The sequence below is a fragment of the Cricetulus griseus genome, assembly GCF_003668045.3.
Source record: "Cricetulus griseus strain 17A/GY chromosome 1 unlocalized genomic scaffold, alternate assembly CriGri-PICRH-1.0 chr1_0, whole genome shotgun sequence".
NCBI classification, from domain to species: domain Eukaryota; kingdom Metazoa; phylum Chordata; class Mammalia; order Rodentia; family Cricetidae; genus Cricetulus; species Cricetulus griseus.
Genome location: NW_023276806.1, coordinates 52,405,684 through 52,549,862, shown reverse-complemented (window position 1 = coordinate 52,549,862; position 144,179 = coordinate 52,405,684). Strand labels below are relative to the sequence as shown.

Genomic DNA, 144,179 nt, shown 5'->3' with positions numbered 1-144,179 from the left:
ATTACTGGGCACTCCTTTTCCTCACATCACTCAAGAGCCAAAACAGTACAACCAAGTCACTCCGGCCCAATGAGAAGATTCCGCTCTGCTCTGGACCACAAGGGCTGGCAAGTGGGCTCTCCCAGCCTTGGACCCCTCAGCTCCCTCTCTAGCTTACAGGTCCAACATCTGTGTTTACCTAACAGACTCAGGGAAGCAAAACAGTCCTTCAACTCCGGCCTAGCCCCAGACACCAAGGAGGGCCTTGACAAATATTCTCAGAGGCCCTGCCCCAGCAGGTGAACGTAAATACCCGCGGAAGATTTTGAAACAAATGCAACCTGGCCTCCCTATCATCCATCCATCCTTCAGTTCAGGAGCGTGCTAAAAAAAAAAAAAAAAAAAAAAAAAAAAACAACAACCTTGATGGGCATTCCAGAAAACACAGATGTAATCAAAGACCCACCCCCACGGCCATGCACAACTGTTTCCATCCACTTAGTAACTGCTGAGTCTTTGACAACCGCTTTCCAAAAAACCAAAAAGTTGTTCCAAGCCAATGGGCAGACGGCTCATTTATCTGCTGAACAAGGCTGGAGGCAGCATTTGGAAGGGCTCAGTCTCACAGCGGCAGGAGCTCAGAGTTTTATCGGACATTTCCTCCTGCTTCTCCTCTGCCACTGGCAAGGGAAGCGGTCAGCAAGGATGTGTCCCACTGGGTCCTAAATGCCCGACACTTCAGCCCTGGGCAAATCAGGAAAAATATTTGTGTCGCTCCATTGTCAGTTAAATTGTGTAGTGGCAAATCCTAAACCCCCACCACGCCAACCAAATTTTTATGTTGAGGTTCTAAACTCGGGGACTTCACAATGTGAGTGTATTTGCAAGTAGCGTCTTTAAAGAAGCTGTTAAGCTAAACAACTAGGCAAAATGAGGTCATTAGGGTGGGCTGTCATCCAATGTAACTAGTTTCCTCATAAAAAGACCATTAGGAGACAGGTGTTCACAGAAGGAAGACCATGTACAGAGGGAAGGTGGCCATCCGAAAGCCAAGGAAGAGGTTTTGGAGAAAACCACCTTCCAAGGCCGTAAATGCCAGCTGTTTCAACCACCCAGCTATGGGATTTTGTTAACCTAGGAAACTAATAATACAGGCTTTAAATCTGCAAAGCTTTTTCTCATAACCTCACTTAATTTTTATGAAGTCACTCTACTCATAAGAGCCTTGGCCCCCCAGTTGATGGTCTGGAATCCTGAAGAATGCATCTGGTTCCTACATGCAAAGGAAGTGTTCAGCACCATTGTGTCCATGTGTTCCAGGAGCATTAAAATTGGACCCTGTAACCTGGGAAGAGGCTGCTGCAATCAGGCTTACCCAGTGGATTGGTAGCAGGGATGCCATTTGTATTCCTGAGCTTCCTCACTGTGACAAAATGCCTGAGGAAACCAACTTAAAAAGGAGGAAAAGTTAGGGCTCTGTTAATAGATGTCTCTGTTAATAAACCATTTGTCCTTCAAGCATGAGGACCTAAGTTCAGATAGATCCCCAGCACCCACCTAAAAATCCAGGCATGAATGTGTAATCCCAGCACTAGGGAGGCAGACACAGGCAGATCCCTGGAGCTTGCTGGTCAGCCAGTTTAGCTGGATTGGTGATCCCACTCTAGGATCAGAGGGAGACCTAGTTAAAAAAAAAAAAAAAAAGTAACCAACCAGCAGTTGGGAGGGAGAGGCAGGCAGATCTCTGTGAGTTCAAGGCCAGACTGATTCATAGAATGAAGTTCCAAGCCAGCCAGAAACTCCATACATACATGTAGGAATACATACATACCTACCATACATACATACATATGTACATGTGGAGAACAACTGAAGAAGACACCTGACGCTGACCTCTGGCCTCTACACACACACACACTCACACACACACACACACACACACACACACACACACACACACTGACATAGACATGAACATGGGCACAGAGATACACATGGGGTGGGTTATTTTGATTCACTGTTTTAAATTGGCTCTGTTACAGGGAGTGGGGATGAGGAGTTCTGAGGCAAGGCAGAATATTGTAGCAGCAGCCTGTTGTAAAGGAGGTGCTTATATCATGTGGCCAGAAAGAAAGGCAGAGAGAGGAAGGGGCTGAGGGTCCAATGTCTCATTTAAAGAAATATCCCAGTGATCCACCTTCCTTCTAGTCCGATCCATCCTTCAACTGCACCACAGTTTGGGAACCAAGTCTTCAACCCATGGCCCTTTGGTGGATATTTAAACTCCAAGCCACAGCAGTATCCAAGTGGCTCAGGATTATTGTGAAAGGCGGATTCCTTGTTTCTCCCGTTCATGCTTCCAAGTCCAATGAATGAAGAACTAGTGAGCAGCTTTGTGGCTACCAGGCCCACCTCTGCAGTCTACTCCAGGAGTACAAAGCTCCCAAGACTGTTGGTTACTTGTCTGCCTTTACCCTCACTGCAGGAACACCAGGGAACACTGGCCCTGAGTCACCACACACTCGGAGGAGAGCCCCCAGAGAAGCAGGTTCACCTGAGGTTTTCTTTCAAAATAGTCATATCTTTTCCTATGAATAGTGATTGAAAAGTTGATAGCGTACTAAGGAGACAGACTGGCAAATTCCAGGGGTTCAGCTTCTTTTTCCCCTTCCATGTGTGGGGGTGGGCCGGGGGGTTGAGGGGCTGAAAGGGGGCAGGTGGAAGTACAAAATAGTAAGCGAGATTTTAAAGTATTTTTCTATATTTATTTTTATTCATTTTTCATTATATGTGTGGGGGTAGGGTATGTGCATATGAGTGCAGGTGCCCATAGAATCCACAAGGGGTTGTTGGATCCTCTGAAGCTGGAATTGACAGGTTGTTGTGAGCAGCTCAAAATGGGTACTGGGACCCAAACTTGGGTCCTCTAGAGAAGCAGCAAGTGCTCTTAACCTCTGAATCATCTACCTAATCCCTTAAAATATTTTTTATTTAGATATCATAATATATCAAGAAAGGAAAAATTACACCCATGATCGTAACATCATGCCATTCCCTTAAAAAACAAAAATTCCTTTCTGTTCTTATCTAGATATACAATAATTTTACAGCTATATCCATGGCAAAAAATGAGATTTGATATTTAACATCATACTAGAGAATTTTTTCAAGTCACTACATAATCATTGTGATTATATTTTTTAATGGCAGCATAATATAACCCAGAGCAATGGAAGCAATGTATGCACAGCCATTCTCTTTCCCTAATTCATTTAGGTTTTGTCCAATTTCTCATTTTAAGTGAAAGCCTCCCCCTGCAGACTTCAGAAAAGCAGCATATGACTGATGTAGCTGGGAGTTGTTAGCATTGAATAGTAGCTCCATGTACGGGTGGCTTGCCCAGGACTCAACCTCAGCTGGGCAAATACATGGGCAGGTCAACCTGGTAGAAAGGCTGTGTAAGAAGGGTGTCCGGGAAGCCACAGGATGAGGCCAGCCACCACCATCCATTTCCTCAGTCCCTTAGGTACCCCTTCCAGAAGCTCAGCTTGTGCCAAGGTAAGGAGCACTTAAGGTAAACAGAAGAGGGTCCCAATTTAGCTCCTGCAAAGATAAAGTTGGGGGGGGACCCTACCTCCTCTAAATTTTGCCACTTTCTTGAGCTTTGATACTCCAAAACATGAATACTTAGGATGCTCTGGGAACCCCGTGTTCCTCCCAGGGGCCAAGCAGACGTGATGTGCATCTTACTGGTTCCAGCTCTGGCTGATTCAATGCTGGCTCTTGCTGCTCTTCTGTAACTTCTGACTGATGGACAGGTAGTAGTCTAGCATCACCCCTCATGTTGACAGTGCCAACTGGGACTCCTGGCCCCGGAGCCTCTCTCCTGGCTCATTTGGGGAAAAGTACCCTGATAATGAGAACTGCTGACAGCTTTGGGAGGTGACAACAAGTGGAAGGCAGAGGATGTCACCATCGCTTTTAAGGTCAGCTCTATTTGGAGAAAATTCAAAATTCAGGCATACTAATGCAGTCACCATAGCCAAGTTAATTTATTGCCTCCAGCTTACAGCTGCCCTGCCCCTTAGAATGAGTTGAATTTTGAGGTTTGAAGGTGGAACAGAACCCAGTGCAAAGTCTGCCATCATCCATGGTCAATGTCAAGGTCGCTTGGGGCTCGCTCTCATTAGTAACAGAAACAGCCAATAGTATTTATCATTTAATATTATGCTAAACAGTACCTGTGTTCTACACAAGATCACAAACAATCCTCACGGCAACTCTGTGAAAGGAAGGGCTGTGGCTAGTCCTGCTCAGTAGATGAGAAAGCACAAGGGCAGAAAAGTCGAGTAACTGATCCAAGTCAGCCTGGCAAGCAGCACTATTAGCTAAGATGTGAAGGCTCAGGTTGAGACTGGTGGCACAGGCCTATAATCCTTCAGAAGCTGAGACAGAAGGATCCTAAGTTCAAGACCTGTCTGTGAGTTTAGGGGCAGCCTGGGCAACCTAGTGAGAGGCTATCTTAAAACAAGATTGGCTCAGCTGGTAAAGGTACTTAGCACTAAACCTGAACATATGAGTTCAATCCCTGGGACCCACATAGTAGAAGGATAGAATCAACACTGCAAAGACTTCTCACCTCCACATGAATACCATGGAACATACATACACACAGGGATCACACACACACACACACACACACACACACACACACACACACACACACACACACACTCACTCACTCACACACACTCTCAGATTCAGGCAGGCTCAATTGTGCCCACAAGCTCCCTTCAGGGGCACATCTCTGCCAGCTTTGCACAAGTTCCCTGTCAGGGGCACATCTGCCAGCCTTGCCACAACCAAGGTAAAATAATAATAATGCCTGAGCCCTTGGGGAATGCCAGACATTGTACTAAGAGGTTCGCTTACATTCCTCTAGCTCCTGAATGAGGAAATTGAGAATTAAAGAGGTTATGTAAGATCTGTGGCTAGGGAGCCCGCAGAGTCATTTCCTCCCCAGTCTGATTCCTCCTTCCTACAGAATAATAGACCCCACTTTTAGCTGCACATGTGGCCTTCTAGAGTTAAGGCTGAACTCCCAAACTCTTGGGATCCGGATGTACTCACGTGACTGATTATCAGACAATGGATGTAAGCAAAGACAACCTCTGGGCACAGCCAGACTTCTTTTCTCCTCCCAGATGGTGGGACACAGCCATGACAATCCAGGGATCAGCAGAGTCACAGGGCAGCAAGAACCTAGATCTCCAGGGAATCCATGAAGTAGAGATGCAAGACCACCTCTAGATATTTCCATCAAGGGGAAACAAGCATCTACCTTGCTAAAGTCATTATTGTGTTAAGGTGTGTGACATTTTCAGCTCGGCCCAATCCTTATTAGCATACTGGTGGAGTCAAAGGCCAAAGTCAGCTGACCAGCAAAAGTTGGAGTAAAATACTCCTAGTCAAGAGAATAGAATCCCTGGCCTGAGTGAAGACCTCATACTCCAGTTGGGCCTGTGTTGTTGACTTGGCCAAGGACTCACCCCTTGGAAGGCAGACTCACCTTAAGACATGCTAAAAGATGAGCAAAATAATTGGTTCTTCAATGAGATGCTGAATTATTCAGAAAAGCCTTTCTGTCTCTTTTGTAACTGCACTTTGCTCAGTATTTTGGGCTTTGCCCCCAACATTCTAGGCTTCCTTACTCTGCCTCTAAAGCAGCAGTTCTCAATCTGTTGGTCAGGGGGTCACCTAAGACCACTGGAAAACCTGGGCATTTACATTATGATTTGTAACAGCAGAAATTCATAAATTACAGTTATGAAATAGCAATGAAATGATTTTGCAGCTGGGGGGTCACCACAACATGAGGAGCTGTATTAAAGGGTCACAGCATTAGGAAGGGTGAGAACCACTGCTCTAAAGCCTACTCCCTGATACATGCCTGATCATGGCCGTGTGGCATGAATTTTTCTCTTCTCTCCTCCATTCTCCTTCTCTGGGTAGCTCCTGAACTTCATGGGGTTTTTATTTTAAACTTCAATAAAATTGTCCTTGAGCTTCTGTTTGAGTCCATTCTTAAATTATTTTGTTAATGAGACTCAGTACCACAAAGGGGTCCCTGGCTTCCCCTGCATCAATGTCATTTCTACTACAAAACTATGCCTGGCTCAGTGGCTTGCCTGGTTATGACCAATGCTTTTCCACTCTCTTCTTTTGGTCAGTCAATTGACAGTCATCAGGGCACCCCTCTATGGTGGGGACTGTATTAGTTACTCCATGTGCCACTGTGATAAACTACCCTATGATAAGCAACCTAAGGAAAGAAGGGTTCGTTTCAGCTCACAGTTTGAAGTTACTCTAGACAGTGTCAGATTGTTAATGGACATAAACCAAAGTTAGAATATGAATGTGATTTGATTGATACTCTAGAAGAGCCAACAGTCCATCTTGGAAGACAGGTGGCTAAGCATATAAATAAAAGGCCATGAATTGAGTCTTGTGACAGGGATGTGAGCCTACTGTCATTGGGAACATGAAGGGGTGGGGGGTGACTAATTAGATGCTAATCAAGACACTTAAATCAAAGCAATGTCAGGGAGCTATGAGTGCCATGTTGTGACAAACAGGTGTGACATGCCTGGTTTTCAGTACTCACTACCTTGCTACCTCAGCCCCTGGGTGCCCGGAGAGCAAGTGCACACACCATTTAAACCACTATTCTCAAGCCTCCATCTGCTCCAGAAATGCAGCACATTTTTCTTAGCCTAGCATTTTAGATCCTAATCTCTCAATACTGGAGACCCCCAGAGCCAGAGTTCTTGGCAATCTAGAACTTTCTGTGAAATAGATGCAATATAATGAAGAAAAATGTATGTGAGATGTCCAAGACTAACCTCCTGACAGGGAAGTGGGCTAGATAAACACTTCCAACATTGCTGTTGAAGCCATGAGTTCTGTCTGTAATAACTCTGCACTTGGAAATGTTGTTTCCAGAGTGACCTTTCTACCTGCTCATCCAACAGTAGAGCTACTGTCACTGTTAATAAAAGCCAGACGTGGTTCTTCCTGACTGCAGCCAATTAGAATTACCTTGAGAGGGCAACAAGGGTAACTTGGCTGCTAATGAGAGCAGCTGACATCTTGGCATTGGCCTACTTGCCTGATCATGAAGGAACGGAAAAACTTACCCTACCAAATTGTCTCCTTCACTCACCCAGCACCTCCAATAACTTACCTATTCCATGAGGGTCAGCTTTGACTAAGGCAATGAGAGTCACCGGGCAAAGGGACCTCCCCCAGGTAGTGACACCCAGCAGCTCTGCCCTTATCAGCAAATACTCCTCATGGTTTAATCTTCATTGTCAAAGCAACTGGATTTGGAATCACCTAGGAGACACACCTCTTGGTGTGTTTGTGAGAGTGTTTTCAGAGGTTGAACTGAGAAAGGAAGACCCACGATGGGTGTGAGCAGCGTCATCCCATGGGCTGAGAGCCTGGACCGAATAAAACAGGGAAAGGGAGAAAATGGCTGAGCAGCAGCCGTGATGACTCTAGGCCTCTGACTGTGGACATGACGTGGCCAGCTGCCCCACATCCCACTGCCATGCCTTCCTGCCATGATTGACTGTATCCCCCTAAAATGTGAGGTGAATAAACTTCTACCTCCTTAAGTTGCTTTTGTCAGGTATTCTATCATGGCACTACGACTAATACACCCATTAAGTAACAACTATAAGCCAGGTGTGACATAAGGATAAACAAGATACAAGTAGACTCAGTGAAGCTAATGAAGTTTAAACTTAGGGACTAGAGACTGGGGGGGGGGGGGGTCCTTAACACAAACAAGGCCCTGAGTTTGATCCACAGCACTGAGAAAGAACACTTTAGGGTCTACAATTCTACCATTCATACAATCTGTTGCTGGAGTTTCTTTTCCAGCCTTGTCCCACTGCCCTTCAGCCCCAAATAAGCACACTGACACTATATTAATTATTAAACTGTTGGCTGGTAGCTAAGGCTTCTTATTGGCTAGCCCTGTCTTAATTTTCAACCCATAACTACTAATCTATATATTTCTACTGGCCTTATCTTACCAGAGAACTCCTGGTGTCTCCTATCCTCTTGGTCTCTATATGGCGTCACCTTTCCTAGAATTCTCCTCATCTCCTATCCCCTCCTATCTTCCTGCCTTTATTGGCCAAACAGTGTTTTATTCATCAACCAATAAGAGAAACATATATACAGAAGAACATCCCCCATCAACAATCATGTGACTTGTAAAGTTTACAAAAACCTGCCAACTGGTCTTACTACTTAGTCAAAACTGCTATCTCTTTGTACTCAGTCCTACCTTCTGTCATGCTGACTGGTTCTGAGGAGGTTGCAGCCATTTTGGGGAGCCTCATTAAGTCAGATACAAATTAGACTTTGGGGTTCTGTGGGCCATGGTTGGGTGCTCTACTGTCACTTTTCAGTTGGGTGCTCTGCTGTCAGTCTTCATTGGCTGGCCCAGTGTGGAAATGGCTTCAAGAATAATGCTGTCCACAGTGCCAACCTATTCTGGCATTGCCATACTGAGGTGCAGGACCAAGACTCTGCTCAGAAAGGAGAGTGCCCTGTGGAACTCAACACCAGATGTGTGGGCAGTAGAGCAGAAGCACATGTGAACAAAATAGCCTGGGGGCAATTTGTCCTGTCACCCACAGTGTGAAATGGAAGCACAGGACCAAGTTCTCACCAGCACTCATCATGAGCACTACGACTAAGATGAGCAAAACAACAAGACAATTACATGCTAAGCTATTCATTTGTCTCTTTTTTGATAAAAATGATGCCCAATAGGATTTATGAGAATTCCTGTTTGTAGGGTACAAACTGCTGCAGTCCTAGGAACAGCAGGCATACCCGGCTGTGAAGTCATGTGTATTATGAACCCCATTCGTCAATATAAATATCACTTTTATTATGCTGGAGGAAAGATTAATTATCTTTCCTTTCCCTCTACAGAAAACATCACATAATCATTGAATATGAAGAGGTGATGAAAGTATTCAGCCAAAAAATGTAAAGAAAGTGGTGTGCTTGGCAGTTAATTAATACAAAATTCTATTATTTCTCTTTGTGATATTTGTGACATTTTTCCACAGTAAATAAAGGTTTGTTTTCAATTCTAATCTTGTGTTGGTAATTTTGTATTTTTTTTTTTAAGGAGCCCTCTCCATGGCGTAAGCTTTAAGTCCTACAAAATGCAAGTTCATTCCTGGATCATTCTGCCTTTATTTATTGTTTGTCGTGTCTAATGGGAAAGCCTGCTGCTTCATTCATCTCCCTCCACATACATGATGTATGCCCAACACATGCTAGGCTCTAAATCAGCAATGGGAATACACAGAGAATGGAGCAGACCTCCCTTCCTATGAGGAGACTAAGAGACAGAGAGGATGTTGTGAGAGGAACCCTCCAGAGGAAATATTTCATTGGAGAACCCCAGAAGACATAAGATTTATCTGAATGAAGAGTTAGAAGAAGCACAGGCCAACAGTGTAGGGTCTCAAGTTGGGACAGCTTGATACAATACACTCAGTAAATATGGAATGAAAACAAGTAAATAAATATGTGGCTTGGGTCAGGGTTGAGATGCTGCAGGAGACCCATGGCAACTTGCAATAGAGGAATGAAGAATGAAAAAGAGTCAGGGTGGACTTGACAGAATTCCTGATGTCCAAGTGGTGAATCGGCATGTGCAAAGGCCCTGGGGTCAGGGACAGATCAGAGAGTCGTTCTGTGTGGTTCGATCACAGTGGCCAGTTTTGTAAAGGAGAAGTTTCTGAAGGAAAGTTGCAAATTTAAAAGGTGGTTCATTGTGATAAATCTGGCAAGAATGGGACTGGAAATAGCCACACCTCGAAAGCCTAGTAAGTAAGGGGTTCTGGGCTCGATGCTATGGTGAGGTGTTTTCAGGGAGTGAAATGACGACATGCTCAAATCAGCAAGTTAGAAGACTGGGTTTCTGTGGCTGACAGAGCCTAGATGACTGAGAAGGAAGGCTGAGAACAGCTCTGCTCAGCTCCCCTCCTTGGTGAGACATGCCCATCAGAGAGGGTGTGGCGCCAGAAGAAGGGATGAGCCTGAGGGAGTCTGTGTGCCTGCTACGGAGACATGTGAGAGGTCACATGAGGGCAAGTATCAGGCTGGGGCCTGGCTCTTCCTTCCTAAAGCCAGTCACTCTCACAGAAGACCCATGGTTTGCAGTGAGGATTATTTCTTTCTATACGGGGTGGGGGGTGGTGTTTGCTGTGTCGCAGGATGGTGTGCCTATGTGTTTCCCATTCGCTTGTCCCACGTGACCTTTCTCCTTCCCAGTCCAACATCTGGTTCCCCTCTCCTTCAACTAAGGTTTAAGTGCCTACAGCTCCCCAGACCAGCTCTGGAATCACCCATCACCCTTCTGGTTGAGTTACCCTAATGAGTGAGACATATGGCCCTGTTTGGACCTTTGCTGAGTCACACCAAACTGAGATGTCATGAAACAATGTCTCCTCCTTTAAACCAGGCATTCCCCCCAAGCTACAGCCAATGTGGCAAAGAATCCATTCACTGTCCAGCCTTCACCCTGCACCCACTGGCCAGCCAGCAACACCCTGCACCTCGTCCCTACTTCTGGCCCTGGACTTGAGTTCAGCTTGAATTCTGAACCTGGGGGTGTTCCTGCCATTCATTCCAACCAGGTATGGAGTTGGGAAACCTCAAGGTCCATTTTCTTGAACACAGGTGAGACCTGAGGAACTGGTCAAGTAACCTATGGCTGAGATGCCTGCCTCCCCAGAAGGAGCTAGAAACACCTGCCACATTGTTGTTCTCAAACTCACCATTCTCGAAGCTGTCTGCTGACATCTGTATGTCACCTGGATTAGATGTGAATGGGTTGTTGTGGCATTTCTATAAGTCCCTACTCCTCCACCTCATAATATAGACATCCAGGACAGAAACTTGCTCACAACTGTTTCCCAGGGCCAAGCCCAGTGCCCAGACATGGTAGTTACTTAATAAGTATCTGTTGACCAACAACAGACCAATGACTAGTCTCAGATCATCTGGTGACTTTCTTTCCCAAACAAGACACAGCCCCATGGAGCCAGGAGCCTTTGGGTTCCATAACTCTGCCACCATCTCCAGCATCTCCAATCTCCAGCTTCTCCCCTCTCCCCCAGCTTCTCCCATCTCCAGCTTCTCCCCTCTCCCCCCAGCTTCTCCCCTCTCCCCCCAGCTTCTCCCCTCTCCCCCCAGCTTCTCCCATCTCCAGCTTCTCCCCTCTCCCTCCAGCTTCTCCCATCTCCAGTTTCTCCATCTCCAGCCTCCCTTCTGAGAAGCATTCCTTAGCATTGCAATTATTTCTGACAACTATTTCTGGACCAACTATTTCCTCTGCTACAGGCTTCAGAAGGCTTTGAAGCTACTTTCTACATACCCCATAAGCATCTGTTTATAGGAACTGACCATATGAATTTACCTTTTGATTTAATATTAAACTTTAATTATATTTTAAAAGCAACATCCTAAAGCCGGGTCACAGCTGTAACCCCAGTAGCCAGAAGGCTGAAGAGAGAAGACTGTCATGAGTTCCAGGTCACACTGGACTGTAGAGTGAGACACTGTCTGGAAAGAAAAGAAAAATTACTTCCCATATTTTCTGCCATAAAACTGAGTGAGTTCCACAGCAGAATTTAACCCTCTTTCTCTTTCTAGGGCAAGTGATTGGTTTGTCCATTGGGCACCAATTACCTCCCTATGAGAAGAATTCCTTGCATTATATATAAACTTCACTAATCATTTTTCTACCAGCCAAGGTGGAGCTCTTAGAGACATGAGATGACCCATGACCCCACCATTGATGTTTTCCTGACCTAGACTACTACTGGCCAGATATGAGACTAACCTCATTGCTGAAATTTTACTATTCTTTTTTATTTCCAGGCTCTAAATGCCATGAACAGCCTCCCAGCTGGATAATTAACAAAGAGCTGTACCTCCCAAATCTCTCTAGGGGAGCTATTCTACCTCAGGCTAAGGAATTTCATGACGCGAGTGATTAAATGTCACTTAGAAGAATATTCCCTGAAACATCTGGCCTTACCCTATACTGTCTTTTCCCAGTGATGTACTTACTGGTCCACTCTACAAGCTCCCAGGCAACAGACTCCATTGTAGCCTGAGGCTTCTTCTTACTCTCAGTGAAGCCTTGTTATTAGTACCACAGCGTGACTTTGCTGTATCATCAGCTTCCATATTAACCACCTCTTGGGGTTTGTTACAGAACATTTCAAAATCTGAACGTGTGTGTCTCTCTGACTAAATTATGAGCTCCCAGAGGGCAGAAACTGTGTTTTAGATTCTATTGGCTTAGGCAGATGTTGATTTTAGGTGACTCAGTGACTCAGGTGGAGACCTCTAGAGAGCAAACTGGTGTGTGTGTGTGTGTGTGTGTGTGTGTGTGTGTGTGTGTGTGTGTGTGTCTGTGTGTCTGTGTGTCTGTGTGTCTGTGTGTCTGTGTGTGTGGGGGGGGGAGAACTTATGTGTGTCCACAGAAGAACTGATGCTATGAGAGAGGAGATGTCATAGGTCCAAGGACCCCCTTTGGAGGAAAAACTGCCTTTAGGGTATGAGAAAAAAACTAAGGTTTCAAAAGGAAAAGGCAGAATGATGACGAGAATGTGGCTAAGTTCCAAAAGTTATCAGGTGGACAGGTCACCGGGACAGAGGAGGCTGTTGTGTCTGCCAGCTGGGAAGCTGATGGTGGCCTTTGGGGCCCACATAGTACAGTGTCACCAAGGGACAATGCTACAAACAGTGATGGAGTGGGGAAACCAAACAGAGGCAGCATTTTCAAGCAATCCAGGAGCGAAGGGAGGTCTGGCACATGGGAGGCGTTTCTGAGCATAGCGTATCGTATAAATGTGACATGGGGAGACGTTTTAATAAACTGCTTCAGTGTCGTAGAGAGAAGCCATGTTTGTGGGACAAGGTGGAGGAGCCTCTAGGGGGTTCTTTGAGTATGTGTGTTCCCTTCCTGCAGTACTGAGGCTTGAACCCTGAACCTTGGGCATACTAGGCAAACACTGTAGCACGGAGCTACACCCCAGGCCTGGAAGGAGCCTTCTCAAGGGAGCATCTGAAGATGGAGATAAGCCAGGTCTGGGTAGAAAAGGATGGGTTCCTCAGTCTAGACAGCGACCACAGGCTCAGGAAGGAGAAAGATGGTTCCTATGAGACCAGAATGATGGATGGAAAGAGAGGCAAAGACAGTGGATAGTTGAGGTGATGGCTTCCCTAGCAATTTTGCCAAATACACAAAATGACCCTGGCCCCTCCCTCTTCTGGTGGCTTCTAAGCCTCTTACAGAAGGAAGAAATTCCCACCATTGCATCAAAGACGTCTTCTCTTCCTTTAGTAGTGTGTTACAGGGCTACCCTGGCCAAGACATTTGAGGGCAGGCTCAGAAAGAAGCATTGCTGAGGGCCCAGAAAAGCAAAAAAAGCCTCCTTCAAAAGCAGAGAGCTCAGTAATAATAATAATTTTTTTTAGAAAGGAGTTTTGACCAGTTAATCCACAGCCTGAATCCAAAGGTGGGATGAAAAGAAACAGGGAAAAGCAAGTCTGAACGGTATGATCAGCACTCTCCCTTTTTATAACCCTGGCAAATGCTAGCAAGAGGCAAATCCCATTTACAAGGACAGCAGAAGCTCCATCTCCTCCTGACCTCTCCATGCATCATAAATATTCCCATAATCATAAATATCCCTGATGAGGAAGCAGAAGGCTCTTAATTGACTGCAAGTGATTTCATGGTAGAGGGTGTTGGGGAGGTGCACAGAATGAGAAAAGGACAGGGCAAGGGGCCTCCCAGGAGGAAATTGAAGTCTAATCTTCTGTCTTTAATGATGCTGTATCTATGTGTTGATTTAAACCCTGAAAATAAAAACTAGCTCGTGATCCATTGGGAAGACCATGTTCTTTCTATGTCACAGATCAATTCCCTTCTGGTTAAATCTTATGACAGTGGATGTTCTTTATAATATATCATTAGAAAATGATTCATCATTGGCATTTATTAAAAAGAAATGTTAGGCCAAGTGGTGGTGGTGCACGCCTTTAATCCCAGCATTTGGGAGGCAGAGCCAGGCAGATCTCTATGAATTTGAGGTCAGCCTGATCTACAGAGTGAGTACGAGGACAGACTCCAAAGCTACAGAGAAACCCTGTCTCAAAAAAAAAAAAAAACAGAGAAACGGAGACAGAGACACAGAGAGAAAGAGATGCTAGAATATTTGATAAACCAGCGATGGTGTCTTCATGCAATAGAATACTATGTATCAATAAAAAACTGTGGACTGCTGATCATAGAACATGGAAGAACATGGTACTGTGGGCCAGGTTTATAATCCCAGCACTTAGGAGGCTAAGGCAGATGCATCTAGAGTTTAAGGCTAGCCTGAGCTATACAAAGAAACTGTCTCAGAAACAAAACATGAAGGTAGTACATACTACATGAATAAAGTAGCATGATTATGCAGTCATTTGTGAACACACGTGAGTCTGGTGAGGTGTTATGTCTATACACACAAGTTAAAGAGCATAGGCTCATTACTATAGAGAAGCAGACAGGGACCACGGAAGCCGAGGAGTCATTGTGAGCAAATCCCAGAGGTTCAGGAATGAATGGAATTTCACCTATACCACTCCACTATCAGTTCAGCCAAAAAGACCCTGCAAAGGAACCCACCCTGGGTTTTGGACCCTAGGGAATTTGGCTTGCTGGACTAAAATATGTTGAAGAACATCCTGTTCAGATGCAGAGCTGAAACAGCCCAGGCTGTTCTAGTGAGGTCCTTCCTATCTCAAGATGTTGCATTCTGTGGTTATAAGCGAGAAAATGGGGAGAACTGGTCGATCTAAGGTCACCTGGAAACTGTCTTACACACAATTCCCTTTATGGGTTCTATTTTTCTACATCCATTGGGAAAATGCCTAACAAAAGCAATTTAATGAAGGCAAGTTTATTTTGGCTCATGGTTTGTGGGAATATTATCTACAAAGATGGGGGAAATACGGAAGCAAGAGCATGAGGTGGCTGTTCACACTGTAGCTGTAGTTAGGAAACAGGAATGCTGGTGTGCATGCTGTATTGGTAGACATGCCCCCCCTCTATTCCTTTTTATTCAGATGAGGTTTTTATCCCATGGGCTGGTGTGACCCATGGTCAGGGTATGTTTCCCATACTCAGTTAAACACCTCTAGACTCACCCTCACAGATATGCTTAGAGATTATAGTGAGGAAAGACTGAGCCAAAGCAAGACAGAAACCCAGCAAAGCAAACACCCAATCTGTCAGCTCCAGATGCAGCATGTCGTCCTCACGATGGAATCATCTGGACTCCAGCAGACTCAGACAGCCCGGCTTCTCCAGCACTGCTGCCTTTAGCACACAGCCTCTCTCTTGGGCTGGGTTCACTTTGCACCTTCTGCTTTCCTCAGAAAACGTGGCATGGCTCTGGCATCTCAGACATTCTAGGGTCATCATTGCAACTGATGTTTTACCTTCAAAGCTTCACTCACTGGCCTCTCAGAGCATGCCCAACCTTGCAACATACTGTCTCATCTCAGGGACTTGCAGGACCTGATGAAATCCTCCATTAACCACCCCCACAAAGCTCACGTTTTTATATGATTGTAAAACCAACGCAACATAGATAATGCTGACAAGTTATTCTGCCTATGGTCTGGTCCACTTCTACCACAGTTATAATGGCCTCTGTGTTCCTTGACTGACTAACCTGGGGGAACAAAAACTGCCTTGGGCAGCTGTTTTTGAGTAGAGACTCCTTTGCTACATTCTCAGTTCAATGTCTCTCCTTTCAAAGGAATTTACATTTTCACAAGCTGGAGCTTTTGATGTGTGGGGTCTTGGCCTCAAGGCATATGTTCTATTCCTAGTGCAAAGTGAAAGATTTCTCCTTAATTGTGCTAATGTCTTTAACAAGCACAGCTGCTTCCTCTACACCTTCATCTGCAACTTTAAACACACACATGATCTTATCCTCACCAAATTGATCATCCTAGGTTTCTCCTCCATTTGCTGCTCTTTCTCTTTGCAGACCTGGATAAGAGCAGTGAGCAGTAATCACAGCACAGCCTGATACTATCTTGAAATGTCCTGTTTCAAAACAGTTATCTTTTGAATTCTGTCTCTCTCAATTTTCTCATAACATGGGAAGAATATGGGCAGATTCTGTGCTGGAACAGAACATCAATGACCTCTAAGCAAGTTCCTGATAGAGTTCTTATTCTCCTCTGAAGCCTCATGAACAAAGTCTTAATGTTTATATTTTTCTCCATTCTGATCCTACCAACTCCCACCAGAATGGTCCATTAATCTTCACTTACAGCATCCTAGGGCTTCTCTAGTCCATGCCTCAAATTGTTCTCATCCCTGCCATAAACCAGTTTCAAAAACCTATGAACTACAGTCAGGTTTATCATAGCAACAACCCTACTTCTGGTACCAGTTTTCTATATGAGTTACTTTTCATGTTGCTATGACAAAATATCTGGCAGCAGTGACTTAGGAAAGGAAGGATGTATTTTGGCTAATGGTTTGAAGAAATACATCCCATCATAGAAAACAGGTATCAGCAGTATGAGGCAGCTGGTCACATTGCATCTGTAGCCAGGAAGTAGAGACAGATAAATGCTAGTGCAAGTGGCTTCCTTCTTTTTCCTTGTTCTATCTCAGTCAATGGGATGGTGCTGCCCACCTTCAGGTAAGTCTTCCCTTCAGTTAAACCTCTCTGGAAATGCCCTGAAAGACCCTAAAAGGTGTGATTCGAAATCTAATTAACAATCATCAGCCATCGCAGTAATCTATGTAGGAACAGAAAGAATGAATGATGGTAGAGTGAGGAAGGACCTGAGAAAGAGCCGGAGTGAACTTCCTGATGGAAATGCTCCATAGATCTTCATGGCATTTTGATCTGCACAGGTGTTTACAGACATTAAGACCCAGCAAATGTGTAGTTAAGATTCACATTTAGTGAACCTTAGTGTTCTATTGCTGTGAAGAGACACCATGACCAAGCAACTCTTATAAAGGAAAGTGTTTAATTGGGGTGGCTTATACTTTTAGAAGCTTTATTCTTTATTATCATGGTAGGAGCATAACGGCAAGCAAGCCAGCATGGTTCTGGAGAAGTAGCACAAAGATTTACATCCTGTGCTCAGGCAGTAGGCAGAGAGGGAGAGACAGTAGGGAGATTGGCTTTTGAAACCTTAAAGCCCACCCCCAGGGCACAGCTCCTCCAACATAGACACACCTACTCTGACAAGGACACACCTCCTAATCCTTCTCAAACAGTTCACCGACTCAGGGATAAGCATGCAAATATACGAGCCTATTTGGGGCCATTCTCATTCAAACCACCACAACACATGTTGTTGATTCTAAATTTGCAGACAGAAGAATAAAAGAATACTGAAGTATAACCATTCCCTTGCTAACATCTGCAATTTGCTTTGAAATGCATCACTAAAATAAGATAGATTCATGGGTAGATAGAGAGATGGGTAGATGAGCAAGCAAGAAAACCAGTTTAAGAAAATGTTAATGTCAGGGTCTGGGTGGCTCATAAACACCTCTTCAGTATGCCAATGTTTTTTTTTTCTTTACTGTCTCTCAAGTTTTTCACAATAAAATTCAAACGTGATGTAATTTTTAAATAGCAACGATTTACTGGATACCTAGGTACAGGGAATGTTTTGTAAACATTTTCCTAATCCCATTATCTTGATTTTTCAGGCCAGAATTCAGAGGCTAAGTGGCTTGCTCAGAGACATAGGGTTATAGGCACTGGAGCTAGACCTGCTTCGTTCTCCTGCATGCTGACCCCTTAGAACGCCACAGGCTTTCTGCAGAGAGAGGAACACTTGATTTCACCCTTTTCTGCACATGCTCCTCTGAGGCAGGATCTGAGGAGGAAGGCTGAGTGGCAGCCTTCCTAGCACTGACCTTACTTAGATTGACCTCAAGGGGATGAGGAATGCATTTCTGATCCTCAGCCATGTTCATAGCAGTATTCTTTGTAATAGCCAGAACGTGGAAGCAACCTAGATGTCCCTCAACCAAAGAATGGATGGAGAAAATGTGGTACATTTACACAGTGAGGTACTACTCAGCGGAAAAAAAAAAAAAAAAAAACTATGAAATCTTGAAATTCCCAGGCAAATGGATGGAACTGGAAGAAAGCATCCTGAGTGAGGTAACCCAGCCACAGAAAGACAAGCAGGATATGTACTCACTCATATTTGGATATTTGACATAGAGCAAAGGACTACCAGCCTACAATCCACACCATCAGAGAAGCTAGGAACCAAGGAGGACCCCAAGAGAAAAACACAAGGTCCCCCAGAGAAGGGGAAAAGGACAAGAACCCTGAGAAAATTGGGAACACATGGGGGGGGTTAGGAAAAAGAGAAGGGGAGAAGAGGAGGTCGGAGGAGAACAAGAGGGGTCAGGAAGACTGAGACAGAGGAATAGAGGAGGGCAAGAAAGGAGATGCGTTAATAGAGGGAGCCAGTATAAGTTTAAAGAGAGGTCTGACACTAGGAAAATGTTCAGAGATCATGGGAATGACCCCAACTAAGAATCTAGGCAGTGGTGGAGAGGCTGCCATTTATGCCCTTCCCCTATAATGAGATTCATGTCTACCTTGGTTATCATTCCTAGAGCCTGCATCCAGTAGCTGATCAAAGCAGAAACAGGTACCCACAGCTAAACACTGAGCTATACTTCTGGAATCCAGTTGTAGAGGAGGAGGAGGAATGAGCGAAGGAGCCAAGCTTGTGCTAGAGAAACCCATAGAAACAGTTGACCTGACCTAGTGAGAGCACAGAGACCCTAGTCGTAAAGCTGGGGAATCAGCATTGCCCTCTGAATGCTGGTGCCAGTTAGGAGGCCAAGGCAGACTGAGACCTCTAACAGTGGAGCTAGTGTTTATTCCTAGAGCACAAATGGACTTTGAGAGCCCATTCCCTATGGAGGGATACTATTGCATGCCAGATACACAAAAGAGGACCTGGGCCCTCCCCCAAATGATGTGATGGATTTTGATGGCCCCCTGTGGAAGGCCTCACTATCCTTGGGGAGTTGGTGAGGGGTGGTTTGGGGGTCAGTGGGGGATATGGGAGGATGGGAGTGTGAGGGAATGGGGGGATTGATATGTAAAATAATATTGTTTCTAAAATAAAATTTTTAAAAAATGAAGAGTGAAAAAAAAAAAAAGAAGGGCCTTAAAGAATGTCCATGGAGAGAAACAAATGACATTTAAGTAGAGAAAGGGAAGCCTCAGGGTCTGGAGTGGGGACAGACTATGTGATACAACATGAGTACATGTGAACCAATGTTGATAATGGACCAAAGAAATTATTTTACCCAAGGCCAGCTTGGTGAAGCAGTGAATTTATGGGAGTTACTTATGGGAACATGGGTGACTCAAGGCTGCATCACTGAAGAGCCCATCCAGCATGGGTGATGACTCAACAAAGCTATATCCCTGGAGCTTCTGGTACAACTGATCACAGCATCTTTTCTTCCTAGCAATTGTTTGCTGATCATATAACCTTGGAGAGGGTCCTTGGGGATCTTGTTAACTTCAGGAACTTCCTGAGCCATTTAAGTTTCATTTACTTCCTGGTCCTCTATGTTTTACTTCCTGAATCTCATAAGCCTCTTTTTTCCTTTCAAAGGGAATGGTTCCATTTTGGAGGAAATAGCTGCATAGCAAAATACAAACAGACAGGGCTTGGGGGCAGGGAAGGCATTCAGGAATCAGGCTGAGACACAAGTATTGACCTTAACTTCTGAGAAAGAGGATCCATCCCAGGGTATTGAAACATAGTGTTGTGTGGGGAGATGGCATCTGAGAAAGATTAGTCTGGTTATTTATAGCATGGGAAAATGAAAAACACTGGCACAAATCACCCCACTGGCACCTTATCATCAAGCTGTAAAGCAGGCTCTCTGGCCTTCTGGATCCTTGGTCCTTAGCATGCTGTTGCTCCTGTGATGCCCCTCAGGACAGAAGGAGGCCAGGATCAGCCTTCCCCCAGCCTAATTGCAACAGCAAACTCACTTGGGAGTTCTAGATACAACTTATTCTAGAAGAACTCATCAGACCTCAACTAAACAGCATCAGTTAATGACAGAAGTAAGTAGCCAGCGAAAGGGAGATGTCTGAGTCAATGAAGGACCTTGACACCAAGCCTGACACCCTCAGTTTGTTTCCTAGAACCTATATGTTAGAAGGAGACAACCAGCTCCCATAAGTTGTCCTCTCGTGTCCACACACACCATGGCATGCATGCAAGCACACACTCACACACTAAATGGACACATGCAGAAGTAAGCCCCAGACAAACATGTCAAGAGGAGGTTACTGGAGGATGATGCCAAGCTACACCTCTCAAGACCAACTGAGGTGACATTACATTTTTGCCTGAGATGGAGTTCTGACCAGAACTGAGAGCCTCAAAGAAGAACTGGAAGAGCCATTGTGTCTGGAGCTGGAGAATCACTAGGCTTGTCTGACTCCTTCCATCCTACCTTTCAACTATTCACCCCCCAGCCCACCTCAGGCCCAGTGGAACTCTGCCCAGCTTGGTTCCTTCCACAAGAGCCTGTTCCTTTCCTCCCTTCTGCAGCTGCCCCAAAGTAGCTTTGGAAGATCTCCCCCAACCCTTCACCCCATTTCTTCCTCACCTAAACGCACATTTAAGAGCTTTTCATTCTGTGAAATCAGCCCAAGGCCACAAAAACAAACTTGGGGAGTTACACAGGGTTTAGATCTTTGGGAACATTATCTTGACTCTTTCAATGTGTCTGCGTCACAGGGGACAAAAAATGTTTGTTTGCCAATAGTCTCACTATTCAGATCTGTTAAGGGTCCTCAAGGACTAACTTTAGTCATCCTAAGATCTCAGGTGTTCCCTTATCCTCTGTCCTTCATGGGAAAAGTTCCTTTTAGTAAGAACTTCTTCACAGCTGTGTTCCACCATACTTGTGAGTGACCTCATGGTGTGTGCTCCAACTGTGTTGCACAAGAAATCTCCTAAAAGCTACAAGTTCTAGTCAATCATTTACCACATTTTGTAAGTCTGTTAGGAATTCAAGGAGCTCTCAGCTGGGTAGTTTTGGTTCAGGGTCTCTCATTCAGTCACAATCATGTGTCATCTGGGTCTATTGTCATCAGAAGGGTAAGAAGCCCCTAATTCTAAATTGACTCATTCACTTGACTGGCAAGTTGGAGGCTGGCTTCTGTCCAGGGACCCGGTTCCACTCTGTGTAGGCCTCTCTGTGTTGCCATTTTGAATGACATTCACAGCCTAGACACAAGCATCACACGCTGCCACTTCTACCTGATTTTATGGATTACAAAGGTCCCTCCCCTTCTTCGTGAAAAGAAGAATGCAAAAGGCCCCTGGGTCACTGGAGGCCAGCTTGAAGCCTGGCTCCAAAGATTATAGGGAGGATCAGAATCCAAGAAAAGAAAAGGTAGTCCTCACAAAACTTAGGAGGCAGACTAGCACGAATTAAGTGAGAAAGTCTCTGTCCTCCTGAAGCTCCGAGCCGGTGTGAAGAGTTTTGCAGAGACAATTGCTCTTGGGATAAAACCCAATCTCCTTGACTGGATGTCACCTACTTTTCTACTGGTCGGCTCTTTTCTCACTGAGCCCCAAACTCACTGGTCTTTTCTGCAGTCCTTTCACAGTCCAGACCAAGCCCTCTGGGATTGCCATTGGCTGTTCCCTGGAAAGCCACCCTCACCCCCACCTCTACCCCCGGGCTCCCTGCCATTCAGGTCACCAGGTACTTGCCACATGATACTTTCTTGAGTGTTCCTTATCTGCCTCCTGCTACCATGACATAAGCTGTAGGGGAACACAGACTTAGTCTGCCATATCGCTTCATCCCTTGTCTTAGAGCAGAGGGTGTTACGAAAGCCATGAGGGACTGTAATAAATCCTTTCTAACCAGGTTGTTAGATTCTTCCCTCTAGACTGCTGTGACCTCAAGCCCTAGCCACACAACTTGGCCAGTTTGCCTTCCAAAGCGGGGGTAAATTGCAAACCCAGTTTCCAACCTAACTCTGCTGTCTGCCAGGTGAGCAAGCAATACGCCTCTGCTTTATGTATTCTCCACCAACTCCTCAAATAGCCCAGGCCTGATTCACGGACAGGTCTTCACTTTGGGTTCCCTTGGCTTGATTTCCAATGTCCACCCTCCTCCAGGGAAGTTCCATTCCAACCTCATTTTGCTGAGCATATGTTTCTGGACTTCCTGGGCTGAAATATGGAAAACAGTCATTCATTAACACCCCAGCTTTCCTGCTGGTCAGATGTTGAAACAACATGATGCACCAGGACCCCCACACATAGTTATTTTTAAAATATGTTTTTTAATTTGAAAGCACACGGCCAGTGTGGGTCTGCAGGCCACCTCACCTGCTGCGCCGTGTGATTCGCCAAGCCTTTTCTCACTGGGTGGCATGGCCAGCTAATGGACTCAAGCTCCCCATGTATGCTTATCTTCAGTTAATTAAAATTTTCCCAAATCTTCCTCACAGCCCTTTCTCACAGCAAGGCCAAGCCTTGGCTTGTGGCCCTGATCTGGGCTAGCAGGCTGGATGGGGGCGGTCATTCTATTAAATATTAATCTAAGAAGGCAATCAGGCCTATGGGCTTCCACCCCTGAAGCTCTCCCGCTGGGAAGTCCCAAAGCCATGCCAGAGCTCAGTGCCTGTGGCAACTCTTCCTGCCAGGCCTTAGTCAGCATCAGACACCGTTTTCAGAACTGTTTGATGATAAATCTGAGCAGAATTCTGAGTGCTCTCTCTTAAAAATTGGGGTGAATTACACCACACGTCTGCCTTGGAATGGGATGTTAACCGAGGTGTGAAAGTGCATCCTATAAATGACAAATGGACCCATCTGACAGCATTTATTCGGAAGTGCTGGTTAGGTAAAGACTCACAAGTACCTCACACATCAGATGCCAGTTTTGAAACTGTCTCTGAGGGAGGGAGATTAGGGCAGTACTGACCCCTTGACAAGACTGTGGAAGTTGTCCTTTCTCAGGTTTACCTTCCTCCCTTCAGCTGCTGTCAACTCTGCCCCAGCTCCCCCGTCATTCCCATGAGCATCTTGTGCTGGCAAATTTGGGAGACAGAAGAAACACTCTACTATGGGTTTTATCACTCAGAAGGATCTGCCGCTGTACCTGTGCCAGTGACTGTATTTGGAAAGAGGTCCTTTGCAAATATAATTAGGTATGAAAGGCAGGCCCCTGATCCAAGGACCAGTGTCTTTAGAAGCACAGATAACAAAGACAGAGAGGCTTGCACATTGCCAATGAGGAGGGAAGCAGAGATGGGAATGACATAGCTACATGTCAAGCATCTCAGAGGAATGTCAACAGACCCCTGCAGCTAGGACAAGGCAGAAACAGATCCTTACAGACCCCTGCTGACACCTGGACCCCTTAGCCTCCAGAACCAGGAAGAAGAAACATCTGCTGTGTTAGGGCATCAGTTTGTAATGTTTATTTTAGCAACCCTAGACATCAACAGGCCTTCACCATCCTGGCATTTCCTCCTCTACAGACTCTCTGCAGACATCCAGTCACCCTGAGCACTTCCCTTTCTGGGATGTTAAGGACAAGGAAATCCCAACTTCAGATTAAGACATGGGGATAAAGCTAAGGAGACAACCTCACCACATCTCAGCTCTCACCAGAGATTCTGGAAGCCTCACCATCCATGTTCTTACCCAAGCAGAGGTCAGTGGACATAAAAGAATCACTCTTGATAATGGGGGAGTCATCAATCTAATTCAAGTCTCATGGGCTGTCATCATAGACAGAGGGGACCAGACATTAGCATGAACTGGTACTGGCCCAAGACAAAATATGAATTTTTCATATTTTGGATCAATTCATTTCTCTTCTAAAAGATGAATGTTAGGAGGAGAGTATAACTCAAGGGTAGTCTAGTCAATTGAGTGTGCTTGAGGCCCTAGGTTTCATCTCAGCATGAAAAGAAGGAAGGTAGAGTGGGACGGAGGGAGGGAAGAAGTAAGGAATAAAGGAAGGAAAAACAGTCGGGCTTAATCTACTTAATTCTTCTAGAGTTACAGAAAAGCTGAGGAGAGAAAGAGACAGACAGGGACAGAAACAGACTCAACAGCACCACCAGTCTACTGGATCTTTGGATGACATCAACCGACTACTTCACATCAACCAACAGCAGCAGAAGCCATCCTCCCACAAGTCCTGAAGAAGCAGTGGTGTCACCTTTTCAGCTAGATAGCAAACCTTAACACATTTAAAAGAATAGAAATCATATGGCCTGTGCTCTTGGGCTACAGAAACAGAAAATAGAAAATAGAAGGACAGCTAGAAAATACCAACACGGCTGTACAATGAACAGCATATTTACAATAACATATGGGTCAGAGATAAAGAAGCATAAGGAATGTCCAAGTGTCTAAAATAAAACAAAAATGCAACATCAAAAATGTGCAGGATGCAGCAAAAGTGCTGTGGAGGAAAAAAAAATACACATAGGGTACCAAATGTGTGTGTTGGCAACAAAGGAATAGTAAAATCAGTCATCTAAGCGGAATTCAAGGTCAACAGGAGAAGCTGGGCATGGGAACATGGCCTTTAATCCCAGCACTGGGAAGCAGAGGTCTCATTTACATAGCGAGTTCCAGGCCAGTCAGGGCTATATAGGAAGACCCTGTTTCAAAATAAATATATTAAACAAACAATAAAGTCAACAGAAGAAAAGAAATAATGTGGGCTCAGCGGTGCGTGCCTGTGGCCCTAGTTACACAGAGAATGAAAACAAGGACACGGCTGCTCCTAGGAGGAGGACTTTATTGCAGGTATGAGGGAGAAAACAGCCAGAGGCATCTGGGAGAGTCCAGACTGAACATGACCAGCAGAATGAACTGGCCCATGAGAGGAGGGCGGAGAAGAGCGATGGAGGAAGTGAAGAGAGAGGGAGACAAAAGAAGATCAAGAGGGCAAAAAGAACTAAGAGAGCCCGTGACCAAAATAGCTGGGTTGTACAGGAAAGAGAAGCTAGGGGAAGGGAAGGGAAGGGGAGCTGAGGGCTGGGGGAGCAGCGGCTGAGCGGATGCTGGCAGAGCCTGGCAGCCAGTGTCTGCTTTGACATGTCAACAGGCGTCTCAGTTAACCAAACGCCCTGGGTTCTTTGGGACCTAACACTTAGGAGGCAGAGGCTAGATGATCACCTGAACTCAGGAGTTTGAGGCCAGCCTGGGGTATCACAACAAGACACCTGTTTTTTTGTTTTTGTTTTAAAAAGAAAAAGAATCAAAGAAACTATGAACAGGAAGTCAATAAAGATAGGCAGCAAAACTAGTAGTTGGTTCTTTGAAAAGATGAGTAAAACCGGTAAGTCTTTAGCCAGACGACAAGAAAGAGGGAATATAGATTACTGGTAGCAGAGATAAAAGGGAAGTTATTACTACAGCTTTTACAGACATTAAAAGAATACCAGAGAAATAGCACAAACCACTCTATGTCCATAAATTTGACAGCCTAAATGAAGTGGGTGGATTCCTTGGGAGAGAGAATCTGCCAAAACCAGTGCCAGAAAAAAACTGACAAACGTGACCAGGCTTTTATGTATCAATGAAGTATAATCAATAATAAGCTGGATGGATTAGCTGGTGGATTTCACCAAACGTTTAAGGAACCATCGATACCAATTCTCTATCGGCTATCCCAGAAACAGGGGCAGGAGAAATGTTTCTTTACCCACCCTATGAAACCAACATGACCATATTACCAAGACCAGCATGGACAAGAAAAGAAAATGTTCTGTAAACATAGACACAAAACTTCTCAACAAGCGGCTATAGAGATGGCTCAGCCAATAAGAATGCCAGTTGCTCCTGCAGAGGACCTGGGTTTGATTTTCAGCACCCACACAGTGGCTCACAGCTTTCTGTGACTCCAGCTTCGGGGCATCCAATGATGATCTCTGTGAACACTGCACACATATGGTGCCAGCTGTACAGCGGGGAAAAAAACACATAAAATAAACAATAAAACAAATCAGCCAGTGGTTTGTGTGTGTGCATACCACAGCACATGCGTAGAAGTCAGAAGACAACATACAGAAGTTGATTCTTCCCTTCTGGGTGGGCTCTGGGAGGGTCCAACTCAAGCCATTAGGCTTGGTAGCAAGAATTTTTGCCTTATGAGCCATTCTGTTGGCCCACAATAAGATATGTGGGCAGGGAGAACATCTATTATAGTATAATATAATAATCATTCCATGTAATGATTAACTCCTTTTATCTCTTATCAAGTCTAACTTATAAATTATATTTTATCATTACTATGTAGAATCAGGAATAATACCATACATAGGTTTCAAGTATCCACTAGACCCCTTAGAATATATCCCTTGAGGGTGGCAGGAGTACTCTTTCTTTTTCCATTTTCACATGTGTGTGCACATGTATGTGGGTGTGTGTACGTGGAGCTATGAGGTTGATGTCAGGAATCATCTTCAGTAGCTCTTCCAAGACCTTCTCAACTGAGGCAGGATCTCTCAGTCAAGCCCAGAGCTCACTGATCTGACTAGTCTTCCCAGCCAGTTTGCTGTGAGGATCCCATTTTCTCCTCTGAGGCTGGAATTAATTACAGGAGAGTCACCATGCCCACCCAGCACTTACATAGATTCTAGGGATCTGAACTCAGGGCTTCATGCTTGTGCAGCAAGCTCTTTACCACCAAGCTAACTCCCAAGTCCCCTGACAATCTTTCATGAGAAACATATTGGCCATGGGGGAAGGAGGAACTCTCCATCAAGGCATTCCAAACCTCCTAGTCATGACCCATTTTCACCCAAGAAATTTTTATGTGATTCTGAGTATGTTTGTATATAAAATAGGTAAACTAATCAATTACTAATAATAAATCATAAATTTATTTTAAACAATTATTTGATAGTCATATTATAATTTATATTTGAGATTAAATCAAATTTGCATGCCAATGAGAAGATATGCATATTTATTTTTACATAAAAGATTAAATCTTGATCCAAATATTTGCTACTGCATAAGAGAGAACATGAAGGTTCTTCAGAGTTCATGGATATTTTGATTTTATAATCAATGCTGAGAATGTCACTTTGCATAAATTATGCATACTGCTAAATGCCATAAAACAAAAATTTTAGAAATTCTTTCCTAATCCTAAACTCAAGACAACAGCTCAAACAGAAGTTTTTCCAAAGAAATGTCTACAATCAGATCCACAGATAAACGACTTTGATGCTTAATATACTGAGCAATGGTGGTAGACATTTTGAGTCTTTATTTTCTGTAATTAAACCATTATTTTCTCTAAGAGCAGAAAACTTCACACTGCAATTCACAACACAGTCTTGAGTCTGAGCAGAGCTGTCTGGGACAGCACTTGGTGTCTCCTGGCCAGATAGCATGCACAGGGCACATACTGGTGTCCAAAACCAAGGCTACAGAGAAGTCATGTGATGCAACACAGGTTTGTCCTCCCAGAAACACCTGATTCACCATGACTTGGATTTCTGAATGAATTTTTGCTTGTTATACATTCAGAAATCTTTTACTTTGGCCAAATTTTCTGGTGCCCCCTACACTCAGTTATGCACCCCCCACCCCCGCTTTGGGACTGTGACTCAATTTAAGAAGCTCAAATCTGTATGACATCCTGAAGAAGACTAAAGTATGAAAGAACATGACACAACAATGTTGGATGTGTGTGTCTGTTAGATTCCAGCATGTTCAACACCTTTCAAGCTTTCATGTGAGCTCTGGGCTCTGAACTCTAACAGTGATTAGCAATGTAGATCCATCGAGTTCAACAAATGAATCACAGGTGAAATTGCCCACATGTAGGGACTGGGTTGGGTGTAACTATTCTATCACCAAGTCATACCCAAAACTGTTCTAAAAAACTGTGTTTGTGGGCACTGGAGTGATGGCTCAGCAGGTAAAGGCATTTGCCTTGCAAACCTGGCAACCTAAGTTTGGTCTCTGGAACACTCAGAAACGTCATACACACGCTGCTGTTCATTATTGCTTATAAAATCATGTTTGCTATTGGAAAATAAAAAGGTCACTGACAAAAGGTCTCTCTCTCTTCCCTACCACCAACTGACTCAGCCCCTTGCCACCTGCAACTCACCTGACATAAGCAATTTCTTGAGAGTTCTTCACAAATATCCTTGGTCTTCATAAATACCAAATGTTAGGCCAGTGAGATGGCTCAAGTCTGATGACCTGGGTTCAATTCCCCGGAACCCACATGGTAGAAGTACAGATTCCCATAAGTTGTCCTCCAATCCCTACACTGTGTCATGGTATGAGAACCCGTGGGTCCTCCTTCTCTGTCCCATGAGTAAACATATATATATATATATATATATATATATATATATTATATATATATATATATAAATCTCCAGTGTGACCAATAAGACAAACATGTGACTTTTTACACCAAAGCTCCCTTCTCCAGAAGTATCTGGAGTTAACCTACGAAAACTATGTCAAACCTCTTTAAGCTCCGGTTGAACTTCAGGTGCTAAAATGCCAAACGGCAATGTTTCCATGTTTTTCCTGAATGCTGACAAAGCGTCCTGAACAAGCCTGGTCCCTGGGGTCCGATGGGAGAAGTGGAGATCCAACAGTAAGTGGAGGACTTCTCCCTCAGCTAAAAACAGAACAGGGCAACCTCCCTCACCTCCAAGGGACTGCTGCTGGCAGAAGCCACGAGTGCAGGGGAAACATCTGGCATGTCTGGCCCTTCCCCCTCCCTCCTCCAGTTTCTCCAGCGCTTCTTCCAGACGACAGGGAAAGGAAAGGCCGATCCCCACCATCCACACTGTTTTAAGCAGCGGCTTTGACCTAATTCTGCTTCAAAGTACTACACTCTCCCTCCTCCCTCCCACGGACGCCCACCCGGCTGCCGAGCAGAGAGAACACTGCGGAAACTTGGGCCAAATGGGAACCTGGGATGGCAAAGCCTTTGAGAAAACAGCTGTTTGTTTGTTCGTTTATTATCATGTTTCTGCTCCTGTCTTTGATTACAAGAGTCTGTTGGGGGAAAATAATGATCTTTTGCACTTTAGAGGCGTCTGTGCTGGGCTCTTCCAACCTCCATTCCAATTCAAAGCAGCTCTGGAGAAAGGGGGTGGAAATAGCATGCTTCAGCTAAAAGCCCCTGTCAGACAGCCTTCTCCCAGCCTCCCTCACTGCGGCCTTTATGTGCAGTCCCGGAAGGAGGCCTGTGGCAGGGATAGGGTCCTGACTCCAGAAGCAGCCGTCTACAGTGGCTCAGCCTGTCCCTCACCCCCACTGTGGGTCCTCCTCCTCAGCAGGCCCTGAGGAAGCAGATGTCTTTCAGGCTGTCCAGCATTGCTCCAACCTCCACCTTCAGGTCATTTCCCTTCTGAGGAAACTGCCCAGTGTGACGCTTCCCTTTTGTGGTGACCGGAAGTACTCAGGAAACTGCCCAGTGTGTGAAGCCTCCCTTCTGTGGTGACCGGAAGTACTCAGATTGTTTCTCTTCCTGACTGGGGATGGGCGGGTGGGGTTGAAACCTAAGGCTTGCCCAAGTGACACTCCCTCCCAGACTCTGGATTGTTCCAGAAGGCCAGCTGCGCAGTGAGCAATTGGCGTTTCTCCCAGGATCATTGCTTAGGTCGCCACCGGGACTCAGACCCCTTCTGGTGGAGTTTTGCCTTGATTTTTCTCCTGCCCTCTTGCCTCTTCCCCTTCCTCCTGGGGAAGCCATGGAAAATAGAACCCATTTTCCCTAAAGCCAGTCTGAAAATATGTCTCTACTCTGTTCCCTGCTTCTTCACGTAAAAGCTGACCACAGGCCCTGAAGATATGGCTCAGAGGTTGAGTACTGGCTGCACTTGAAAGGGACCTAACCTGGATTTGCTTCCCAGAACCCACATGGTGACTCACAGACACCTGAAACTACAGTTCTAGGGGATCTGCTGCCCTCTTTTGACCTCTATGGAAGTCAGACATACATGTGGTACATATATATACACGTAGGCAAAATATCCATAAAAATAAGTCTAAAAAATAAATAAAAAGAAATCTGACAACAAATGTTGGTGAGAATATGGGGAAAGGGGAACTTTTATTTGCTCCTGATGGGAGTGCAAATTAAAACAGACATGTGGAAATCAGCTCAGAGTCTCCAAAAAAATAATAATAAAAATAAAAATAAAATTACCATGTAACCCACCTATACCATTCCCAGACCTTTGCCCAAAGAACTCTATAGCCTACCTTAGAGATATTTGCACATCTATGTGTTTATTGGTATTGAATTCACCACAGCAAGGAGACAGAATCAACCTAACTGCCCATCAGCAGGAGAATGGATAAGGGAAATGTGGTATATGCTATAGAGAAAATGAAATTTGCAGGAAATGAATGGATCTGCAAAGCATAATTCTATGCAGGTATAAAAGTAAACTCTGGAAGACAAAAAAAAAACCCACATTCTCCCTCATATATGAATTGCAGCCTATAATGTATACATGAATATATGTAAATGGGCATTAAGTATGGGTATAGTCTAAAATTTAGAAAATGGGATAATATTAGGTGATGAGAAGGATTACGATGTAGGTGAAGGACACATGAGTCATAAGAGAGAGTATAAACTCGTTATTTTTTCCTCAACTCTGTCATGGCTGTATGCATGTTTTTGTGTTTGTTTGTGTGTGCGTGTGTGTGTGTGTGTGTGTGTGTGTGTGTGTGTGTGTGTATGTGTGTGTGTATGTGTGTGTGTGTGTATGTGTGTGTGTATGTGTGTGTGTGTATGAAAGAGAGAGAGAGAGAGAGAGAGAGAGAGAGAGAGAGAGATGTGAATTCAACTCTGTATACTGAAGTAGCAATAAACATTTTGTATTCCCAAAGAATCCAACCGCTGTTACTACTATGAGATATGATTGTGAGATCTGGGCTTGCTTTTAATTCCATCAATCATTAGTGCAACAGGAGTTAAACACACTAATCTCTGGCACATTCGTCACATAGACTCACTTAGGGAAAAACGATTTTTAAAAAATTATTATTTTGGGGTGGAGAATTTTATGGTTTAAGGACAAAAATTAAAGTCTAAAAAACAAAAAGTTGCCGGGCGTTGGTGGCGCATGCCTTTAATCCCAGCACTGGGGAGGCAGAGGCAGGCAGATCTCTGTGAGTTCGAGGCCAGCCTGGTCTACAAGAGCTAGTTCCAGGATAGCCTCCAAAGCCACAGAAAAACCCTGTCTCTGAAAACCCCCCCCCCAGAAAAAGTCAAGAAACTCTATGAAAGAAAATGAAGAGAGTGCACACAGACAAAACGGAAGGTTTCTTATGTTCACAGACTGGTAAGCTGTTACATTGTCCACACTACTGAAAATGATCTGCAGATCCCATGTAACTTCTATCAAAATACAGAAACAGAAAAAGAGGGGACTGGGATGCAGGTCAGTAGTACAGTACCTGCCTAACATACATGAAGCCATAGATTCAATCCCCAGTACTGGAGAGAAGTGTGTGTGTGTGTGTGTGTAGAGAGAGACAGAGACAGAGACAGAAAGAGAGACAGAGAGAGAGAGAGAGAGAGAGAACTTTTATGAACTCTCCAACCCCAAAATTCCAAAGCAATCCTGAGTAGAAAGAGTAAAGCTGAAGGCATTGTAATTTCTGACTTCAAAACATACTGCAAAGCTATAGTAACCAAACAGCAAGGTACTGGCCCCAAAATAGATATAGTCCATTGGAATAGAGAACCAGGAATAAATCCACATATTCACAGTCAACTGTAACATACATTGGAAAATGAAATTTCTTTTTATAATGGTTCTGAGTTAGCTAGACATCCATATGCAGAAGAAACTAGATTTCCATCTCTCACTATGTAAAAAAATCAACTCAAAATGGATCAGACTTAAACATTAAGACCAACACCATGAAATCAGCAGAGCAGGACACGGGAATACTTTGAGATATGAGCAAAGAGTTTTTGGCTATGGTCTGCCCAGATAGGTAAAAGCTGACAAGTAGAAAGAGAACAATGATTCCGCCCACAAACAGATTAAGGAAGGGAGAATATTTGCCAATTATTTTTCTAACAAGGTATTGACTTCCAGAATATATTCAAGGAATTAAAATAACTCAATAGAAAACAAAACCCATATCATAATCATAAATCAGTTTAAAAATAAGCCAATCCTTAGATTTCTTCAAAGGAGGTCTACAGAAAACAACCACATGAAAAACAAAAACAAAAAACAAAAACTATCATCAATCACCGGGGAAGAACAAATCGAAACCACACAGTGTGGGTCTTCCTAGTAGATAGACAAAGTTCCCAAGCCTTTTTGCCACCATGTACCCCTCAACCTAGACCCAAGCATGGAGCCAGGCATTGGCTTATAGTGTATCTGAGGAACTGTAAATATGAGATTCTGACCCAAGCTCCGCTCCGGAGACCTTTACCAGTGTGACCTTAAGTAAGACCACATTCCTTTCCTACCCTCAGTTTGTTCACTTGTGGAGTAAAGACATGAATTTAAAGGATGCTGAGATTTGGCCCTGCTTTCTGAACACTTCAAGACATCATGAAATGTGGGGGTCCTCGTTCAAACCCAGTTCTCTGGAACAGAGGCTAGCATCAACATCTTGTCCAGCTCCTCAAAGGTTTGTGGAGCTCAGGTGCTTGCTGTGTGTGTGTGATGGATGGTGTGTGTTTGGTGCTGGGGACTGAACCCCACACCTCATGGATGTTTAGCTGCCTCCCATCCACTGAGTCTTGTTAAGTCAAATTTGAAAGTCACTGGCCAGAAATGTTCCAAGGCCTCCTTCAGTATTCAGATTCCTAAGAAAATTAATGATGTTCTCATCTGGCAGAGAGCGGTTTTGAGTGGCCTGCCTTGTGGTCCAGGGAGGATGGCCACTTGCTGGTGAAGGGCCCACTGGTGTCCTGGGTAGCGCTTCAAAGCTTAATCATCCCCAGCATGGGAAGAAGCTGCTCTCACTATCTCATCAAACATCTCAGCTCAGCAATTCGCCTCCCCCTCTGCGGCTTTTGTGCTAAAGGCTGTGGGGAAAGCTGGCCTCAAAGCTCTTGAAGACACTGGCAAGTATCTCTTGACTGTGAGCCTTTTCTATTCCTAGTGTATCTCCCTCCGTGACGCTGTTAGTATCGCTCATGTTTATCTATTTCCTTTGACATTTTTAAAGTGTTTCCAGTAATTTAGAGTGGCCCTGAGCTCCCTACGTAGCCAAGGATGACCCTGAACTTCTGATCCCTCCTCCCCCTGCCTCTACCTCCCTAATGCTGGGATTGCAACCATGTGCCACCATGCCTGGGCTTAAGCATTGCTGGGGGTAAAACCAGGACTTCACACACGCTAGGCAGCATCTTACCCACTGAGCTACATCTCCAGCCCTGTCAATACCTCCTATTCGGACCACCCAACAGTTTCTTACTCCTTGTGGTGCTTTGAAAGAAAATAGCCTCCAAAGGGAATGGCATTATTAGGAGGTGTGGTTTTGTTGGAGTAGATGTGGTCTTGTTGGAAGATGTGTGTCACTGTGGAGGTGGGCTTTGAGGTCTCATATGTGCTCAAACTATGCCCAGTATCTCAGATCACTTCCTGTTTTCTAAGCCAAGATTTAGGACACTCAGCCACTTCTCCAGCATCATGTCTGTCTGCAAGCCACCATGTCACACCATAATGATAATGGACTAAACCTCTGAAAATGTAAGCCACCCCAATTAAATGTTTTTCTTTTATAAGAGTTGCTGTGGTCATGGTGTCTCTTCACAGCAATCCAAACTGTAACTAAGACACTCCTCTTCTGATGTTCAGTATCTCCTGCCTTCAGCCTCTCCTTCACAGTCCCCACAGGGACTTTCCTAAGCCAGCCTTCATTTCATCACCTCTGCCCCAGAGTTCTCTATCTCCCAATCAAAACCAGATTCCTCCTGTCATTCAAGGCCTTTCAAATCCTCAAGACATGACTCTACTGTACCTCCTTCAGGCCAATCATCACTTGGAGGTGGTATGAATAAAGGATATTGTATAGTATGAAAATGTGACCGTGACTTTTATTGTACCGTTAATAGCTTCAATAAATAATAAATGATCCACTTTGGGCTCAGGAAGCTGTGTTGAATTCTTTTCACAGGATTCCCTAGGCTGATGGAACCCCCACCACTGTCTGATTTTCATGGCAAAACGTTTATGGAAATGTCAGAGGTGCTAGAAAATGTCAGGGGTGCTGAGCAATGCACAGAGCTCAGGTGGGGAAACCTCTCTGCCCCTCCATTTGCTTGTCAATGGCTTCTCTCTCTCTTCTAGGGTCTGCCCAGATCTTAACTCCCAGCCCAGAGCAAGCACCCCACCCTGCCATCTCCACCTGAGTATTTTCAGCATGGACAAGTCTACAGGGACCCGGAACATGACTGTTCCTCTAGCTCGCCAGCTTCCTCCATAGCCTGCCTTCCTGTGCTGCTGCTCAATGCCCATCATGAGCTAATTAAATGAGCATACTTGACCAGTCAACCATCTTTATTTTCCCAGATTCCAAATAAACAGCTTCCTCTCCTCATTAGCAACCGGAACAGGGACATACCCACCATTCCTGGGGCCCTTCCCCATTCAGCACCTGTGACAGACATGGTTGTCAGAGCACTTGCCCTTAGGTGTCAGGTGACATGTACACTCAGAATCCTCCTCAACACAGTTTCCCAGGAAGGTTATACCCATCAGTCAGAATGCACAGGTGCCTAAGACATTCCTTCCTGCTTACCATCAGCGGCCCAGCTGGTTAATAGCTGATGTGCTTACTAGGCAAGCTCCGAAAGCTTTAATTTCATCTCCCTATGGAACCCTAAACTAGAGTTACATCCAGTCACATTCTGTCTACTCTGAGCCTTTCCGGCTGGACAATCTGGGCTATGGGTGGGCTCTTTAGAAGTCTTATTTGGTGTGAGAATTGGAATAAGACAGCTACAGTCAGAAAAGTTTCTATTAAGAACTACCCTGGAGCCGGGTGGTGGTGGTGCACACCTTTAATCCCAGCACTAGGGAGGCAGAGGCAGGTGGATCTCTGTTAGTTCAAGGCCAGCCTGGTCTACAGAGTGAGTTCCAAGACAGCAAGAGCTATGCAGAGAAACCCTGTCTCAAGAAACCAGACCAAAAAAAAAAAAAAAAAACCTTACATGGGGTGGGAAAGATGAGTCAGTGGTTAAGAACACTGACTGCTCTTCCTGAGGACGTGAGTTCAATTCCCAGCATCCACATGGCGGCTCACACCTATCTGTAACTCCAATTCCAGGGAATCTGACACTCTCACACAGACATACATGCAGGCAAAACACCAATGCACATAAAATAAGTCATAAAATAGAAAAAGATCGCTGGACGTTGGTGGTGCACGCCTTTAATCCCAGCACTCGGGAGGCAGAGGCAGACAGATCTCTGTGAGTTTGAAGCCAACCTGGTCTCTAGAGCGAGTGCCAGGGAAGGCTCCAAAGCTACACAGAGAAACTCTGTCTCGAAAAAACAAACAAACAAACAAACAAACAAACAAAAAGAGATCTACTCTGGAGGGCTGAAAAATGTGGCTCAGTTGATGGAGTGCTTGCCTAATATGCACAGAATCCTGAGTTCGATCCTCAGCACACATAAACCGAGTGTGGTGGCACACCTGGACTCCCAGCACTGGGTGGTGACCGTGCAAGTTCAGTTCAAAGTCATCTTCAGTTATGTTACAAGGTCCCCAGCAGCCTGAGCTATATAAGACCCTGGGGGGGCGGTGACATTCTGAAGATTATTCACCGAAGCTCTGCTTTTCTCCAGCTCAGGCCTATGCATATGCCCAAAGAGCTGGCTGGTCTTGAGCCATAAAGAAAGGTATCTAAGTGTCTGAAAAACCAATGACAAACTCCTCCACAGAACATGACTCCTGGGCAGGCAACAACTGGAGATACCTTCACTGTCCCAGAGCAGTGGCAAGGTTGTTAACCTGGCCTGAGAGATGGAGCCCTGTGTAATGGAAAAATGATGCATCCGGCAGATAGCAGGCAGCTATGGTTTCTTCTCTCCTACGCACCCCCCTTTCTGTTTCAAGCTGGTCACATTTCCTTGTGACTTCCATGCTTAGTCAGAAGACTTAAGAGATAATTTTCATCCTACAGAATCTTGTCCAGATAAACTATTCTCGGCTAATTAGTGATATCATCTGTAAGGTCCCTTCCTTCCTGTCGGTCATGAGTATGTACTGAACAACTGCCATGCACTATATGGTGAGCTCAAGTGTTAGAGACAATAGCCTTTGAACTCTGACTGGAGCCCCTGGAGATATGAAGATGTCAGTTCCTCTGTCAGAAAACAATACAAAACCAGTGCATTTCAAGCTGTTTCCTCTCCCCTTTAGAGCACAAGAAAGTTACAACTGGGCCAGGAGGTGGTGCATGCCTTTAATCCCAGCAGAAACAGGTGGATCTCCATGTGTTCAAGGCCAGCCTGGTCTGGGACAAAGTCCAGGACAGACAGGGTCCACAGAGAAACCCTGTCTCAAAAAAGAAGAACAGGAAAAAGAAGGAAGGAAGGAAGGAAGGAAGGAAGGAAGGAAGGAAGGAAGGAAGGGTATAACTGAATAGGAGAAAGGTGAGAGCCTGGCAGATGATCTGAGGAAATCCTACACAAGTTTGATGAAACCCACCCCCACCCTACCAGTTCTCAAGTACAGGATAACCACAGAGACAGCTGTGGCATGGGGCAGGGACTTCAGTGGTAAAGCACTAACATGCTTAAGCATATACATGTGTGTGCGTACACACACACACACACACACACACACACACACACACACACACACTTTTCTGTGTATTAGATCCTGAAATGCTTGTGCCACTTTTAGTTAATACTCTTATTGTCATATTGACACTCAAAAACATAAGAAGCAGGTACAAAGAGGCTAAAGGACACTTGAGACTAGCCATCCATCAAGTACGAGATAGGGCTGGGACTGGAACCTAGTCTCCCTCATGTCCCAAACTGCCTGAAACATACACATTCAAACAAAAACCAAAGAGCTGGTCCCTGAGCCAAAGGGGTAGGATAGATAATAGCTACAGGGACAGGTCTCCTGCCAGGGCATGGCATCCTAAATGAAGACAGAAGGCTTTTGATAAGTAGAGTGTCTGTCCACCTTATGCTTTAAACAAGACCTCAAAAATACCACTCATTCAGCCTCATCTAAATTGTCACATGTTCCCTTGGAGACAGGTGCCCCAGTGCCTAACCCGGTGAAGTTTCATGGTGTCTGTCAGGCACTGAGACAAATCTGCACGGTTCCTTTATGTTTCTACATACTGTACTTCTGCCTGCAAAACCATGTGTTGTAATTAGTGCTTAGTGAAGCCTTGCTACTGGTCCTAGGTGTCTGAAGCCCTAACTTCTGGCATACAGTCCACCTATCAGCGCAGTTCTCCATCCAGCTTTTCATCTGTAAATATTTCTTCATGCTGTAAATAGTTTCGCGTACCCCTCGGTGCCAAGCTCTGAAACCACCAAGTTGAATTTAGTATTTGCCCACGCACCTCAGAATTTGTGAGTGGTGACAGGCATGGAGAGAGAGAGACCTTCTCAAGACATCTTTGGAGTCCAGGGACCGAGAGATGGCCCCAATCTGTCCCTCTACCCCGGGAGTGGAAGCTGCAAATGAGATCGCACCGGGAAATCGATTTGTAAATAACATAAGGCGAGAATGGGGTGTGGAGAGATGGGGAGGGGAGGGGAAGAAGGAGCAGAGGCGGGGAGAGAGCAGACCAAGGGGAAGGACTGCAGCCTTGGACCGCTTTGCCTCCGCAGGCCTGGCCGAGCTGAGAGCTCAGCCGTGGGCTGCAAGCCCAGAGCACGGCCTCCGGCCTGGGAGGACAAAGCCGGAGCTCTAGCCTCACCCTCCCAACAGGCCAAGCTGCTCTGGGCTTCGTCCTGGCAGCGGTCTAGAACTTTCGGAGTCCTGCACCGCCCCGGACAGATTTAAACTCGCAGTCAGAGCTATGACAAAGGCCAGGCCTTTCTTCCATTGTGCAACCGGATTTACCGTTGAATCCCCTTACGTAAGGGCATCCCTGAGCTATGGTGGCCTGGGTAGCGCCATCAGCCGCCATTCTCTGTGCTGAAGCGCCACCTGGAGGACAGTTCCAGTCCAAACCGTTGTGTAGTAGAATTTTGTAAAAATCAGCCTCCACCCAGGGAAACAAGAAACAAGAGCTGCCTTGGGGGAAAAAAAAGGCAAAATATGGCACCTTTGAAAGGACTTTTGTTAAAGTCCTTTGTTCACCTGACGTCCTGCTATTTGATGATGGGATATTCAGGGGTTGAATGACGCGACTTCTCAACGGGACAAAATTTCTCCATGGCTTAGAACCACAGCGAACTTGTCACCTCCTCTCAGGAATTCTAAACTCTAGATCTGAAGAGCATGTGTGCTGAGAACTACAGATTGCCCTGCATCTCAGAGTCCAGCCTCTTCGTCCACCTACTGCAAAATTCAAGCTTGACTAACTTGGGGAGAAGGCCTGGGGTGCTTTGTGGGAAGAGAACTTGGGGTGGGGGTGGGGGCTTCGTGGTTATCTCAGTCAGCTGCCTCGCACTGGGCATGAACACACACCCTGGAATATTTGTTGACACTTAGCTGGATGGGCCTACAAAGGCACCAAGGATTAAGGTGTTTAAGATGAACTCCAAGTTATTTTATCCTGAAGAATTTCTCAACTAGATGGACCCAGGGAACATGGAGTATCCAATATAAAGAAAAGCAGACCAGGCTCCCAAACTGAGAAAGAGGGTTTTGTTTTTTAAATAAAGCAAACAGCTGTGGTGGGGGGGAGTAGGGGAAGGAAGCTTTCTTCTTCAGATTTTTCTACTTACTCCTTTGCCAAGTTAGCAGTTTGGCTTCCTGAAAGGTCAGGAGACCCTGAGTATCTCCAGCAAATCCCTATCAGAAAAGGAAAATGCTGGCAGTATCAGAACTCTCCCGTCCAGTCATAGTACAGAGTCATGATAACAAAAACAGCATGGTACTGATTAAAAAAACAGGCCTGTTGATCAATGGGATAGAATAAAGGACCAAAAAATAAGGCCACAAAGCTGTAGTAGCTAACTTTTGACAGAGGTGTCAAAAACATACAGCAGAGGAAAGAGAGCCTGTCTCAACCAGTGCTGAGAATATGGTTTCCACAAGCGAGGAATGACTAACCCCACCTCTCGTCCTGCACAACAGTCAACCCAAAGGTCTGGCCTGAAACTTTGAAGGTGCAGGGGAAATCACTCCAAGATGCAGGCCTAGGCAAGAACTTCTTGAACAGAGTTCCCACTGTACAGCAAATAGTGCCAATGATTGACAAGTGGAATTATAGGACATGAAGAAGCTTCTGTTTGGCCAAGGAGACAAGCACTAGAGCCCTGAAAACGGTAATAAAATCTTCACCAGCTACAGACCTTCATATGTACTGAACAGCACAAATTAAACACCAGAAAAAAATCATCCAGCCAAAACCAAGCTAATGAACTGAAGAGACGGTTCTCAAAGAAGGCAATGCAAATAGCCCATATATACTCAAATATGTGTTCAGCACCCTTACCATGGGGGAAATGCAAGCCAGAATGGCTATCACTATAAAAAACAAATGACAATCCTGGCAAAAATGTGGAGAAAGAGGAATCCATGTACACATCTAGGAACCCTGCCACTAAGGATGTTAGTATGGAGGCTCCTACAGAAACTGAAACTAGGGTGGAAGAGATGGCTCAGCAGTTAAGGACACTCACTGTTCTTGCAGAAGACATGGGTTCAGTTCCCAGGACCTATGTGGTAGCTCACAAACATCTGTAACTCCAATTTCAGGAGATCCATCACCCTCTTCTGACCTCCATAGATGCCTGGTATGGATGTGGTACATACATACAGGCAGGTAACACCTGCACATATTAAAATAAATTTTAATTTAAAAAAACTGAAACTAGAACTATACTTGACTCAACTATACCACTGAGTATACCCCAGAAGGACTCTAAGTCAACAACACATTACAGAGATAACTTGCCCATCCATGCTATACTATTCACAATATCCAAGAAATAGAACTAAACTAGATGTCCATCAATAGATTAATAGACAAAGAAAATGTAGTCATAGACAGTCTTACACCCAGAGAGAGAGAAAGAGAGAGAGAGAGAGAGAGAGAGAGAGAGAGAGAGAGAGAGAGAGAGAGAGAGAATTTGCCCATTGGGGTAACAAAAGCATGACCAATGTGGGGTAACTGACCACTTATAGATTGAATTTGAACCTGTTCTACAAGAGGGAATTTAAACCTAGTCAAAAGCCCATAGCTGAGGAGGCCACAGAGCACTAGGAGGAAAGCTATTTAAATGTACATGTTATGACCTTGGATTTCTTTCTAACAATTTATACTTTCTTATTATTGCATCTAATTATTATTATTGTTTTCTTAATAGTAAACTTTATTTTCACTGGTATTTCATTGTAACATAATTTCATAGCAGACCTATGCAAAAGATCTCACATCGAAAATGTCACCAAGAGATTTCACATACTTCTGAGCAGAACATGTGGCTCTGAGGCCCCCAACATTTTACCCCTTGTCTCCTAGTACAGAAAGGAGAGATATCATCACACAAGAATAAAACTGCATGAAGGCAGCATCTGCTCTCAGGTTAGACACTTGCCATCCCTGAATAGTAAAAGCTCATTGTCATCTCATCGTGCTCAGTGTACATTTGTAAAATGTGCTGCACTTTTTTCTTCAGACATTGTAAATGTGGAAGTTTGGAGAGTTTCCATTCTTCATGAGCCCAAGCAGGGGATTGGCTACTACAGATGGGGAGAACTCAACACGCTAATTCCAAGCTTGGCAACCATCAGCAAACTGGCACCTGCAATTAAACCTGCTGGCATAAATTTTCCAGAGTTGTAGAATCTCATCCCCATGATGCCAGCCAGGGTCCTGGATGTAGCTAGGAAAACCCACACATTCCTGGGATCCTGGGATATCTGGTAAGCACCAAGGCCTGATAGGCTCCCAAAGAAGAGTCCAGCAACCAGGGATGGCACACTATCTGCTTTTGCATAGCCAATAATCCCAGCAGTAGCAACCAGGGCTGCATAGCCAAAGCCAAGATAATGTAAAGGCACCAGTGGGCCACTGCCCTTCTGCATTGTTAAGTCACTTGGGAGACCACACCAGGCCTGCACCCAAAACCAGAGTCAGAGCCTGCAGGCCTGAACTGGAGGATGAGGGTGAGAACACAGCGAGGAAGCCGGGTCAGGAGTCCAATTATTATTATTATTATTAACATTATTTCATTTAATTATTTGTGTGTGGGGTGCACACATGCTATAACATGTGCATTAGAGTCAGAGAACAACTTGTGGGAATAAGTTCTCTCTTATCATGTGGGACCTGGAGATTGAACTCAAGTCATCAAGCTTGTCAGCAAGCACCTTTACCTGCTAAGCCATCCTATTAGCCCAATATTTATGTTTACATTCATATAGTGTTAGTGTCAACCTTGGCCAGAGAAGCCTCATTTTGTTGTGGACAATGGTTACTGCAGAGATGCTTAACCAGTGAAAGTGCTGAGGAAACTGACTGCTGAGTACTTGGTTCTAAATGAGACCCAGGGAACATCACCAAAGAGGAAGCAGAAAGAACGTAAGAGCTAGAGATGGGTAGGATGTTATGGACAGCTTCCTTCCAGCTATGACCTAGCTGCTGTACTCACTCATGCTGTACTCATTCACAGCTGTTGGTAACTGGTGTTACCCACTTAGTGCCAGCACAGCAGTGGGCACTGTCCACATTCTGTCACAGGTTAGGGATGGGCTCCTGAGGCCCCACCCCTCCCTAAGGAGCTATTGGTAGTTAATGCTTGCTGGAGGAAAGAGAGGCCTTTTCTTCAGTGGTGGCTGTTACTAGGAAGTTGCCCATGCCCCAGTAAGCACTCCCACCCATGCTTACAAAAGCAACCTCAGTTAAACTCAATGGGCCACCCACTTCCACACAAAAAATCATGGTAGTAAAGGTGGTTTAGTTGGGAAGGGGTCCAGCAGGAGGAGAAAAGAAGGTAATGGGGAGTAATGGAATAATCAAAATCATTAATATTCAGTAATATTTATTATTCATATGTGCAAATTGTCAAATTTTACGTGTTAAAAATATATAATATGCAAAGTGGAATCTTATGAAGGTACAAAGAAATATGAAATCATAAATGACATTTACAAGAAAGTGGATGTAAGTAGACAAACTAGCAAAATAAGCCAGTTTCAGAAATATATACCTAGTGTTTTCTCCCACATATGCAACCTCATCTTAAGCTACGTATGTATATGCATGTCTCTGTATGTGTAGGTTACAAACCAGAAAGAGGACCATGAGAGGGGAGGAAGAGATCCTAAGGGAACTGGGAACTAGAGAGGGTAGTTGGATACATAGAGTAGAAAATCGGAAGGGGGACTGAGGGGAGCAGAAAGGGACTGGGGTGGGGGAGAACAATTGAAGACAAAATATAGTGTCTGAAGATGCCACGATGAAACCCAATACTTTGTACATTGACCTAAATTTTTTAATTAAAAAGAAACTTGGCTTTCTGCTCCTTAGCTTGTTGGATTCTCAAGCACAACTAGAGGACAATACATGAAATAGGCAAGCTCTGGTTGTCAGAGCATCAGTGTGCGGTATCCTGGATATCCACAAAGGTGACCACATCTTCACATGTAGCAGCTGCTATCCTTCTTCAGACCAACAATTCCAACAGGCACTCCCTTGAAGGCCTTGGGAAAATGAGTGTCATGTTTGAACTTATTCAAAGATACAGATTGAGCTAGACAGGTTTTTTAAAAGAGCCCTGCGGTTTTTTCTGCTTAGACTGAGTCAGGAAACCTCTCTTAAAGGAACTGAGTATCTGCTTGTCTCTAGCAAATTAGAGACCACCAAAGAAAATGCTGTTAACAAGAAGTCGTGCTTGTCTCTATTCTTTTGCTGCTAAAAATCCCTTTTTAAGCTTTTGTGAAGATCACATGGAAGTTCATCTAGGTTTTGTCACTGCTTGACTAGTTTCAGGAAGGCGGCTCGTGGTGCCTGGTGGCTAGAGGCAGCAGGTTCCCTGTTTCCTTTGGGAACCTCAGGGTGTGGGATCATCCTACTTCTGACACCATTCTGTAACAATAAGTCTTTCCACCAGGCCGCCCAAGTTCTGCCCGCAGCCACGTTAAGGTCCCAAATAACACACAGAGACTTATATTAGGTACAAATGCTGCTTGGCCAATGACTAGGATTTCTCATCTGCTAGCTAAGTCTTAATTATCATAAATCTATATATTTTATAACACTTATCTTGTCGGACGCCAGCGACAAGCGTCCTGTCTTCCCTGGCTCACATGGAGACTCTACCCTTTCTCCTACCTTTCCCAGAATCCTCCTTGACTCCTAGTCCCACCTATCTTGTTTTCCTATTGGCCAACAGTACTTTATTTATCAACCAATAAGACAATCATACACAGAAGGACCGCCCCCATCAGATGTTCCCCCAGAAAAAAAAATGCAGCCCACATGAAGAAAGGAACATTTTCTTTTATCTAAGCTTCTAAATAAATTAGACTTATAAAAACTGAACTGGGTATGATGGCTTATGACTATAAGCCCAGCTGAGGCAGGAAAATTGTTAGTTCAAGGCCAGTCTGGGCTACATAATGAGTCTGAAGCCATCCTGACTGCCTAGTGAGATCCTGGCTCAAAAATAAATAAGATGCTAACGTTCACTTCCCTATAGTAGAAATTATTTCGCATGGTGCTGGCAGTGACCTTGTAGAAAGAGGATCATCATTACTGTCCTGCAGAGAAGAAAACAGAAGTTAAAAGAAATCTAGTCATTTGTAGCCATAATGTGAACTCAAGCATTCTGGCTCCAGAACATTTGTGATTTTCCAATATGCCACCTCCCATCCCAGTGTGAAGCCAGAATGCTAAGTACTGAGGATAATATTCTGAGAAGCAATTCAGTTTGCCAAAGAGCGCTGTGAGAGTTCATATGCAATGATGGAGACTGCATTACATGGGGGAATGTCTGGGCCAAAGAGGATCCCCAGTCAGGAATGAGGCCCATTGATGGTCTCACCACACACTACACTTTGTAGAGGGCTCAAAATGTCTCAATCCTTTGTTTCCCTCATTCCCGAATAAAGCAGCTGAACACTCTGTCCTCTTTAAAAAAAATTCCGTGCATGCATTTGTAATTACTGTTCTTTAATAGAGTCTTCCCTGGGAGTTAAGAACTACTGGAAAACAACGGGGGGAGGGGGGGGAGACAGGGACAAAAATCCATTGGAGGCAGTCTGTGGAACAGCTCCCAGTGCTTGTGAAAGTCTATAGGACTCCAGAGCTGAAAGGGCTTCCAAGGGCATCTTAGGATGCACTCTCGACTCCTCAGCATCAAGGGTGCCATCCAAACTCCACCATCAATGGCTTACCAAGATCACACTATGTGAGTGTGTGCAGAACCAGTCAGAATCTCAGTCCCACGACTCTTGGGTCAATGAACTTTTCATTTTTTCAAAGTTTCTTGTCTCCAAGCCAAATTCACCTAGGAATCCAAATCTCCAGAGCTAGCCCTAAAAAACAACCTTCTCCCATTCTCCCCAAAGCCATTTCAGACGGGAGGAGAAAGGTGGGTATGCCCCATTTTGAAAGCCTGTAATATATGGATTGCTATGCTGAGTGCCATGTTTCATTTGTTACCTGCATCAGCTTATTTACACTCTGCAAATCAGAAGGGTAGGGGGGCCACAAAACTAAGGGACTGGCTTAAGCTTCTGTGACTGGCAATAGGTGGTAGTAGGACTGGAGCCTGCTGCTTACTTTTGAAAGTCATGCGGTAAATGCAGGGCCCAGATGACCAGGAGAGACCTCTGTATGCCAGCCAGCTGTCTCCTCAGGAATGGGCAGCATCTGCCTAACCATGGAACTCCCACCTTGGCGGCACACTGGGGGCTTTAGAATCAAATTTTTTGTACTGAGGTCCAGGGGAAGGGCAAAGGGAGCATACAGAAGGACACGTTGGGGCTTGTAAAGAAAGAAAACAAGTTGTGGGGGGGGGGGTTTGGTTGGTTGATTGGTTGGTTTTTTTTTCAAGACAGGGTTTCTTTGTGTAGCCCTGGCTGTCCTAGAACTAGCTCTGAAGACCCGGCTAGCCTCAGACTCACATAGAGCCACCTGCCTCTGCCTTCCAAGTGCTGAGATTAAAGGCATGAGTCACCATCACCTGGCAAGCCTTTGTTCTTAACTAGAGCTCTGGCAAAACCATACCTTGCCTTCAGGAGCTCCAAAAATCTATGCTGATCTTAAATTCTTCCACCACTCTTAGTCATTTCACTAGCAAATCTTGCATTATGTACAACTCAGACACAAGAGAGGACTTTAAAGAAAGTGACAAACCAGTCATAATTCTTTCCTGGACCAGGGAAAGCAATGAACAGAGGCAGCCAAGAGGCCTCCCTAAATTAAGGCTGCCCAAGGATAGAAACCTGGAAATATTCACAGCTGCAGGCATGGGGGCCCTTTGCAAACTTCTGACCTCCCCCAGTACTGACGTCTCTTGTGCTCCGGGTAACGGGTAACTCAGAAAACAGCACACACTTCAAAGATGAGACAGGTGACTAAGGGCTAGGAGAGTGTGAGGGAAGGCTGGTGATGATGGCAGAGGCCCACGAGGCAGCATGCCTGCCAACATGATTCATGGCTTTCCCCACAGACCTGCAATTTATTATGATTTTGTGTTTCTCTGAAAGTCAAAAGTTCTCAACATCACATGCTTGAATTTTCTCCTTGAAAGTCCCATTTTTAGTAAGAGCAGCTTGTATAGACCCTGAGTCACCCCCTCCCCCAAGTGACACTGCAAAGAACAAGACCACCTGGGTGGCAGCAATTCCTGCTGGAAGAGAAATGTATTTCTTCTCTGACCTGCTGTTTCTGGCATGGGATACATACTCCTAGGCTTGTCTCTGGAGCTTGTTCCAAAGGATAAATAATTCGGGGTACTGTCTCCACTGCCAACACCAGTCACGTGACCATTGTTTTCAAGACCGAGAGATCCCTGGCTTTGATGGAGCATTTAGAAAAGAAACAAATTTAAACTACTCAGGTCTTGGAGCTGGAGTGATGGTTCTGTGGGTCAGAGCATGTACTGCTCTTGCAGAGGACCTGAGTTCAGTTCCCAGCACCTGTGTCAGGTGGCTCATGACTGTTGTCACTACAGCTCCAGGGGGATCTGGTATCTTTGACTTCTGATCTCACATGTGCATACGCTGACACACATATACACACAACTAGAAATATATAAAAATAATAAAAATAAATCTTTACAACCCAGACTTGCATATGCTCCAAGAGCTGCCCTGCTATTATTCTGTGTGCGGGATTCTATTGAATCTGGTTTCTCCTTGGAAAAGAATAAAAGAGTAGCTTAGAAGTACTCACTGAGCTGGGCATGATGGAGCACACCTATAATCTCAGCACTCAGGAAGGCAGAGTCGGGTAGATCTGAGTTCTAGGCCAGCCTGATCTACCATAGGAAGTTCCAGGTCAGCCAGGGCTACATGGTGAGACCTTGTCTAGATAGACAGATAGACAGACAGACAGACAGACAGACAGACAGACAGACGATAGATAGACAGACAGACAGACAAACAAGACAGGCACTTACTCTTGAATGCTCCAAACATCTCTTCTTTGCTTTTGGTCCTAGACACACTCATTTATGTGGAAGAGTCATCTCCTGCTTTCTGGCAAGCCTGCACCTCTTGTGATCCCTGGGGTGGGTAAGACTAGCATATTAGCCAATGTACTCATCTGCTTGATCTCCAGTTTCTCCTCAGGAAATCTAAAAACGTTAAGTCTCTATGCTACATTTCAACATACAAAGAACTGGAGAGGGCTAGGAGAGATGGCTCAGCTGGCAAAACCTCTTGCTGGTCAACTGTGAGGACCCAAGTTTGACTCCCCAGAACCCACTAAAACTGAATGCAGTGCCTCTGTTGTCCCAGTGCTCCTATAGAGAGATGAGCAGTGGAGACAGAACTCCCAGCTCAGCCTGTACAACTGAAACCAAAACACCCCACCTCAAACAAGGAGGAAGGTGAGGACTGACACCCAAGGGTGTCCTCTGACTGCCACGTGTGCACCACAGCACATATACCCACATTTATTCTCCCTCCTACAAATACACAGGTGTGGGGGAGGGAAAAATTAAAAACAAACAAACAAAAAGCTGACAGCTGGTTGTGGTGGTGTGTGCCTTTAATCTCAGCACTCGGGAGGCAGGCAGATGGATTTCTGTGAATTCAAAGCCAGCCTGGTCTATAGAGTGAGTTCCAGGACAGCCAGCGCTACATAATAGAGGCCCTGTTTGAAAACAAAACTGAGCATGGTGACACCCCAGTGCCTACTCTGGAGATGGAGCAGGACGATCACATACCCTGTGTTGAGTAGTGGGTTTGAAGCTAACCTGGACTACATGAGACACCATCAAAAATCAAAGACAACAAACAAAGTAACAACAACAGCAAAACAACCCTCTGACTAGGTCAGAGCACAGTCTCTTTCAGTAGAAAGGCAGTTTTTGAGCATGTGACCTTAGGCAAATCACATAATCTGGGCTGAACTCTTGATACTTGAGTAAAAGGAATCTGACCAGCCTGGCAGGGCTGCTGAAAGAGTATCTGCTGTACCGTTCTATAGATTGGGTAAAGAATCAATTAGAGCAGGCTGGAGAGGTGGCTCAGGGGTTAAAAGCAGGTGTGCTATTCCAGAGACCCCAAGTTCAGTTCCCAGCATCCATATCAGGTAGTCCATCACCAAGAAATCCAACATCCTATTCTGACCTGTGTGGATACCCATGTGCATACACAAAAATAAAAAGCTAAAAAAACATCAAAAACCCAACTTGTCTTTTTACAGTTAAGGAATCGAGAAGTAGGGAAGCCTGTTTTCTTCTCAAGGTTTTGGCTTGCACAGGGCCTTCTCAGCTAGTTCACACATGGCCTATTGTCTGGACTCCTGTGTCTGATTTTTTTTTTTTTTCTTCTTCTTCTTTCTTAGGACTCCCATCAGATCAGGTTAGGTCCTTCTCTTAGAAATCAGATCAGGTTAGGTCCTTCTCTTAGAAGACATCATTTTACCTTAATCATATCCTTCAAGGGTTATCTTGAAATGTGTTACCTGAGGTCCTGGGGAATGACATCAGCATTTCTATTTGTTAGGGACACAACTGAGTCAATGAAGACCAAAGACACAACACAGGCTTCTGGAAGGCTAGCACTTCCCCTTTGACATAATAGCTGCTCTTTGAGATCCTAATTGCAACTCCTGGCTCTCCTGCTTGCTTGTTACATGAATTTGGACAAGTACTTGACCTGTCCCATCATCTGTATTGTTCTGTTTCTTTGAGACAGGGTCTGTGGAGCCCAGGGTGGCTTCAAACTCAACAGAACTCTGGCATGTGCCTCCCAAGAGCTGAGATTACAGGTGTGTGACCTCAAGCTCTATCATCTGCAAAATGGCTGGAAGAATTTCTTCCTCAAAAAAAGTATGAAAAATGCTAAGTATGGGGAGTGCTTAACAGTATCCACAAGGGGTAAGGACAATGTGTTTGCTATTGGTTTTAAAACTTCTTCCTGCCAGGTGCTGGCCTTTAATCCTAGCACTTAGGAGGCAGAGGTAGATCTCAGTGATTTCAAGGCAAGTTTGGGTACAAACGGAGTTCCAGGACAGCCAGGGACATTACACGGACAAACTCTACTTCAAAAAGCAAAGAAACAAACAAAAACCAAACGAAACAAAAAACTTCTTCCCAGCAGTAATTATAAATCTTCATGTTTGCCTTGACAAACATACTGATAGTCTGGGAACTAAATAGACACTGAAAAAGAAACATGAAATTTCTTTTATTGTATAAATAGGTGTTTTGTCTGCATGTATGTCTGCACACCAGAAGAGGGCATCAGACCCCATCGGATTAGTTATAGCCAGTTGTAAGCTGCCCCTCATACCACCACGACCTCTGGAAGAGCATCAGCTAGTGCTCTTAACCACTGAGCCATCTCTCCAAACCCTGAAATTTCTTTATTTGTTTATTTGGGATGGAGAAATGGCTCAGCAGTTAAGAATAGTTGTTTATCTTCCAGACAATGCTAGTTCAAAACCCAGAAGCCATGTCAGGAAACTCACAAGCTTTGTGGGATCCAATGCCCTCTTCTAGTCCCTGCTGACACTGGCATACATGTTAATGCACACCACATGCATGTAGGTACCGACAGACATCAGATCCCCTGGAACTGGAGTTACAAGCTATCTCGAGCTGCTGGATGAGGGTGCTAGAGCACCAAGTGCTCCTAACCACTTAGTCATAACCTCCCCAGCTCCAAATCTGAGATGTCAAGAAACACTGGCTGAACAATGCAGCAGAGATGGCAAATTCAACAGCTCCAACAGTCTCATTTCAGCCACTACCATAAGCCATGTGAGTGACACCCACATAGCCATTCCATCTCCTTTGCAAACTGACCCATGCCTTTCCTTTTTCTTTAAACTACCTTATGACAGTTTCCCTGGTAACAAGCCACAGGCTTCCCATTCCAGAGAGCATTAGCTAGAAAATAGCAGGCCTGCTTGGCAAAGTCCTGTCAGTGGCTGCTTCACCAAGGCAGTTTCCTCAACTACACAATGCAGATTAATGCTCAGCCCCATATCTTCTAATAGGAAAGCAAATAGAGGACAGCAGGGAGTAGAAGTCACTTGGTAGGTGAAGAGGCCATCTCCAGCAGCCAGGACATACTTCAAGGGCACTTGGCCAGCTGTCTGTCTCATCCGCTACCCCAGACTGTCAGTGTGGCAGATGTACACAATGAGATTGATGTGACAATCAGTCTTCAAAGAGCTGTCCTGGCCCAGAGTGACCAAGCCCGAGGTGGTAGAGCAAAGAAGACACAGAATCCTGACATTCCTCAAATACCATGTTAACCAAAGACTTTACCAAACTAGAAAATATTGCTTTCAGATTCTCTCTTGCAGAGAACTCTTTCATGACTTTCAAACCCATTTGTCTCCCAGCACTTAGCATCAGAGGACTTCTAGACAGACAAGAAGAGAGTATATAGTGCCTGTCCTGCAGAGTTCAGTTCCAGGGTGCTCCCAGCACCAGGCACAGAAAGTAGGCCTTGGTGAGAGCAAAAGAAAAACAATCTCCTCATTTTATCTTGTTTAACTATTCGAAAACTTCCCTCAAAAGGGCCCAAACAAAACACACTATTCATTCCTGTACTTAAGACAAGAGAATCATGTTTTAGCTTTATTGACATTACAGTAGACAGGACGAACACATGCTCTATAAAATATACATTCTTATGTGAGAAAATATAATCAATACCATGAAACAGCCACTCTGAACAGCACGGCGTGTATCTCTTTAGAGGTGCCTTACACCAGGGCTGCTCAGCCCCATATCCTCTAATAGGAAAGCAAATAGAGGACAGCAGGGAGTAGAAGTCACTTGGTAGGTGAAGAGGCCATCTCCAGCAGCCAGGACATACTTCAAGGGCACTTGGCCATCTGAAGATCAGCTTCTCTTTGAAAACAGTTACAGTCGCTACAAGATCACTTCACATTCAACAGCAGGCAAGTTAAGCCGCTTGCTCCTCACCTTCACTCCACTGCTTGGTCATTACTGTAACTGCAAAGAAACAACATACGACCAGAGGGAGTGGATCCAAACCACAATTTAAAGCACACTGCTGTGACAGCGCTTGCCTGGGTTAGACTCCTAGGACACCATACATCAACCTCTCCTTCCCATCCCATCATCTCACAAAGCCTACAGGTGGTTCTTGGGTTATTAGATGCTCCAAGTGCAGTTCCTAATACATCCCTAATTCAGAAACTTGGTACTTCTGTCAATGAACTAATGTCCAAAAACGAACAAAAGAAAAAGAAAATCTTGGCTAAGTCCTGAACATTTAGACCATGTTCCAAACAAAAAGTTTAAAGCAGAAAGGGAAGTGTGAGCACACCTCCATATCCTCTTGGCCTCTGGACTGGCCAAGAACACCTAACAGAAAAACTCAGCCCAGCCATCTATGGTCCCATCGTTTTTATAACCACCCATTAGTCTGCAGCAAGACAACGTTTCAGCTGAGGTTGCAGCTCTGAGGTAGAGCACTTGCCTGGTATGCACGAGGCTACAGGTTCAATCCCCAGGACCACCAAAGGAAAAAAAAAAAAGGCCCAAAGAATATGTCCCACATAAAAAGAGAACAAACATGGGGTTTGAGCTCAGTGGGACATTCACAGAGCTGTAGGTTCAATGCCAGCCACACTTACCTGTTACTCCTTCCCCTAGTAGCACATCAGTGAGTATCCAATAATGAGAAAAAGCCATCCTCACACACTGGGGTAAAACATAATAAAACTGAACTGCACCGGGCATTGGTGGTGCACGCCTTTAATCCCAGCACTCGGGACGCAGAGTCAGGCAGATCTCTGTGAGTTTGAAGCCAGCCTGGTCTCCAGAGCGAGTGCCAGGATAGGCTCCAAAGCTACACAGAGAAACCCTGTCTCGAAAACCCAAAAAAAAAAAAAAAAAAAAAAAAACTGAAACTGAACTGCAGTATCAACTCCACTCCAGTTGGGCTCCATAGGCAAGAACAAATAGTAATCAAGTCAGACATACCTACAGTCCCCACATTGGGAGGGTGATGCAAGAGGCAAGAAATTGAAAGCTCAAGGCCAGTGGGGGCTAAAAAAATTAATAATATTTTCTAAAAATCAGAGTAAAGAGTTATAATACAACACAGGCTTAAATTTTTTGTTAATGTCAGCAGTGTTGGGTTTTTTTTTTTTTTTCAGAAAAACAATGCCACCACTTCATGTTTTTAGTTGTGAACACAAACCAGATTCCTTTGTTAACCAAAGTCCCAAATGGCTTAGTTTTAGAAAAAGAATTCTGAATTGCACTAAACCAGACCCAAAGATCAAAGGAAAAACTCTCAAGTTAATGCTAACATTGCAGATGTTATAGTAACCTTGCCCATTTTCTACTCCATCAAAGAACTCTCTTAGGCATGGCTAGCAATTAGTGTCTGCACATACCTCCCCCCAAAAAGGAGACCATTTTCATTACCAGAAAAGTATGATTATTAGACTAAGATGCATACTCTACACCTTCCTGGAGATGGCATCTGTCACTTCCTACAAGATGTAAACAAAGCCTTCTATCATGTCCTTCTCTTCATAGGATAGCTGACAGTGCTAAAACTGCTTGATGAAGACTAATGGTCCTTTATAAGCCCTCAGTGGGCACTGTACAGCCTACTAAGAGTTCAAGGAAAAGGCTACTTCCTATAGGTACTTGTAAAATCAGCCCAAGAGTGGCACAAACAAATTCAGAGAGCTTATGTGGTCCCACTGAAATGAAGTGGGAACTGGCTGGGGGATGGACTACTTCTCTCAGCATTTCAGTCTGCTTTGCTCTGCAATGTCCTTAACTAACTAAATCCTAGATGGACCCTGTCCAGCCTAGAGGAAGTGTTATGAGATGCCAATTCTATCACTATTGGACGGTAGAGACTGCTTGGTCAAACATGTTCAAGTTTTTTCAGGAATTCCTTTCTCTGGGGTAAGAATCTGCTGTTATTTAAAGACCAGAGGCAGAATCTTCTCATCTGTAAACGGGTTCCTAATCAGTTATTTGAGCAAGCCAGGGATATGTGGGAGGGCAGGTCCAACACTTCACCAACCTTCAGGAGACTAGACTGACACCACCAGCAGAAAGGCCACTGCTGGAGCTTGGAGATGATGTCCTGGATAAAGTATTTCTAGAGGAACTGGGTCAGGGTCTGCTTCCTATTCTGACAGATCACACTCAATGAGTGAGCACTACAGCCTGACCACAGGAGAAGCGGCATGGCCAGCACAAACAAGCTGCAGCATATCCCCATTCTAGACCCGCGCTGCAGCTCTGCTGCTCCAGAGGACAGAAGGCAACTTTTCAATCAGACAGCAGTCTTTGCTTACTAACACTGTTGAAAAGCAGAGTGCTTTCCCCTCCCCTGAGCATTTCTTAGGCCATTAGTCCTGTACTGGGAAAATAAATACAGCTCAAGTCAGAGCAAGCAGCATCACTCTTGATCTAGCTTAACAGTTCACAAAGGCAGCTCTTCAGTGAAGTGGCACAACCCTCTTTGGTTCCTGGAGGGAGCTGGAGAGTGGCCTAGGCAGCTGGTAAACAGCCTCTTTTCAGCAGTAAGAGTCAGACGCACAGCTAGCAAGAGCAGTGTCAGGAAGGGGGCCAGCTCTTAATTTCTTGTCAGACCACTATAAAACTGGAACACAGCCCAAAAGGAAGAAAGCATGTAGTCCAAAGGGGTAAGAGGACTATATTATTTTAAAGGTTCAAAGTGGAAATGAAGAAAACATGACAATTTAAATAGAAAAAAAAATTAAAAAGCTAACAGTGGTGCTACCTGAGGAAGAAAAATTTAGGATTAAAACAAGCATGGACAAAACGTCAGAAATTCATCTCAACTTTCTGACAAAAAGCTAAGAAACCAGGTTTAGAATTCTAGAAATATACAGTTACTTATGAATAGATACCTTTAAAAGTCGAGAGCCGTCTAGCAGGAAGCTGGTATTACACTCAAAGACAAAGACAGACTGAAAGTACAGACATTTCATTAGTGTTAACATTCTTTGTTTATAGAAAGCTTTTTGGCTTAAATAATAACTGGTATAAAGGACCACTCTAAATCTACAGAGTACAGGAACTTCCATGGGACCTACTCCCAAGAACACACTTCCCTTCTTCATTGCTACATTCATGAAGGAGATTAAAAACAAAGTAAACATAAAAAAGAACAATCTTTGGTTTCCTTGTCATCAAAGTACTTTGCTGAAGGAAGACCGTCCCCAAACAAGTCACTTTCTAGGCTCACAGGGCTGTGACAAGGCTGCTGGGCTCTGGAAGAACAAGACATTTATGCTAGAACAAGATTATCACCTGGCACTTATAAACAGATGGCAAGCGATTGGATGCATGGACCTTCAGGCATGAAGCAAGCAGCTAATTACACCAAGCTCGAGTTTGTGAGCACACAATCACTAAGTACCCTGCCTCTCCACATAAGCTTCATAACAATAGTCTTAGAACTTTAAACAGAGTTCATAGACCTCACTAAACTAAGTTATGCAAAATCTGTGATCTTGAGAAGTTGTTGTCCATACAGTAACTAGACAGACATTATACATAATTTGGGCATATCAAAAACATTTACATTGTAGCCAACACACAAGGTCAATGAGTAGAAAAATTATTTATAAATGCACATATATTTACAATTAATACCCCTGGTTAAAGGGACAAAACAAATATACAACACATACACACAAAACCCACAAGAATACAAAAGCCTTTGTTCTGGTACCAGTCAGCAAAACTTGGATTCTAGCTGAAGACCTTGAATATCAAAGCTCAGCCTCCACTCTGTACTCAACACCACAGGAGAATCCCAGTCAGACTTAGGAGAGCTCGGACGATATCTCTGCTCCTTGCCTGGAAGGCAAAGTAGAATGTCAAAGTAGTGATGCTTTCTATGAGCATTCTGGGGCAATCCAGCAGGCTAAGCAGCAATGACATTCTTTGTGACAGGCAGTGCACACATGGGCACATACTTGTGGGGCCACCTGCAAGGACATTTGACCATATCGTCTTCTGCCAGGGCTGTGTACTTTCAACCTGGTACACACTTCTGTGGTACATTTCTGTCAGCCACTACCTTTTCTTTGCTTGGTGTGGTCAGATATAATTTGAAGCAAAGAGTAATGCAAATGCTGACTTTGGGGGTTCTTCTCAACTCTGAGGTAGCAAATTAACTAACTTGAGTCTCTGCTCAGATTTCTTCCTGGGCCAGCTTCATGTGCCCTCACTACCATCTTGAATGTTCCGAGTCCTACTAAAATCAAAAGTGTGGTCATGTAACCTGTGGCAGGACACAGGTGAAGAGCAGTCTGGATCTCTCTCTGCCAGTCCCTCATGTTGCTGAAGCTGTGGTGACTCAAGGACAGGCTGCTGGGAAAAGGGAAGTAGGCCTACTTCTCTGTTCATGTTCCACAGAGGCCGCTGAAATATTTCTGAAAATGAAAAATAAGAACTATCATTAATGACAACAAGAATTTCAACATTAATTTCCTAAAGCCTGATACCCTATTTTAAAATGTGTATGGGTGTTTTGCCTGCATGTATGCCTATGTATCTATCACATGTGTGTCTGGTGCCCAAAGAGGCCAGAAAAGGGACTTAGATCTCCTGGAACTGAAGTTACAGATGGTTGTGAGCTGCTGTGCTGGTGCTCCTTATCTCTAAGCCCCAGATATCCTTTTAACCCAATCACCAAAAGAAGTAAAGATGCCCAGCATCCTTGATAAGGACACTGAAATCACAATGCCAACATTAAAAACAACAAGATAAAAACTGGAACCATGAACTACCAAACCTTTATATTCAACTGAACTAATAAGCTAGTTTCTGAAATCATGCTGCTGTTTTTCACCTGTTATTTTAGTAGCTTTTCTGCCTTGAGAATTGTGTTGGCTAGTTTCATGTCAACTTGACACAGGCTGAAATTATTGGAGGGGATCTCAATTAAGAAAATACCTCTGCCAGGTGGTGGTGGTGAATACATTTAATCCCAGAACTCCAGAGGCAGAAGCAGACAGATCTTTGTAAGTTCAATGCCAGCCTGGTCCAGTTTCAGGACAGCCAGAGCTACACACAGAAAAACTCTTTCTTGAAAAGCCAAAAAGAAAATAACACCATAAGATGGGACTATAGACAAGCCTGTAAGGCATTTTCTTAATTAGTGATTGATGGGGGAGGGTCCAGCCCATTTTAGGTGGTGCCATCCCTTAAGTGGTGGTCCTTGGTTTTATAAAAAAGCAGGCTGTGGGGCTGGAGAGATGGCTCAGTGGTTAAGAGCATTGGCTGATTTTCAGAGGACCCAGGATTCAATTCCCAGCACCCATATGGCAGCTCACAATTGTCTAACTCCAGTTCCAGGGGATCTGATACCTTCACATCAATGTACATAAAATAAAGTTAAATAGTTTTTTTTTTTTTTAAAAAAAAAAAAAAGCAGGCTAATGTGGGATATGTTGATCACACTCTGACACTCCCAAGATTACCCAATAAAGCTAAACCTTAAATCAGAGCCAGTAACTCACTAACTGGAATTGGCTATAGAGAAGGCAGCAATTTGGATAGAGAAGACGCACAGGAAGAAAAGGGTGGGAACTACAGTTTGAGTTCTCTTGGTTCTGGGATGAGAGAAGAGATGTGTCTCTTGTGGTGTCTCCATCAAAAAGCACCTTTGGCTAGTTGCTACTCAGCATCTCTGAGCTACCAGGTTTTCACCCCAGCCTTTGACTTCTGAGCCTTATTGATAAACAGAGGGATAGAGACCTAACCATGGCCACAGGACCGGAAGCCCCACCAGGCCACAGCCTGAGTGGCCAGTGGGGTGCTGACTAAGGGGCTGTGGGGCACCAGACAATAATTAAAATATCATTAGATTCATGAGCAGCTTCTAAGCCAACAGAAAAACATCAGGCTAAACAAGCCATGAGGAACAAGCCAGTGAGCAGCACCCCTCCAAGGCCTCTGCATCAGCTCCTGCCTCCAGGTTCCTGCCCTGCTTGAGTTCTTGCCCTCATTGCTTTGGATGATGAACTATTATATGTAATTATAAGCAAAATAAACCCTTTCTTCATCAAGTTGCTTTGGTCATGATGTTTTATCACAGCAATAGAAACCCTAAGACAAAAATAAAATACAAAAGTCTAGACACATGGAAAAGGAATATTGTAATGACAGTTCCATGACACATAGACAATAATCATTGGTTCAGTGGAGGTATCACTTCTTTAAATACATTTTAAATTTTTTATTTTATATGTGTGTCTGTGCACCACATATACCTGATGCCCATGGAAGTGAGGTGAAGGCATCAAATCTCCTGGAACTAGAGTTATAGGCAGTTGAGCCACCATATGGGTGCTGGGAACTGAACCTGGGTCTTCTTGAAGAGTGGTCAGTGCTGTTAACCAGTGAGCCATCTTTCTAGCACAGTGGTTCTCAACCTGTGAGTCCCACCTCTTTGTAGGTCGCATATCAGATAAATATCAGATATTTACATTTGACTCATAATAGTAGCAAAATTATATTATGAAGTAGCAAGAAAATAATTTTATGGCTGGGGGGTCACCACAACATGAGAAACTATTAAAGTGTCACTGCATTAGGAAGGTTGAGAACCACTGCTATAACCCCTCTTTAAAAACATTTTAAAAGCTGAGTGTGGGGCCTATGGTATGGCTCAGCTGGTAAAGCAGCTTGCCACATAAGCTAGGGACTTAAGTTCAAACCCCAGAACACACATAAAGGCAGAAGGAGAGAACTGACTCTACAAATTTGTCTTCTGACCTTGTTATGCACTCTGTGGCACATTCCCCCAACACATACAATAATAATAATAATAATATATAAAAGTTAAAAGCCAGGTATGGTAGTATACACCTACAATCCCAGCACTCAGGAGGCAGAGGCAGAGGAAAACCCTGTCTCAAAAAGCCAAAGATAAAAAAGTTTGAAAAATAACCATTCTCTCACAGCTTCTAGTATATAAAAATCAAACAATAAGAAACAAATAGTAAACCAAAGTAACTACAGTAAGTCAGATTATCTGTACTTTAGTTTAAAAAAATGTGCATTTCTGAGCCAAATGTGGTGATGCACACCTGCAGTCAAAGCACTGAAAAAAAATGGAGGTAGGATGATTGATAGACACACACACACACACACACACACACACACACACACACACACACACACTTTCTCTCACCTACCTATCTACCTAACATTCTTGAAACAAACACCCACAAATGAAAGCAGGGCTATAAGCCAGGGAAGGAATTCTCAAGATTTAATATGCGTGTGGGGGCTGAGGAAATGGCTCAGTGGGTAAGAGGGCATGTTGTGAAAGCAAGAAGACCTGAGTTCAAATTCCCAGCACTCATAAAAAGCCAGGCAACGTCATGTATGACTGTAACTCTAGCACTGAGGAGCATGACAAGAGGATCCTGGGACCTTGCTGCCTAGTCAGCCTAGCCTTTTATTTTGTTTTGTTTTTTGAGACAGGGTTTTTCTGTGACTTTGGAGGCTATCCTGGAACTAGCTCTTGTAGACCAGGCTGGTCTCAAACTCACAGAGATCGCCTGCCTCTGCCTCCCAAGTGCTGGGACTAAAGGCGTGCACCACCACTGCCCGGCTAGTCAGCCTAGCTTAAACAGCAATCTTCAGGTTTACAAAGCAATGCTGTCTCAAAAAATATGCTCAAAAGCAATGGAGGATGACTGTAGACATTCTCCTTTAATCTCCTCATGCATGTATCTGTACATGAATGCATGCAGATCTCACACACAAAACACAAACAAAATTTAATACAAGCCACATGAGGCATATGCCCATAATAATCCCAGCATTTGCCTATTATCTCAGCCTTTGGAAGGCTAAGCAGGAGAATTAGTGTTGGATTTGAGCATGACGCCATCACACACACACACACACACACACACACACACACACACACACACACACACACACACAACGAAAGCATAGAAAAATAATCTTTGGACCACATTAAAATTTGGATTCAGATTCACTAGGTCTAGGACGGGAACACAAGTGCATGTCTAACAAGTTCTAAGGTAATGATAGCACATGCTGTGAAAATTAATTAGGATACCCTAGGCAAGGAATGGACAATCTAAGGAAGTCTCTCATTTGCTCATCTCTGTACTTAAAACCAGATTCAAATGAAGACTTCCCAGGTTAAAAGAGGTATTGTACTTTAGTTCTTTCAAGACACTGAATGTAAAGCTAAGAGACTACCTTAAATGACAATGTTCTTTTCTGACCTATACCTCTTGGGGAATCTTTAGAACTGGTTGGTCTCTTACAGAGCACATCTTCAATTTCATGTCAGATCATTTATTGCTGCTAGAAAAGTCCCTGGAAGCAACACTATACCTTCCTCTGTGACCCTGCAATTTTTGCCCTGTGCCCTATCCCCAATGTTCTTCCTCTGAGAGGAAATGACAGCTGATTGGTCCAGAAAGAGCTTTGTTTTGCTGACATGGGTAATGTGATGCCGAGATTGCTTGCCTGAAAGAAGAGCAACCAAACAAAACATTTTAGGCTTCTCATGCCATATGTTCAGCATTTCAAATCTCCATTATTTAAATGAAGTTAAGCAAAAACCTCTAGTTGACACTAGTTAACAATGGCAATTATTCCAGCATACTAATTTGTTTATTTCCTGTGAAATGAGTGTGCTACCAACACAACAGAAGGGCAGATCAGGTGAAAGTGAAATCAAAAGCTCCCATACCATTGCTCATCTGTGAGAAGGGAAGCTTCTCATGCATCCTCTCATGGTTTGTGGGAAAGGCAGACAGCTCTCTCTCTGTTGATGGTATCAGACTTTCCAGAGTAGCAGCATCTTGGGGAGGATGTGACAAAAATGTCTCTTTGGGCATCTGAACCATGAGGCTGGACAGGGTCTGGTCTAAAACATCCTCCTCAGCAATATAGGTGTATGGACAGTATTCTCGGGTCCTTGAGTAGATGTTGGCATTGTCATAACAATCTGAACAGATCACCCGGGTACCAGTGCCACCTAATAACAACATGGAAAAGAATCCAAATGCTTTTCTGTTAAGGCATAGTTTTGTCATAATCAACTTTCTTTAACAGTTGTAGCATTTACTGCACACATACTTTATAAACGAGGTGAAATTTCAAGGTCTTTATGAGAATTATCTCATGTTTTCCTCACAACATCCCCACAGAGCAGATACAATTCTCATCTCCATTTTATAAAGTTATAACAGAAGGAAGAGCTAAAACTATACCTTCCTCTGTGTAAACCTAGGCACTCTGGCTTCAGAGCCCATGCTTTTGAATTCTCACGTTAAATCTTGCCTAGCCTGTAGAGTCTAAACTCCATCCACTGGATCCAAGACAGGCCTGGACCCCTGCTCTGAGATACAGCTTGGCTTGAGCAAACTAAAGCAAATAAGGTGTTACCATGACATGAGAACCCATGTTACTTTTATGAGTCAAGAAGTTAAGCAGCAGTAGCTCCTCCACTATCCCTAGTAAACCCACCCTCCTGTGTCTTGTCTCTTCCTACAGAAGTGAGGGTGTGATGAGGAAGCAAGAGGAGGTTCTAGTCACTTTACTAGGGACTGAAGTCTCCATTATAGGCTGAAAGTCATTTTTCCCTTTAAACTTTACTAAGTATCTACCTGTCAGCAGAACCAAATGTCCTTTGGATGTTATCTGAAGGATGCCCATCTCTAAAAGGGTAAGAAACACTTGAAAGGAGTTTCTAGAAAACCTCTTGTATTGACAGAGACCCAGGAGCCTCAGCTGTGTCCTTCAGTTCCTGTTTAAGGGTAATGTGTTTCTTTTGTAAGATGGCCTTCTTCTCTTGTTAAGACTTTACAGTCAATTTTCATTCAATTTTGCATGTAGTTAAATGTTCTAAGTGTTTTATCTTAAGATATTGCTTCAGGCTCATGGGAAAACTATACACTGAACAATAAACCCACCAGAACAGACTGAAATTGTAACTATGAACAGCAAAGTGCCTACCTTCGGTGCCTTTGTGTATGTATCCGTTGGCAGGAGGCATAAGTTGCTGATGACTGCCTGCCTCAGAGTTACTGTAGCCTTCCTGTGGTTCAGACAGTGTTCCTTGGGAAGACAAATAGCTGGGAATGTCTGCAGGCAAATTAAGTTCCTCTGTAAAGAGACATCTGTAACTCTCAAACTCAGGCAGTTAAAGTCAACACTCAGAAGGCAACTTTGTAAGTGTTCCACTTTGACACTGGCCTGGAGAACAGTATGCACTTGGGACCCTAACAGCTCTTCATCCTTCCCTAACATTCTTCTCAGAGTCTCATTTTACAAGTGTGACTTGGTTTGTAGGTGCAGTATAAAGTGCTTGCCTAACATGTACAGGCTGTGAGTTCACTCCCAGAACTACCATCAGAGGGCTGGGGGTGAGGGGTTACCAAAAGAAAAAAAAAAAAAAAAAAGAATAAAATCTTACCTATAGCTACACTTCCACCATCTCTCTACCTGGACCCCCTCTCTTACAGATCCTGGGGTAGTGGGGTAAAAAACCTACTCACTCACAAGGGGTCAACTCTCCCCTAAAACAGAATATGGTGGAAATGAACCTTACATGCTAAGGAAAGAAAGCAAAAACAAAACAAAACAAAATATAACTCAGCTAGGCATGCTTCACCACACCTGTAATCCCAGCACACTGGAGGTAGAGGCAAAGGATCACTGCAAACTCAAGGCCAGTTTGTGAGTTCTAGGCCAGCCAGGGCCATACACTGAGATCCTCTTAAAAGAAAAAGAACAAACTGGGCTTGATGGCACATGCCTTTAATCCCAGCACTCTGGAGGCAGAGGCTGGCAGATAGATGTCCAAGTTTAAGGCCAGCCTGGTCTAGAGAACAAGTGCTGATAGCCAGGGGTACACAAAGATCAAGAACAAGAAAATATATCTGTAATACAATTCTAAGAGCTAAATTTGGGGGGGGAAATATATATATATATATAATATATATATATATATATATATATATGAATTTCTAAAACTATTTCCCCACATAGGTTGTTATCTCAAAGAAACTGGGTATTTTATCAGAAAAACTTCTTTATACCTCTTATCAAGTAATCAATCACAGTACTCCAGCTTTTTAACTTTTACTAAATCCTACATTCCTAAGAATACGCATGTGTCATCTGGGTACCACTTACCTGTATTTGTGATACTGTAGTCTTCATTCTTCCTTCTCATGTGGTAAATAACAATGACCCAGATCAAAGAAGTACCCACGACACAGCAAACCACAACAATGATAACAATGCCAACTGTGGTCCAACCATCATCCTCATGTCCAATGCTATTCTGAGAAGAGTCACAATTGGGGGATGAAATGACATTTAAGTAAATATGTCCCCGTTCTGTCCCAAGAGTATTAGACATAATGCAAGTATATTTTCCAGCATCTTCTAGCCCAGCATCTACAATGATGAGAAGCTGATTAGCTGCAGCAAAGAAGTGTCGTTCTGTTACTAAGAGTGGTCCATCATCTTTGGTCCAATTGAGGCGAGGAGCAGGACTCCCTCCAGCTATGCACTGCAATACTGCCGTTTCACCTCGGGTGACAGTCTTGTCCTCAAGAGGTCTAATGAATGAGGGTGTCTCTAATAGGAAGTGAAAAATACTAAGTTAGGAAAATGATACTCTAAATTGTATAGAACTAAGACTATTAAGAGTATGATGAAATGTGAACTTTCATGAAGATTTAACAGTTAATGTTTCAGAAACACAAAAGCCTCAAAAAAGAAAAGGAAATCTAAATATGAACTGGTGACTGTAAACCCATCTATTCTACTCAGGAGGTCAGAGTAAAAAGATTGCAAGTTAACATCCATCTCAGCAACTTAACAAGATGTATCTCAAAAAGAAATTGAAGCAGGGCTGGGATACTAACTAGCTCAGTACAGCACTGGGCTGACACTCACAAGCCAGGGCTACTAGTCATTAATACTGGGGATTTCTACTGTTTTTGAGGCAGGTTCAACTATATAAGCTGACCTAGAATTCTTGATCCTTCTGCCTCAGCCTCTAAGTTAACACACTTCTTTTAAAGGTTTTTGACAATCAGATCAGAGTGGCTCACCTGTAACACATAGTGAGTTCTCTGGGGTTATTTATAGAGGGAGGAGAAGACAACCCCATAAAACTCTAATATCTAAGAAAACAGAGAACTGAACTCCAGTATAATTTGTCTTGGATTTGGGTTACATAAAAAACATGTTTTAGCCAGGTGGTAGTAGCACACACCATTAATCCCAGCACCCATGAGGTAGAAGGAGGCAGATCTCTGTGAGTTCTGGACCAGCCTGGTCTACAGAGAATGTTCCAGGACAGCCAAGGCTACACAAAGAAACTCTGTCTCAAAAAACAAAAACAAACAAAGCAAAACACGCCCCCCCCCAAAAAAGAAAAAGAACAAAAAAGTAAAAGAATCACAACAAAACCTCCAAATTGTTTTTCTTGCTTTTCAAGGCCATGCCTAGCTCTCAGAGGCTCCAGTAAAGCAGCAGTCTTAACAAAGTAAGCATACCTAACACAGTGAGTGAGGCATTTGCTGAGAGGCCTCCTGCTATATTCTGTGCCATGCAGCTATAGATTCCCATGTCTTCTATCTTCACATTGGCAATGAAGAAGACATCATCCTCAGGCATGACGTGCATTCGTCTTTCTCGGGCTGCAGGAAAATCAGTGCCACCGTCTTTCTGCCAGGAAATCTGAGGTGCAGGGTGCCCCTCTGCAGCACATTCTAATCTGGCCATGGCGCCAGTGCGAATAGTTAGATCCATTGGAGTCTTCAGAAAAGATGGCATCTCTATTCAAAAAAATTACAGAAAAAGTAGACAAAAGGAAAACATGCAGAAGCACACAAATCTAATAACCTAACAGACAAAATTCTAATATAAAGTAATGCACCATTTCTTTGAGAAAACATATTCTCTGGACTGACGATGAAGCCAGCCAGCTTTTGAAAGCTTATGTCTCACCAGCACATGTGGAGCATAGTAGCATAGTACTTCTAGACTATACACCATGACTCCATGACTATCTGACCATATTATAGGAGGAACGAAATTAGAAAGCCAAAATCTTTCCTGAAAGCCAGTTTAAAACTTGATATTTAATAGTACTCTTTCATTTAGAAAGTTAAATGAGCCTTCCTAATCTAACATCAACAGGTGTCGAGAGAACCATGGGATTTTTTTGTTCATTTGAATTATGCTTTTAAAAACTTCTTTTATGAAACACGGGAGTGGGGTACAGAGCTGGAGAGTTGTCTCGGTAGTTAAGAGTACTTATTGCTCTTGCAGGACTCAGGTTCAATTCCCAGACCCACATGGCAGCTCACAACTGTCTGTTACTCCAATGCTCTCTTTCAGGCCTTCATGGCCACCAGGCATGCATGTGGTATGGACATACATGAAGGCAAACCACTCATACACATAAAATAATAAAATAAAATCTTTTTTAAACACTAGAAATTTAAAAAAAGGAAACAGGAGCAGGGCACAAGTACATCTTTTGGTTGCGCACAGCCTAAAACTCAATCTCACAGACAATAAACCAAGCTACTGTGGAAAACTTTTTAGTAACCACTAGGAGAGTTTTATTTTTAAAATGATTGTGGCCATATCCAGAGAACTATAGAGACCACTGGACCTGGAGATGTCCTAAACATGGTGAATTTATTAGAAAAAATTCATAGTTTTCAGAAAATTGTGATTTTGTAAAGAAAATTAAGACTGTCAAAAGAATGTCTTCAGGCTGGGCGTTGGTGGTGCTTGCCTTTAATCCCAGCACTCGGGAGGCAGAGGCAGGCAGATCTCTGTGAGTTCGAGGCCAGCCTGGTCTCCAGAGTGAGTGCCAGGATAGGCTCCAAAGCTACACAGAGAAACCCTGTCTCGGAAAACAAAAAAACAACAAAAAAGAATGTCTTCAGAAGAAACAGAAATGGAAGTAAGCATCTCCTAGGGCAAAGAATGTAGGACAGTGTATCAGAGACAGACATTGGGGTTCAAGCTTCAAGCTGAAGATGAGAAAAGCAAAGCAGCCAGCCACTAGCTCTTACCTCTACCTCAGACTGAAGGGGGTACTGTGTCCCTCTGATTGCATCTCCAAACTGCACTGCTCTCCACCAAGTCTCAGACTGCAATCCCAGACTGCTATGCTCTCCTCAATGTGGCTGAAGATTAATTCTCTCATGAGACCCTTTGCTTCTTCCTTTTATACATCTCAAATCCTGGAATTAAAGGCATGGGATCCCAAGTGCTGAGATCTCCCTTGTGTGAACTGTTGCTCTTTAGGACTAGATCAATTTCAAGTAGCTCAGTGTGGCCTTGGAATAACAGAGATCTATCTGCCTGTTTTCTGAGTCCTGGGATTAAAGGTGTGTGCCACCACCAACTAGCTACATGGCTAGCTAGTATAGCTGTTGGGATTAAAAGTTTGTATCACCACTGCCTGACCTCTATGGCTTGTGGCTAGCTTTGCATTCTGAACCCTCAGGTAGGCCTTATTAAATCATAAATAATATATCACCACAGGATAGTTAAGTATATGGGTAATCCAAAAGTCTACCCCTTCCATATGCCACAATCAAGAGAAAATAACACCAAGAGCTCCCTTCAAATATGGAGCATGACCTAATTTTCTTGATCAAGTGACTTATAATTTAGATATAGAAAGTTTTTTAAAGTACTTTTGCCCATCAGGATGTCCTAATAAGCATGGCATATATCATGGCATATATTCTAGAAATATATATATTTCAAGCACAATTCCTTACCATTCACAGTCAGTTTGGCTTTCTGTGAATAATTAGAGCCAAAATGATTAGTAACAATACACTGGTATTTCCCTTCATCTGTGAAGTTCACACTGAAGAGGTGCAAGACACTAGTATATTCCAGCGCTTCTCCAGCCTGCTGGCGATAACGAACAAAATTCTCAACATCCACATCATACAGGATTTCACTGTCCTTGCGCCATACAGTGGACATGGGTGAATCACTGCTGCTCACTGCAGTGCATGTCAGAGTCACGTTAACACCTCTTAAAGCAACTGTGCTTTCAGGATGTGTCCTTATTTGAGGCTTCAGAAAATCATCTAAAGGGAATAAATGCAACAGTGGCCAAGTCAGTTACTTATTTTTACTTTAGATTCAATTTAAAACAAATACTGTAAAACTATAAGCTTCATTCACACAGGTTAAGTTGAAGGAGACTATAAAGAGGTTTTTTTTTGGTTTTTTGTTTTTTTGTTTTTTTCTTTGTTTTGCTTTCAATAATTTATTTTATTTGCACTGGCGTTTTGCCTGCATGTATGTCTGTATGAAGGTGTCAGATCTTGGAGTTACAGCCAGTTGTTAGTTGCCATGTGGGTGATGGGAATCAAACCCGGGTTCTCTGGAAAGAGCAGTCAGTTCTCTTAACTGCTCAGCCATCTCTCCAGCCCCATCTAATCCCTGGCTTAAAGGTAAGGAAAATGAACTCTAGTTAAACAGTTTTGCTCAAAGACATTAGGCAGAGAGAAGGTGGACTGGAACTCAGGTTCTGGATGTCAGCACACAGTACTCTTTTTACCATCCCTCAGGCTCTTAGGTGCTTACATGTATTTCCTAAGCATTACCAATGGGTGGAGATAGAGGAGGAGAGAAACCTTACATAAGAATTTCAAGGTAAGTTCTATCCTACCATACCATGTATATACACACACATAATGATATGTATATCCCATATATAATGATACATATACAAAATGCTTATAATAACCATTATCCTTTCTGTATAATACAGAAAATGGGAATATAAACTTACTCTTTTTTCATGGAAACTATTAATAAATACATGATTTGAGATTACTTTGTATATAGCTGCAACATTAAAATGGTGAAGAATTCAAACAAGATAAATGCACAAGTGAAAACTGGTTTAGGACTGGCAAGAGCGCCACGGATTCATAAATAACAACACTATGGATTCAGAGAAGCTGTTAGAGAAATCCTGAACCAGTATCTTTACTAAGTAACATTCATTGTGCCTTAAAAGGTATAACTGGAATCCTATAAAACATATAGTATGAAGCAGAGTGGTGGCATACACCATTAATCTCAGCACTTAGCAAGCAGAGGCAGGCAGATGTCTGAGTTCCAGTCCAACGAAGAAGTTATGTAAAGGGGCTTGAGAGCAGTTAAGAGCACTAGGTGTTCTTACAAAGTACCCAGGTTCAGTTCCCAGCACATAGCGCACAAACATGTATCAGGCAAAACACCTATACACATAAAATAAAGACAGATTAATCTTTAAAAAAATAAAAGAAAGAAAAGAAATTGCATTTGGGCCAATGAAATGGCTCAGTGGTGTTAAAGAGTTTGCCATCAAGCCTAATGACATAAACTTGCTCCCTGAACACCCCCAAGGTGGAAAGAGAGAACTGACTTTCTTAAGTTGTTTGTACTTTCACTAAGAAACTGCACCCAAAAACTGACATTGATGATTACAAACACATACTGTTATACACTTAAAATTATAACATTGCTGATGGCCACATAAACTAATGCCTTTTCAAAATTTTTCTTGGTGGTTCTTTCAAATTCTACTAAAAGTCTTCACATGAAAAAAATACTTATTGATTCAGAATCCTGCTGTATCCTAAAGTTAATAATCCCCTTCAAGTTAAAGCCAACATTCACATTACCACTTAAAGCCGTTGAAAAGGCAGCACTGAGAGGGTCCTTGAGTTAATACAAACAAGAACAGTAAGGAAAACAACTGTTTGTGAAATACTAAGTCAAAGAACACAAAATGCAGCCTGGATTTGCAAAAGTAATCAATGAAACATGGTTTGGAGAACACCACCACAAGGTCATAAGATGGGCTGTCAAAAGCCATTTGGGGTGGGGTTTTGTTTGTTTGTTTGCTTTGGTTCATCTTCTTTATTTTATTGTTACAACAGTTAACAGAAGTTGTAAAATTTTAAAACAAAAATACGAACCACAGACAAAATCTTTCAGGTCCACATTCAGGATGCTTTGCCCCGCTAACCATTCAGGATGTGCACAGCTTACATTCACAGAGTGATGAAAGTTGTTATCCACCAGCCACTGAAGTAGCCACTTCAAATGACAATCGCAGAGCAAACTGCTTGTATTCAGAACACTGCAGAAAGAAAGGAAGAGTACCTTTCATTTTAGCTTTAGTTTCTTCAGCATAACTTTGCTACACATTAATGCATTTGTTTGTCAAAAAAGTTCATCCAAGTGTAGGAAAACAAATTTAGACAGCCTGAATAATATGACAGTGTTATGAAAAACATCAAAAAAGACTGAAGGACAACAGAACCATTTTAAAGACAAGTAAAGAGCCATTGCAATGGAATGAAATGCATATATGCATGCATGTTTGCTTGTTCTGAGACAGAGTCACTATACTACCCAGGCTGGCCTCAAACTTACAATCTCAGATATATACCATGACACCCACCGACACACGATTCTTGTTTAGGGGTGGGAGTTCTAAACAGGGAGGGATATGCATGTGTATATACTATATGTGTGTGTGTATACATATGTGTGTTTTGTTTGTTTGAGACAGGGACTCATATATTCCAGGTTAGCTTTTAGCTCACTGTGTAGTCAAGGATGACCTTGAACTTCTAGTCTTTGTTCTTCCACCTCCCAAATGCTGGGATTACAGGTGGGTGTGCAACACCACATCTGGTTTAATGAGGTGCTGGGGATGCCAGGGAAGCACTTTACCTACTAAGCTGCATCGCCAGCCAGGGTGATATTTCTGATATTGAGAAAATTTGAAGATGAGCAATCTACTAAATATTAAAATTTGTAAATGTTAATTTCATTGAGTATGAAAATGATACTGTAGCTATGTAAAAAATGTCCGTTTTTTTAGGAAATACGTGCCAAGCTATTTAGGAGTGAAGTATCATGATGTCTATACTTTTTATTTTAATGTATATGTATATGTACCGAGTGTGGGCCTAATGCCTGAGCAGGTTTGAAGAGGGTATCACATCCCCTGCACTGGAGAAAACAGGTGGTTGTGAGCTATCATGTGAGTGAGGAGAACCAAACCTGGGTTCTCTGCAAAACAAGTGCTCTTAACCAGTGAGCCAACTCTGCCCCTTACTGTCTTTCTACAACTTTTAAACGGCCTGAAAACAATAAAAGACTTTTACACCTACAGTGTATACACAAAAACTATGTATGTGTAGAGAGTGCAATAGTGAGTGAGAAAAGAAAGAGAAGGCTAATAACTGGTACATCCACGTGAAAGGCACGTGGATAGTCATGTACCATCATTATATTCCTGAGGCTTAAAATCTTGAATCATGGGCAAAGGTTAATCACAGATTTTGAAGCACTGAAGAGTTTTATTGTGGTAAGAATATTGTTATTTTCAAATTATTTCATCAACACTGAAAGCACTTCAGCCCTCTGGCAATGTAATACTTTGACTTAGAGTAAGAGCCACTTAAAAATAAATGTGGTCTATAAAATAGATCCCTTTGAAGAATCAGTGTTTTCTCTCCATGATCTTTTGGCAGAGAAAGCAAACAATTTGGGGAACACTACACCTTATTCTTTGTGTATGACTGAAATATTCTGTTCTTAACTTGGTGGAAGTGGGGGGTCATGCCAGAGTGCATGTGTGGAGGTTCTCTCCTTCCACTGATCTAGGAATCCAACTCAGGTCATCTGCCTGGGAGCCTAGAAAGTGCTTTCACCTCTTAAACCACCTACCCAGCTCTTAAAACATTTTTAAGTCTGTACTTACTAAGATTTTTATGCTTTTTGGCATTCCTCCTCATTCTTTACATAAGTATTTTGAGGCTCGTGAGAGCATTACATATAAATTAAAAGATTTTTCATTAATATTTTATTATGTAGTACTCATACACTTTTGGGAAACTGTGTGCGTGTGTGAGTGCGTGCGTGCGTGCGTGCGTGCGTGCGTGCGTGCGTGTGTGTACTGTTAGGCTCTTGTAGGCAAAGTTGGTGTGTGAGGAGTAGAAAGCAAAAGAAACAGAAGTGAAAGAAACTTCTATGAAGTTGGGCAAAGTGGCACGTGCCTTTAATCCCAGGCTGAGGCAGGAGGATCTCCTTGAGTTCAAAGCCAGTCTGGTCTACAGAGAGAATTCCAGGACAACCAGGGTTACACAGAGAAACCCTGTCTCAAAAAAACAAAAGCTACGAAGATTCTTAGACGCTTATCTCAAAGCACCTTCAGAGTTAAGATGAATCTTTGCAACTGTCAATTTTCCCCAGTTTACACCCAGCAACATGCAAGAAGGTAGGCTATATAAGATTGATGATTACAGCTACTAAAAACTTTGGCAAAAGGCTGTTTTATTATGTACCAAGTCATAATGATGGAGAAAAATGGAAACATCATCTCAGAAAGCTGGAGAGAGGTACAAGAGCAAACTAGAGGACTAAGAACTCAGTAAAGACCGACAAAATGTGTACTACAGAAACCACAAAGGGCACACACTATAACTTTCCAAGAAACAATTCTCTCTCTACAACCACTCCTTCCCCTTTACTCTTGTTTAAAAATTAAGTCGGGTCCCATTAGCTTTATTTATTTATAGTGCAGTGAGAATAGTGCTTGGCCACAGAGGCCTTCTGAAATTTGCTTTGCTGGAACTTTTCAAAGTCTCTTAGCAGGCTAGGAAGCCAAGCCAGGAACTGACCACCAGACATAACTGCTAGTATTTACTTTCAGGGAATCCTTCTGTCCTAGAGGCTCTCAAAATACTCAGAAGTTTGTGGGACAGCCAGATCGTGCTTACTTATAAGGAAAAACTTTTAAGTTTTTTAGGAGCTTTATAAATATCGATGCCTTAAGGTTAACCTGAGTTCCTCAAAACTCTCTAGTCATACTTGACTTTATATACCATTCAAATATGACATTCCAGTCAAACTCTCCAACTGTGTACTGTTAAAGGGGAATATATTCCAATTCACTTTACATAAGAACTGTAGTACTAAGAAAATAATGATGCCCACTAAGTTTCTGAATTCTAGAGAGCGCAGATAAGAGAAAAAGCTCTCTCTCGCTCTCTCTCTCTCTCTCTCTCTCTCTCTCTCTCTCTCTCTCTCTCATACACACACACACACACACACACACACACACACACACACACACACACAGCCAAAGATATATTTTGCTAACTTGCTCCAAGTCACAGGAAGCTTAAGAAAAATCCTTAAATCTGGAAAGAGAACATTAAAGAACTTTACTGGTTCAGTCGTCGTCGTCGTCGTCATCATCGTCGTCATCGTCGTCATCATCACCATCATCACTATTATTGAGGCATGGTCTTAAGGCCCTGATCAGTCTAGAATTCACTCTGTAAACCAGGCTGGCCTGGAAATCACAGAGATCCAACTGCCCCCACCTGAGTTCTGGGATTAAAGACATGTACCACTAAGTTCAAGCCCCATAATTAATTCTTTTTTTTAAATGTTTTATTTTTTATGTGTTTGGGTATTTTGTCTGTATATATATGCCTCTGTATCAAATACATGCCTGGTACCCTCAGAGGTCAAAAAAGGGCATGCAATCCCCTAGGACTAGAGTTACAGACAGCTGCGAACTGCCATATAGGTGCTAGAAATTGAAGGAGAGTCCTTTGGAAGGGCAGCCAATGTTCGTAACCATTGAGCCATCTCTCTAGCCCCATAAGTAATTCTTGCTTTATCTCTGGATAATGATTTCATAATTCCTTCATCAGAATTCTACAAGTTCTGAATGCAGCGGTATGATTACCAGTGTTGTCATCATAAATTATCAGAAACCTGTACTTGTCTGAATCCTCTCCATGAACCTTTGTCATCAATGAAATTATATTTTACTCTGATTTGTTTCTGAAAGTTTTTGCAAACAATATTAATACCAAAAAAAAATGCTTCTGTTTCAAAGAGGTTCATGGGAAGATGTGGTTAATGGTATGTTTATTAAGCAATTATTTCTGTGGCAAACAAAATATCAAAATTATGACTGCTAACATTACAACAGATAGCATGAACTATGAACAAATTTCTAAGAACTTGAAAAAAATTTCAAATGAAGTATTTATTTTAACCTACAGAATGTTTAGTATCACTTAATTGACATTTCCCAGATAACATATCAAATAAACCTAATTAGTTTAATGCTTCCTTTTTTAAGAAAAGAGATTTTTCAGGCAGAGTCAGGTGTTATAGCATATTCCTAAAGTCTCAACTACTTGGGAGAGAGGCAAAAGGAACTCTTGAACCTAGGAATTCAAAGCCAGCCAGGTCAACACAATGAGACTGAGGTGGTTTGAATAGGGGTAGCCTCCATAGACTCATGAGTTTGAAGGCTTGGCCCTTATGGAGTGGCACTATTAGGAGGTGTGGCCTTGTTGGAGGAAGTGTGCCACTGTGGAGGCCGGCTTTGAGGTCTTTATGTTCAAGTTGGGACTAGTGTCACAATCTCCTTCTGATGCCTGCAGATCACAATGTAGAACTCTCAGCTCCTTCCCAGAAGTATGTCTGCTTGCATGCTGCCATGTCCCACCATGATAGACTAAACCTCTGAAACTGTAAGCCAGCCCCAATTAAATGTTTTCCTTTATAAGAACTGTCATATCATAGTGTCTCTTCACAGCAACAGAAATCCTAAAACAGAGGCCCCCATATAAAAAGGGCTCAGAACATCAAAAGGTTGCTCTTGCTCATTCTTCCTTTTTGAGTGAACACTCACTTTTTCTGCCATCTGAGAATTTACACAACGTTAATGGTTGTTGGGGGATGGAGAAAAATGCTTCCAAACAACCCTAATGACACTCATTGGGTCATAAAAATAGATATGGAGCTACTTGGGAAGAGGATTAATGAAAGTGGTGAGGTATAAAAGGATAAAGAGGTTAGGAAATGATCAAATTATATTACATACATGTATGAAAATGCCATAATGAAGCCTACTAAGTATAATCAATATATGCTAATAAAAGTTTTTAAAAATTAAAAAAAATTATTTTGCCATGACATATAATCTAAGAGAGGTTACATGAAAACCTAGGAGCTGTCTGGGTATCACCAAAGTCCATCCAAGTATAGATAAAATAGTACTTCCATTCAGTATTTTTAGATTCACACAGCTATTTGGGAGTCTGGGAGTCCACAGTGGAGGTGGCCTGACAGTGAAGCAGATAAAGTGGGATACGGTATGACAGAGGTAGACGGACAAATGAAGGAGGATTTTCAGAAAGACATATCAAGGGCTGGAGAGATGGCTCAGAGGTTAAGAGCACTGACTGCTCTTCCAGAGGTCCTGAGTTCAATTCCCAGCAACCACATAGTGGCTCACAACCATCTGTAATGGAATCTAGTGCCCTCTTCTGGTGTGCAGATATACATGGAAACAGAATGTTGTATACATAAATAAATAAATAAATAAATAAAATCTTTAAAAAAAAAAAAAAGAAAGACATATCAAAAGATTCAAGGGAACTAGTGGTTAAGAGGAAAAAGAGAAACAGCAATGTGAAGGTAGTTATCTTATGGGGAAACAGTACAGTGAGCCCTTAAGTTCCCCAAAAGAGAACAATAAAGTTCCACTAATTAAGGAAGTGGGCAAAGTTAGCAGAACATGTTATTGCCAGGGTTTCCATAGGACAGAAAAGTTTCTGTAGGAGAAGCAGAATCCAATCAAAAAAACAGAATGAATCTACAGAGTACAAAGAATATCTCTACCAGGGAGTCAGGAAACAATCTCCACTCAGGAAAGAGGCCCAGGAAGACCTCCAGCAGAGCAGGTGCCTCCTTAAGAATGGTGCACTTGGCCCCAGCTTTAGAAACTGCACTTGGAATCTGAACAATCAGAATCTTTCCTTCCCAGCTCCAATGGATGTTTGTCCAAAGCAATGGTTCACTAGCCTGACTCACCATTGGATCCCCAATCAGTCAGTCAGGAATAAAGACAAAGGTTTCAAAAGTGTACATTTGGAAGTACACTTTTGGGAGTCCTGGGTGAGAGGTCCAGTGATCAATCTGATCATATCCGTGCTGCAATACCATAACTGTTAAAGAAAAAGTTACTGAGGGCTGGAGAGATGGCTCAGTGATTAAGAGCACTGCTTGTTCTTCCAAAGGTCCTGAGTTCAATTCCCAGCAACCACATGGTGGCTCACAACCATCTGTAATGAGATCTGGTGCCCTCCTCTGACCTACAGGCAACATGCAGACAGAACACTGTACACATAATAAATAAATAAACCTTTAAAAAAAAAAGAAAAAGTTACTCAATGATACTTGTTAAAGCATCATGAGGCAGAGTGTATTTAAGACCATCTCACAGGCACAGATATCACTGCAATGAGATTTTACAACATAGGAAAGAAGCTGGGCTCAATTCCAATTAAAGCCAACAGCAAATGGAATTTTTAGCCAAAGAAAAAGAAGGTGGGAATCAGCAGGTGGCACATTACTAAGCAATAACCCCAGAACTAAGGAGAATTCTCCTTAAAACACCCTAGAAAGATTCTTGCTTAAAGGCAGGCCAAAGTGACCAAACATTACCTGGGGAATGGTACAGAAGAAAAACACAATCAGTTATCTAAGGATACCCAGAATGAGCATGGGAAACCCCTTGCTTAACTTTTAGACTCAGCAAGGTTTTAAATATAACAGAAAATACTAGACAGACCGGGTCATAGTGCTATATGACTTTAATCCCAGTACTCACGAAGCAGAGGCAGGCTGAGCTCTGTGAGACCCTATCCCCACCCCACTCTACCCCCAAAAAAGTACACAGACAGGCCTAGAAGAGTCAGGAGCCTGACTGAAGTTAATTCATACTTGTCACCTGTTCACCACCTCCCTACTGAAACTCTGTATTAAAACTAAACTGCCTACTATCCAAAGCATATGTTAAACTAGGCTCTCTTCTTGCTGACCCTCAAATTATGCTGAAAGAAAAAAGATAAACTGATTTGCAGTTAAACTGAATCCTTACAAATTAGCTAAACCTAGAAATAAATCCAATTATCTACAAGATCTCTCCAATTTTTATGACATAGCAAAAAAATAATTAATAATCATTTTCCAAAGAGTTTTGAGGCAGGGTCTTATGTATCCCAGGCTGACACTTGATAGATAGTTGAGGATGATTTTAAACTTCTAATCCTCCTGCCTCCGTATCTTGAGTGTTGGGATTACAGGCATGTATCACACACCTGGTTAATATAATGCAAGGGAACTATATAACCCAGAGTTACATACATGCTGGGCAAGTATTTTACCAACTACTCACATCCATAGTTCAGGTTTTCATAGTATTTTGATTTTTGTTGTTGATATTAGTCATTTGATTTTTTACTATGTGCCTGGCTCAGTGCTCTGCAGTCTCTCAAAATCCTCCAATATTTCCTAATTTGGGGGTGGGGGATGGAGGAAGAGACTGTAACAAATTCCTCTTGTTTTACAAACCTGACATGATACAGAACTGTCTGACCTCAACTCACTTGATCTTTCCTACCTAGACAGTTCCACTCAATATTCACATGTGTGTCACCTCATTTCATGAAAATCCTTGTTCAAAGCTGGGCATGGTTGCACACACCTCTAATCCCAGCACTGGGGAAGAAGAGGCAATAGGATCCCTATGAATCCCACACTGGCCTGATCTACACAGTGAGTTCCAAGACAACCCTGTCTCAAAACACAAAAAAAAAAAAAAAACAAAAAAAAAAAAACAAAAAAAAAAACAGACAGAGAAAGCCTTGTTCAGTATGCTATACTTCCCAGTCTATCCTTACCAGTTTAAAACAACAATCCCTGTCACTTTACTATCTGACATATTTTCTTTCTTCAGAAAATTTACTACTCTATAAGATATTCTACACCTATTTATTCTTTGTTTAAAACATATTTTATTCTATTTTTGTTATCACTGTTTTGGAGTGCTGGGGAATAAACTCAGGACCTTGTACATGCTGGGCAAGCACCTTACCAACCAAGCTACATTCCTAACCCTTACTGTTTTAATTCTTTATCTTCCTTGATACAATGAGGTATGAACAGAGACCATGGGGGCTGGAGAAATGGCTCAGGGGTTAAGAGTACTGGCTGCTCTTCCAGGGGACCCAGGTTCAATTCCCAGCACTCACATGGCAGCTTATAACTATCTGTAACTCTGGTTCCAGGGGATCAGGCACCCTCACACAGACATACGTGCCAGCAAAACACCAATGCACAATAAATAAAAATAAATAATTTAAAAAGAGACCATGATCCAATACAGTACACAATGGATGATGAATGATCTTTGTAAACAAATTATTTCACTGTAACTTCACATAATCCTAGAGACCCACTACTCCCATTCTGAGAGAACACTGAGTTTCCAGCTAAGCAATTTGTCTACTGTTACAAGTTTTAAGGAACAGAGTATATCTCAATCTGTAGTAAGAAACAGTTTTTAAATTTTCCAAACTATTAGGAATCAGGACTTTAAAATAAATTTGTTTAGATTTTTATTTAACATATATGTGTACACAGATGTGTGTGGGGACAGGATAGCATATACACACCATGCTCTTTGTAGGGGGAGACCAGACGACAGGGGTCTCTACATAATCCTGACTGTCCTGAAACTCACTATGTAGACCAGACTCGTGTGGAACTCATAAAGATCCACCTGCCTCTGCCTCCTCAGTGCTGGGATTAAAAACCTTTGCTATCATGCCTGGCTACATGCCATGCACTTATGTAGAAGTCAAGAGGACAATTTGTAGGAGTCAGATCTTCCATCATGTGGGTTCTGGTACCAAACTCAAGATTGTGAGGCTTGAAGGCAGACACCATTATTCATTGAACTATGTCACTGTCCTAAAACTAAGACTTCTGTAAACTACTACAAAAGTCATAATAATATCAAATTGTTGTAAAAATTCCTACAAACTTTCTCTTCATTTTTATCACTGTCTTGTCGTGAACTGATTCTACTAATGCCCTTTGAGTAGCCCCTACCCACAGCATTTAAAATACTGATTTCCAACACCACAGTTTAAATTAATAATGTTTCCTAGCTAACTCCCTTCACTCAGAAAATTCTCTAAACTAATAAAACCAATTTTAGGGACTAGAGAGATGACTTGGCAGTTAAGAACTCTTACCACTCTTACAGAGGACCTGAACTTGTTGCCCAGCACCCCCAAGGCATACCACAGCCACCTGTACCTCCAGTTCCAGGGGATCTGATGCCTTCTTCTGACCTCCATGAAATCAGGCATGCATGTAGTACACTTACATACACTCAGACACATACACATAATTTTTTTAAAAAGGCAATTTTTAAAAATTATACAGAAGGTGCTGGAGAAATAGCTCAGTGGTTAAAAGCACTGCTTTTTCAGGACCTGGGTTCAGTTCCCCAGCACCCACATGGCTGCTCACAACTGTCTGTAACATCAATTCCAGAGGATCTGACACCCTTTTCTGGACTCCACAGGCACCAGACACATACATAGTACACAGACATACATGTAGGCAAAACACCATACCCATTTAAAAATTTACTTTAAAAATTATATGTGTAAAAAATATAAAACACTATCTTTTTCTATTTTAGCATTTAAAGTTTTTGACCATTTTAGTAGTTTAAATACACTGAAATTAATAACACAAAATCCTGGATTAATTTCACAAAGTAAAAGAACAAAATCAACTGCTACCCACCTTAACCCAATCCTGGGGTAAGAACTACAGACACATTTCTGATAGTCCAGAAAGTAAAGTACACATTGGAGCCCAGGAGTGGAGCTAAGGATCCCACTTGTGAGCACAGCAGCACACAGGTGGTAGCACACACTCCTGACTGTTCAGTGCTGGGTATCTCTAAATGACACCACCACTGAAGCAACTCAGTGTTAACGCTTCTATATCTCTTGCTTAAGTCATAGGCTTCTGAAAACATATGAGTCACCTTTTCTTTATAGATAATGAGGGGCTGGAGAGATGGCTCAGTGATTAAGAACACTGCAGCCGGACAGTGGTGATGCACCCCTTTAATCCCAGCACTTGAGAGACAGAGGCAGGTGGATCTTGGTGATTTTGAGGCCCTGTCTCAAAAAAAGAAGACTGTCTGCTCTTCCCAAAGACCCAGGTTCAATTTCTATCACCCACATGGTGGTTCACAATCATCTGTAACTCCAGTTCCAGAGGACCCGATGACCTCCCCTGGCCTTCTATCTGCACCAGGCACAAAAATGGTATACTTTACATATAATAAGCACTAACAATTAAAAGAGAAAAAAATTACTTACAGTTCCTTTAAGTGAGTCTGAGAAAAAGCATTTTCTTGGATAGACGTTATAGCATTGTTGTTCAAATCTCTGAAAACAAGAGAAAATGCAACCTCAGTAACCATTTCTACAGTGAAGCTACATAAATGCCCATGAACACCTCCCATTGACAACAAAGGTTGTTTTGTGAGGCAGTCTCAGTATGCAACACTATCTGGCTTAAAACTTGCTATATAGACTAGGCTGGCCTGTAATTCAGGAAGATTTGCCTGTCTCTGCTTCCTAAAGACTGCGATTAAAGGCAGGCACCATCACACCCAACACAAAGATTATACAGTAAGTAACTATATATGAAATACTTACAAATACTCAAGGGATTCAAGACCAATGAATGCTTTCTGTGTAATTGACTTAATCTGGTTTCCTTGCAAGGTTCTGAAATAAAATTAAATTCATTAAACATTTATCTATAGAAGGTATACTTAAGTAAAAATTTAGAGTATAATACTATTAACACATTTTTAAATTATTATTTGTGTGTATGTGTGTGTACATACGAATCACAATGGTGCATGAAGAAGGGAACAACTTGCAAGAATACATTCTGCCCATCCATCATGTGGGTCCTAAGGATCAGGTCATCACACTCAGTGGCAAACACTTTTCACTGTTGGACCATCCTCCTCCATCACCCCCTTCTTTCTTTTCCTACTTTTTTTTTTTTAACATTTATTTATTTATTATGTATACAGTGTTCTAGCTGCATGCCAGAAGAGGGCTCCAGATCTCATTATAAATGGCTGTGAGCCACCATGGAACAGCAGCCAGTGCTCTTAACCACTGAACCATCTCTCCAGCCCTTAAATTATTTTTCAGTATGTGTCTGTGTGTAGCTGATGGAGGAGAAGTATGTTCATATGAGTGCTGTGCCTGTGGAAGTCAGAAGAGGACATGAGACCCCCTGAAGTGAAGTTACAGGTGGTTATAAGCCACCTACTATGGGTGCTGAGAACCAAACTCAGGCCCTCTGAAAGAGCAGAACGCATTCTTAAACCCTGAGCTATCTCTTTATCCCCTTTAATGGTTTTACTGAGACACAACTGAGAGAAAAAAATATACACACTGAATTGTAGCTTAATGAAAGCAAACATTTTTAAGAAAATTATGAACTTACTAATTAAGGCAAAGTACAACACGAAAGCTTCTGTCGAGGTTTCAGAGCTCCTCTGAATGCCTCTTAACAGTCATCCTAACCACTAAAATACTGGTAATTTGACAATGCTACATGAGGTTAGATTCCACATTTCTCTCCTTAATAAAAGATGGTCAGGTTAACGACATTCAGACAAGTATAAATCTTTGGAGAAATCCTTCTCATACGAGACATAAAATGCTTCCTGTGAGAATATTTTCTCCTATTATAGGACTTATTCTCACATAATTAAACATGCTACCAGCTCAACTATATTTTCTCAAACCATTTCTCTTACTTAAATGGAAAACTCTATTCTGTAACTTATTTAAATCCTACAGGATTGAGAACGTAAACTTGTAGTCACTATAGAAATCACTATGGGGTTCCTCCAAAAACTGAAAACAGAACTACCAGATGGCCCAGCTAAGCTACTGGCAAGCTACTGGTAAATATATACCTGAAAGACTCTAGGTCAATATGCCATAGCCTAGGAATCCACTAAAATATGGATAAAGAAAAAGTAGCACATACAACAGAATTTTTTGCAGCCATAAATAAAAATGAAGTTACAGAATTTGCAGGAAAATGGATACCACCAAACATTTTCTCTCATACACAGAACCTAGATTTAGAATTACATACATGTATGTGTTTGTAGATCATGAAACTAGAAAAGGGATCATGAGAAGAAAGGAAGAGATCTTAATGGAGGTGGACAATAGAGAGTGGTGCATAAGTCGTAAGAAAGCAGAAGGAACTACCCGGATGTAAAAAGGGACCAACTCAAGCAGGGAGGAGGTAGGAAGAGGACAGTAGGGGAGGGGGATGAATGAGAACAAAAAATAATGAAACATATGTATGATGATGCAGTGATGAAACCTATCCCTTACAATGCTAACCTAAAAGCAATTAAATAAAAAAAATAAATTTCCACAGGAATACTTTATAAATAAATAGTACCTAAAAACAGACTATTTGACAAACAAGCAAAGCTCCCTCTTTTAGGAGATGATAGGAAAGCTCAGAATTTCTAGCCATATAAAATAAACATTATCCAATAACATTTACAACTGTTCCTTAAAAAGACATCTATTAGATAAACACAAACATCACAGATACATACAATTTAGTGAGACTTTTGAGTCCAGCAAAGGCTTCACTAGAATCTTCTATGGCCCATGAAATTTCATTGTTTCTCAAATCTCTGAAAGTGTCAGGAAGAAAAAGTTGTTAGCCAATATACCACTAGGCAGCATCCTGGTATGGCAACATAAAAGGACACATGCTAATTTTGATCCTTATTCTAACCGTCATTTATGATGAAGACTCAGTCCTGATTTTTAAAGGAATATTTATGATAAGCACAGAAAAAATTCATAAATTAAGCAGGTGTGGTGGCACATGCCTTTAGTCCCAGTACTCAGGAAGCAGAGCCAGGAGGATCTCTGTGAGTTCAAATCAGCCTGGTTTATATAGTGAGTTCCAGGACAGCCAGAACTTCATAGAGAAACCCTGCCTCAAAAACAAATAAATAAAAACAATTAAATGAGTAATAAATAAGCCAAGCAACCTGCTAAAATTACTAATCTCCCTAGTTAACCACATCTAATTGTACTAGCCTATTAAAAATTGTAGATGGAGTCCTACAAAAAGGAGGGTTTCAAGATAAAGATTACAAATATACTTTTAGACTCATGGGATTTCTGGGTATTCCAAGCTTTCTTCTGGGCCCTTAAACTTAAAATAGCTCAAAGAGCAATACAAACACAGAATTTCACAGCTCAAGAGCAATCTAACATTCCCCTTGGGAAGCAAAAATATCCACATGCTAGAATGGTCACTGTGTTTTCTTGAAAAGTATGCTCTTTCAAAACCCACTACTCCATTCTCAGAGGAAGTACAATTGTATACATCATGTGCTAATAAAATATCAGTTAAAGATAGTTCATCACTTTTGTTTCCTAAAGCCATCTTATACTAAATAAGGCATATGCTTTCTGATTTATATAACCATATATAGTAGTATAGATGCCAAGAGAGACTTCTTCTTGCTTAGCCTTCTTCAAGTAAAATGCTAACATAGCTCATTTTATTATCAATTCTTTAGGACATTCCCCCTCCTCCACAGCAGAAAATAATGGAAATTATTCACCGAAAGAGGCATGGTGGCTCATGCCTATTATCCTAGGACTTAAGAAACTAAGACAGAAAGATGGAAAATTAAAAGCCAGCCTGGGTAACACAGCAGTACCTTGTCTCAAGAGACCGAAGAAAAGAAGAGAAGAAGAGGACGGAAAGGAAAGGAAAGGAAAAGAAAGGAAAGGAAAGGAAAGGAAAGGAAAAAGGAAAAAGGAAAAAGGAAAAAGGAAAGGAAAGGAAAGGAAAGGGGGGGGGGAAGACAAATGGGGAGAGACGGCTCACTGGGTTAAGAGCACTAACTGTTCTTTCTTAGAGGTCCTGAGTTCAATTCCCAGCAACCATGACGTGGTGGATCACAGCCAACTACAGTGGGATCTAATGTATAAAGTAATTTTTAGGGGGAAGGGATAGAATCCATGAGATACAAAAGTAACAGTTTTAATGGGAGGTAGCATGCATGAGAGAATAAAGCTGCTATCAGAAGTCATACGCTGTTAAATGAGAACTTCAGGGCCAGAGTGGAGTTTAAGAGAGAAGTTATTAGACAGAAAGGGCCCAAAGGCCCTCAAAACAACACAGGCAATTGCTACTGTTGTTGGTTGCCCACCAGAATTAGATGGTAAGACATAACTGCTGAAGGCACCACATGTTTTGGTCTCAGAACAGAGAAAACAAAGTAGACTAGGCTGAAAGCTTCCTTCCTACCGGCTAGCCTCACAGTGCAGGGGAAACATTGTTACCAACAGTCTTACTCAGCTGTGGATCCTGTATGCAACACTACTGACATGCAAGACTGGTCGGGCGTTGGTGGCACATACCTTTAATCCCAGCACTCGGGAGGCAGAGACAGGCGGATCTCTGTGAGTTCGAGACCAGCCTGGTCTACAAGAGCTAGTTCCAGGACAGCCTCCAAAGCCACAGAGAAACCCTGTCTCGGAAAACCAAAAAAAAAGATATACCAACTGATATTCATATCAATAAGTCTGTTATCCAACCACTTTGTGATTAGATCTGAGGCCTGCTCCATAAACATGGTCAAAAGACCATGCTAGGGAAGGCATGGGCCCTAGTGGAGAAGCAACTGCTGTTATTTTCCTAATGAGCATGATGTGCCCAACATTTGACTTCTACATAATTGATTATGACTATAGATTAGTGCTGCTGACAGCTTTGGTCAGAGAAGCTTCTTTGTGGAGTGGGCCAGCAATTAACTGAAGAGAATCATTACTGGTCAAAGAGAACAAGAGTATTTAATACTCAGTCATAGTGGCTGGAAAGATGTCTCAGAGGTTAAGAGCATTGACTGCTTTTCCAGTGGTCCTGAGTTCAATTCCCAGCAACCACATGGTGGCTTACAACCATCTAGAATGGGATCTGGCGCCCTCTTCTGGCGTACAGGCATATATGCAGGCAGAACACTGTGTACATAATAAATAAATCTTTAAAAAAAGAAAAATACTCAGCCGTAAATGGGAGAACACACAGACACACACACAGACACACACACACCCCCAAGACTGAGAGACTATCATGGAAGAGGGAGTAAAAGGAATACAAGAGCAGGAAGAAGGGGCAGAATGTTGTAGAGCACTGTCCTCCAGGCATGACATAGCATAACAATCTTAAACTCCCAGAAGCTGTGATTACCTATATAAGATGAGGCCCATTTCCTGATAGGAAACCATTTGTCAGAAGGGTTATTGCTGTCCCATACTTCACTCCACCCAACTCTTGGCCTCCTGAGCAGATCCTGGTTTTTCCCTCATCCTCTTCTACAGTACTTGGTGGACAAGTGTTACATTGAAGACACAAACCTCTTATTAAGACTTATCCTGTACTTTGGTATTACAGATGTGCTACTAGTGCAATAAAGTGAAGGCAGTCTGCCCATAAGAAAATAAATTTCATAAAGAAAAAGATAAGGCCCATCAACATCCTGGAATAGAGGAAGAAGGGACTCACAAGGCCCCACACCTCACTGAGAATTTACACATAGTTAATGGTTGATGGGGGAGGGAAGAGACACTTCCTTCAGTCTCATGGCCACTGGTACCTGAGCCTGACTCCTATAACCAATCTTAATGAAATTCATCAGTGGTGCTACTATTGATTTTCAGCCTTATGTATGCTAGGAGGTGCTCCACTGAACAAGGCCAATAATCAATAACAGCAGCAGCATCCCATGTACAAGCACTTCACACACACATACACACACCATTTAGCCAGGCATGATAGTACATGCCTATAATCCATGCACCCGGAAAGCACAGCTAAGAGTTCAAGTCCAACCTAAGCTACCCATTGAGATCTTGTCTCCAAAAACCAAAAAGATAAAAGAAGTTAGTATCTTTGAGGCAAAGAATGAAGATGTAGCTCAGTGGTAAGGTATTGGCCTAGTGTTCTTAAGTTTTAATCCAGAGTACTTCCCCCAAAGACCCAAAAATCACAAACTACTACCAGTGAACAGATTGCTACCACTATACACGTATCTCCTTCTAGACAAAGCTAGGAGTTCTGGTATACTACCCATCAGGAGAACAAAGAGACGAATGCATTCTAACACTGCCAACTGACATGGAGAGGCTTTGCTGTCATGAGATTAACTCAGATTAAAGTATAAACTGCCATAAGATTTATTTATGGGATAGAGAACAAAAGAAGCACAAAATACTAGCATATATCCGTTTTTATATTGATTATTTTCATTCATTTGCTTAGTTTAATTCTAAAACAGATTTTAAAAAACAAAGAAAAAAAAAAAAAAACAACTTACAGTGTCTGAAGATTGGAAAGAAACCTAAATACACCATCAGCAATATGAGTGACTCTATTATCCCCTAAATTCAATCTCTCCAGTAAACTCAAACCCACAAAGGCAGATTCATCAAGGCGGGTCAGCTGGTTATAGGACAAATCCCTAAAAAAAACAAGAAACAATGAAAGTCAAAAATTACTGTATTTAGCCCAACCTACAAATATTACTCCACTGACATGCTAAGTTTAGTGTTTCTAACAAAGCCTGGGGAAATAGCAATGCTAGATCTCATGACTACAATAAGCATAATTTCTCCAATCTGCTCTAGTCTCACACCTTCCCATAAACCAGCACTCAGTACTTACAGTTCAGACAGTCTCTGGCAGAACTCCCATGCATCTGGGCTAATTCTTTCAATAGCATTCTGGCTCATATACAGTTGCTGTAACATTCGCAAGCCATACAGCCACCCCTTGTTCACTCCTGTAAGGTTATTATGTTCCAGTTCTCTGTACAATTGTAGAGAGAAGTGAGTAACTCAAAATAAGGCATTCAACACCAAGATTTTAAATCTCCATTAAATGCTTTGACATACAGATACCTTTGCTGAACTCTAGTGACCCAAGAAACTTAGGATCTAGCCCTAAAAGGACTAAGAACCTATAAAGCCAACACAAGTAGTGCAGGATTCCTGGTTCAGATAAATTCTGCTAATTTTGAGTCAAAATAATATAATTTATTTTTATATTGAAAAGCTTAAGAATGATAACAAAAATACCAGTTAACTAAAAAAAGAAAAGAAAAACCAAACACCTAAAAGTCTGTATGAAAGCAAGGGGTATAGCATGTGTAAGGCCCTGGGTTCAATCTTGGATGGGAGGAAGAGACAGGGAGAAGAAAGTGCAATTTTACCTCACATCAGAAAAACCAAGTATCTCTGTTAACTAAGCAACTACTCTAGTTATTTGGCATTAAAAGCCTAGAACGAGTCCTCCCAACTCTCCCCATCCCAGTACTTACAATTCTTCCATATTATTCAACCCAAAAAATGCTCCATCTTTGAGTTTGCTAATTCCATTCCGTTGCATTTTCAATGAGCGTAAGGAATCAAGCCCTTGGAAGGTAAGACCTTCTACAATTTTAATCCTGTTCCTTTTTAGTTCCCTTTAACAAAAAAATTTACAGTTAGAAAATTGGCTGAGTTACTCTAACAATAAAGGAAAACTTATCTCTTCTAATCTATCAATTTTGTTACTCACAAGAATTGGAGATGAGGCAGCTTGAAGACTTTAGGTGGAATCATACTAATTCGGTTCCGGTTTAATTTTACCACTAATAAAGAACCTGATAAGTTGTCAAAGCAGCCAGCCTCCAAAGTGGTTATCCTATTATTACTCAAATTCCTAAAATGACAAGGTAGCAGCAAAAGAAAAGAAACAGTGGTAACTAGCCAAGGTCTGTAACTCTGGCTCCAATTCCATCACTTAACTATACACATTTTGACATATCATTTATCATTTAACTGCTATCTCCCCAGCTCCCAGAAGCTGATTGCCCCCCCCATGCATGCCCCAAAATCAGGCTATTTTTTTTTTCATGTCAGACAAAAGTCCTATGCCAAGGTTGCAACAAGGTCATGACAGGCATATATCACACAAAGGCATGAATACCCAATCATCATGCCTAAGAACCCAAAAAGAATCTTAACTAATATTTTGTGTGGGCATGTGTATGTGTTATTCAGGTTGAGTATGAACAGTGGGAGCAGGATGGGGGAAGAGAGATCTATCTCTATCATTTTCTGACTTATTATCTCGAGACAGGTCTCTCATGGAACCAGAAGCTCAGTCTCTCATGGAACCAGGAGTCCATCATTTTGGCTAGGCTGGCCGGCCATCGAACTCTCAGGATCTGCCTCTCACTATCCTCAATGGTGGAATTACAGGCACACACAGCCATGCCCCTATTTTCATATGGGTGTTTGGGATTTAAACTCAGGTCCCTGTGCTTACAGAGTCAAGCACTTGTACCCCACTGAGCAATTTCCTCAGACCCTTAACTGCTATTTTAGTTCACAAATCATTTAACTGCTTTCTCCCTTCACCTATAAAGTTAATTATGTTAGGGCAGGAAGTATAGCTCAGTGATGGAATGCATATGGCAAGGTCCTGGGGGATTGAAGTCTAGCACTGAAAAACAAGGGGAAGGCAGGACATGATGGTGCATACCCTTAATCCCAGCACTTATAATATAGAGGCAGATGGATCTCTATGAGTTTGAGGCCATCCTGGTTTACATGGTAAGTTCCAGGCCAGCTAGGAATACACTGCAAAACCCTGTCTCAAAACAAACAGGGAGAGGCTGGAGAGATGGCTCAGCGGTTAAGAGCACTGACTGCTCTTCCAGAGGTCCTGAGTTCAATTCCCAGCAACCACATGGTGGCTCACAACCACCTTGAATGAGATCTGGTAACCTCTGCTGGCATTCGGGCAAAAGACTGTATACATAATAAAAACAAATAAAATCTAAAAAAGAAAAAAAAAAAAACAAACAGGGAAAAGTACTGGTTCCACTTCATTTAGGATGTTACAAAGAAGTGTGCAATTTAGAAACTGACAATGCTATCACCATTATTACCCAGGGCAAGCTACTGTTTAACACATAGTAACAAATCATTCCTATTTACTTTTTACAAAATTGCTGGTTAGGACTGGAGGTGTGGCTCATGGGACAGCAACTGCCAAGCATGACAAGATTCCCAGTACCAAAATGAAAAACTCTCAAACTAATCTTGGGCTGACAGGATGGCCTAGGAAATACTTGCCAAACAAGTCTAACAACCTGAAATCCATACCTAGAACACACTAAGCACTAGTGATACATGTCTATAATCCCAGCACTAGGGAGACAGAGGCAGGCAGATTTCTGAGTTCATGGACAGCCATAGAGTTCCAGACAATAGGGACTACCCAGAGAAACCCTGTCTCAAACAATGAGAGAAAGAGACAGAGAGAGGGAGACAAACAGACAGACAGAGAGAGAAGAAAAGAAAAAAACAATTCCACAAAGTTGTCCTCTGACCTCCACACTGTCACTGTAGGATATGTGTATTACATCACCCTAAACACAATAACAAACAAATTAATGTTAAAAACTCGGACTTCGCTCTCAAGGTCTAGAAATTTTTTTTTTCTGGAAAAAGAATACTTTCTCTTCGAGTGAAGTAGAAGAATAAATAACTCCAAAAGCTCCAAACTAAGCTTGTTTTACACATGGCTATCAAAATTAAATAAACACAGACATTTGAAGGAATGCAGTTAACCAATGAATAACAGAAATGTACTTTAAAGTAAACCCTGAAAGCAGGCAGTACACCAGTTAATGTCCAGCCCTCTGTTTCCTTGCAGTTTACTCAATAAACTATTCTTCCAATCAATTCAGTAAATCTAGGTCTCTATTTTACTTACAGGTATTTCAGTGACATTTGAGGAAATGAAGATGTCTTGATTTCTGATATTATATTAGAACTGAGGTCTAAACTCTCGAGAGCAGAGTAAAGTTGCAATGCTTCTGCATTTATTTCTGGTATTAAATTATGGACTCTGCAAAACAAGGATTATACTGAAGTTATTGCCACAAAGATACTAAATAATTAGGATAAACATTATGGGTACTTGAAAAACAAACAACAACGGGTACTGTTATATTACAGTGATAGCAGGTGTTGGTTCTCCAAAACACGGATTTCTACAAACAAACACACACACACACACACACACACACACACACACACACACACACACACACACGGATTTCTACACACACACATACACACACGGATTTCTACACACACACACACAGATTTCTACAAACACACACATACACACACACACACAGAGAGACACACACACACACAGAGACTCATAATTAAATACAAAATCTGAAGTCTTACTTACAATGAAAGTAGAGTAATATTAGGTGTTGGTTCTCCAAAATATGGGATCTCTGTTAGCTCATTGTAATTCATTTTCCTAAGCAAAAGAAAAAACAGTTTTGAAAGTTTAATGGTAGAAATTACCTCCTGAATTCTGGTTTTGACTTATATGTTGTGTGCCCAAATTTGAAAAGGCCGATGACACAGAATAAGTTAGACTAATATAAAACTGTGTTTTTTGAGAAATTAGAATTTTTTCTTTTTATAAGATTATTATTTCTAATTATGTGAGAAGAGGAGGGTTGTACACATTAAGTGCAGTGGCATCGGTCCCCTGAAGCTTGAGTTACAGGCAGTACTAAGTCACCCAAATGAGAATGATGGAAACCAAACTCAGGTCCTCTATAACAGCAGTATGTATGCTTAACCACTGAGCCATCTCTCCACTCTGAGAAATCAGAAATTTTAATGTGTTACTTCATAGTGATCTACCATTAGCATCAGTATTAAATGCTAGATGTGGTTTTAGCACACCTGTAATCCCATTACTTGAGAGGAACAGGAAGTAGAATGTAAGTTCAAAACCAGCCTGGACTGTAATGGAAAGACCCTGTCGCAAAAACTAATACCAACAACAAAAGTCAGTAATACACAGGCTTGTGCCAGATATAATGGCACATGCCAGCAATCTCAGACCTTAGAAGACAGATATAGGTTGCACAACTCCAAGGCTAGCCTACACAGTACATTCTAGACCAGTCTAAGCTACATAGAAAGATTCCATCGTTTTAGAACGGCTTGAGGGGCTGAAGAGATGGTTCCATTGTTAATAGCACTGGGTGCTCTTCTAAGATCCAGGTTTGATTCCCAGCACCCATATAGCAGCTCACAACTGTCTCAAACTCCAGTCCCAGGGTATCTGACTTTCTGTTCTGGTCTCTATGGACCCTGCATACATGTAGTATACAAACAAACATGCAGGCAAAATAGCCATACACATAAAATAATAACACTGTTTTTTAAAGGGGGTTAAGAGTAATGTAATTATATTTTAATTTTTAAAATGTTTAAAAAGGAGGGAGGGGGAGCTGGAGAGATGGCCCAGCGGTTAAGAGCACTGACTGTTCTTCCAGAGGTCCTGAGTTCAATTCCCAACAACCACATAGTGGCTCACAACCACCTTGAATGAGATCTGGTTCCCTCTGCTGGCATGCAGGCAGAAGACTGTATACATAATAAATAAATAAAATCTTAAAAAAAAAAAACTGTTGGGAGGAATTTTAAAGGAATGCTATAAAAAAATAAATGAGGGAGGGAGGGATGTAGCTCAGTGGCAGGACAGTAGGGTAGCTGTGAACTGTTTCACATGGTTGTTGGGAATGGAACTCAGGTCCTCTGGAAGAGCAAGCAGGTGCTCTTAACCACTGAGACAGCTCTCCAGCCCTTCCTTCAATTCTTTTCACAGCATCTCTAGAGTAAATGTTCCCAAATTCAGGCTGAAGAAATGGTCCAGGCAGTAAAGTGCTTGCTATCCAAACATAAGGACCAAGTTTAGATCCCCAGTACCAATGTGATGGGGAATGTACTTCTTTATATGTTTATCTTATTGATTGTTGAATAAAATAATGTTTAGCCAATAAATAGCAAGCAAGGACTAGGAGTCAAACAGGATTCTGGGAAATGTAGTAGAGAAGTGATGATCCAGGAAGGAAGCCGTTCTAAAACGATGGAATCTTTCTATGTAGCTTAGACTGGTCTAGAATGTACTGTGTAGGCTAGCCTTGGAGTTGTGCAAGGAGACTCATATCTAAGCAAGGAAACAGGAAGTATGCCTCTCTTTTCCCCTCCGCTCCTGCTCCAGCAGCACAATGTGATCCACCGACAAGGAGGGATGCCAATAAGGCGTCCGATAAGTCTTATAAAATATATAGATTTATGATAATTAAGACTAAGCTAACAGATGAGAATCCTAGTCATTGGCCAAGCAGCATTGAACCTAATACAAGTTTCTGTGTATTCATTTGGGCCCTAACTCAGGTGGGCGGCTGGCGTAAAGCTCACACGTGGCAGTGGGGCTCAGACAGCTTTTGGCGGAAAGATTTATCGTAACAGGATGGTGTCAGAAGTAGGATGACCCCCACGCCCCAAGATTCCCAGAGAAAGAGGGAAACCTGCCGCCACAGCCTGCCCTGTCAAGGCCAATGAGAGGCACCGGAGCAGCTTCCATATGCTCGCGCCATCCAGGCGCTTCTGGAGTTTAAACTCGGCACTTCTGAGATGATAAAGACAGATCCAGATAAAGAAAAACCTCTAAAGGTTTACACTACATTTAAAAATATATGTAGGCTTGTGAGAGAAAAAGTAACAGGAAGAAATAGAGTAGCCGGTTATGGTGGCCAACACCGGTAGGATTTGCTTGAAGGAAGCAAAGACAGGCAGATTTCCACAGAGAAACCCTCTCTCAGAAAAAAAAAAGAAACAAAAGGAAGTAAAAGTAGAATAGTAAAAAAGCCACCTAGAGATGAAAAATATACAGAGAATCTGGATACTAAATACCACACTGTTGCCTTTAAATTGTTTGATTGTTGAGAAAAGAATTACTGCTGCTAAAATACATTTGATTATAAATGCTGCTAAATTAATCCAACTTATACATTTTAAAAATGCTTTGACTTCAAAATTTAAGTCTAAGGACAGGCTACTTAGAAATAAAGGTTTTACTTGTATTTCCACAGAAAATCAAAAGCTGTGGATTCCTTCCAGATTAATATGGTTTGATCAAGCAAGACCCCCTAAAGCTGAGATGATACAGCCTTATAGACTACAAAAACAAGGACTTGGTCAGGTTTCTATATTTTATCATGATCCCAATGGTATGAACATCGCCCCAAGTCAGCAGGAAGCAATTTAGAAAGAACAACGCCCATATTCCCAAATATTGTTTATAAATGTTTGTTTACATTTAAATGGGGTTGGTTATAAATGATAATGAGCATAGTCAATTTTTTTAAAGGAAAAAAAGGGGAATAGGATATAGAAATGAATACTTTACATTGATTCATTTATTTATACAACTTTAAGGTCAATTTTGTGATATGTTTGTGTCTCCTCTTGTTTAGGTATTGTGTTTATAGAGATCTTTTGCCTATAATAGTCAGAACTTATAATTAGGTTAGGTAGGTTTTCTAGATATAGAGATGTATTTGAGATGGTTAGGTATTCTTCAAACCTTTCAAAGACCTACAGAAATATGACATTTAAATGGTTTAGGGTTTTTCTTGGTAATGAGACACAACTGCTCCTGGCACACCAATTTCGTCAGAAAGGAGGATGGGCATCGAAGAAACTCGTTATGGAGTTTGCTTTCAACATGGCAAGATTAGCCATTGGGGCAAGAAACTGCTCTTGCCTAAACTGTTTGTTGCTGTATAAACTAGACATGCAGGACCCACAAGAAATTGACTACTGAACTTACAAAACAAGACTGTACTGAAGGGTTCCTGTTGAAATGGAGAAGTGTGCCAGACACACTGTGGCCTATGGGCTAAAGATGGATGCCCCAACGTTACAGAGGAACTTTGGATGACTGTCCAGGTATCGAGATGTCTCTGTCAATTCTAGAGTTTATATATTATCCTTCCGTGGTCTTTGATAGAGTTAAAGACAGTTATGGTTATAGGTTTCTTCAGTTATTATAAAAGAAAAGTTACCCTTCTTTTTATTTAGACAGTAAAGAGGAGATGATGGGGAATGTACTTCTTTATATGTTTATCTTATTGATTGTTGAATAAAATACTGTTTGGCCAATAGCAAGCAAGGACTAGGAGTCAAACAGGATTCTAGGAAATGTAGTAGAGAAGTGATGATCCAGGAAGGAAGTGACATGACAAGGAGACTCATATCTAAGCAAGGAAACAGGAAGTATGCCTCTCTTTTCCCCTCCGCTCCTGCTCCAGCAGCACAATGTGATCCACCGACAAGGAGGGATGCCAATAAGGCGTCCAATAAGATAAGTCTTATAAAATATATAGATTTATGATAATTAAGACTAAGCTAACAGATGAGAATCCTAGTCATTGGCCAAGCAGCACTGAACCTAATACAAGTTTCTATGTATTCATTTGAGCCCTAACTCAGGTGGGTGGGTGGCTGGCGTAAAGCTCACACGTGGCGGTGGTGGGGCTCAGGCAGCTTTTGGTGGAAAGATTTATCGTAACACCAATGTAAAGCTGAATAGAGTAGTACTCATCTGTACACCCACTACTGAGATCGGAGAAGTAGAACTAGGCAGATCCCTGGTGATGAATGACCAGCCAATCTAGCTGAATCAGTGAGGTCCAGGTTGAGAGATGCTGCCTCAAAAACTAAGGTACAATGAGACCAAGAACTTGAGGCTAGATGGTCACAGGTCCTAGGGGGAAATCTACTACTATTATTCTGCTAAATGAATATATCAATAAAGCAACTCTTAAGGTACTGCTATACCCATAGATCAATGTGTCTCTGAACCCTTATCAGAGAAGCTTCTCTGTAAAGTAGATGGTAATTAACTGATCAATGTGTGGCGAGTAAGAGACTTTGGAATGCTCAACCCTAAATGGGATATCTGTATCATATCCCCCCACCCCCACCCCTGCATCAAGGTTCAGGGATGTATGAGAAAGAAGGGGCAGAAAGATCCTAAGAGCCAGAGGTAGGGGACGACGTCAAGGAAACAGCTGTCTTCTTAGACACAACAGGGCAAATGCACACATGAAGTCACAGAAACTGCAAAGGCATGCATGAGACATGCACAAGCTCAAGCCAGACAAAACCCCAAGGGGAAGTAAACACAAAGTCCAACTCCAAGACAAAAAGTTATTTACAATTGGTAACCGCTGGGAGAGGGAATCCATTTTCTTCAATGAAGTCATACTGAGTGTATCAACCACATGAAGGGAAGTTTCCATGTTCAGGAATAGCTTGCCAACACAAATTAGACTCCATGTTTGTTTAGGGATTTTACTTGTTTAGTTTTTTGTTTTTTAAGAAAGAGAAAGAACACTGGGCTTGGAGGCAGAGGCAAGTAGATTTTCTGAGTTCAAGGCCAGCCTAATCTACAAAGTGAGTTCCAGGCTAGCCAGCGCTAAACAGTGAGACACTGGTTCAAAAAAAACAAAAACAAAAATCGCTGGGCATTGGTGGCTGCATACCTTTAATCCCAACACTCAGGAGGCAGAGGCAGGCAGATCTCTGAGTTCAAGACCAGACTGGACTACAGAGTGAATTTCAGGACAGCCAGGGTTATACAGAGAAGCCCAATCTTAAAAGAAAAACAAAATCAAAAACAATAAGAATATATAGAGAGAATATGCAGTTGGGTGGATAGGGAGATGTATGAGGATCTGGGAGGGCTTGGGGGAAGGGAAAGAATATGATCAAAATATATGAACTTCTCAAAGGATAAATAAAAACATTATTTTAAATAAATAAGGTAGACAAGCAATTCAGGAAGACACCTATGTTCATCTCTGGACTCCACAAGTACATACAATAGACAGGTACATACATACATACACATACACACAAATACACACCAAAAATATCCAAATTCATAATTATGTTATTATTCAAAGACTTTAATATTGAATGAATAAAAATAACTTACACTTCTTGTAATGTTTGTGATTCCAAGCTGATGTTCCAGATAGACAACCGATTATGACTCAAATCCCTGAAAGAGGACAAATAAACTTAGCTTAGTGGTGGAAGCTGGACGTTAGACAAAAATAAAACAAAACAGGGCTGGGAATATACATCAGCAGTAGAGGGACCAAGACCTAAACACTTCCTAGTGTGCCCAAGGGAGGGAGGAAGTACAAAACTAAAATGGGAATATTGGAAGTCCTACAATAGACCCTGCCAAAAAAAATAAACACACAAATAAATAAGTAAATAAAACTATAAAAGGACAGAAAGTCTCCCGGTCTCAAAAAGCAAACAAACAAGACTGATCACATCCTTCAGTGAATATGTTCTTCCTAAAAGGTGCTTCTCATTCAAATTACGTCGACAATGCTGGCAGTTCTGGCTTTATATTTATCAAGTGGCAGATAGTCTTCTTCGTACTACTAGCTAAATTAGCACATAACTACAAGGCAAATATATTTACAATCCTCACTTTGCTGATATATAAAACAAGCATACAAACTAATAGATTATCAATCCAAAGTCACACAACTAAAAGTAGAGAAGCTATTTATTCAAATTCCATCCCATCTCAAACAAGTAGTATATCAGAGTAGAAATTTCACTAAAGTTCACCATGAGTTTAAACTTTTAAACAGTTTTTTTTTTTTTAATTTACCTGGATGATTCCTATGGTCTTTACAATGTTAAAGTGGAATCTAGTCAGCTAGTCAAACATAAGCTGTTTGACCAAGAAACCTACTGTATGTTACATTATGGCCAGTAAAAGGGATACACTGGAGAAATACTAGAGATCAATTTATCTCACTGTGCTGCCACAGGCAGTTGGAAAGTACATGAAGGTTTGAATGATTTGTTCTCAGCTAGATTCATGCCTGCTCATCTGTAATTCCTGGCCACTTTAAGAGCTTAGTTTACACTGTGACAAAACGAAGCATTGTTATTGTTTCTTTTAATTGATAGTACTGACATAGATTTTTTTTTTTTCAAGACAGGGTTTCTCTGTGGCTTTGGAAACTGTCCTGGAACTAGCTCTTGTAGACCAGGCTGGTCTCGAACTCACAGAGATCCACCTGCTTCTGCCTCCCGAGTGCTGGGATTTAAGGCGTGTGCCACCAATGCCTGGCTATAGATCTTTTTTTAATGATTTATTTTCATTTTGTATGCACTGGTGTTTTGCCTGCACATGTCTGTGTGATGGTATCTAAATCTCTGTAACTGGAGTCAGAAAGCTGTGAGCTGCCATGTGGGTGCTGGGAATTGAACGAGAGTCCTCTGGAAGAACAGCCAGCGCTCTTAACCACTGAGCCATTTCTCCAGCTCCATAGAACTACCTTTTAAAGTATTTTATTTAAAAGAAATTATTTGGGCTAGGCAGTGGTGGCACAGGCCTTTAAACCCAGCACTCAGGAGGGAAAGGCAGGCAGATCTCTGAGTTCAAGGCCAACCTGGTCTACAGAGAAAATTCCATGACAGCCAGGGCTACACAGGGAAACCCTGTCTCCAAAAACCAGAAGAAAAAGGAAATTATTTGATCAAGGACTGTCTGTATTAACGCTGAATGAATCCATGGGTAACTCTTAGGGAGGAGTGCAAGAACTATACTCAGGAGATAAGATACTTGTCATGCAAGCAAAACAAAACAAAACAAACAAAAAAAAACAAAAAAAAAAACGAGGGTTTGGATCCCCAATACCCACAAATGAATGCCATGTGGACCTGAAAGCCCACCTATGATTCTAGCACTTAGAAGGCAAAAACAGGATCCCAAGAGCAACCTGGCCAGATAGAATAATAGGTTTGATGAGCTCTAGGTTCAGTTGAGGGACCCCTGCTCAAAGGAACATTTCCAACACCAACCTTGAACCTCCTCACTCATGTGCACACAGGTGAACCCACACCTACACAGATACATATGCCCACACATATGCAAACATGACATGCATACTACATACACACACGTAATAATAAATGAACTACCAGAAGATTTAGGGTTTAGTAAGATATCACTGGCACTGCTATGATTAAAATCAAAGTTCCAACTAGTCCCTTCAACTATTCCCAAAATATACATAGCAATCAGTAACCTTTCCTGTATTTTCTAACACTACAAATATGAGTGTTAATGGATAACTGATGTGTAAACATCTCAATGAAGGCTTTATCACTACAAGTTGTAGATTCCCTGTAACGATAACTCTTTCCACCAGCCGCCTGAGTTTCCACCGCCATCCAAATAACACAGAGTTTAATATTACAATGCTGCTGGCCAATGACTAGGATTTCCTATTTGCTAGCTCAGTCTTAATTATCAACCATAACTACTAATCTATATATTTTATAAAGACTTACCTTATCAAAGATGCCAACAGCATGTGTCCTCTCTTTCCGGGATCACATGGCGACTTCTCTGTACTACCTTTCCCAGAATCCTCCTTCTCTCCTAGCCCTGCCTATCTTGCTTCCCTATTGGCCAACAGTGCTTTATTTATCAACCAATAAGACAAACATATACACAGAAGGACCTCCCCCATCATTCCCCTCCCACTTATGCTACAGGGAAGCAGCTGTGATAAGCAATGAATTATTAAAGTGCTTAATATCACCCAGTGCCTGAGGTGCTATTACTGTGGTTGTGCAGTGCTCTCAGGGTATAAATTATTTACAGAATGCTCACAGAAGTCACAAATTCTACAAGTCAACTACAAAGAATTCCTGCAGCCACAAAGATACAGTTTTCTTCTGCTTAGTCAGGTATATAGTTTGTGTGTGTGATCATTTTGTTTTCAAGAATCAACAGTATTAGCCAGGCGGTGATGACACAACACCTTTAATCCCAGCACTCAGAAGCAGAGGCAGGTGGATTTCTATTTTTTTTTTATTTTAGAAGCACTCTTGTTTACAATCAATCCCCCCATTCCCTCGCCCTCCCATGCTCCCCACCAATGCCCCCAACTCACTCACTCCCCACCCATTCCCCAAGGATAGTGAGGCCCTCCATAGGGGACCATCAAAGTCCCTCACATCATTTGGGGGAGGACCTAGGCTCTCTTTCTTGTATCTGGGCTGCAATAGTATCCCTCCATAGGGAATGGGCTCCCAAAGTCAATTTGTGCTCTAGGGATAAACACTGGCTCCACTGTTAGAGGTCCCATAGACTGCCTTGGCCTCCTAGCTGGCACCCGCATTCAGAGAGCTTGTTTCGGTCCAATGCTGGTTCCCCAGCTTTACAACTAGGGTCTCCGTGCTCTCACTAGGTCAATTCAACTGTTTCTGCGGGTGTCTCCAGCACCGTCTTGGCTCTTTTGCTCATCCTTCCTCACTCTCCTCAACTAGATTCCAGGAGTATGGCTCAGTGTTTAGCTGTGGGTGCCTGTTTCTGCTTCGATCAGCTACTGGATGGCTCTAGGAATGGCAGCCAAGTTATCAGTCTCATAGGGGAAAGGCATAAAAGGCAGCCTCTCCACCACTACCTAGATTCTTAGTTGGGGTCATCCCTGTGGATGCCCTAACTTTTCCCTGTGTCAGACTGACCTCTCTCCAAACCTATACTGGCTCCCTCTATCAAGGCATCTCCTTTCTTGCCCTCCTCTATTCCTCCCCTGTCTCAGTCTTCCTGTTCTCTCCTGTTCTCCTCCCCACTCAACTTCTCCCCCTCTCCCCTTCCCACCTCCCTCCTCTCCACCCCATGCTCCCAATTTGTTCAGAGTTTCTTGGCCCCCTCCCCTTCTTCAGGGGACCATGTGTTCTTCTCTTGGGGTCCTCCTTGTTTCCTAGTTTCTCTGGTGGTGTGGATTGTAGGCTGGTAGTCCTTTGCTCTATGTCTAATATCCATATATGAGTGGGTACATATCGCAGGTGGATTTCTATTGAGTTCCAGGACAGCCTGGTTTACAAATCAAGTTCCAGGACAGCCAGGAATACATAGAGAAAACTTGTATTTTTACCAAATAAATAAATTAATAAAATATTAAAACCATAATCTAAATACTGATTTTTGAACTCTTGACTCCATGAGAAAGATAGCAGTAAGAAGATAGATAGCACACCAAAGACTTGGTCAATATATTGGGGTACACACCAATATCATATTTAATATTTCAGTCAGAATCATCCATTAACACCACTTCTAAGAATCATATATATATATATATATATATATATATATATATATATACATACATACATACACACACACACACACACACACACACACACACACTCACACACACACATATACACACACACAATTTTGGAACTATCTACCAAGAAGTTACTATAATAGAAAAAAATCTTAAATGAAACCTACATGCTATCAAGATGAGGTAAGTTAAATAACATATGAAAGTTCCATCCTCTATGGAGTTCTCTGGAACCAGTTAAAATATATAACACATATTTATACAAACTACACAGTGGCTTCATTTATGTTTTCAAAAGAAAGGAAAAAGATACTACTCAACAAATAACAGTGACTTTCCTTAACTATGACCAAAGAACTTTTACTTTTCCACCTAAAATGTCTCCATTCTATTTTAATATTTGACCATGAAAAAAGCCTGTTTAAAAACAAACTCATCATAGGTGGTCAAAGAGGGAAGCCTAAGTAAGTATTGAGTGCTCAGCTGTGGATGAATAATTATCCATCAACTTCCCCACTCCCACACAGCCACCCAAGTCTCGGTGAGCAGAAAGCATGTAAGAGCTGGGTGGTAGATGGGGAGAACTATGAAATGTGACTTCCAGACATGATATGGCTACTGCACTCATTAACGTGCAACTGCTGTGGTTATCTGCACAAGATCGTGCCAGCCAAAATTCCAGCATGAATGGGGAGGAGTACCCCCCAACACTATGTGTGGAACTACTGACAACCTATGGCTGAAGGAGGGTGAGTCACCCACAAACACACATAATTTAAAATAATATTTTTTTTTAAAATAAAAGGCTAGGTGTAGTGATACACACCTGTAGTCCCAGCACTCAGAGACCAAGGCAGGAAGACTGTAAATTGGAGGCATGGACAACATATAGTAAGATTGTCTCAAAGAAAGAAAGGGGGGAGGGAGGGAGGGAGGAAGGAGGGAGGGAGGGGGAGGAGGGAGGAGGGAGGGAGGGAGGGAGGGAAAGAAAGGAAGGAAGGAAGGAAGGAAGGAAGGAAGGAAGGAAGGAAGGAAGGAAGGAAGGAAGAAGGAAAGAAAGAAGGAAAGAAGGAAAGGAAGGAAGAAGAGTCTGAAAATAGTGGGGCAATGCTATTGATTATATCCCATACAATACAGAAAGCTATGACATTTTCCATTATTTGTGAGCATTTCGAGAATCAACTGAGTTCATGTCTTTTTATCAGACTATTTATTATTACTAAGTTAAAACTTTTAAATGTGAAATGGGCATTAAAAACAAACTATTGCCAGGCAGTGGTGGTGCATGCCTTTAATCCCAGCACTCAGGAGGCAGAGGCAGAGGCAGGTAGATCTCTGTGAGTTGAAGGCCAGCCTGGTCTACAAATGGAGTGCCAGGACAGCCAGAGACAGAGAAACCCTGTCTCAAAAAACAAAACAGACAAACATAAAACAAGCTATTTTAGCTGGGGATAGGAGACAGACTCAAGTGGGATCTCTTTGAGTTTCAGGCCAGCCAAGAGTGTCACAGTGAGACCTTGTCTGAAAACAAACAAGCAACACCCAAAAAAAGCTATCTTATCACTCAAAATATTGGCATAGATGCTGATGAGACAGCTCAGTGGGTAAAGGCACTTGCTGCACAAGCCTGACAACCTAAGTTGATCCCTGGAACCCAAGGTAGAGGAGAGAACAGACTCCACAAACTTGTTCTCTGACCTCCACATTCACATACCACACAGACACACATCAGGTCGATAGACCAAAACTTTTTTAATTTAAATAAATAACATATTGTGAAGATCTAATTACAAAGCCATGTATCAACTGGGTTTCTCATCACTAAAATAAAACATGATTCCTCGATAGCAAACCTAAGTTTTGTTTTTTTTTATTATTTTGTGGGAGGAATTTAAATTAGCTCAACAGCTGAACCATCTCTCCAGATCTCCCCATCTTACCTTTTAAGTTACGGTCTCTAAGTGACCCTGAATCTCACCATTTCAACTAGACTGGCTGGCTGTCAGGCCCCTGGGACCCATCTGTCTGCACCCAACACTGATGCTACATGAGTGCTGGGGATTTTAACCCAGGTCACTTTGCTTTCACAGCAAGCACTCTTACTCACTAAGCCCATCTCCTAGTCTTTCAGTGGTAACATGGTTAACCCAGCATCAGGTTTCACAGCACCCTAAAGAAAGGATTATCTATATTGCTCCCAATGAAACTTGCCATGATTTAAATTAAATGAGCAAGCTGTAATAATATGTTGAAACAAATATATTAAAAACAAAATAAGAGAAACCCAAAAGAAACATTTAGTCTCCAATTATTATTACAGTGCATTCTCTGCTGTTAAACTGTTCATTGCTTAATTGTAAAACTGTTCATCACTAGTTATCCTGGCAACTATTTTACAAATAACGTAAGTCATCTCCTCCTTTTTTAGAAGCAGGGGTAAAGAACACACATTCCTTTTTTAAAAAGTAAAGTTTATATAAACTATTCCATTATTCTAGGGATTGTCCTAAACATAAACTTAGTAATCTGACTATTTAATTATTTAAATTACTTTGATTTTTTTTTTAATTTGTATCAACTGAACAACCTAACATTTTTCATGACTAGAGTAACAGAGAATAAGTTGAGTCATCTACTTTGGCACACTAAAGAAAATATAAGAATGCATTCAAAGCCCTTCATTAAAACATTTTTGCTAAGCTTTTAATATGATCTTTCTTCACTGGTTAAATGCCAGTTTTTCATTAGGCTAGAACAACCTTTAAAGAATAAAGCAGGACTGGGAAGATGGCTCAGCAGTTAAAGTACTTGGCAAGGTTAAAGATTGGAGTTCAGAGCCCCAGAACCCACATAAATGTTGGCTGGGTGTGGTGGCCCACCTATAATTCCAGTCTTCCCCCCAGCCCCCACAGCAAGCTAGCTAGCACAACCAGATCTTTGGTTTGACTGAGAGTCCCTCCCTCAAGTAATAATGTAGAAGAACAATCTCATAATCAATCCATCATCAATCTCTCATAAAAATAAAATAAATCAAGAACAAAATATGTAAAATACATAAAATTTTAGAACCCTTAAGACTGGGCTAGATAGATGGTCCACAGTTAAGGGTACACAGTGCTCTTCAGGAGGACATGAATTCAACTTCTAGTACCTAGTCAGGCAGCTCATGATGTCCTAAAACTCCAGGTTCTTGGAGAGCTGATGTCTCCAACCTCCAGGCACTTGTATGTACAGACACACATAAACACACACACACACACACATACACACAAACTAAAAATAAAAAGTGTATCCGTTTTAAAAAATGCTACTTACTGCTGGGCTTGGTGGCACACACCTTTAATCCCAGCACTCGGGAGGCAGAGGCAGGTGGATCTCTGTGAGTTCGAGACCAGCCTGGTCTACAAGAGCTAGTTCCAGGACAACCTCCAAAGCTACAGAGAAACCCTGTCTCTAAAAAAAAGAAAATGCTATTTACTAAACTGACAGAAATGCATTTTCATGCATTAGGAAATTATGTCATAATAGTAACAAAAAGCAAGAATTTGATTACTCCCTTGTTGATTATGCATGTTGTATATTAGAAATATAAAGTGGTTTATTATTATTTTATGTGTATGGTATTTTGCCTGCATGTATGTCTATGTATCATGTGCAAGCTTGGGATCTGCAAACAAAACAGAAAGAGGCATCAGATCTCCTAGGATTAGAGTCACAAATGGTTGTAAGCTGCCACTTGAATGGTGGCAATTGAACCCTACCCTCTGCAAGAGCAGCCATCAATTTTAACTGCTGAGCCTTTGCTCCAGCCCCCTACTAAGTATTTTTAATAAAACATATTTGGGACACTGCTTAAGTGGGTCCTCCAAAGCATAAAGGAATTTTGAAAACTAAGCAAAACACAGATCTTCTGCATTTGAAAGGCAATGACAACTTTGGCTCCAGACAGAGTTTAGAGTACCTGCCTAGCAGGCACAAGGCCCTAGCACTCTAAAACTATTTTGGCTAAATGGTTCTCCACTAACACTAGATATTAGTATAAGTAGGAAGGATTTTAAAAATATAGGTTGGGAGCTGGGCGTTAGTGGCAAATGCCTTTAATCCCAGCACTCGGGAGTCAGAGGCAGGTGGATCGCTGTAAAGTTGAGACAGCCACAGAGAAATCCTGTCTCCTGAACTTTTGAGCAGTAACATAATGACACAGAATGCCCAAGTCAAAAATTACATACTAGTGTCCAATGTAATGGTTCACAGTATGATCCAACATCAGGAGGCAAAAGGGGAGACTCTTCATGAGTTTGAGGAAAGCATAGACTACTTAGCAAGGCATTGTCTCAAACAACAAAAAAGCTGTTTCCTGGTCCACCTAGCTGTGAGCAAGCCACTGTGTGCTCCTTCTGCTATGGAGTCTTGCTTTCTATAACAGACTGCATCTCTCAGAACATTAGTCAAAACAAACAAGAAAAGTAATATAAAAAATCCAAGCCAGGCATGGTGGTACAGGCCTTTGATCACAGCACTAGGGAGGCAGAGGCCGGTAGATCTCTGAGTTCGAGGCCAGTCCAGCCTAAAAAGTGATCTCCAGGACATACAGGGCTACAAAAAGATACCCTATCTCAAACAAACAAAAAAGAAGTGGAGCTATTGATGCAATATGCTGATCATCTTGTTTTGTGGGCCTTAGAACTGGTTTGCAAGAGGAAAGAAGAATAATTTTGAGCTATGGGTTAGAGAAGCTCTAGAATGTTAAGAGGCAGAGGTTAGTGAGCCACACATTGATACCAAAGTGCTGACAAAAGTATAGACAGTAGAGGCTATGCTCATGCGGCTTCAGAAAAGAAGCCATTCACATTACACTCTGACAAGGAACATGGCTGCATTCTATCTGTGTTTTGAAATTTTTGGTAAGACTGAATTCAAAATAATTGACTAGGTTTGATGGAAGAAATTTCAAGACAGCATACATTCAGACTGTGACAGGGTTACTATTCAGTATGCTTAGTAAAGTTTATAGTAAGACTCCAAATCAGAAAGTGGAAGATATGGAAAATGAGCAGTTGAGTTGGGAAAAGAACATGAACCTGCTTAAAATAGTGAGTATGGACAAAACAGCTACATTTGTTGAGACTGGCACCATTATGGTTGAGACCGCACACTTCCCACAGGGACAACAGGAAAGATGTCTTGACAAGACACCATCCACCAAAGGCTCCAACTTGTAAAAATATAAATTCATTTGAAAAGAGAATACCTGAACTTAGAACACAGCCACACAAATAACCTCACAGAGAAATAAATGTTTTCAGCTAGGCAAGCACTCAATAGCCCTCATAGCTGTGGTCCAACAAAGTTAGGTAGCTGGGCATCTCCAACGTAGTATTTATTGTCTACATGGTACTAGTTTTGCAAGCACACAGAATGCAAGAGTGGGAAATCTTGGAGGCTTGAGACAAGATTCCAGAAAGCCAGGCCAGGAAAACTATAACAGGATCAAAATACCGTAAGTAGGTTGTACATGCACCTGTAGAGAGGCTATACCAAAGGTACAATGGAGAATCTAGGATACTGCTGATGCCAGAAATGTGTTAAGTTCAACAAGGAAAACTGAAGGCACCAAGTGAAGTAGGCCCAATGGAAAGACCACATGTCCCTACTGTAATATATCTGGAAAGATGGTTCTACCCAAACCCACTGGAAAGCTGAAGGTGCTGTCAGAGCCCCAGACACCAAACATGGAGCTGCAGGGTCTGGTGTCTGCTCTGCCAAGTTTCAGTCTTCCTTTGATCTGATCTTTTTTGTTAGGCATCCATTTACTCTTTAGGAATAATGTTTATTCCATTATACATTAGAAGTAGGAATTTGTCACATGAAAAATAAATGACCCAGAGACTGATACTGGGATTCAAACTTCAAGCTGAATATCAGAAAGGCAAAGCAGCTGGCCACTAACTTCTTACTTCTACCTCAGGCTGAATGGGCTGATCCTGTCTCCAGAAGCTCTCACCAAGCCTCAGACTGTAACCTCTCCTCAGCATGGCTGGAGGATGAATGCCTCATACTAACTACTTGCTCCGGTCTTTTATACCCCTCTAGTGCTGGGATTAAAGGTGTGAGCTATAATTCTCTTTTAGACTGATTCAATCTTGTGTATATCTGAGTGGTCTTGGACTCACAGAGATCCGGCCACCTCTTGATACTTAGTCCTAGGATTAAAGGTGTATACCACCACCTCCCTAGCTTCTGGTTGCTGGGATTAAAGGTGTGTATCACCATTACAAAGTCAGTTTGCGCTGACTTTGCTTTTCTGAATCCTCAGTCAAGCTTTAATAAATCATAAATAATATATCACTACAGAAACCTTGCTTTTTGATTTTACAAGAGGCTCCCAATTAAGACTTCCTTGGTCTTAGATGAGACTTTGGACTTTTGTTTGTTGTGTTTTTGTTTTTCAAGGCAGGGCTTCTCTGTGTAATCCTGGCTGTCCTGGAACTCGATCTATAGACCAGGCTGGCCTTGAAATCAGAGATCTACCAGCTTCTGCCCCCTGAGTGCTGGGATTAAAGACATGTGCAACTACTGCCCTGCTGAGACTTTGGACTTTTGAACAGTGTTGAAACTCTGTTTATATAGACTCAATGGAAGACTTAGCTAGAGTTATTCAGCAGAAGCTAATGTTCTCCCTGGAGTAAAGAATTAACCTGTTCACAACTATTCTAAAGGAACAAATGGAAACAATTTAGTTATTGTAATGAAAACAGAATGTGGGACCAGGAAGATGACTCAAGAGGTAAAAGTGCTTGCTGCCAAACCTGACATCCTGAAATCAATACCTGGGGCCCACATGGCAGAAGAAAAGAACTGATTTCCATAGCTTGTCTATGACCTCCACTTATGCACCATAGGATGTACCTGCCCACCCCATACACTAAATAAATAAATGAATGTAATTAAAAACAAACAAATCTTACAATCCCCTCTAGGTGTGGTGACTCATCACCTGGGAGGCAGAGACCACAGACCTTTGTGAGTTCAAGGCCACTCTGGTCTACGGAGGAAGTTCCAGGCCAGCAGGCAGATACAAAAAGGGATTAGGAACAATGCCAGTTCCCAACATGTGAGCCTGTGGGAGATATTTCATATTCAAACCATAACACCAACTATACAGTATTCTGAAAAAGGAGCACTATAGAGACAATAAAAAGTTCAGCCTGTTGTGGTGGTCCATACAAGTAGAATAGGCTGAAGAGGAGAAGCAGTGGTAGAAAGACTAGAAGTTCAAGGCTGGCCTGGGCCATATATCCCTTTAGGTTGGTAAGATGGCTCAGAGCAGCAGTTCTCAACCTGTAGGTCACAATCATTTTTAGGGGACTAAACAACCCTTTCTCAGGATTTGCCTAAGGCCATCAGAAAACACAAATATTTACATTAAGATTCATAACAGTAGCAAAATTACAGTTATGAAGTAGCAATAAAAATAATTTTATGGTTGGGGGTCACCACAACATGAGGAACTGTATTAAAGGACCACAGCATTAGGAAGGGTGAGAACCAGTGGCTCAGAAAGCGAGAGTATTTGCCACCAAGCTTGAAGGTAAAAGTCTGATCCACTGGGACCCATATGGTAGAAAGAGAACCAACTTCTTCCACAAGTTATCCTCTGATCTCCACACATGGTCGTATATAGAAACAATAAATAAAATGCAATAAAATATTTTTTAAAAAGAAGTTACAATTACTCCTGGTCCTCTAATCTGTTTGTGGGTGTGTGTTTAATTAAATGAAACACAATACTGAGTTCTGTGCCCAGAGAATCCAATTTTGAAAAACCAAATATTTTAGAGAATTTCTAAGACAGGGAATCATAAACCATACCTAATAAATTTAAAAACAAAACAGAGTTGTGCTTGAGGTGTTGCTCTATAATACAGCAGTTGCCTAACATGCCTAAAAACCTAGATTTGGGCTGGAGAGATGGCTCAGTAGTTAAGAGCATGATGGCTGTTTTTCCAAAAGTCTTGAGTTCAATTCCCAGCAACCACATGGTGGCTCACAACCATCCGTAATGAGATCTGGTGGGCTCTTCTGGCCTTCAGGCAAACATACATACAGGAAGAACACTATATACATAATAAGTAAATCTTAAAAAAAAATATTCAATACCCCAGCACTGAAAAAAAAAGATAACAGGATTAACAAATTTTGTATGCAATTATTTTCATGACTATCATAAGTTTGAGCATTTGAGTTTCTTCAAAACACTGAATTCAAAATAACATAGGGAACCCTAAGTATACTTGACAATTATGCAGCTAATAGCAATTGTTAATGCTTCCGTCTAGGCTTAAAATAATACAATCCTATCCTTGAACTTTATGAGTTTTTGTGATAATGGAAGACCCAATTACATTTTTTTAATAATTTATTTATTCATATTTTATGTACATTGGTATTTTGTTTGCATGTATGTCTGTATGGGGGTGTCAGATCCCCTGGAACAGAAGTTATAGACAGCTGTGTGTTGCTGGAGTTTTCTTGTCCAGCCAGGTCCTGCTGCCCTTCTCAGCTCCAAATAAATACATGAGCACTATGTTATAAAACTGTCGGCCAATGGCTAGGGCTTCTTATTGGCTAGCTCTGTCTTAATTATTAACCAATAAGCACTAATCTATGTATTTCTACATGGCCTTTTCTTACCAGAGAATGCTTGGTGCATCCTATCTTCCCAGTCTCTACATAGTGCCTCCTCAAGGCGCCTCTCTGCCTACCTTTCCCAGAATTCTCGTCATCTCCTAGTCCTATCTATCTTCCTGCCTCTATTGGCCAAAAAGTGTTTTATTCATCAACCAATAAGAGAAACATATATACAGAAGGACAACTCCCATCAGTATGAGCTGCCACGTGGGTGCTTGGAATTGAACCCAGGTCCGTTGGAAGTACAGCCAGTGCTCTTAACCACTGAGCCATCTATCCACCATGACCCCCAATTACATTTCTTTTTTTTTTTTAAAGATTTATTTATTTATTTATTTATTTATTTATCAAGTATACAGTGCGTGCCAGAAGAGGGCACCAAATCTCATCACAGATGGTTGTGAGCCACCATGTGGTTGCTGGGAATTGAACTCAGAACCTCTGGAAGAGCAGTCGGCCCTCTTAACCTCTGAGCCATTTCTCCAGCCTACCAATTACATTTCTGTAAGAGAACCATTCTCCAAAACATTTCCCTTCTACTGAAAATGTCAACTTTATTACAGGACATTTGAATTTTCTGAATGCAAGCTGGGAATGGTGGTACGGCACTATGTAAACTGAGGCAGGAGGATAGTTGAAGGTCATCCTGGGCTACCAGGCAATACCTCTTCTCAAAACACAAAAGAAAAAAAAAAAAAAAACAAAAAAATAAAACCTAAACAAGCATGCTCAGCAAGCCTTAATGAAGGATCTCTAAAAGTGGACAATATTTATTTCAATTATAGTTACATTAAGTCATACTGTGTTTAAACCTATGTCAGATTCAGTCTACCATAATCAGGTAGCTGTCTCAACAGCTTCTTTTAAAAAGACACCTGCTGTATGAGGCAGACGCTATGTTAGGTTTAATTCAGACTACACTACATGATAATAAGAATCTTAAACTTTGAGTCAATAAAAGCAGAATTAGCTACAGCTGTCACCACCATAAAATTGACAGAAGCTATGTTAATATATCCCAAATCTATGTTAACTGTAGCAGTTGCTAATTTTCTCAATATACCTGAGTTAGCTTCTTTCCTGTCTATGCTAACCTATAAATACATAGTGCAAATATATACTAACCTCTGCAATACAGATGTTCTATCTGTATTCTATCTCCAATGAGAACCTAATCATTCTTCACATTTTAATTACACCCCAAAGTATTTTCAGTGATAACTCTCTTTCAGAGGTAACTCTAGAAGACAATTAATAAGCATGTCGCTCAGTTAGTGGCAGAAACATAACTGTATGTTGGTGGCTAGGAAGTCCCATAATTACAGTATTTAATATCTACTGTTGTATTTAATACCTACTGACTCAGACCAATGAGCTCTCCAGGTGCCACTAGCTAATACAAGTTTGTCAGGATTTGGAGTCAGAGCTTAGAGATTCCGGATTCCATTCAGCCACTGTATAAGTCTCATACATAAACAAAGAGATCTAATGTGAAGGCCTCAAAGCAATATAGCGAAAACAAAGTATGATTTGGGAAGAAAAAAACTATTTCCCTTCTTTAAATTGACTGCTAAAGAATACGGCTCTTACAGAAATACTGGGTTCAGCAATGACCTTCCTTATGCATGATGAGGTTTTTCAACCCTGTCAAGTATTCAAACTGAAACACACATGATGGGAGAACTATGGACAAAAGAGAGCTCCTGTGTTTTTTGGAACGATCGTGTTTGCATCACGTGCCCAAGCACCAGTCAAACTGGAACACATAAATGATGCAGCCCAAAAAAGAGGGCTTCGCACTTGGACCCGGCCCACAGCCATCCGCTGCGCTCAGGAGCGGTGAGGACAACGCTAAACATCAAAGACTCCCTGGAGTCCCAATCTTCCCACGGGTCCCGGGAAACCTAACACTCAAAGTTCACAATCTCCGCAGGGCAGCTCCCTTCTGCACTCGGGCTGGCGACCGCGCCCTCCGGCCCTCGGGCCCTCTACTCACAGGCTGGAGGTGTCGGGGGGCAGCGGGCCTGACAGTGCCCTCCAGCTGGGCGCGGGCAGCTTCCTTCGACTGCAGTCCAGCAGAGGAAGGCGGCAGGCGCAGGGCGCCGGGCACAGGCCGCACCAGGCGGAGGGCAGCAGCAGCAGCAGCAGCGCCTGCGCGAGGACGAGCAGCCGCGCCAAGGGTCCCGACCCACAGCCCAGGCGCCGCTGCTCCCGGACGCCGCGGGGCGCGGCCGCCATCTTCCCGCGGCCGGGACCCGCTCGAGGACAGCGGCAGGCTCGGAGAGGCGGCTGAGGAGAGATGCCCGGAGGCTGAGCCGCCACCCGGGGCCACGGCCGTCACCCGTCCCCTCTCAAGGCAAGCGAGAGGCGGCAACGACGCGACCGCGGGGGAGGGGGCGGCGGTCGGGGGCGTACAGCTCAAGCCCTGACAGACGCTGCTCGTCCGCCCCGCCCCGCGACGCAACGTCCTCACGCTCAGAAAATAGCCAATCGGAGCCGCAGGACGCTATTGCGGCGGAAATGGAGTCCAGAGGGGGCGAGGCCTGAGGTAGCCCCGCCCTCTTAGGAGGTGTGCATTAAAATGGCCCTTCCTCCTCCTCCGTGCTTCCTCTTCAGTTCCGCCGCTATTCCTCCACTTGGGGACGCACTGGGTCCTTAAAATAGAGCGGCGTTCGCTCTACCTATGAGTCCTCACTGCGCTTGATCTGCTGTGGTGGTGGAAAGGGGACCTGCTCTGTAGGCTGCAGGAGAAGAGAATGGCAGAAGGGTTGCAAATGACTGCGGGATCCAAGCCTAGCTTCGGCCACATCGGCCCAGCCAGGGCGGTCTCTGCGGCGTGTACTCCTGGAGCCCAGCACGCTGTCTCTGTGGAGGGACTTCATGGTCCTGGTAGCAGAGGCGCTATTTAGTCGACTGTACACCTCCAGTTTCTATTGTAGCCTGGAGTTCAGTAAACGTCTCTAATGAAAATGCTTTCCCCGGTTTGGGAGAAAGGTCATCTTCAGAAAAGCAAGTGGGGCAAATAAAGTGTTTTGTTTTGTTTGGGGAAGGGAAGGTTCTGGTTTGTGTTCGTGGTTTTTGAGCAATCAACAAAGTTGAAGGCTGAAAGGAAATTATTCTGAAGCAAAAGCTGTAAAGACTGGCTGGGAACAGCGGAGTCTAGCTACCTTGTGCTCTCTCAGCTGTGTGTTACCTACAAATTGAATAAGACTGAAAATATTAGCATTGGCTCACTGACGTGTAGTGTGTTTATACTTTCAAAGACTGCTTGCAAGCCAGGTGTGCACCAGCACCCCTGCAAACCCAGCACTTGAGGTTGAAACAGGGGGAACCCAAGTCCCAGTTCAGCCTCATCTACATAGTTACACTTTGTATAGAAGAGAAGGAGAAAAGAAACATTGGGTGAGATGGCTCAGCAATAACAGCCTTGCCACCAAGCATACCCACCTGAGTTGAATTGCCAGACCCCACATGGCAGAAGGAGACAACTGGCTCCAGCAAGTCACTGTCCTCTGACCTCCACATGCATGCTGTGGCACTTGAGCGCGCACGCGCGCAGACACACACACACACACACACACACACACACACACACACACACAAGAGAGAGAGAGAGAGGAGAGAGAGAGAGAGAGAGAGAGAGAGAGAGAGAGAGAGAGAGAGAGAGAGAGAGAGAACTTCAATGTCTCCCTTTGGGTTGAAATTTTCTGGCTGTCCTCAGAGCTTGTCTATTGAATAAGACTTTTAGCGGGCTGTCTCCTTCAGCTTCTCACTTCTTTTTTCCAGTAAAGCCAAGAATGAACATGAAAGCTAACAGCAACTACTATTTATAATCATTGAAGCAAACTGTGAAACCAGAACAATGATACAGTTAACTGGACTTCATCAAAATGAGAAACTTTGGGGACAGGAGAGATGACACTGCGCTTGCAGAAGAGCAGGTTGCAGTTCCCAGCACAGACTCTGGACAGCTTGAAACCCAGCTCCGGGACTCCAGTGCTCTCTTCTGGCCTTCGAGGGTCTTCTAGAAAAGGAACAAGAACTAAGCCACGTCTGCCATCCCTGATTTTTTTTTCAGTGTGTATGAGTGTTTTGCCAGCGTGAGTGTCTGTGTACCACATGCACGAAGTGCCTGAGAAGGAGGGTAGAGGGCATGGGATCCCCTGAGACTACAGTCACAGAAGGTCATGAGCTGAAGTGTGGGTGCTGGAGATAAAATCTGGGTCTTTTGCGAGAGCGGCCTGTGCTCTTAACTACTGAGCCATCTCTCCACACCCTCAACCATAATATTATTTTTGTTAACATAGGGGTCTCACTATGTGGTCTAAAGTGGCCTTGAGCTCAAGACCATCCAGCCTCAGCCTCCAGAGTGCTTGAGTTACAGGCATACACCATCATGCCTGGCAAATTTATTTTAATATAGTCAAATTTCTTATTCTTTTATGGTTAATAAATTTTTGTACATCTAAAATCATCTATTTCTTCCCCAAAGTGAAAAAATCTCTGATAATTGTCTTCCAAAATATTTATAGTTGTGCATATGATTTTTTTGGTCTGGAATATTTAAATTTTACTTGGGAGGCATTGGCAGGCAGATCTCTGTGAGTTCCAGGACAAGTTCTAGGTCTACAGAGCAAGTTCTAGGACAGTCAGGGTTGCACACACACACACACACACACACACACACACACACACACACACACACACACACACAAAGCCTATGTAGAAAAACAAAAAAAAATCTTTAATTTATTTATTTTTATGTATATGGATATTTTGCCTACATGTAAGTCTGAACCATGTGCCTGCAGTACCCACAGAGGCCAGAAGAGAGCATCCAATGCATCCAATCCCCAAGACTTGGAGTCACAAACCATTCATTGTAAGCCACCTTATGAGTGCTGGCAATTGAACCTGGATCCTCTGGAAGAGCACCTAGTGCTCTTAACCAACCACTAATTATTATATGTGTGTGTGCCATGATTTATCTCAGAGGTCAGAGGACATCCTTGTGGTGTGGGTTTTCTCCTTTCACCTTTATACGGATACTAGGGATTGAACTCAGGTTATCAGCTTTGAGTAACGAGTGCCTTTACCTTATGAACCATCTCCCTGGCCTTATATTGATTTTTACACATGATTAAGTAAAGATCCAGGCACTCAGGAAGCAGAGGCAGGCAGGTCCCTATGAGTTTATGGCTAGCCTGGTCTACATAGTGAATTACAAGCCTGACAAGGCTACATAAAAAGAAAGAAATAGTTGGGCAGTGGTGACAAACTCCTTTAATCCCAGCACTTGGGAGGCAGAGGCAGGCAGATCTCTCAGTTCTAGGCCAGCCTGATCTACATAGTGAGTTCCAAGACTGCCAGGACCACACAGAAAATCCCTGTCTCACCTCCCCCACCCCACCCACACACACACAAATAAAAATAAAAATAACTAAAACAGAAAGGCTATCCAACTTCTTTTTTTCTCTCATGTGACAATCCAGTGAGCTCAGCTTCATTCAGTGAAAAATCTGTCCTTTCAATCACTGTTCTGAAGTTCTTTGTCATAAATCAAATATCTAATTAAACATCTGATAGACATCAAAAGTCAATTTATCTTTCCCTGGAGCAGCACTATATTTTTAAATTACAGTAGCCTTCAAATATATCTTGATAACTGGTCCAGCAAGTTCGTTTACATTTTTTTTCACCACAACTGTTATCTTTGCTGTTATTTTTACCTTGCAATGCCATTCATATTGGGGTTTTACTAGGATTGCACTAAATCTATAAATCAACCTGTGAGAACCTGATGTCTTTATAGAAATGAACCTTTCAGTCTAAGAACATAATACAGCTCTCTGTTCAGGTATATTTTTTTTTAATTTTTGTTTCATTTTTTAGCTGGGTGGTGGTGGTGCACTCCTTTGAGACCCAAACTCAGGAGGCAGAGGCAGAGGTTCTCTGAGTTCAAGGCCAGCCTGGTCTACACAGTAAATTCCAGCCAAGACTACACAAAGAAACCCTGTGTCGAAACACCAACCAACCAACCAAACAAACAAACCAATTTCTTGCATGTGGTGGAAGCGTGCTTGTGGAAATCAGAGGGCAGCTTTCAGGAGCCAGGAATTGATTCTCTTCTTCCACCATGTAGGTTCTAGTGTTTTCAGAGCAAATTCCAGGCCAATCATGGCTGCATAATTAGACCCTGCTGAAAAATAAATAAATAATAAAAATAAAACAAGTAAGCATGGTAATACACACCTATAGCCCCAGCATTTGGAAGGTAGAAGCAAGAGTATTAGAAATTCAAGCCCAGTCTTGACTACATAGCCAGTTCGAGGCCAATCTGAACTTGAGAGCCTCACTCAAAAAAGAAGAAGAAAAAAAAAAAGTTAGGCTCTACGGCAGGCACTTATAATCCCTGTATTCAGGAAGCCTCAGCAGTAGGATTACTGTAGGTTGGAGGCTAGCCTCTGCCAGGCAGTAAGTTCCAGGCTAGCCTGAAGTATAAACACATATGGATAACTTATCTCAATAAACCAAAAACAGCCGGGCAGTGGTGGCACACACCTTTAATCCCAGCACTCGGGAGGCAGAGGCAGGCAGATCTCTGTGAGTTTGAGACCAGCCTAGTCTACAAGAGCTATCCACCATAGCCTCCAAAGCCGCAGAGAAACCCTGTCTCAAAAAACAAAAATGAATAAATAAATAAACCAAAAACAAAACAAAACTTAAAAATAAAACAAAACTTGGCCCTGGTGACTCAGCCCCAGCTGGTGTAACCCCAACAGTCAGGATTGAGACAGGAGAATCACAAGTTCAAAGCCAACATGGACCACAGAGTGAGTTTAAGGCCAACCTGAGCAACTTCATGAGATCCTGTCTCAAATTAAAAAATAAAGAAAGACTGGGAATGTAACTCAGTGCTAAGGTGCTTGCCTATCGTGTTCTTAGGTTCAGTCACTAGTCCTGTAAAGGGAAAAACCAAAAGGGACTTATTGTGAGCAAACTAGCAAGACTCACAAGTCTTAATAGGAAAATGAGGAAGAAGTCTGTGCACAGGCAGATAGTCAAACACAGAATAGGGGGTGTAGAATTAAAGTCCCTCGTGCAGGAAATGTATGGCCAAAGGTCACACAAAGCAACTGATCAGACATCAAACTTGCTAGGGGCTGGTGTTGAAGGGACCAGCTCCCCATTTCGGCAGCCATAACAGCCGGACACGTGCTTTTCTGACCTTGCCTTGGTCACTAGAGGTTAGGTGCCTGCCTCATGGCAAGGAACCAATCAGAAGTTAGCTGGTGGTGCTATGCTTTACGGCTCTGGGTGTGCTTTACAGACAAGTGCACAGCAATGATGCACAGAGCATAGCAACCACCCTGGGAGGGCCTATGGGCCATAACAACCAGTTGACCAGTCAACACAGGGCAAGCCCTCCAAGTCTGGAGGCACATCAATCCTGAGCCTATGCATACCCCTAGACACTCCCCTTACGCTACCCTATAAGATCTCTATGCAGCCCCTTCGAGCTGTCTTTTGTAGCCATCCACCATGGCGGGTGGATGAAAGACCCAAGCTAACATGGGGTTAACTCGTTAAACAACAATAAAGCCTCATGCAGTTTGCATCAAGCTTTCGACTCAGCCTGGTGATTGGGGTGGCCAAGGTCCTGGGATAAGATCCTGGAAGCCTGAGCTTTCCAGGGGGTCTTACAGTGTTAGCTCAGCAGTAGAGCAGTTGCCTATCATACTTGAGGCCCTAGTGTATATGTATGCAGTTGCATATACACACTAGAACTGCTTGTTAATCATAAAAAAAAAATCTAGAACAAAATTAGACTCTACTCATACTGAAAACAAAAATCTAGATGATAAAGATCTAAATGAAAAAAAAAGAACTTTTAGAAGAAAATTTTAAAGAATTTCCTGTGTGTAGATAGAGAAGGTGTGACAGAGACCACTTCCTGTCCCTAAAAGCCACTCTCCACTCTTCCACAATAAGTACCCCAGAGCTCGGCACATTTCCCAGCCTCCTCTGGTTTGTTTTTGGTTCTGATTTTTGGGGTATGGTTTGTTTTGTTTTGTTTTGTTTTTCGAGACAGGGTTTCTCTGTGTAGTTTTGGAGCCTATCCTGGCACTGGCTCTGGAGACCAGGCTGGCCTCAAACTCACAGAGATCAGCCTGCCTCTGCCTCCCGAGTGCTGGGATTAAAGGAGTGCGCCACCAACGCCCGGCAGATTTTTGGGTTTTGTTTTGGTTTTGGTTCTGGTTTTGATTTTGGTTTTTTGAGACACAGTGTGGCTGTCCTGGAGCTTACTGTGTAGACAGGCTGGCCTTGAACTCAGAGATCCAGCTATTTTTGCCGCCCCAGTGCTGAATTAAATGCATGCACCACCATGCCTGTCTGTCTAGTTTTAAAGCCTTAAAATTAAAACAAACAAACAAGCAAACAAAAAAACATTTAAACGACACACACCTCTAATCCCAGCACTAAGGAGTCAGAGGCAAATAGATCTCTGTGAGTTTGAGGCCAGCCTAGTCTACATGGTGAGTTCTAGGATAGCTGGGGCTACATGAAGAAACTCTATCTCAAAAATAAATAAAATTTTAATAAAGAAAAAAGTGATTAGAATAATGGAGTACAGCATTCCTGTTTCCTGTTTCTTGGGCTAGAGACGGGGCTCAGTTGGTAGAATACTTGCCTGGTATACAAAAACTCCTGGGCTTGATGCCCAACACAGCATAAAACCCGGGTGGCCACCTATAGGTATAATTCCAGTATAGAAGAGGTAGAGGTGTGAGGACCAAAAGTTCAAGGTCATTCTCAGATACACAGTGATTTGGAACCCAGTCTCCTGAGCTACATGAGACCCTATCTCAAACAAACAAAGAGAATTCCTGATGCTCATTGCCCATATTTGGAATTGCTAAACTTTGATAATTTGTCAGGTTTTGCCAGTGAAGAATCCTTTATTATATTTTTTTAAGTTTTTTTTATTTTGTTTTTGTTTGCTTGTTTGTTTTGTGGGGGCTGTTTTTGAGACAGGGTTTCTTTGTGTAGCCCTGGCTGTCCTCTGTAGACCTGGCTGTCCTCAAAGTCACAAAAATCCACCTGCCTCTGACTCCTCAGTACTGCGATTAAAGGCGTGAGCCACCACCACCCAGCAAGATTTTTTTTTTAATGTGTGTGTGCCTGCTTGTCTGTGGGTGCCATATGCATGCAGGTGCCCCACTGGACAGAAGAGGAGGCAGATTCCCTGGATCGAGAGTTACTGATTGTGAGCCACTGAGTGTAGGTGCTGAGAACCGAACCTGGGTCAACTAAGAGAGCAACAAGTGCATCAAATCCAACAAGAGCTCTTCGCTCCTAAGTCACCTCTCCAGCCCTGATTTTACTGAACTGTAATTTGCATTTCTCTAGTTGTCTTCAAAGCCAGGCATTTGTCATATGTTTATTCCATTGATCAAAGTGTTACTCAAAGCTGAGGGTAAAGCTCAGTGTAAGAATGATACATAGCATGGACAGGGCCTGGGTGTTTTCATATCTTGTAACCTATTTTCTTTAATTATTTTTTTTTAAGACAAGGACTCATGAATCCCAGGCTGGCATCAAATCCACCATGTGGCTGAGGCTGGCTTTGAAGTTCTGATCATCTTTCTTCCATCTCTCAAGTGTGGGGACTATAGGTATATACCACCATCCGTGGTGGTAGTAATATTTTTATCTGTCTGTCTGTCTGTCTATCTACCAATCTACCTACCTATAGTCTCATACTATAGCCCAACTATCTGTATTCATTGTCTGTTTGTCTGTGAATGACACTATAGCCCAGAGTATCTATGTATCTGAGACAAGGTCTCCCTCTAGAGTTTATGGCCTTGAACTCACTATGTGGGCTAGGCTGGCTATAAACTCATGGAAGTGCACTTGCCTCAGACTCCTGCATGCTGGGATTACAGGTGTGAGCTGCCACACCCAGCTATTTTTCACTTTGATGCCGTCAGATGTTATCAAGCAAAAATACCCCCAAGAGTGTTAGTCAGCTTTTCATTTGGATAGGGAATATCTGAGATAGTTTAGTTATAAAAAGGGTTTATGTTGTTTTCTAGTTCTTGAGGTTTCAGAAGTTTGTGTTGGCCCCGTGGCATTGGCATGCTATAACAGGAGGGCATGGTAGAGAGGTGCTTATCTCATAGCCAAGAAGCAAAAGAAAAAATAAGGAAGACGTTCCTGGAGTTCCCTGTCCCCTTCTGTGCTGTGACACCAAGGAACTGAAGACCTCCCAGCTGGCCCCACCTCCCAATAGATTCCACTCCCTCGAAATAGAGCCTAGTTACACAGCATGATTTTCCAACCAAACTACTGAGGGAGCTTGTGGTCCCCACACCATTCAAGGGTCCACCTAGGTTTTCTGTTGTTTGTTTGAATTATCTTTTCTCCATTGATTTTGGGGACATTAAAAGTTTGATGGTTGCTGGACAGTGGTAGCACATGTCTTTAGTCCCAGCACTTGGGAAGCAGAGGCAGGCAGATCTCTGAGAGTTGGAGGCCAGCCTGATGTACAGAACAAGTTCCAGGACAGCCAAGGCTACACAACCCTGTCTCTGAGTGGGAGTTGGGGGGGTCAAGTTTGTTTATTTTTTTAGACATGGTGTCACTATGCATCCCAGCAACATAATCACTTTGGGGAGTCCCTTCAAAAGATCTAGGAAAGCTGATGGTGCACACTACCAATGATCCAGCAGCTCCATTCCTATGTGTAAATCCTAGAGAAAGTCCTGTACATTGGTAGAAAAGACAGGACACTTGAGAGTCAACTGAAGCTCAGCAGCCACCCCGTGTCCACCAGCTAGAAAAGAGAGAGGTGCAGTAGCACCAGGATAGATCCTCATGACCAACAGTGACTGGGAAAAGCAAACTGCCAACAATAAGCACAGTACAGCCAAAACAACAAAGTCCAAAGTATGCAACACAAAAGTAGTAGCAGTAGTAAAAGCAGAGACAAAAATGGCAAACACCAGGTTGAAGATGTCTAGGGAGCTGGAAATAGGAAGTGTTTGCCTAGGTTTGGGAAGCCCTGGTTTCCATCTCCAGCACCTCATAAACCAGGCATGGTGCTGCCTGCCTGTGATCTCTGCATCTGGAAGGCAAAGGCAAATGCTTGATCTGGCATCTAAGGTCATCTTTGGCCACATAGCAAGTCTGAGGCTAGCACAGACTGAATAAGAGAGACTCTGTCTCAACAACACAAAAATAGGGAAAGGAATGGAAGAGATGAGAGAGGTGGACCATGCAGGGGTGGGAATGCATCACAAGTGTTCCAAGTTATCCTTAAATGCAAAGAAAATAGGTGCTGGGTGGTGGTGGGCCTTTAGTCCCAGCACTTGGGAGGCAGAGGTAGGAGGATCTCAGTGAGATCAAGGCCTGCTTGGCATAAAAAGCTACACAGAGAAACCCTGTCTCAAAAAACCAAACCAAGAGAGATACATGATAGATAGATAGATAGATAGATAGATAGATAGATAGATAGATAGATGGATGGATGGCTTGGTGTGGTATTGCATGCCTATAATCCCAGCACTTGGTAGATAGAGACGGGGCAGAGGGGTGTCAGAAGCTCATCCTTAGCTATACAGCCCGAGTTATATGAGATTTTTTTTAAGATTTTATTTATTTATTATGTATACAACATTCTGCTTCCATGTATATCTGCACACCAGAAGAGAGCACCAGATCTCATAATGGATGGTTGTGAGCCACCATGTGGTTGCTGGGAATTGAACTCAGGACCTTTGGAAGAGCAGTCGATGCTCTTAACCTCTGAGCCATCTCTCCAGCCCCGTTATATGAGATCTTGTATATTTTTTTTAAACAAGGAAAGGAAAGAAAAACTATACAAACTAACAAATTGACCTCAGAGTTTCTGATTCAGTACATCCAGAATGTGACTTGAGAATGTGTGTTTCTAAGTTCCTAGGTGATGTTGGAGTGGGACCTGCAGAAGGCAGAGTGGTATTCCTGCAATCTCTGCAATCCCAGCATTCTTGAGACTGAGGCAGGAGGATCTGTTCATAGGTCAGCCTGGGCTACATTGAAAGATCTTGTCGAAAAAAGAAAAGAAAAGGCAAACCAGGGGTGGTGGCACACTCCTTTAATCCAAGCACTCAGGAGGCAGAGGCTGGCCAATCTCTGAGTTTGAGGTCAGCCTGATCTACAGAGCAAATTCCAGGACAGCTAGGGCTATATACAGGGAAATCCTATCTCAAAGGCTAAATTAAAAAAGAAAGAAAAGTAAAGAAAAAAAAGGCAAGACTGCCTGTAAGGAGACACTGTAGCCCCGCCTCCCAGTAGCCCGGACAGGTGTGCCGGGACACGCCCGTGAGGGCGTGGTCAGTGGAGGTCTAAGGTGATGCCGGGAACGATTCTTAAGGGACTGCGCACGTGTGAAGAGCCCCCCTTCTTTCTGGCCCCTCTCTCTGGCCTGGCTGCCTTGCTGCCCCTGGCACGCTCTGGCTTGCTTTTGGGCTGGTGTTTATCTGAATAAAGAAATCTTAGCGTTTCGGACTACGGATCATCTTTGAGTACACGCGGCACGCAATAATCATCAACTGCCCTTTGAGATCTGAGAGTCTCATAAACACCACGTGTGTTTTGTAACTAAGAAGAAGAGGCCAAACATGGAGGGAAACACTGGCATTCTTCCTCCATTCTTCTTGGGTTGGGGCCAGCACAGAACCTCATAACTCTAGGTGGTGAAAAAGAGTGTTGACAGCATAGTGGGTAGGAACCAGGTGTCACACAATGAGTATGATATCAACTCCTTTTCCCTAAATGCATACCCAGAGAACATGATATAGCTGGAGGGAAGCTAATCAAGCCATATCCCCTGAATCCCCTCGTCCTTGGCATAAACTCTGGTTACTTGCTTTGAGGGCTAGGAAGGAGAGGGTTGAAGATGCTGACTTCCATCCTGTACCTATCAAGTCATCCAGACCCTGGGCTGCTTGAGCTTCTGAGTACATCTGAAGCAAGTCCCTTTTGGGGGTTTTCAGCTTGATAGGCCACTCCCCAGACCTGCTCCTTTACTCTTTTCAAGGTGGGGAGAGAGCCAAGCTTCCTGAATGTGATGATGGTTAATGGACTCTTGGGAACCTCTGAGTTTGGTTCTTCTCAGCAATCAGCAGGTGCACTCATGCATTCCTGGGCTCTCCAAGCTTCACCGTGTTCTCCAGCCTGGAAGGCTGGAAATATACCCACAAACCTTAGCTGACAGAACACCAAGGGAACTTGTGTGCGTGACTGCATGAATGTGTGTGTGAATGCCCAGGGGAAGCTGAAGACCAGAACATGGAAAAAAGCCAGAAGCCTAAGGCTGGTCATTAGCTCCAAGCCAGAGCCTTCTTGTCTCTGAGTGGGCCCCAGTGTTCTGCCAAATTGACAGGCGTTCACTGTATAATAAAGTCCTCAATGATTATCCTGATGGTGTCCCCAGAGATCTGGGCCCTGGGAGGTTCATCTACTGCCAACCCTGCTTCCTCGGGTCCACTCCCTATGGAAATGAGAATGTCCCTGTGGCTCCCCCAACCATTTCACTTCCCCAGCATAATGCCTATCCCCAAGGGACCCCAATCCCGGGGCCTGCTATGACAGCAATGATTTATTAATTGGACTAATGAGAGGCCTAGGCAGGAAGAGAAAGAGAAGCTGGCAGGCTGAGAAGGAGGCTGTGAAGCTGGGAAGATCTTAGCACACAGAACAACTAAGGAGAGCAAGATGGAACCAATGGCTCCCACTCTCAGTATTTGGGAGAGGGGGTAGAGGGGAATTTAGAAGACAGTTTAACAAACTCATATTCTTTTTTTTACTTTTAAATTGTTTTTATAATTATTTGTATGCATGATGGAGAGGGCCTGGTATCTCTGTGGAGGTCAGAGGAAACTGTATTAAGTCAGTTTTTCTTCCACCTTTAGGTTGGTTCTGGGAATTGAACCCAGGTTGTTAAGATTGAGCAGCAAATGCTTGACCCATGAGTTAGCCAAATAATATCCCTGGCCTTTTAAAAAAGACAAAGTTGTAGGTAACCCAGGTTGGCCTTGAAATGACCTTGGCTTCCTATTCCTCCTGCCTTCACCACCAAGTGCTGAGATTGTCGTCTATCATGCCTGACCAAAACTCACATTCTTTATTAGAAGCCTGCTCACTGCACCACAGTAACTCCACCTGCTAACTGCCAAAGATTCCAGGTTCTATACTCTTTTATATTATCTTAGATAATCTTTGCAAGATTCACACGATACTCATGGTAACGAGAAAATCGAGAAGCACAAAGTCACAGAAGAGTAAATATCAGAGACCTGAGTTCCATAGTCTGACTCTGGGGTTCAGACTTCTCGTTGTTGTTTTGTTTCATTTTGCTTTGCTTTGCTTTGTTTGAAACGGGTCTCATAATGTAGTCCAGGCTGGCCTCAAACTGACTTAGTAGCTGAGGATAATCAAACAGATCCTCCTCCTGCCTCTATGTCCCAAGTGCTGGGATTGCAGGGGTATAACTGCTTGTCCCATCCTTTAGGAGTCCAAGCTCATGGCCATATGACAGGAAATGAGGATTACCACATAAACAAGAACATTTACTGAGCATGTCTCTGCTCTGTAGACTAGGCTGGCCTCGAGGAATCAAGAGACCCACCTACATCTGCCTCCTGAGTGCTGGGATTAAAGCTGAGCTACCTGATAGCACTAAGCCTTCATATGCAGCATCTCTAATCTTATGAGGCAAAGGTGTTTGCCCTCCTTCCCCTTTTACAGATGAAGAAACTTGCAGGTCACATCATTTACCTAAAGTCACACCACCATTAAGGAGTGTCTGAGCAGACTGGCTAGCAGTATATCATCCATTGCTGTTCTGGCCTTATTCCATTGCCTTTTTTTCAGGAATCCACCTTTGTCCTGAGTGTCCACACTATAGAATTTACAGGCTTCTTCCACAGGGAGATGGTGAGGCTTCCTGTTTGTCCACAGAAAGCTCCAGAGTGACATGAGGATCAAGATCATCAGAATTTAGCTGACACAGCTGGAACCTGAACCAAGTAAGAAACAAGCTGCCAGGGAGCAGCCTGTAACATGCACAGACAAGGATCCTTCAGGGAGTCCCGATTGCAGCTTCCTGCCTGATCCAAGAACAGGCCTAGGGGTGTTGATAGCATGACAGTTGCCTCAAAATTTTGAAATTTAAGTTTTTTCTTTTTTTCTGTCAATGAGGCCATTGGGGTATTGTGAGTCCTTCCTGTTTATCTGAAGCAGCAGTTCCAGCTGACCGGCCACTGGGAACCTGCTGCTTAGGCAGCTGATATGGACTGCAGAACAGCACGTGAAAAGTAGGACAGATAGATGGTCAACATCCTCCTGGGACTGAGAGTGCCCTTGCAGAGAGGAGCCAAGGGTTAAAGACAAAGACACAGGAGCAGAGTTCATGCATGCCTACCTAGCTATTCCCTGACCTGGGCATATTTCACTTTAAAAAAAAGAGAGAGAGAGTTTATTTGCTTATTTATTTATTTATTGCTTTATGTGTGTGTGTGCCTGAGTGTATGTATGTAGCTGTAACACATGAGTGCAGTGCCTGCCAAGGACAAAAGAGAGTGTTGGATCCCTGCAACTGGAATCAGAGGTGGTCATGGGCTGCCATGTGGGAGCCGGGAACTAAGCCCGGCTTCTCTGCAAGAGCAGTGAGTGCTCTTAACCAGAAAGCTGTCTCTCCAGCTCTTCATATTTCACTTATGAGAGTAATAGCAATAAATGACTGCATGCACTTTAAACCACACAGGAAAATATAAAGTAAACAATGAAGCCTTCAGGGATGGAGAAATGGCTCAGTTGGTACAGTGTCTAGCATGAACAAAGCCCTTAGTTCAAGGCCCAGAATCACATAAACAGTGTAGGGGTGGTAGCACACACTTAACAATCCTAAACCTGGTGGGGGTAGCAGCAGTGGTGCACACCTTTCACCCCAGCATTTGGGAGACAGAGGCAAGAAGATCTTTGTGAGTTCAAGGACAGGCTGGTCTACAGAGTGAGTTCCAGAGCAGCCAGGGCTACAAAGAGAAACCCTATTTTGAAAAACAAAACAAATCAAAACAAAAATCTAGTACTCAGGAGGTAAGGTGGGGACAAGAGAATCAAAAGCTCAAGGACCATAATCGTCATCAGAGAACCTTCATCCAGCAACTGATACGAGCAGGTGCAGAGACCTGCAGCCAAACCTTAGACTGAGTTTGGGGAATCCCTCAGAAGAGGAGGAGGATGGATTGTAGGAGCCATAGAGGTCGAGGACACCTATGTTACAAGAACACAGCACACAGAATCAACTAAGCAGGGCTCATAGGAGCTCACAGAGACTGACAAGTCAATCAGGGAGCCTGCATAGATCTGAGCTAGGTCCTCAGCACATACGCTATGGTTGTGTAGCTTGCTGGTCTTGTTGGACTCCTCACAATGGAAGTGGGGGGTGTCTTTGACTCTTTCTCCTGTTCTTAGGACCCTTTTCCTTCTACCAGGTTGCCTAGACCAGCCCAGATATGAGGGAAGGTGCCTAGCCTCATTGTAACTTGTTAGGCCATGTTCTGTGGATATCCCTGGGAGGCCTGCTCTCTTCTGAAGGGAAACAGAGGTGTGGGTCAGGGGAAGAGGGAGGAGTGAAGGGAGAGGAAACTGGTGTCAGGATGTAATATATGAGAGAATAATTATAATATTATTTTTTTTAATTTCAAGGTCATTCTGTACTACAGAGTGAGTCGAGGTCAACCTGAGCTATCTTGTCTCCAGAAAGAAGAAGGAGGAGGAGGAGGAAGGGGAGGAGGAGGAGGAGGAGGAGGAGGAGGAAAGGAAGTGAAGCAGACACTTGCCTAGGATAGCCTCTGATAACTATCATTGTCTTTCAGATCTATTTTCTGTGCAAATATCAGCATACATAAGGGTGTTTTTACTGTTTAATACAAAATGGATATGTTGATCTCCAACTTAATAGGCAGTAATTCAGGATTTTGTTTTTTTGCTGTTGTTGTTTTGTTTTTTGTCAAGTCACACTCACAGCATATATAAATTGTCATTTGTGGGGCTACAGATACACTTCAATGGTAGTACACTTCACAAGCATGCATGAAGCTCTGGGTCTCAGCCTCAGCATACATACATGAGTGTGCATGCATGTGCGCATACACACACACACACACACACACACACACACACACCCCTGTCTACTATTTTCTTGAATTTTAGCCAACAGTATATTTTGTAGTTTACAAGAAAATACATTTCCTTCTGCCATTTGCCCTTTCTCCTGATTCTTATTCAACTTAATCTCTGACCCATGTTCTTTGCACAGAGTTTAGAAGTGTGTATAAGCAGATGAGAAACAGGGGAGAGGAGTTTAGGGCTCATCAACAGGGATATGAAGAGACTGGGCATTGCATCACACAGATTTCTGTCAGTTCATAGGGCCAGCTCACTAGCTGGAAAAGACAGATGCACGGGCAAGACTAGCCCGGCGTGGGAACTCATCTGATCCTCAGATAGTCCTGCAGTTAGACAGCATCCACTACCGCCTTATTTGCAGACTCCTGAAAGACTGAACAAGCATTGTAGAAGTTTACACTGATAGCCCAAAGTTAAGCTCAGGGCTAGAGATGCAACTGGTGGTGGAGCCATTGCCTAGCCTGCACAAGGCCCTAGATTCAATTCTTGGTACTTAAAAAAAAAAGTCAAGCTCAAACTCAGTGTCCTCTCTCCTCCATCATACGTACAGCTTTTATGGATGTATAAAACAAAAGTATGTATGTACTAGTATAAACTCTAAGTGCACAGTTTATAATTTGTTAACACATATTTAGATCACTCCCCATTTTATACAAGGAGATAATATTCTAAGTATAATCTGAGTATTGCAATACCATGTATATAAAATGTGAAGATAGTACATAAAGCACTAGGAGGTGGTTTAAAAATAAAACCCCACCTAAATGTGACTTGGCAGGCCCTGGCAAATACAGAGGTGTGTCAGTGACTAAATATGGTTGGGCAAGGTTAAATTATAAATCAAATCACTTATAATCATGGTTCTGGAAAGATGTTTAGCAAGGTTATATTCAGGAAGCTTTGGAGTAGGATATACGTAAATGTAGGTTCTCTCTCGAGCGCTAATCGATCTGCCCTATGACTCAGCAATTGAACTCTCGAGCAATACAAAAGTACATATTTGCACACTAGAATCTCTAGTGACATTTTTCATAAAAATCAAAACAGGGCCTCTCCCAACAAGTGCTCTACCATTGGACTGCACCACTCAACCTTGCCAATGCATCACCTGGATAGCCGAGGAAAGAGGAACGTGACAGTCCTGCCTTTCCCAGTTATTTTACTCTTCATCTGAAGACTTGCACAGTCCCAGGGAAACTAATTTTGAGGCACATCCAGGAGGGCTACCCTAGTCTCTTAAACTGATTCCATCCTCATATGCCACTGACTGCTGTGTTCATTCTTCGTGCTTTTTGCTTTCCCTCAAATCTGACGGCCTTTCAGGGTTCATTCCCCTATGCCCATTGGGCATGTAATCCCTTGCTGCCACTTCCCGCCCATGACGCAGATCTCATCTAGGTTTCAAGGTACAGCTTGATAACACTTTCTCCACTTTCATAGTCCTTAGTGCACACGTTCACTGTAGTGCTTATCACATCATAGGCAATGTGTCTCTGCCAGTGTGCCGCCCACGTGATGAGTCCTGGAGAATAGGGCCCTCTTTTCATTCCAGAACACCAGAGAGTTGTTCCATGGTGACTACTTTAACATCTTGGCTCTAGAATAAGAGATGTAGCTTAGCTGTAGAGTGTTTGCCTAGCATGTGCAAAGACTTGGGTTTGATCCTCATCATTGAAAAAAAGAGAGCTAGGCAGTGGTGGCGTACACCTTTAATCCCAGCACTTGGGAGGCAAAGGCAGGCAGCTCTCTGTGACTTTGAGGCCAGCCTGATCTACAGAGCAAGCTCAAGACTGGCTCCATAGTTACTGAGAAACCCTGTCTCAAAAAAAAAAAAAAAAAAAATCAGTAAGATGACTCAGTGGGTAGGGTGCCTGCTACCAAACCTAGGACTTGAGTTCCATTCCTGGGACCCAGGCTGTAGGAGAGAGCAGACTCCCAAAAGTTGTCCCATGCCCCTTCCCTCCACACACTAAAAATAAATAAATGGATGAATGAATGAATAAATTAAATAAAAAATAAAATCCAGGGAGATGGCTCCATGGTTAAGAATACTTATTCTGCAAGCAAGAGGCCTGAATGTGAATTCCACGCATCTGAGTAAAGAGTCAAATGAACAACAACCATATATATTTTTTGTTTGTTTGTTTTTGTTTTTTGAGACAGGGTTTCTCTGTGGCTTTTGAGGCTGTCCTGGAACTAGCTCTTATAGACCAGGCTGGTCCCGAACTCACAGAGATCCACCTGCCTCTGTCTCCCAAGTGCTGGGATTAAAGGGTGTGCCACCACTGCCCGGCTGAACAACAACCATATTTTTTTAAAAGATGATTTACTTATTTATGTTTATGTGTTTGGGTATTTTGCCTGCATGCATATCTGTGCACGACGGGTGTGGCTGGTACCTACAGAGACCAGAAGAGGGCATCAGATTCCTTGGGACTGGAGTTACAGATGTTTGTGAGCTGCCATATGGGTGCTGGGAATCAAATCTAAGGTCCTCTGCAAAAGCAGCACAGCACTCTTAACCTCGGAGCCATCAATCAAGTCCTGTGACCAGATTTCTTAATGTAGTGACGTCTATTTTAATTCCAGAAAGACAGAAGGCTACTCTGAGAGTATTACTGTGTTCCAAAGACTTTGACCCCAGGGCAATAGGAAAATAAGGGAACCTTTGAAGTTTGCAGCTCAGTCTTTGCAGCTCTCAGTAATTAGGACACCTATGAACATTCCATTCTACAACAGCCTTTTCTGTTCTCCACATAACCCACTTGGAAAGTTTTCCCAAACCCATAGATGCTTAAGCTCAGAGCACAATGATAATCTTTTCTTGCCTCTGTGAACAGGGTTATGGCTTCCTTCAATATTTTAATGTTGTCATAAAAAAAATGTTAAGCCAATGCTCAGTTAATACCAGCACTTGAAGGTTGAGCCAGGAAGAGCAAAAGTTCAGGTCAGTCTAGGCCACATAGCAAGACCCTGTCTCTAAATAAATAAGTAAGGACTGAGAGATGGTATAGCAGTTAAGAGTAATTGCTTGTTCCTTTTTCTTTGTTTGTTTTGCTTCGCTTTTTTCAAGACAGGGTTTTTCTGTGTAGCCCCAGGTGTCCTGGAACTCATTCTGTAGACCAGGCTGGCCTCGAACTCACAGAGATTCACCTGCCTCTGCCTCCCAAGGGCTAGGATTACTTGCTGCTTTTGAGAGGATCTAAGTTTAGGTTCCATCACCCGCGTCTGGTGGCTAACAACTACCTATAGCTACAGAGTATCCAGCACCCTCTTCTGGCCTCCTTGGGTACCCACATGCATGTACATATATACATACACAGACACAGACACAGACACATACACATAAATAAATAATAAAACAACTATTTCAAAATAAATAAAGAAAACTACTAACAGTATTATATAGTGTGTATAGTTTAAATGGCAGAAAAAGGGGGTTCTGTCATCCTATCTACAGTCCTAATTCAGAAGTAATTACCTATGTTCCTTTTTCTTAAATTTCAACTTCATTAAAGTTTAATTGGCATACTATTTAAAGAGTACAGTTTGCTGGGTTTTGATATATACATGTATGTACACCTCTGACATTAGAGCCTTAGCCAAGTGCAAAATGAACCACTCCTCCCCCACTCCTAAGTTTTCCCATGCTGCCCTGCAATCCACCCATCACTCCTTGGCCCTCCTATGCTATCTGTGATCAGTCTCTACCTGTTAATAGAGATTCATTTATAGAGCTTTGGAATTTTATAGAGATGAAATAGCTCATTACATGAACTTTTTTCCTGGCTTCTTTCACACAATCTGTTTCTATGTGAATTAAAAATTTATTTTTATTGTTGAAGTCAGATGTGCCTCAATTTGTCTATCTATGCATTGCTGAAATACATTTAAGATTTTCAAAGCTCTTGTCTATGACACGGAAAAACCATGCTCCAGGTTCATGTCCAGGTCTTTGTACCTAGGGATAAGCCAGTTGCAAAAGGAAAGCTGTGAAGCAGCAGCAGAACCATGACTACCTGAGGAGGCCATGTGGGTGGAGTGGTAGAAGCAATGGTTAGGCTCTTTATTTTCCAATGTGTATGTAGCTAACATTTGTATGAAATCTTAAACATCTACTTATCCAAATATTTACATATAGGAATAGCTTTGATAGCAGGCTTAGATGTCAATAGCACACCAATATTTTTTCTAAGCAATCAGAAAAAAATTATTTTATTTTATTTATTTTAGTATGTTTGTATGTTCAAGCAAGCATGTATGTATTCTTATGGAGGGATAAGAAGCCAAACTCAGGTGTCATTCTTTAGGAGCAGTCCACCTTGGTGGTTTGATTTTGTTTTGTTTTTTGTTTTTGTTTTTCTTTCTTCTTTGTTTTGGTTTGTTCGTTCATTTGTTTTGAGAGAGGGTGTCACTATGTAGCCCTGGCTGTCCAGAAACTTGTTATGTAGACCAGGCTGACCTCAAATACACAAGATCCACCTCCTTCTGCCTCCCAAAAGCATAGTTAAAGATGTATATCACCGTGCCCAGCTTGCTTTTGTTGTTTTTAATTGACTGAGTGATTTTGTTTTTTAAGATTTTTTTTAGGGGGCGAGTTTCAAGATAGGGTTTCTCTGTGGCTTTGGAGCCTGTCCTGGAACTTGCTCTGTAGACCAGGCTTGAACTCACAGAGATTCGCCTGCCTCTGCCTCCCAAGGGATTAAAAGTGTGAGACATCACTGCCCAGCTTAGAATTTATTTAAGTACATGTGTAGGTCTCTAAATCTAAATGTGTTTCGTGTGTGTGTGTGTGTGTGTGTGTGTGTGTGTGTGTGTGTGTGTGTTTGTAGTACTCACTACTGCCAGAAGAGGGCATTAGAGTCCCTTGAAACTGGAGTTTACAGATAACTTGTGAGCCTCCTGTTCAGTGCTGAGAACTGAACCCTGGACCTCTGGAAGAGCCTCAAATGCTCTTAATTGACTAGCCATCTCTTCAGCCTAACACCTTCCTTGTTTCTGAAGACAGGATCTCTCATTGAGAACTGGGGGTTGACAATTTGGCTAAACTGGCTGATTAGGGAGTTAGAGGGAATATCTGACTCCTGCACCCACCACCAGGATTACAAGCTTACACCACTACACCCAGCTTTTTAGATGGTGCAAGGAACACTTAACTGACTGAACCATCTCCTCAGCCCCCATTCCATTTCAGGGGTGATCAAAAACCTTTCCTAACACAGGGGAGACAAAGATAATTTTGCCCTAATCGTGCCCTCAAAACCTACATTCTCCACACGAAACTTTAAAAATATTTTAAAATAGCCACAGCACTTCTGAGTCTCTAAGTTAAATAGACTCAAGGCCTTTAACAATTTGTATTAAGGTGCCGTTTAATTTATGACTTCCTTAGCCATGTCTTATTTCTTCTGAAAGCCCATGTACACAATGACTCAGCATATGGGTAGAAAAGTCATACTGACTTGTGTTTAAATTCCAATATAGCTGTATGATATGGAGTAAAGACTTACTATGTTTATTTTCTTAATTGGTGAAACAATAATGGCATCATTAAAACATGTTCCAGGAGCAAAATCAGAAAATGCATGACGAAGCCCCTTGCCCAGTGTTACTGTCATTGGTTGTTCCCCAGTTTCTAAAGGATTCCCCTAACATACAGCACATCCAATGTGTGTGAAGGCCCAGGTGTGGCCCACACAAGGAAGGGCTCTTTGTTTGTTTTTGTTTGTTTGTTGTTGGTTGGTTGGTTGGATCTAATGATACAACCAAGGACCTCACACACATTAGGCAAGCACTCTCCCATTGAGTTGAGTCCCTCTTTACTTTTATTTTGAGATTGAGCTTCACTAAGTGCTTAGACTGGAAGAGCAGCCAGTGCTTTAATCACGAAGTGTCTCTCAAGCCCCTGTTTAAAAATTTTAAATAATTTATTTAGTATATGCATTGGTATTTCCCCTGCATGTATGTCTGGGTGAGGGTGTCAGGACCCCTGGAGCTCAAGTGATAGACAGTTGTTAGCTGCCATGTGGGTAGTGGGAATTGAACCCAGGACCTCTGGAAGAGCAGCCAGTACTCTTAACCACTGAGACATCTCTCCAGTCTCCTAAATTTTTGTTTTTAAATTTTGTGTATACATAGGCAAGTGTAAAGGGAACTCACAAGCTATGACCCGGCCTCTGTATTTAGGTCAGAGGACAATTTGTAGAAGGATTCTGTCCTTCTACCCTGTGGGGCCTGAGAATTGAATTCAGGTCATGAGCTATGCAACAGGAACTTTGGAACTCAATAAGCCCTTTAACTGGCCCTGTTTTTATTTTATTTATTCATCTATTTATTATGTGTATAAGGGGTGTGTGTGTGTGTGTGTGTGTGTGTGTGTGTGTGTGTGTAATCACCATGTGCTTGTGATACCCTTGGAGGCCAGAAGAGGGCATTGGATCCCCCAGGGACTGGAGTTGATGCAGGTTGGGATCCACTCACTATGTGGGTGCTGGGAACAGAAATCTCAGCTCCTCCGGAAGGGCAGTGAGTGAGTGCTCATACCTGCTGAGTCATTTCTGTAGCCCCTTATTTTTATTCTTTTTAATGAGCCTCTTTTTTTTTTAGTTAATTAGGATCAAGCCATAGCTCAATAGTAGAGTACTTACCTAAAACAATTTACCAGCAGACTTCCATCTTACCTCAGCATTGTTCCCCTGCATCTACCATCATCTCTGCTCATGAATCTTTTCCCATCTTGCAACACACATGGTGATCATTTTTGGTTTTATATGCTTCTTTAGTTCAGAAGGAAAACCCAGAAAACAAAGACTAAAACAAAGATTAGTCCTAGGCAACAGTCCCTTCTGGTATGACTCTCATTCACTTTCTTTATCTTTTCTTTTTCTCGTTATACTGGGCAACAAAACCAAGACCTTGCACAAGCTGAGCAAATACTACTACACCGAGCCACATGTGCAGCCTCCTGTTAAATTTTAAACCTGATAATGAAAGAGTTGTCAGTTGCTGACAGAGGCAGACAGGTATCTGAGTTCTAGGCTACCCTGGTCTACACAGTGAGCTCCAGGTCAGCCAGGGCTGCAGAGTGTGAACAAACACTCCTGGCTATGAGACTGACTGGCTGATGGGAATCATAGTGCTATGGAGAGATTGGAATGGTGCAGGTCCAAGGGTTTATTATTGTCTTGGGCATGTTCTCGCCATTCCTTCCCTTAGTGATGAAAAGATAAAAAACCTTTTGGCATCTACTAACTGAGCAGACCACTTGCTTCCACGAATGCAAAAGCCCATAGAGGATCTGGAGCCTATAGAAAATCTTCCCCCATCTCTCTGTACCTGCCTTCCTGGTGTACCCACCAACGTATTTTAAACTTGCCTTGATTTATGGCTTTCTTTGTTCTGTAAAACTATAAACATGTCATGAAACTGCTTCCACGTTGGAACATGGAATTTGGGATAACCTAAATCTGTATTCCTGGGCTATGCCCACTCAAAAGGCTCTAGAATAAATTATCTTATTTGATTATTTAAGATGACAGCTGTAGCCAAGTGTGGTGGCTCATGACTTTAATCCCAGAGTTTAGGAGGCAGAGGCAGGTGGATATCTGTGAGTTTCAGGCCAGTCCTGGTCTACAGAGTGAGTTCCAGGACAGCCAGGGCTACACAGAAAAACCCTATCTTGAAAAACAAAACAACAACAACAAAAGATGAGAGTTGTGTTTTTTTTTTTACATCAAACATAGCAAGACTCTATCTCAAAAAAGAAAGAAGGAAGGGGGGAAGGTTTCAGGTACTACCTAATCTGTAATTTTGTAACTATTGTAAATAATAGAAAAGTCAGGCATTATGTCACAAGCCTTTAAATCCAGCACTCATGAGGCTAAGGCAGACAGGTCTCTGCATAATGAGTTCCAGGGCAGCAGGGTTATGTAGAGAGATCATGTCTTAGAGAGAGAGAGAGAGAGAGAGAGAGAGAGAGAGAGAGAGAGAGAGAGAGAGAGAGAGAGAGAGAATAGTAGTATACTAGTATTTAGTGAAGCTGGACTAAAGAGATGGTTTGGCAGTTAGGAGCACTTCCTGCTCTTGCAGAGGACCCAGGTTTTGTTCTCAGCACCCATATGATAGCTTAAAGCCACCTGTAATTCCAGTTCCAGGTGATCCAACCCCCTCTTCTAACCTCTCTGCACACATGTACTAGGCACACATGTAATATACATATATACATGCAAGCAAAATAATCATACACGTAAAATAAAATATCTTTGTGGAGATGTTTGAGACAAAATCTTCCTATGTAGCTTTGATTAGCCTGGAAGTCACTATGTAGACCAGGCTGGCCTCAGACTCAGAAGAAATCTATTTGCTTGCCTCTGCCTCCTAAGTGATGGAATTAAAGGCAGGAACCACCTCACCCAACTAAAACAAAATAGTTTTCTAATTTAAAAAAAAAATGTGTATATATGCATACATGTGTGAATCCATCTATATTAGAGCTGCTGTCAGCTCAGTGACATTGCACTTGCTTCACAAGTATAACCCTTTGTTAGAGTTTCACCTAACCAGAAAATAAAAAGAGATGTCTCAGTCAGAAAACTTCCTGTTATTAAGTCCTATGACCTGAGTCCAATTCTTAGACCCTGTGTAAAAGAAAACATGATGTCACACAGTGTCATTCCAGTGCCTTGGAGACAGAGACAGGCAGATCCCTGGTGTTCCCTACCAAGCCAGCCTAGCCATAGTAGCAATCTCAGGCCAGTGGAAGAATCTGTCTCAAAACAAAACAAACAACAACAACAAAACAAGGATTGGGGAACGACAGCTTAAGGGCTAAGAGGATATGTCGCTATTGCAGAGGTCACAAGTTCAGTTCCCAGCATCCACATGATGGCTCACAGCCATCCTGAACTCCATTCCCAGGGGATCTGATGCCTTCTTCCGACATTTTCAGGCATCAGACATGCACATGGTATGCATGCACACATACAAACATACAGGCAAACTACTCATATACATAAAATAAAATAAATACATATAAAAGAAAAACCAAAAACAACAAAGGTGAACTACATTAAAGAAACAACACCTGAGGTCCACTCCTGCTTCCGTGTATTAGCGCACATGTACACCAATACAAACATGCATACATATATACATACACACATAAATAAGAGAGCCTGGCACAGTGGCACAGACCTATAACTCCTGCAATCAAGAGGATCAGAAGTTCAAGGCCAGCCTTGGCTACATTACGAGTTAGAGGCCAGTCTGACTGATACATGAGATGCTATCACAAAAACAAACAATAAAATATGTATATGTAAAGTATTTAGAGACACTGTGTAAAACTCAGCAAGCATAGAAGTGTTTATTTTCTTCATTGTTTACCAAAGGCGTTATGTACACCACAGACCCAGAGAGACAGAAGGAATTTACATTATAGAAACACAAGGTCACCACTCAGAGGGGACTTTCCCATTTTTCTTTCTTACAACGTCCAAGTTTATCAAGTTCTCCAGGGCTTATTCCTTTGTCCTCTCTAGAAACTCCCTTCCTCTGTTTCTGAATGCAAAACAACTGACCTCTGTACCCTGACTCAAATCACCATCGTGCTTCCCTGTAGGAACCAGCCTTGCAACTGTCCACTGCTAGCCAGCCAGCACTTTCCCTCCACCCAGCCCCTAGGAGCCTCTAGACTTTTCTTTCCCATTCTTCTTCCCCAATAACCTTTTTCTTTTTTAATGATTTATTTATGTGTATTTTATATGCATTGATTTTTTTGCCTATGTGTATGCTTGTATGAAGACATCAGATCCCTTAGAACTGGAATTATAGACAGTTGTGAGCTGATATGTGGGTGCCGGGAATTGAACCCAAGTCCTCTAGAAGAGTAGCCAGTGCTCTTAACCACTGAGCTATCTCTTCAACCCCCCCCCCATAACCTTTGCATGCAACAGGAACTAAGATGACTTCCCCACCAATTTGCATGATGTCACATCCCTTAGAAGAAAGAAGTAGCAACTAATCAGGGTTTAAATGGAAATTTCAATTTTTATGACTTATAAACATTTAAATTATATTGCCTGGCAGTGGTGGTGCATGTTTTTAATCACAGCCCTGGGGAGGCAAAAGCTGGTGGCTCTCTATGAGTTCAAGGCCAGCCTGGTCTACAGAATGAGCTCCAAAACAGCCAGAGCTGCATAGAGAAACCCTGTCTCAAAAAAAAAAAAAAGTAAAAGTATTAAAAAGTATTAAAAAAAAAAGTAAAAGATATGCTATCTTATTTAATGTTATATTTCATTGGTGTGTACCCTAGATTGGATACCTGGGTACCTTAATGACTGATGTTTGTAGTGAGAAATCTGTGTGTATCTGTTTCAGGGGTATTAAGACATGAAAAAGGAAAAAAATATACTCACAAATACAGGATATGGTAAACCCACTTGCAGAGTCCTTAGAAAACTGGTGACCAATCACACTCTGCTACTTCCTGCCAGACCCAGTCTTCTTCACCACCCAAGAAAGCTCGACCCCCTTCATCCTTCCTTTGGAGCCTGTCCTGGCACTCTCTCTGGAGACCAGGCTGGCCTTGAACTCACAGAGATCAGCCTGCCTCTGCCTCCCGAGTGCTGGGATTAAAGGCATGTGCCACCAACGCCCGGCCATCCTTCCTTTTTAAGAGGTCACATGGGCAGGCAAGAAGCACTAGGTGAATCAGGCCAGATAGCCCAAGGTCATGGGTGGAGTGAATACCCACTACTCTTCCCCCTTTTTATCTAAATAAGAATATTCTAAACCTAATACAAAACTAAATACAATAAGAATGATTATCAAGCATAGTACAGGAGACAGAAAGGGTAGTACCATCAACAAAAATGGAACTGAAGGGACCAGCTCCCCATTTCAGCAGCCATAACAGCTGAACAGGTGCTTGCCTGACCTTGCCTTGGTCACTAGGAGGTCAGATGCCTGCCTCGTGGCAAGGAACCAATCAGAAGTTGGCTGGTGGTGCTATGCTTTTCAGCTCTGGATGTGCTTTATGGACAAGTGCACAACAATGATGCGCAGAGCATAGCAACCACTCTGGGAGGGCCTATGGGCCATAACCACCAGTTAGCCAATCAACACAGGGAAAACCCTCCAAGCCTGAAGGCACACCAATCCTGAGCCTGTGCGTACCCCTTGACACTCCCCTTACGCCCGAGCTAACATGGGGTTAGCTGGTTAAACAACTACAATAAAGCCTCGTGTTGTTTGCATCAAGTTTCCGCCTCTGCATGGTGATTGGGGTGGCCTCAATCCTGGTCCTGGGCTGAGATCCTGGGGGCCTGAGCCTCTGGGAGTCTTTCAGAACTACTACCAACAAGAACAATGTGATGTAAGAAACACATACTAAATGTCCAGATCATAGGTAAATGGCAAATTATAGATATTACTCCAATAGCTTTCCTATCCTGAAGAATCTGAATCTAGTACCTGATATGCTCTTAGTTAAGATATGAGAGGTGCCGGGCGTTGGTGGCACACACCTTTAATCCCAACACTCGGGAGGCAGAGGCAGGCAGAGCTCTGTGAGTTCGAGGCCAGCCTGGTCTCCAGAGCAAGTGCCAGGATAGGCTCCAAAGCTACACAGAGAAACCCTGTCTCGAAAAACCAAAAAAAAAAAAAAAAAAAAAAAAAGATATGAGAGGATAGTAACTGTGACCATCTAATCATCAGCCCCATCAAAGACCTGAGAAGGAAAATATTACCTGAGTAAGCAGGAAGTACAAACAAGCAACTTCCAAAAGATGCAAGAAATGACAGAAACATCTGGCTACCTGGATAGTCACTCAAAATCTCTCTGCAATGTTGGGGCAACCAACTTTGGCTATAGGCCTAGAATATCTGACAGACTATTTTTAGAAGCAGGAATATTTGAAAGATTGTCCTACGCTGTCTTGGCAAGGCTCAGCAGAAGTGCCTTCAGTGCCTGTCATTCTCTTGTCAGTAGACCAGTGCTGCCAGGAGCAGTCATGTCTCATGTCCATAGAACTGTAAGTTATTAAAACATTTAAAAGCCATATTCTATAGGTCTTTGAAGTGTTTGAAGACCACTTATCTATGAGGAGTACATCTAACATAACTACAAGTATGACAAACAAACATGGGTGAGTATTAACCTATAATTTTTTTTTTGGTTTTTTTTTCAAGACAGCGTTTCTCTGTATTGCTTTGGAGCCTGTTCCAGAACTCGCTCTGTAGACCAGGCTGTCCTTGAACTCTTTATAACCTATATAGCTTAAAGACTAAAGCTTCACATTATAAAAATAAAGTCTTTAAACAGATGTGAGCATGAGGACAATGACCTCACAATTGTAACAATATATAAAATATTTTGATCAGAGGTAGAAATGTATAGTGCAATATGAGAAAAATATCCTTAAGTCATATCAATATGTAAAATATCTTAAACAGAAATAGAAATGTATATACAGTATGACAAAAATAATTTTACATTTGTGCACAAAAACATTGTAAACAGAAATAGGAACATAGATAGTATGACAAATATAATTTTGAATTTGTATCAATATACAAATTATCTTAGACAGGAATACAAAAATAATTTAAAATATGTATTAATATACAAGAATCTATACCAGTGTAAATTGTCTAAAACTAATAATTGCTAAAATAGTTACAAGTACATACACTTATCTACCTTATTATCCTATCTATTCCCCTTTTTTTCTTTTCCAAAAGAGATTTCTGAGTCTAAACTTCGTTGTTACACCCCCAACCCTATTACAATTTATAACCAACCCCTAACAGATGATAATTATCCATAACCCTAAGGAAACAAAATCTGTTGGGAGAGAGGACATGTTTTCTTAGAATTGTTTCCAGCTGTCTAGAGGACAACAGTATCTCTATAGGATCCTGTAAAGAAAAATTAAAACAATGGTTAAGTCTCAAGAGGACTAGCTGTAACATTTGTAGCCAGTCTCTGAGTAGTGAGTAAGGCTTGTCTGAAGTTCTAATCTGAGGTTCTGACTAGAGTGTTATAGGAAAGTGGACCATCTCAGCTAGCCAATTTGTAATTGTCTTGAGCAGGTTGTGGTCCAAAGCCGATCTCTGAGTGGTGTTTATCAGCTCCATGGCAACATTATGAACAAGGCAGAATCATTGTGGTGGAGTCCCATCTTCCTTCTCAAGACTTCAGAGATTGCTGGTAAGAAAACCTATTGTTCACTGTGGAAAACTTAAAGTAATACCAAAAGGGAAAGTTTAAATTTTAAGATAGATATTTATTCAAAGAAAGGGAGCAAATGCCCACTACAGATGTCAGTGAAAAGTGAGGGTTTAAAGTCCAATGGGTATGGGGGTGCATGCTGATCTCTGGTGGTTCCCGGCCAGCCTGGTCTACATACCAAGTTACATGCCAACCAGGGCTATATAGTGAGACCTTGTCTTAAAAGAAAAGAAAAAGAAGGAAGGAAGGAAGGAAGGAAGGAAGGAAGGAAGAGAAAAAAAGATGAAATTAGGCAGCTAGCCATTGTCAATTCCTGTACTCACCATAATGAGATGCCTGAAGGTCACTAGCCTTCATGCAATACTGGCTAAGAAGCAAAATGGAAGGAAGTCAACAGACTATTCAAGGGCCAGAGATGTAACTACCATTGGTGTACAATGGTAGTTTCAGCACTCAGGTAGAGGCAGGAAAACCAGAAGTTCAACGATAGTTTGGGCTGCACAGGGAGATTGAGGATTACATGATATTATCTCATTATCCTAGTTAGGGTTTTTCTTTTTTCTTTTTTTGATTTTTCCAGACAGGGTTTCTCTGTGGCTTTGGAGGCTGTCCTGGAACTAGCTCTTGTAGACCAGGCTGGTCTTGAACTCACAGAGATCCTCCTGCCGCTGCCTCCCGAGTGCTGGGATTAAAGGCATGCACCACCAATGCCCGGCCATAGTTAGGGTTTTTCTTGCTGCAATGAAACACTTTGACCATAGCAAGCTGGGGAGGAAAGGGTTTATTTGGCTTACACTTCTACATCCTAGTCTATCACTGAAGGAAGTCAGGACAAGAACTCAAACACGGCAGGAGCCTGAAGGAAGGAGCTGATGCAGAGGCCATGGAGGGGTGTTGCTTACTGGCTTGCTCCCCATGGCTCGCTCTGTCTGCTTTTTTTTTCCCTAACCACACAGGTTCACCTAGTCTAGAGGTTGTTAGGTGCCAGAGCCTGGGTGTTTCATGACATCAGAACATTCTGCAGAATTTGGCAGGCGCAAATCCCTCCTCCCTAGCTGAACCTTCACCTTCACCGGGTTCACCTCCCACACTCCTGCCCGATTTCACCCCAAACCTTTTGCAACAGTTTAAATCATTTCCCAGACCCGACTGTGCTCCCCAGAAACCTGGGGGCCCACTACAGTCAGAGCTGGAGGGGGCAAAGGCAAGAAGCAGGAGGAAATGGGTCACTGCCCTGTAGCTGGCAGGAGCAACTGCTAGCCTGAGCTTTTATTCTGGGAAGAAATCTTTGCTCTTTCCACCAATGACCTACATGAACCCTCAATCCCAACAGCAATAAAGTGGGGCAATAAACTTGGAAAGAAGGTCTGACTCCACAGCTGTAGGGCAAGAGTTCCCTGGCAGGAGAAGAAACGCTGAAAGACACGGTGCCTTCCCAGGGACAGAAGAAAAAAGAAAGAGGCTGAGAAAAGAAGATTTGGGGGGAGGGGGATCGGAGTCTCTACTAATTGCTTATACATGATTGCACACCCCAAAATTTTCATCACTTTTCTTCTTCTGTCTCCCTCTTCTCGTTTATTAAACACCCTGCCTGTTGAGGGTGAGGTAAGGGTGAACTAAAGAGGAAAGCGGCTGCAGAGCCAAATCAAGTGTGGAACTTGGAATCATGGGAACAGTGGGGCTCTTGGCAGAACCCGGCTGTTTGCAGGATGTGTCCTGGAAACACCCACTGCATTGGCTAAGTCTGCTTCCAACAAATAAGATTTTTAACATGGTTTTCTTATAGCCTGAAGGGTGACCTGATGACCTTTTGGTCTTCGTCATGTCCTCTTCTCTCTCACTGATTCCCCAACTTCCTTCGTTCGTTGGGCGTCCTAGGGTGTCATTTACTGGTGGGCAGCAGAGGGCGATCTGGCCCTGAAGAATGACCGGGTCAAACTCCCGGGCTGCTAATGACTTCCATCAACATAAAGCGACAAAGGGACATTGTCACGAAGCTTTTGACTTTCCATTCCAGAAAGCGCTACTGCCTTGGCTGACCCTTTTCCCCTCCTACTTTCCTTGCTGCTCTCTATCCTTTCTCAAAACAGAGCCGCAGGAAATGAACGGGTTCACAGGGGAGAAAAAACAAACCCCAGGGCCTGCTGAGGAAAACCATAGGAAAATGACCGAGGGGCGTTAGCAGCTGCAGGGGTTCCCCCCCCCCCCCCCCCCCGCCAAACCTTAGCATGCTTAACTATCCCCTGCAGAACTTGTTAAAACACAGCGTCCTGGGCCTCACCCTGGAATTCTGCTTTAACAGTCTGGAGGAGCACGGGCATTTATTTGCATTCTTAACTCTTCCCAGGTACTCGGAGGGAGCACGGGATGGAATCTGGAGCAGCGCTTATGAATTCAAATGCAGAGACTAGGAATAGACTGTTGCAATTTGGGTCAGGGGCTCGCTGGGATAACTTTCTGATAAGATGACCTCCCCCAGATCCTCAGGACTCCAAGCTGCAAGACTTCATAGATCAGCCAACTGTTGTTCCCTCCCCCTTGGAAAAGGAGCAGAGAATGTGTCAACAAAAGCTTTGTTTGGAGGGGGCTGAGGCCAGATAATAGGCTGCTTCTCCATTGACTGTTCCTTTCATCCACTGGCTGGAGAATCAGAGTCAGCCTCCCCTTTACCCCTGCGCAGGGATGGCTTCTCCTCCATATTAAAACGAATAATTATGCCTGAGCCCAGCTGTCTTCTGTCCCTTGTTTAGCACTCTCCAAATCCAGTACCTCCGGGGTAGCAGAGGTTATGTGGAATGAGCTCCTTGTCCTCAAGACACCTAGAAGCCCTTTCGCTCATTTAAAGAGAATTCCTTCTGTTTACTACCAAAAGATAAAACACAGAAAAGTATCGTGGGCTACGTATTTCCCTCACGTGATACTGTTAGATGTAGTGCCTCCCAAGAATGGCAGGCCACACCAACACCCCAGCGCCTCCAGCTCAGCACCACAACACTAGGCCAGCCAGGGGTCCATAGCAAGACCCTGTCTCAAAAAAAAAAAAAAAAAAAAAAAAACAGAGGCGGGGTGCTGTTCATTGTTTTGGCTGGCCATTTTTATGGTGCTGGGGATCAAATCTAGGACCTCCTGAGTCAAACTATACCACTATTCCAAGGTGGGGCCTGATGGGAGGTGATTGGGTCATGAGGAAAGGACCCTAATGAATGAAGTTTCAGGGAGGCTGTTTGTCTTTCCTGTGAGAATACATAAAAACCATTGTCTAAACTGGGCAAGGAGGCACACATTTGTTAAGCCAGCATTTGGAGGTGGAGGCAGGAGGACTAAGAGTTCATAGGTTAGGACCTGCAAGAAGGCTCAGCCAGTAACTAAGCACTTGCCTCCCAGGCCTGAAGACTTAAAGTTCAACACTCGGAACCCACCAAAGAAGTAAAGAATGGGCTCCTTCAAACTGGCCTCTGACCTCCACACTTGTGCCAAGGCATGCACTTACCTGCTTGTGTGCAAGTACACGCACAAACCACACACACACAAATAGTAAAATTCGACTGTAGTTTAGATTTTCTTTGGGCTGCCAATCAGCTTCCAAATAAAGACATGGAGAGTTATTGTTAATTATGAATGCTGGGCCTTAGCTTAGTCTTTTCCCACTAGATCTTTTGATTTAATTTAACCTGTTTCTATTCATCTTCATTTTGCCTCAGGGCTTTTTACCTTTCTTTCATTCTGTATATCCTGCTTTCCTGCTTCCTATGTGTCTGTCTGTCTGGCCCCTGACATCTCTCTGTCATCTTTTTTTTTTTTTTTTTTTTTTTTTGCCTAAATTCCTCTTCCTACTTACTCTTCCTCCCTGGAACCTCTGTCTATATCTCCTCCCTCACTAGTGGCCATTCAGCTTTTTATTAGACCAGTTAGGTGCCTTAGGCAGACAAGGTAAAACAACATCACATCTTTATATAACTAAACAAATGCAAGACATCTTAGCATAGTTAAACAAATATTCCAAAACATTCAATTTCTTTGTAAAAGTAAAATAATTCAGGGCTAGCTTTCTCTAAATAGGAGTTTGAGGGCAGCTTAGGCTAAATTCTGCCTCCAAATACTAATAATAAATATCATCTATTCCAAGGAACTGGCTGTCACTGGATACCAAATCTGCTGTTACCTTGATCCTCAATTTTCTAGTCTCCACAACTACAAGTGGTAATTTCTATAGCTTTTTGGATTACCCAATTTAAAGCTGGACATGAAGATAGCTTCAAAACTCAGTGGTAGGAGGAGAAGGAGCTTGAATTTAAGGCTACCCTGGGGTACAACTGAGATCCTATTCTCCAAGAAACCAAAAGTAATGTTTCAGCCTGTGAGAAGGCTCAGTGGGTAAAGGTGCTTATCACTAAATCTGATTGTTAGATTTTTCTTAAATTAGAAATAAAGAAGAGGAAGTGCAAGATGAGATATATTAGACATATTAACCAGTTTATTATAGGCCCGGCAGAGTAAAGAGACTAAGAGAGAAGAGGAATATGGTTAATGGCTGACCGCCATGGCCAGTCACCATAGAGAGGCAGAGAGAGCGCGTAGGTGGGAGAAGAGAAGAGCAGAGCAGAGAGCAGAGAGAAGAGTAGAGAGACAGTAAAGAGAATAAATGGGCAGGGTCTGTCTTTTAAAGGGATCCTTTGCACCTGTATGCAGACTTAGTTTCCATGGAACCCTGGGCTAACCAGGGTACTGCCTGAGTGGATTCCAACAGGTAACAGAGGCCGGCCAGCATAATGCCTGAACCTTTCACTAATGACCTGAGTTTAATCCCAGGGTCCCATATAATGGAAGGACAGAATAGACTCCAAGTTGCCCTCTGATTTTCACACAAGTACCATGGTGTCCTCAACCTAACCACAACAAAAGGGAACAGTAACAACAAAATTACCAGTCTAAGGTCTTCTGTTACTACATCTTGCTCTAACACAAAGGATGCTTCTTGTCCCCCTTTATTACATATGCCAAAAAACAGCATAATTATCCTTAAAGCAAAACAAGATCTCATATTTCTCCAGAAGTCACGAATTTCAAGGCAATGAAATCCCCTTGAGCACCTACTTTATCCAGTCCTGTGTTAAATACTAGGGGATTTGTTCTTCACTACAGTCCTATACTGAGCCCCAACTGACTAGGTTAAAACTCAAAATGAAGTTGCTTGTAGTTTCCTATCACCAATGCAAAACCAAGCTAGTTTCTCTGACCTTCCAGAACCGAGAATAGACAAACAGGCATTTCCTGAACAGGATAATTTCAGTAGGCCTGGTAATCTGTTCATTCTGCCTCAGATTTTACACAGAGAAGCAATGTGAAAGAAACCAATATCAAGCAGTCGGATATTTCCCTATTGTCCTACTCCATTGCAAGACAAGAAACCTGCAAGTGACCAGTTTGATTCTTGAGTCCTTTTGTTGTCTTGGCTTTTGCTCTTTTCAGCCCTTCTCATTAGAAACTGATTCAGCTCTTCTCAACCCACTGGAATATTTATTTTGTTTTGTAGAGTGAAGTATTACACGGTTTTTGAACCAAAGGAAGGCTGTTAAAATAGTCAAAACTGTAATTTTGCCAGGCCTAGTGAAAAAGGCCTTTAATCCCAGCACTCAGGAAGCAGAGGCATGCAGATCTCTGAGTTCCAGTGCAGCCTGGTCTGCATAACAAGTTCAGAACAACCAGAGTTACCTAGGGAGATCTTGTGTCAAAAAATATAAATAAGGAAACCAGAAAGAAGACTCCGTGGTTAAGAACACTTACTATTTTCCAGAGGAACTGATTTTAATTTCCAGCACCTTTGCCTGGCTTTCACTGGCACCTGCATACCCTAAATGCAGGCATACACACAGTTAAAAGGGCATATAAATAAATAAAATAGCTATTGTTATCATTCATTCTTTTGCAGAATGAATTAACTCAGAAAACTTAGCCCTAGCTCTTCTAAAAGAAAAAGGGTAAATTTCTCTCTGTCCACTAGATTTTATTGATTTGTTTGATTGTTTGTTTATGGATTTTCTTTTTTTGGGGGGTGAGGGGTTTCAAGACAGGGTTTCTCTGTAGCTTTGGAGGCTGTCCTAGAACTCACTCTGTAGAGGCCTTGAACTCAGAGATTCGCCTACCTCTGCCTCCCGAGTACTGGAATTAAAAGCGTGCACCACCAACTGGGGGTCTTACAGCTTTTCAAGGCAGGGTTTCCCCATGTATCCTTGGCAGTCCTGGAATTCACTGTATAGATCAGGCTGGCTGTGAACTCAGAGATTCACCTGCCTCTGGGATCAAAAGTGTGGTGCCACCACCACTTGGCTTGAGTCCTCTAGCTCTTAAACTGAGATGCCTAGTTTGATAAGTGAATAAGAAATGAGAAAAACTCAGATTTATTAATATATGTGTGTTTTCATATTCTTAGTGTAAATGTCTAGAAGTGTCTCAAAGAGAGTGTTTAAACTTTAAACTTAAATTCTTCATTATCTGAAATGAAGAAAGGATGGGGGAGGGGCAGATAATTAAAAGTGTATGCAGAAGAGACAGCCACGAAAAGCACCTCAATACAAGTTAGCTATGTTTCATGGAGTAAAGTACACTAGAAGTGTACCACACAGAGATTAGCATTGTCCCTGCTAAAGAATGGTATGCAATTTGTGAAACCCATCAATATTTTGTTCCCTCAAAAAGGAAAAAGAGATGGATGGTGACACTGCTATTTACAACCAAGGGGGTCCTTGGACCAACCTGCACCACACCCTGGAGACACATTTTTCTTCCAGGCAGGGGCTGTCCAGTGTCTCTGCAGTATCAGTGCTCCCCATCCCCCAACCCTCTTGGGGCTTGCATA

At 42.7% G+C, this 144,179-nt stretch overlaps 2 protein-coding genes and 1 non-coding gene across 5 annotated transcripts; all 3 read right to left on the bottom strand.

The window, feature by feature from the left end:
* Window positions 1-41,046: 41,046 nt before the first annotated feature.
* On the bottom strand, window positions 41,047-41,435 carry LOC100767117 (transmembrane protein 14C). The gene has a single exon (XM_027393528.2). The coding sequence runs from the start codon at window positions 41,389-41,391 to the stop codon at window positions 41,047-41,049; it is 345 nt and encodes a 114-aa protein (XP_027249329.1). The 5' UTR covers window positions 41,392-41,435.
* Window positions 41,436-50,549: 9,114 nt separating this feature from the next.
* On the bottom strand, window positions 50,550-109,089 carry Lrig2 (leucine rich repeats and immunoglobulin like domains 2). Of its 3 annotated transcripts, XR_004771728.1 has the most exons (19): window positions 108,848-109,089; window positions 93,978-94,043; window positions 88,353-88,427; window positions 87,864-87,998; window positions 85,656-85,799; window positions 85,417-85,560; window positions 84,762-84,905; window positions 84,415-84,558; window positions 80,626-80,706; window positions 78,671-78,742; window positions 78,329-78,397; window positions 68,009-68,172; window positions 65,801-66,121; window positions 63,548-63,829; window positions 62,172-62,621; window positions 60,990-61,139; window positions 59,722-60,009; window positions 53,876-55,408; window positions 50,550-50,957 (listed from the first exon to the last, which is right to left on the bottom strand). XR_004771728.1 is itself a non-coding variant. In XM_027393860.2 (18 exons), the coding sequence occupies exons 1-18, from the start codon at window positions 109,087-109,089 to the stop codon at window positions 55,191-55,193; spliced, it is 3,189 nt and encodes a 1,062-aa protein (XP_027249661.1). In that variant the 3' UTR covers window positions 52,112-55,190. The 3 variants fall into 3 exon arrangements, 2 of the variants coding, with proteins under 2 accessions (XP_027249661.1, XP_027249662.1); XM_027393860.2 differs by lacking the exon at window positions 50,550-50,957 and having other exon boundaries at window positions 52,112-55,408; XM_027393861.1 differs by lacking the exon at window positions 50,550-50,957 and having other exon boundaries at window positions 55,191-55,408; window positions 60,990-61,118.
* On the bottom strand, window positions 85,994-86,098 carry LOC113833233. The gene has a single exon (XR_003480799.1). It is a non-coding gene; the product is annotated as a small nucleolar RNA U13 (small nucleolar RNA).
* Window positions 109,090-144,179: the final 35,090 nt, after the last annotated feature.

Excerpts from the sequence above, each read along its gene's own strand:
- LOC100767117 (XM_027393528.2), bottom strand. The coding sequence starts at position 41,391 with ATGCAGAAGGGCAGTGGCCCACTGGTGCCTTTACATTATCTTGGCTTT.
- Lrig2 (XM_027393860.2), bottom strand. The coding sequence starts at position 109,089 with ATGGCGGCCGCGCCCCGCGGCGTCCGGGAGCAGCGGCGCCTGGGCTGT. Across the intron at positions 85,561-85,655 it reads CTGCCTCATCTCCAATTCTT|GGAACTAAAAAGGAACAGGA; the intron begins GTGAGTAACAAA and ends TTTTTGTTAAAG. Across the intron at positions 84,559-84,761 it reads TGCCAGAGACTGTCTGAACT|GGATTTGTCCTATAACCAGC; the intron begins GTAAGTACTGAG and ends TGTTTTTTTTAG.